We start from the raw sequence: 139,917 nt of genomic DNA on the forward strand, positions 1-139,917 counted from the left end.
AAAGACTAGTAATTATAGCTTAGATTTAACTCTACAATCTTTAGAATCTAATAATTCTAATAATAATACTATTAATAATATTAATAATAGTATTAATTTATTAGGTATTAGTAATTTAGATTAGAGAAGTAATTTAGATTCTTAAAAATTTACTACAGGCAATATATTTATTTTAAATAATTCTAAAAGTAATTATAATAATAATATAGCTATTAGTTAGATTTTAAAACTGTAAAAAACTATAGCTATTTTTAGTATAGAAGTAGAATATATAGCTTTAAAAGAAGCTACTAAAGAAAGTTTATATCTTAATAATTTTATTAAAGATCTTTTTAATAATAATTCTATTAAAGAATTTAGTCCTATTTTTAATAGAACTAATATTATTAAAATAGATTCTTTAAGTGCTATAGAACTAGCTAAAAACTCTATTTTTTACGCTAGAACTAAGCACGTAGATATAACTTATTACTTTATTAGAGAAAATCTACTAAATAATAAAATAAATCTAGTTTACAAAAATACTAGTACTATTCTAGCAGATAATCTAACTAAACCTACTAGTTATTCTAAATTTAAGGATTTTATAAATAGAATTAGTCTAGTTAAACTAGATTAATTCTTTATAACTAGTTATTATTATTATTATTTATAATAATAAAAATAGTATATTAATACTATTACAGGGCTTAGGTTTTTAACCTCTAAGTTCTTATACCTTAAAGATTCTAGTCTAGGCTTTATATTTAGTTATTATTATATAACTATTTATATTAGCAAATAGAAATAAATATAGAAATAGGTTTTTAGTTTTAAGATAGTTATTAAAACTTCTTATATAAATTATTATTAATAAGTTAGTTATAAAAACTACTTATATTTTCTTTTTATTTAGTTATTAAAAACTACAGCTTAAGAGAGTGTATAAAGATTATAATAACTTAGTTATTATTATCTTTTTTATTATTAAGCTTTATTAAGATTACATTTATTATTATTTCTTAACAAATTAGAAAAATTCCTAGTAAATCTAATTACTTACGTAATTAAGATTTTAGTAGCTAGTTTTAATCTACTATACTAAAAGATTCTAAAAACACCTCTATTTATCTTAGCCTAGTTAATATTAGAGTTATTACGTAATTTAATAACTCTTATCTTCTTATCTCTCTTTCTATAATTGCTAAAAGATCTAGTAATAAACTAATTATTAGTCTATGTAATATAACGTATAGACTAATATAATTAGTACTAGTCTAGATTATAAATCTAGAAGATAAGAAGAATTTAGCAGACTTAGATTATAAATCTAGAAATTAATAAGAATTAAGTAGATTTAATTATAAATCTTTATCTCTAAGTAGAAATAAGCAGATATTTACGCAATTATTCTAGTAACTATTTTCTATAAAAGAAATAGTAATTCTCTATAGTTATTTTTTACCTAGCAACAATATTATTACCTTTTATCTATTATCTACTCTGTAATTATATTGCAATCTTTATTAGTTAATACTATTTATTATAGTATTTAACTACTTTGTTCTAACAGAGCTATATTCTATTATTAGAGAATAGTTATTGTTACCTTTCTATTCTTTATATTATCTACTTTGCAATTACTTTATTACAATCTTTATTAGTTATACTATTTATTATAGTATTTAACTACTTTGTTCTAACAAAGCTATATTCTATTATTAGAGAATAGTTCTTGTTACCTATCTATTCTTTATAGAACTTAATTTTATAAAAGTCTAAATATATAATATCTAGAAAAGTAGAATTAATATTTATCTAAATATCTTTCTTATTTTAGTACTACTAAAAAGTAAACTAAGTATACTAATTTAATTACTTTTTAAGATGTATATCTCTAGCTATAAATATAATATTATAGATACTTATATCTATAGATCTAGTATTATAATTAAGTAAGTTAAGATATAAGAATAGATAAAGATGTAAAAATTAGTAAAGAAGTTAGTAGTAAGTTTAGAGTCTTATAAAAGTTCTAATTAAAGAGTATTAGAAAGATTAAGGTATAGAAAAGATAATTTCTTTATTTTCTAGTAATTTTTTAAAATAAAATAGAAAATTATTCTATTTTTAAGCTATTAAGCTTATAACTATTAGAGCTAAATAAAGAATAGATAAATAGTAATTATTTAGTATATTATAATCTATTACTTCTCTAGAAAGTTAGAATTAAACTTTTAGCTATGTATCTAAGAGTTAAGTAATTATGTATCTATAATTACGTAATTATTACTACTCTCTATTATTTGTAATATTTTACTATACTAGTAATAAGCCTTATACTTAAGAATTAGCTTATTAGCTATAAGATTACTAGTTTACTAAGAAGATTATTATTCTAAATTAATTTATTTACTATAAAGAATAAAAAAGCTCTTTAGTATTTTAAAGTTCTATCTTTATACTCTTATATAAGGTTTAAGAGTATTAAACTCTATTATTTTATTTTAGTCTCTAAAATCTTTCTAAAAACTTAAAACTATATACTATTAAATAAAGTAATTAGAAAGTATATCTATATTATAATAATTTACTATATTACTTTACTACATTATATATATATTTTTGTTCTAGCATATTTAATAATATAACTAGTAGAAAAAAAATAGAATAACTAAGTAATAGTATATATAGAAAGTAGTTATAGTAGTTTTTTATTATAGTAACTAATATAGCTAGACCTAGAAATTTCTTAAATAAGAATTTAATTACTTATAATTATATAAGCTTTATATAAATAGTTTAGAATTTTTAAGATACTTTATACTAGTATTAGACTTTACTAATTACTTTTTTATAGTAGTAGTTATATAAAGTAAGCTTTTATACTAGTTTATAGTCTAGGTAGCTATTAGTATTCTATTATAACTATAGTATAGTTAGTATAATACTATAACGTTAATAGTAATTATTATTCTAGTAGTATAAGTATTAGAGTTATAGAATTATAAAAAATAAGTCTAAGCTTATATTAGAGAATTGTTTAGTTTAAGTATAGTTTAATATTATAGATTATAATTAAAAGTTATCTTATTACTTAATTACTTAATACTATAAAATATATACTACTAAGTCTACTTAAGACGCCTTTATTACTATTACTCTCTATAAGTATGTTATTACTATTTATATTTAAAGTAATTATTAGAGAGAGAGTTTTATTAATTTCTATAGTTATATATAGTAAATATAAAGTATTTAGAAAATACACTTATATTAAGATTACTATATAGAGTTACTAACTACGTTTTATTACTCTACTTTGTATTAACACTTTACTATAATAAAATATATACTATAGACTTTATTTATACACTTAGAAAAAGTAGTAGATTTCTTTCTTATAATTTTATTATATTAAATAATAATAACTATACTAATAATAAAAGTATATAGATAGTGTGTAAACACTCTATAATATTAATTTTTATATTAATACTAGTTAATAACATAGTTATTTCTTATATATTAGAGTATTAAAATCTCTTTAAAATAGTATAATTTAGATATTTTAAGTATTTTTTTTAGATTTATACTATTTAAAAGCTTTTAGAAAAAAAAAATTATATACTTACTTTTATTATTAGTTAATTTTATTATAGTATTAGCTTTTCTAAAGATAATATTCTATTAAACTCTTATTATTAAGAAAAAAACTCTTTACTATAATTACAATAAACTTTTATAAATTCTAGCTTTAGTTATCTAATCTATATTTTTAAAATAGAATATATAGTATATATTTTATTAGTAGACTAAAAATTCTATAGACTAAAAAAAAATTCTATAAAAGTAAAGTCTATTACTAGTTTATATCTATAATAAAATGTTTAATCTATTTTAAAAGTAAGTAGACTAAAACTTTAAGTTTTATTACCTTAAATTTAAAAAAGTTAAAGCTTTTAAATTTAGATAAGTTATTAGATTAATCTAATACTTAGATACTTAAAGAAAAAATATTAGTACTAATTTCTAATAGAATTATTATATAATTATATATACTTAAAAGACTATAATTAAAAAAGTTATTTAAATAAAAGTATATAGTTAGAGTAAATATACTAAGATTTTAGTAAAAGAATATTTTTTTTATTTTTTAAGTTACTTCTTAAAGTTTTAAGTTTTATTAAAGTAGCTAAAATTAAATACTTAATACTATATTAGTTCTTTAAACTAAATATAAGGTTTTTAGGTACTAATAAGTATAAAATCTATCTCTTAATAGTTACTTTATCTTACTTACTAGAGCTTTACTATATAACTTTATTATTATTATATTACTTTTCTTTAATATTATTATTACTTCTACTTATTCTAATTTCTTTTCTAAAATTATAATTATTAGATATCGTATTAAAGTAGATTTTATAACCTTTCTTTTATATTTATAACTACTACTATTTTTTATACTATTAGAGTCTATTTTACTAGTAATATAGTACTTACTAGAACTATTAATAGTTATATTTTTTTAAGTATCTTATAGAAGTATAGATATTAAGTAAGTTCTACTAATATATAGTAATATCTATAGTATATAATAGAAACTAATTAGATACTAAGTTATCTTACGTAAAAAGCCTATTTATAAACTATAGTATACTATTATCTATACCTTTTAACATCTGTCTCTCTATCTCTAGGCTGTTTCTCTTTTACCTTAATAACTCTTCAGGTACGCCTGCATACGCGAACACAATTCTAGGTATTACATGCTCGCCTTTATTAACAAGCTAAGAAGGAATGTCTACTGTCGCGTTACAAGGCCGATAAGCAAAGAGATTACAATGACCTTGTTGTACGTAAGCATAGACTGTTACATGCGATAAGGATGTAGCCCTATTAAGTATGGGTGCGGGGCATCAAGGCAATCAACAGATGCGGTTTTGCAGCGATGGTGTAGCATCACGAGTGAAAACCACGAATCGGTTGTGGATGTCTAAAAGGGGTCTTGATCCGGTGGCTACAGGCCACGACCTTGTCTATTTTACAGGAAAGTAATGAAATCTACAACACAAGACAGTATGTGCCTGTCATGATTTGGTGCGGTCATCCCCTTCGTTCCCGCTAATATAACCCTTGTCCACCATATGTCTCACGATATCGTATGTCGCGACTCCAAAGTTGCTGGTCCTGCTCAAGATAGTGCTCGGGTTGATATACTTGTAGTACTCATGCATAGCGAATCCATGGAGCATGTATGTCGAAGAAAAGTCCATTTCCCACTGCGCACGTCTTCGTCTGTTCGCGATAGCATTGTCGTACAGCTCCATTGGGTCGGTAGAGTTGATGAGTTGGGAAACAGGCGATGGATTGCCTTCGTTGGGTTTGAAGAGAGGGTCAGTGCTCTCTTTGAACCAGTGTGTGGGGGCAAAAGCGGTGCGGTCAAGTATCAGGACTTCGTTCGGGATTGGGACGAGACGCTCGGCGATCCTGGTCATGCTCTGTAGATTTGCTTCCCATCTACCGTCGAAGCCGGCATGTTGCTCGCGCACGACGATTCGCGCCATTGTGCTGTTTGGCTTGGTCAAGAAGACACCGTTGTTGATGGTGCCGTTGATGCCACCGCCTTCACGGGCGCCGCCATAATGTCGGCCGCCGATAAAGGCAAAGCCAGCGTTGAGCAGGGGCGTCAAAGATCGTAGAGGCACAACGTCCCAATCCATGTAGATCCCGCCAATTTTCGCGATGGCCTCCCAGCGGATGAAGTCTGACTTGTGCTGGATGGCGGAGATTTCCTGGTCCTGGTTCTGGCCGGCGAAGTTGGGCACATCTACTCGGTTCCAGGTGGTGATGTTTGCGAAGGTGTTGATGACTGCCTTGGTCCACCGGTCACCGTGCTCGCTGGCATTCCTAATCTCGGAGTCGTTGAAGTCGGTATGCATGTAGATCTGCGTCGGTTCAATGTACATGACCGCGGCGCACATGGTCAGGAAGCTTGAGAACGGAAATCTCAGGGTTGATGTTGCGTCCTTTTTTATCTGCACATAATGTACGATGCTGGGTATAGGGTCATGCGAGGATCCCTCGCTAGACTTGAGTATCCCATACTGCCTCGCCTTCTCCAGGGGGTGAGTCGAGATTGAGAGGATAGCGAGAGTGACGACGATCCAGGCTGTCGTTATGATTGCGAGACGGGTGCGGGAGCGTGTCGCGGACACCTGGCCGACAGGCATGTATCGATGCATGGACTCTGGCGGTTTTAGGAAGCCGAAGGAGGAGCGAAGCTGATTCCACATGGTAATAACGCGAGCGCGTATCTTGCTACTGTGGTTGTATGATTGAGATACTTGGAAAAACCAGGTCGGTGTGGGAAACGTGGATGGATGAGATGACAGGTCCATGTTTGAAGATGAGATAAGACGGTGTTATAAGTCGTTCCTTTGGTGGCTTGATTAGGGCCGAGTCAATCTGACATGCCGCAACGCCTAGACGGGTGTTTAGGTTTAATTTTTTTTTAGGTTCCAAAAGGTGTTGGTGTAGTCAGACTGATGTTTCAAAATAGGAAATAAGCAGCCGCCCTCTAATTATTGGTCGCCAAAGTCGAAAAGAAGAGGCGGGTGTTTGAAAAGCCATTCGGCCGTGCATCCCGCGATGGCAGTTCATGTTCATGCCGTGGTAGTCGGCTCTTCTAGCATGACCGCGAGGGCAGGCGCTTTACACATACAGTTGTCGTCGTGATCGATCCAATCTACATGCAAGCCACTCTCATGGAATTGTATTGGTGATTCGATATCGTTTAGAATGAGATAAGAGGTTCGTCACGTCTGACGTCGGGGAAAATACAGACATTCTGGGCAGCGGTGAGAGCGCTTCTGACACGGTTGGCCGCGCGAACTTTACACCCGGTCTGCGGCGCATTGCAAGCACTCACACGATTGTTGAAGATGCGATTTGCCATTATCTCGCTCTTTGCGCGCCGCGATTCGTCGATAAAGTGTGTCTCGGCGTGAGAAGCACGTTGTTGAAGAGGGCCGTCCCGGTCTTACTCGCGTGTTGATCCTCATATGACGCGTCAGGCTGTCTTACTTGCCAAGGCTCCGATCAAACGGAGCCATCCTGGGTAATCGATGAAGGCATGCTTTCACAAAAACGACATGAACTATAAAGCATGGTACAAGGACTTCTCAGATAACTCGAGTAGTGTGATTAATGTGCCACCAGGTGCATGATGCATGGATCGCATTGGCGCCGCAAAGGCGGGAAACTAGCGCAATCAGCTACGATCACGGACTCAATCAGACAACCCTCTCCGGCGATTTCTACTACAAAAGATGGATTGTCATTCTACGCATGTGTTCTTTGTGGAAGCCAATTTCAGTGATAGCTCGAATTTCATAGTCTCTGATGGCAAGTGAAGGCTGGTAGGGAGGTCTGTATACCAAGGGACTGATCCATTGAGTAGAAACAGCCTCGTCGTAGTCCCTTGTAACAGATCTGACAAGACTTCATGGAATGTAAATCCAATCAACACAGTGATCATCAATGAAGTGACAGGACCAGTTAAAGTACTATGGGCGGTGCCATGCATATGGTGATTCATTTCTATTCTTCATTTCGTAACTTCATCTCAGCATTGAGGATGCCACACGCGAGAAGTCCTATACTTCCTTCTTGGGGACACCGCCTGGTAACGTCTGGACCTTCTCCTGGAACAGCTTCTCTGCGCCTTGCCATACTGGTGTAGATGCTCGGTCCTTGAGGGCCATGAGGCTGGGCAGCAGAGCGTTGCTGAAGGCCTCTGAGGACTCGCGGGGTAGCGCAGACGGAAGGTGGTCGATGGAGATGACGGACAACCTCGGGCCGGCACCCTCAACAGAGACCTCGACTGTGGGCTTGTCGAAGGTGGTGTTAATATCGTAGATGGGAATGGGGTTGTGTGGGTTGGTGGTGTCGCATGAGACGTCGCAGACGACGCTGAGCCTGCGGGTTGGTGACTTGAGGCTCTCCTTGTTCACAAAGGGCGGGATGGGCTTGGAGAGGTAGATGCAGTTGACGAAGATGTCAGACTCGACGATCTCGGGGTAGGGGCCGTCGCGCTCCTTGGTCTCAGCCAGATCCCACTTCTTGATCTCTGGGCAGCCAATCTTCTCCAGCAGGTCGACAGCGCCGGAGCCGCATCGTCCGAGGGCACCCAGTACCAGACTGGTGGGCTTGTGACCAGCAACCTTCTCACCAGCGGCAACATCCTCCTTGAGCTGGGCGATCAGCTCGCTCTCGTTGTTGTAGTATCCCCGTCCTTCGGTGAAGGTTTCTAGGCCGGGAAGGGGCTCGCCTTTGGGGTGGGTGAGTTGCCATGCCCAAGTCTAGCAGATGTCAGTATGGTGGTAGTGCAGTAATCGAGTGGACTAACCTTGATGGCCAGGGCAGCGCCGACGAAGCCCGCGTGGTAGCCAAAGGCCGCAACGCGCCTGCCTGATTCATCCTGCAGGAACTCGAGGTCGTACAGGGTGCCTCCACCACGGGGAAACCTCGCGAGGACGTTCTCCCAGCCGCCCTGCTGCTTGTAGCAATGCGCAAAGTGTACGAAGGTGTGCTCGAGCGGGAACTTGTCTTCGGGTAGCTCCTTCAGTCCGATGATGATGCGGTCGTCTTTGGGCGCGTTCTTGTATGCGCCTTCCTCGATGAGGGTCGCGCCTGCCTGCTCAAACTCCTCGTCCTTGAAGATGCGGGCGTAGTTAGGGTCCTTGGGCGACCGCTCGACGACGACGGGGTAGCCAGCATCGAGCAGCTTCTTGGTGGTGGTGGGAGTGAGGCTGGAATTCTATTAGTACAGTATATACATGGAAATGGTCTAGTGTACTCACCACGAACGGTGCTCAAGCGGTTTGGCCTCCGCGCGGGCGTGTAGTGTAGGGAATGACATTGTGAGCGGTCGTTGTCTTGGTGGTTTCAAGATGAGAACTCAATTCGATGCCTCCTTTGTAGATACTTTGGTTTATGAGTGTATCGGATCTCGGAGTGTGGGGAATAGTCGGCGCGGACTGAAGCCCACGATGACTCCATGGCCTTTTTCGCCGGGGCTCCAAATTCGAGCTCCGAGAACGGCGCTACTGCAGGGCTGCACCGTTGGGCAATAGAGACGTCCGATGACATAGCCACAGCCGTAACGTGAGGCTTGACAAGTTGAGACATATCTGACCAGTAGTGGGGCGGCGGTCTGGATGACATTGCAGCGCCTCGCACGTGCATTGCTCGACGGCCGGCGGCGCTGGACTGAGCAAGCTAGGAGGATCCTCTGCCGGCGTTGAAAATACGCTGCACCACGACGTCCATGCTTTTCTCTCGTCTGTTCCGCCTCGGGAGCGCTATGGTTGCTGCTGCGAAAAGCTGCTCGCACCCGCGTCGCCGTCCATAGTACGGCTATTACCTCGCCTCCGATTCGCTGGTGCTTGCACCTCGATATCACTATCGCTATCGCGCAGCATGGCTTCACATTCGCGCGACTCTTCCAATGCCAGTGCCCGGCACGCACACGCGCCTTCGACGCCCAGCCAGCTCCGCCAGGCTCATGCGCCCTCGGACAGGTCCAGCTCACCCGAGGAAACCATGCGTCCCCGCCGCTATCACGACGACGACGAGCCCCAGCCGTCGAGCAGCGCCGCGCCCCACGACCTCGAGTTCTCCACCGACGGCATCCACCCGGCGACGGATGCGACGTCAGTACACTCAACCCATGAGGAAGTCGCTCCCCCCGGCGGCATCATCGAGATCGACCTCGAGCCCACGGTGCGCACGCGCCTGCTGAACCAGCAGGACTGGGGCACCTTCAACCGGGCCGAGGGACGGCCGGCGGCACATCGCAACTATGGCAGCTTCGCGGGTAGCATCCACTCGGAGCAGAGCTTCGGCGGCACCTTTCCTGGCATCCGCGAGACGGCAGAGGGCGATGCGCCCGACGAGGCACACGCTCTCCTGGGCGACGCCTTTGCAGATGGCGTGCTGAATAAGGGGAACGGGCAGAAGATGAGCACGACGCGCTGGCTCGCTGAGCGCCACGGCATCAAGGACAAGCGCATGATGTACCTCAAGTACTACATCCCCGTCCTCAACTGGACGCAGCAGTACAAGTGGCGCTACTTCAAGGGCGACCTCATCGCAGCCATCACCATGGCCTCGTTCTACATCCCCATGGCCCTCTCCTATGCCTCCAACCTCGCCCACTTGCCGCCCGTCCACGGTCTCTACAGCTTCGCCCTGAACCCTCTCATATACGCTGTGCTGGGCACCTGTCCGCAGATGATTGTCGGTCCCGAAGCACCTGGCTCCCTCCTCATAGGCGAGATCGTGCGTGAGAACATCAAGAAGGGTACTACCGGCGACAACGATGGTAGACGAAATGCCGAGATCGCTGGCATCGTGACGTGCATGGCCGGTGCCTTTATCCTGATCGCAGGCTTCTTCCGGCTTGGTTTCTTGGACAATGTCTTGAGCCGACCCTTTTTGCGAGGCTTCATCAGCGCCATCGGTGTAGTCATCTTTGTAGACCAGCTCATTCCCCAGATGGGGCTCGCACGACTGGCTGCTGACCAAGTATCCCACGGCAGTTGCTTGGACAAAGTCGTCTTTCTCTTTCGCAATGTCGGACGCGCCCATGGACTCACATGTGCCATGTCCTTCACTGCCTTTTTCATCATCATGTTCTTTCGGTACGTTGCGAGACATAATATTCATGCCGGACTCACTAACCAACCTGCAGAGAGTTCAAGAAGCGACTGCAACCACGATACCCTAATGTCGCCTACATCCCTGACCGATTTGTCGTTGTCGTGCTATCTGCCGTGCTTACCTGGAGATATCGCCTTGACCAACAAGGCCTCGCTGTACTTGGAGAGGTGAACTCCAGCGCCAAACTATTCACCATCCACTTCCCTTTTGAGACCTCGCATCTCAAGTATGTATCTGACGCCATCAACACGGCATTGATTATTGCTATGTTGGGCTTCTTCGAGTCTTCCGTTGCTGCCAAGTCGCTGGGCAGCGGTGACCACACCAAGGACGGCGTCCAGATGCCATTAAGCGCGAACCGCGAGCTCATCGCTCTGGGTACTGCAAACATCACCGGTGGACTGTTCATGGCGCTTCCAGCTTTCGGTGGCTACGGTCGCTCCAAGGTCAATGCATCCACTGGTGGTTTGACGCCAATGAGTTCAGTCTTGTTGTCCATCATCACTATTCTGTGTACCGTCTTCATGCTGCCATATTTCTACTACCTACCCAAAGGCGTTCTTTGCGCCATGGTCTCAGTCGTAGCATACTCGCTCGTTGAGGAGGCACCACACGATGTCAAGTTCTTCCTCAAGATCCGTGGCTGGTCAGAGTTGATCCTTATGGGTCTTATCTTCTTCATCACCATCGTGTGGGATCTGAAACGTGGTATTGGTGTCGGTATCGGTCTCTCTATCCTGCGTCTGATCCGTCATTCGGTTCGCCCGCGCATTCAAATTCTAGGCCGCGTGCCTGGAACTACCAACCAGTTCTCAAACGCGGAACATCACCCCGGAGATGTCGAATTCATTGAGGGGTGCTTGATCGTCAAGATTCCCGAGCCTCTGACATTTGCCAACACTGGAAACCTGAAGACCCGTCTGCGCCGTCTCGAGGACCATGGTACGGAGAACGCGCACCCTGCTCTACCGCGCGTTCGCCGTGCAGAACACAACAAGAACGTCATCTTTGATGTTCACGGCGTCACATCGCTCGATGGTGCTGGCGCCCAGGTCCTGGCTGAGATTGTAGACTCTTACAGGAAGCGGGAAGTCAGAGTCTTCTTTTGCAGGGTGCCGCAAGAGTCCAGTCCCGTCTACCAGCTGTTCGAAAAGAGCGGTATTATCGAAATGTGTGGAGGTCCACGACATTTTGTCCAGAGTGTAGAGGAGGCGCTCCGCATGACTGAACTAGAGCGACTCACAGAAGAATGGGCAAGCTCTGCGGAGAGCTCCCGGGCTGTCTCAAGCAGAGCTTGAGTCACTGCAACGACGCATGTAACCTTTTGGCCTATTCGCAACGAACAAGAGTTCGCGAGCATTGCATTTCGGAATTGGCGTGTATGAGCGTTTTACTGCGATTAGACTTCTTGTATCTTCCTTTTAGCTTTGGGCAACGAACTGCAGTCTCGGCATCAATATGAAAAGCATGGTCATTTTCCAGTTTCCCGTGTCAGAACCTCTGACTGTTTGGAAGTCTGCCAGGCGTCCAGCAACTTTGCCGAGCGACGACCCGGTCGCGAACATCGGAGCTAGATCTGCCTCCAGGGCGTCGGCTGCGTATGGTATCCTGCAACCGGTGTCTAGCCCCAACGCCTATTATCTGGTTCCCATTTCCAATCACATTTGAGATGATGCAATCGTTAGATGCGCTCTTATGCAGGGCTGCTTCAATCTCGCAGTCATAATCAATGCTGCCGTGACTAAGATTCGAGCATGCCGTGTTCAGAGATCCCCAGATACGGGGATAAGCCGGTGGACGCGCTACCCTGGGTACAGCACCGCGTCTTCACTCCACTTTGGAACATCCTTACAACCCAACGCCGGTACGTGTTATAAGCTAGAACCAGCTCACGAAACCAAGTTTCACAAACAGTATCATCAATATATGTCGTATCGACTGCGAGCCCGCAGCCTTGACTGATCTCCAACAGTCCGCGGATGTCTGAGTGCAGCGCGTTCAGACCGTTGGCGCCCCAAGCCTTTGACGTCGACCAAGCTTTTCGGCGTCTTTCAACAAAGCTTCGCTGTGCCGTCTTTTCCAAGCCAAGCGACGCTTATCACCTCTTGACCACTCTTAGCACGCAGTAGCCCCTGTCGTGTGCTCCATCCCATGTCGCCTGCTAGCCAACTCTGGTCTATCGTGCCGCTGTCCGCGGGGGTGCCATTGGATGGCAGGTCAACATGCGGGGTTGCGGGGACGTCATGAGGAAGTCGAGGATGCATGCTCGGGTCGCACTGGTTATCTGTGATATTGTTTCCGGAAGGTTCAACGATGATCGCGTGCATGTCTAGTCGGATTAAAGAAAGCGTCGCGCCCGCGGTGTCTTATAAGCTCTTGTAAGCTCAACAGTCTGTCGATCTCGTTCGGAGAAAGAAGACAGACCTCTCCCTCACGCTTCGCGTTCAGAAGTTGCCCACGCGTTGTCCTGAATTCATAATGGCGGACGAGAAATACGATACTACCGAGCAGCGCGAGTTCGCGCCACCGGCCGCAAAGATGTCGGCCGGTCGCTACATGGCAACGCGCATCCCCACTCTCAAGCCTGCCCACGACAAGGTCGCCAATCCCATCGCGCTCCTGCGTATGCTGAATCTCCAGCAATGGCTCTTCTTCCTGGTCGCTTTCGTTGCTTGGACCTGGGACGCGTTCGACTTCTTCACCGTCTCCCTTACCGTGGAAGATCTTGCCGAAACCTTTGGTAAAACCAAGGCGGATATCACATGGGGTATTACATTGGTCCTCATGCTGCGAAGTGTGGGTAGTATCATCTTTGGCCTGGCGGCTGATCGCTATGGAAGGAAGTGGCCTTTCATTATCAACAACCTACTCTTCATCGTGTTGGAGTTGGGCACAGGATTTTGTTCCACCTACAACGAGTTCTTGGGAGTGAGGGCTTTGTTCGGCATCGCCATGGGCGGATTATACGGAAATGCTGCTGCTACTGGTGAGTTTCCCTTCCCATCTCCGCATCATTCGAATAGCTGACATGGTTGCAGCCCTTGAGGATTGCCCTGAGCAGGCCCGTGGTATTATCTCCGGTATGCTACAACAAGGCTACGCATTCGGTTACCTACTAGCCACCGTCTTTACACGCGCGTTCGTCAACACCGTCGGTCACGAATGGCGACCGCTATTCTGGTTCGGTGCAGGCCCACCAGTTCTGTTCATCATCTTCCGTCTCTGCCTCCCAGAAACGAACGCTTACCTCGAGCGTAAGCGGATACGCGAAGAACAGCCCAACGCAGCCAAGGTCTTTGCTCAGGAAGGCAAGGTTGCGTTGAAGCGCCATTGGCTTTTGCTGGTGTATCTTGTCTTGCTTATGGCGGGCTTCAACTTCATGTCGCACGGAAGCCAGGACCTCTACCCGACTATGCTGAGTAACCAGTACAACTTCTCCTCCAACCAGGTCACTGTCACACAAGTCGTCGCCAACCTTGGCGCCATGACCGGTGGTACCGTAGTCGGCTATTGCTCATCCATTTTCGGTCGCCGTATCAGCATCGTCGTCATGTGCGTTATCGGCGGCGCTCTACTCTATCCCTATACGTTCGTCTCCACGAACGCCGTCATCGCCGCAGCCTTCTTCCAACAATTCTGTGTCCAAGGTGCTTGGGGCGTCATCCCTATCCACCTCATGGAACTCTCGCCAGGATCGTTCCGCACCTTTGTCGTCGGTACATCTTATCAACTCGGAAACCTTGCTTCTTCTGCCTCATCGACTATCGAAGCGACTATTGGCGAGAGATTTCCACTTCCACCGAAAGGCAAGACAACCCGTTACAAGTACGGGCTAGTGATCTGCATCTTCATGGGATGCGTGTATGCGTACGTCATCCTACTCACGGCTTTGGGACCAGAGTATCGAGGTAGAAGCTTCGATGTGGCTGCCGACGAGGATATGAATGTTGTAACTGGTGCAGATGATGGCAAGTACGGTGCGAGACACGATAGTGAGGACGCGGAGGCGAGAGAGCGTGTGTAGAACTCGCGTTCGAGAGACGCTTACCATGTAGCTATTTGCAGTCTTTCACATAGAGCAAGAACAGTACATGATGCTTCTAGACTTTATCTCCCGCATGCAAACGCTGAATTCTCACCGTGGCGTTAGCGATGTTCGACATCCGGAGGTTGGCAACCGCCTTGTCTTAGAGGCTGTGTCTACCCGATGTGGAGAGACAGGCCAAATATCTGGACTCGTGTGATCGCATCTCGTAAATTGTATATTGCCTGATCCATGGCGTTGACGTAGGCAATTTAGACATTCCAGGCAAGCTCGGTGCTGCCATTGGCCACAATTAAAATCGGCAGCGGCATCCGTCGCTAGCGTTGTACGACTGGTAGCCGCCTCGCACACCAAATAGATTGTCTTCATCACTCGTAATCTATGCAACACTCACATCGTCTTGTACACCTTCGCTTACAACCAATTCGCGCTCAATGTTCGGGTCTTTGGCGATGGGTACGGCTCTTTCGACCTTATTGCCGGTGGGTGTCTCGTAACGAACGAGCCAGCCCGGGGCAAGAGACAGAGTATATATGTCGCTCGGGAGATGTTGATATGCCGGCACCAACTGCATATTCATTGCATCTCATCTCCAGGTTCAGCCAAAGATCCCCGCCAAGATGAAGTCCTCTGTTGTTTTGCTAGCAGCTACTGCATCCGTCGCCAGCGCTCACTGTACGTCCCGATGCACTCTACACCACCCAAGAAAGCAAGCTGACCTCTCAAAGACACACTCCCAAGCATCAACGGTGCCGCAGCCTGGACCAGTGTCCGTCAAGCCAAGAACTGGCAGGACAATGGATTCGTCGGCAATGTGCAAAGCAACGACATCCGCTGCAACCAACTTAAAGCAGGCACAGCGACCACGACTGTTGCTGCTGGCTCGAACGTAAAGGTCAGCGTCAACCCGAACGCTTACCACCCAGGCCCCTTCCAATCGTACCTTGCCAAAGTACCAGAGGGCGCAGACATCAACACCTGGGACCCAACCGGCGCCGTCTGGTTCCGAATCTACGCCGAACAGCCCAAGTTCGGTTCCCAGTTGACCTGGCTGAGTATGTTTCTCACAACGCTCTTACCCTGCTAGCATATACTAACATCGATTCGCGCAGGCGCTGCCACCTACGACATCAGGATCCCTCAGTGCATTGCACCTGGAAAGTACCTGATGCGCAACGAGCACATCGCTATCCACACTGCTCAGAGCGTAGGCGGAGCCCAGTTCTACCTGTCTTGCGCACAGCTTGAGGTTACTGGCGGCGGCAGCAAGGCGCCCTCGAACCTCGTCGCGTTCCCTGGTGCGTACAAGGCTACCGACCCGGGTATCCAGATCAACATCAACTACCCTATTCCTACAAGCTACACTAACCCCGGCCCGCCTACTTTCACTTGCTAGATGCAAAGGGTTTGCGCTAGGGGCATGTGTGCTTGCGTGGAGCAAAGCATGAAGGCTACGTTGCTGTAGATGTAAATAGGTGGTCTATAGATATGATCAGTTTGCGAATATTACGATTTGCATAGAGTTCACGTTTTGATCAACCAGGAAAACAGTCACTTTGACAGAATGGCTTACACAGATGAAAAGCCGGTGTATTGGATTTCGTCTTACTGTCCTCAATACCCTTGAAACCGACCACGGAGATCAACTTGCCACCGAAGTTAAAAACTCCTAGATACCTCCTGGCACAGATCCCATCGAATGCTCATCGCGGACCCCGATTGAGCGCCCTTTCAACACCGGTACAGCCGGAACAAACCCTATACCCAGCACACGGCTCATACAAGAGACCGGAAGTTCCCACCCACCTCAGATAGCATGATAGCGCTCAGCAAGCTTCTCAGCATCATACATCTTCGCCGTCGCCCTCTCCAACTCATCCGCCACATACTTCCAAAAGTTGCGCTCACACTTCGCCACCGCATCCACAAGCTGCTCCGTCATCTGCGGCGTCTCCAAATCATTCTCGTGTACCTCCGCGGGAACCGCATGACGAAGATTATCTTTGAGCTCCGTCGCGTTGTTGAAGTCCTTGATGCGCTTCTTGCCCGCCTTGCTAAGCACACCTGTACCTTCGGCGTTGGAGTACTGGTTTGGGTTGCGCAGATGCATGTAGTCCCTTGGGTCGAAACCGATTTCGCCGGCGGAGGTGGCGATGCGGGGGGCGTTGCGGACGAAGCGGCCGTAGACTGCGGCGTCGGTGAAGGTTGCTGGTTCGCCTTTGGAGAGGCGCTCTTGGTTGAGGTGGCTGGCGATTTCGCTCCAGAGGAGCTTTTGATCTTGGCGGAGGGTCTTGATGAGGATGTTTTCGGGGTCTTCTTCGACGAGGGGGCGGGTGCTGGTCTTCTTGTCCTGAGGCATGAGTACGGAGATGTTGTTCTCGACCTCCGCTTTGGTGGCTTTTGCGCGCTTCAGTCCGTCCATGACGCGATATTTGTATGGGCCTTGGGTTCCCGGGCGATTGAAAAATGTACTTCCTTGGGCAGGGAAGTCGTGGTCAGAAGCTTCTCCGTCTTCAGGTTCAAACAATGGAGATTCCGCTCGGTTACTGGTTGGCGTGACTGAGGGATGGAGCTTTTGGGAAGAAGGAAATTGGTAGCTGCCTGAGAACTATAAGTACTTTTCAGTATAACTGTGTCTTACTAGACTCACTTAGACTCTCCGCGGCGGTGCTCAGGTGAGAGAGTGGGCCACTGGCGCTCGTGATCTTACTGCCCCGTGCAGTCTTGTTCGTTCCTTTCTTCACTCCATCCTTGTTGAATCGCTTCTTACCTCGGCGAAACATCGTGTTTTCTCCAGCAGCGTCATAGAAGAACACATCGTCGCCCCTTTCTTCGCCCGAGAAGCCGATGTCCGGTACAATGACTTGGTCATCTTCAGCCAAATCGCTCGCGCTTGTCGGAGACGTCAATAGCCTAATAACAAGAGCTTGTTAGCCTCAGTTCTAAGAGACTTCATTACGTTCAATGCTATGATCAACGCAGGGGGCTGCAATGGACCATCAGACAGCAACAGTGGTCGTAATCATAGGCGCTGCCGGCGACAATAGCCTGAACACCTTCAGAGCAACTTACTGATTATCATCTTCGACAAAGTCCATGTCGTGTCCGAAAACTACAACAGACATACTTGCGTTCTTTCGTACGGTGTAGACTACGGGAGACAGAGAGGAAGAAACCGACAGGCCTAATGTACTTGGTACCGTACAATGGGCCTAGTAGAAATGCCTGATGTATACTGGATGTAATGCTATGTAGCCTAAGGCACGTACCTCGCGGGTCGCAAAGGTGACCGAAAAATGCCTGGGGCGTGAAGGGCTCCCAGTGAATATGGCCCTGATCATCACGCCATGCGGTAGCGCGATCTCGCTCTGTGATGCAATCACAAGCCAAGCGACTGTGTTCAATGATAGGTCAGAAGAAGAGCAGACTTGGAAAAAAATGACTAAGTCTCGTGTGCAAACGCTAAGCGTTTGCAATCAGAACCGTGTCAGTGAGTCTAGACCTAGATTGTGAATTGCGACTCAACATGTTGCGAAAGTGCCATCATGCGAAAACAGCCTATGAGGCCTCTGCGCGATTTGCCAAGGTGAGTAGAGAGAGGAGCTATATGTCGCAATAGATCAGAAGATAGCTTATTGAGTATGTGCCATGTTTGCAAACCACACTATCAAGACCAGTTGAGTACCTTCCTACTTATGTATCGCGGAGAAGACCAAAGCTTCGGCCCTGTTCAATTCGCCTTGAGCCGTGTCGGCTGGTAATCCCGTGCTTCTCGTCTCACGAGTGTCTTTTGACTGCTTAAGAGGAAGTAGGGATCGAAGAAGAGACTTGGTTGATGCCATCGTTGACCCTGACTTCGTTGATTGGGTGTCCGATCGCGATTGTTCGCCGGAGTCAGCTCTATCGGTTGTTGACATGGTCTGTAAATTTTCGTGGAAGAGCTTGCTTTGGGTCTATAGATGAGCTTTGGATGACAGTGGTAGCAGGCCGTATGTGGACGCCTGCTTGCTGTTAAGTGGATATTTAGGGACGCTTGCTTGGTCTCACACATCTCGCTTCATCGCTTACAGTCACACGCAACTTGTCATATAGAATCAGAACAATCATCAATCCATCGTTGAGATAACACCGTATACAGCACAGATACATGGTCTGCGAAAGTCGATTCGCGAGCTCTTATCAGCAAGTCGACCAGAAGGCGGGTTTGCGCGCACCACAGTCTCGGCGAGTAAGCGAAGAGACATACATCTCTACAGCCGGAGGGCGCAATGATGGTTGTCACTGCAAAGATCCATGGCTGGAAGACCGTGAAGCGAGGAGCAAGGTTGAGCTAGGTCTGTGTCTAGTGTTGACGTAGACCGCAGTCTGAGTCAAAGGCGCACTCTATTCTTTGACGTAGTAATGACGAAAGGGGAGTAGTGCTTTCCGTATTGGCCGTACGCGGGAGTTTGTCAATCATCACACGTCATGCGCGCACGCGTGTCCGGACCCCAACACGCGTACTGGTAGAGCTCACGGTCACCATCTTCATGCCTGATCATACGCTGACGATCTTGATGATGATCTCGGCAGATCTAGGTCACACAATCGCGCGCCCGCCAACACATCATCGCGACTTTGACAAACGCACAATAATTCACCGCCATCACATCTTAACACGTTTGTGGACTCGTTACTCAACAGAAGAGCTCATTCTTCTATTTACAGCTAACTCGAGAGCTCACTAACTACGCGGTCCAACGGCGCATGGTGGAGTTTGAACCAGCGAATGTGGATCCAATCTCACCCCACTTGATCTGGCTGAAGGTGACTGTAGGTGCCTTCTCAATCTGCTGGATCGCCTTAGGGAAGCCTTCAGTCGCATTGCATGGTCCGGATCCGGACTCTGAGCCGTCAAGCCACTGCATGGCACCGCTCTCATCCCACCAGATGCTCAGCGCGAGAACCATACCGCGGGCCAGAGCATCACCCATGCCCTTGTGGCCACCAAGCTTGCTGTACATCTCAGCGCCAGGTTGAGCACTGCAGAACTCCTGGTCCATGATGATCTCCTTCCTGGCGTTCTCAATGACGACGCCATCCTGCACGTACTTGCGGACGATGGCCTGGAGAACGCCGTCCTTGGCAGGGAACTGGGTGACGACGGTGAAAGGCTTCGTGGTGTCGACTTTAAGGCCAGTACCGTAGTAGTCGGGAGAGCTTCGGTGCTTGTAGGGGTTGTCCCCGCATCCGTTCTTGTCGCACAATCCAGCCTTGCCGCACTCATCGCCTGTGCAGCCAAAGAGACCATCGGTACTGCAGGTGTGAGGTGCGATCTGGTTGGAGCGAGCGTTTGCCTCCCAGATATCCATCTCGTTGCAGCAAACACCCTGACCCTTAACGTTTCCCTGGAACGAGTAAGCATGAGTACTGAGGGAGGAGACAGCCTGTACTTACTACACCGTTGATCCATGGTGTGACGAAGCACTGAGCATCACAGTATCCCGTACCATAGGCGGCGCCACCTGGGTTCAGTTGAGAACGTCCACCATCCGCCTCCATCTCGCTGAGGTAAAGGGCGCCGTTCATGCCGCATGGCAGCTTCGATACGTCGACGTCGAAAGCCAGCTCGTTACCGGTCAGTTGAAGCATCTCGTAGTTCTCCTCGTCCTCAGCCAAGAGGTAGACCCTAGGGCTAGCTTGGCCGCCACTGGGGTTGAACATGTCCAGACGAAGCTCGCCTCCGGTAGTGTAGACACCCATTGTGGAGTAGTCTTCGATGCCTTCCATGATGCAGTTCTTCGCACATGTTTCCTCATCCGGGCACGCAACCGGGTCGGCTGCACTACCCCAGTTTCCACAGCCGAGTGTAGAGTTGCCCTTTTGATGGATGTAATGGGAAGCTGAGTCGACGACAATAGCTGTGCTCTGCTCTTTGCATCCTCCCGCTTTGGTGCATTTCCAAGTGTTGAGCTTGGGGTGCACTTCTGGCGTCGATCCTGGTGTTTGGGCAGTGGCAAGACCCAAAAGGGTAGCCGCGACGAGGGCGTATGGAGCCATTGTATAACGATTGACTAGGCGTAAACTTGAGAGACGCAGTTGCAGAATACGGAGAAGAGCGAGCTGCGAGCCTCTTTATAGCTCCGTTGACGACCAGTTGAAGCCGCGGGCTGTTCCTGTACTAATGGACTGCATGCATGTATCAATTTCAAGATATTACAGGATATGAGAGCCGCAATGTCTTGGAGCCTCCATTCAGTAAACATCGTCAGTGAATTTGGCGGCTGTTCCTGCTATTGGTCGCAAGCTCTGCCTCGGCCCTATTGTCAAGGTCGCATTTGTTTCGAACCCTCGCCGCAAGATCTTGACAGCGCAGAACGGTCCGGAAGAACATGCAGAGAACCTTCGATAATCTATTTGAGAGATTGCTATTTGCTCAAATATATTGCACTTGATCACGGGGCCCCAGATGGAGGTTTCATGCGGGGCATTTACCCGGTGTTTGCTCGGCGCAAAGAGAGCTTGACTTATACAAGCAGGTGCCCGCCCCTTTGCCGTGCTTCTCACAACCAAAAGCCCACCGGGAGCCCGGTTTTGAGTCCGCAGTTGTAGTAGGTCAATACAAGCGTCGAACAAAAGCAATGTGCGGCGGCAAGAAAGAACCAGGTTACCGGGTGAGCAGTCCGACACTCCTGGCATTCGACGCGATGAGACTCCCTCTCGCTGCAATGTGTCATTTCAATGCGCATCTTTTTGCGCACGCTCGTCGCAGTAAGTTCCAAGTACCAAGTGCTCGGCTCAAGCTTCTTCTGTTCTGCCTCGCGTTGTACAGAACGGATCAATGGCTATGGCTATATTTCTCCGGCACCATCTTCCGGCAGTCTTCTTCTACGACCATCTTTTACTTCTAGTACTCGTCGCACGGCTTATGAAGATAGTCAGTCTTTACATTCATTGATGAACGTCTGGGTTCCGTCGTCCACGACGATCGGTTTATCGCTGGCCTTGCCGCAGTCACGGAGCAACAGATGACTCGGTCGCGGCTGCTCACTCATCTTCGTCGATCTGATGTTTCGTGAGCCCGAAACATCCCCATGGAACCTTGAGCAGCCTTCACCCCACTCTTGCCATGGCAGCTACCATGGCAGCTGTCGTGGCTTCTATGAGGCACACCATACCCAGCTCTTTCACTACTCCTACGACATCGGTCAGATTGTTCCGATTCTCTTGGAAAGTGGATTCACAAGACAACGGCTGTCCATGCGTCTGGCTGACAGCGCATTCAAACGGAGTTTTCGTCCCGCTTGGGACGACGTAAGTTTGGAGTCTGCTCGCGGTGAGTGGAATAAAATGTGAGCGCGCCCATCAATCTCCTCTCGAACCAGCACCTCGGCAGTGATCGGATATGAGCGACGTCCGGAAGTCGGGTAGGAAGTTGGGGTATGTTTGGCTGCCAACTTTTGACAAGCAGATATTGTCGCGGAGTCTAGCCCAAGTGTGTGGCTGTCGTTGCCCTGTTGGGCCAGTCCCGCTATCGGGATTTTAGTAATGTGGGTCACCACCGCTGGTGAAACTCCCAAGGAGCCTCCCTGCGCCGTAGTAGCACCGACGGAAGCTCTAACACCCTTTGCGTTGCCATTTCCGCATGCTATATCCAGGCACCTTGGCTAAGGCCCCTAGTTCTCCGCATTTGCGAACGTTGACGGCATTGCCGTCCCGGTATCGATTGCACGCCACCATCTCTAGATTGACCAACAGGATTGGATAGCGAAAACCCATAGGCACGACTCGAACGTGGAGCAAGAAAGCAAAGTCGACAACATTGCTTGTGACAAAAGCAGTCTTTACAGCATTTGAGTAGTCCATCTAGTACATCCCCCAGGAACGGTCTCACTTCGGTCATACTGGCTTAGTGCAGAAGCCGTGAACTGATCCGGCCTTCTTGTTTTTCGAAAATGGACAAGGAACGCTGGAATGTCATACGCTCGCGACACAGATCAGGCATTCCATTCTGCAAAATCTACGAGTCGTTTGTAAGCCATGTGGCAAGGTTGGGTAGAGAAAAACTCAGCACCACGTGCCACAGTATGAGTTTTCTTCGTTTTTCGTAGGCTGTCGCAACTCGCTTGGGTTAGCCAGCCAATGAAAGCGTACACCTTACTCTGCGCACACCATCAGCCATTGTAGGGACAAAACCTGGAATTTGGAATGAGTTCAACAGTCATGAGGACGAAAGCCACCTACAAGCTGAAGACCACTACCGGGGAGCGGGGAACGTTCGTAGGGCACAAAGATGGTGGTTCGGTACGGCACGGAGGCGCTACCTACCCTATCCTCCGTCCTCATAGTGTTTGCTCCCAACGTCTGGTTTGGACGGCGCCGGATAGCACCCTCAGGAAGACCTCACACGTACGAACGCGCAATCGCGCACAAAGTTGCGGCAGGGACGGCCAGAGAGCTGTCAGACTCTTATGGAACGGCTCCTGAACCCTGGAGACCCGCTCAGAACCGGCACTTCGATGCCTGTACATATTGTAAGGCCTTTGCTCTTTCAAGCCAAAAGCAGTTTGACATGCAGTATGATCGCCCTTTCTCCTTTCGCCCGTTCAGGCAAAGTGGGCGTCGTCGGAGTTCCTTCCTCGCCATGGGATTGTGCACCTCGACGCGGTGACGTCCACGCTTGCATGATTCCGTGCACACATTTGACTCGCTAAATGCTCCTCCCGACTCAAGCTCCCGCTGCACGCCTCACCATTGGAACCACAAAATTGACAAAAGCATCATGAGGCTTTCGTCGGCGGGGAATTAGTGAAAGGCTAGAGACAGATCCGTTTGCTTTTGGCAATCAAGTGGCCTCGTGTATGGCCGAGCAAACGACTCGCACTCCCCTTTCTCGCGTGGCAACGCTTAGCGAAGCACGTTGCCGATCTTCCTGCCTCGCCATAATGGATCTGCCCCACAATGAACCTGGCTCGAACAGCAACCTGCGTCGACTACCGTCGCAAGGATACCCAGAGCAGCGTCGGTGGTCTTGCTAACAGTATTCTAGCGTTCACAATGCCAGGAGACACACGGCTCGGAGAAAGTGTTGAGACGTCTGTTCGCGCGATCAGCGACGAGGGGGAGGCCGAACTTGTCGAAATACAATATGCTGCAAGATCGTACTCGAATCGCGGTTTTCCAGACTCATTAATCCTCTCCCTCGCCTACATAACCTTATTTTGACGATTCTCCCGACACACCACCGAGTATGGAGGACCGAAGTGGTTCGGTGCTGGCTATAGCCCTCACCTTCTTGATCTTAACATATATCACCGTTGGGCTTCGTTGCTATGTCAGGTAAGATCTGCTTGCTATCTTCATTGTTTTTGGACGCGTCGCTGATAAGAATGTAGGATCTTCATGGTGAAGGGATTCGGCATTGACGACTACTGCATGGTCGTCACACTTTTCTTTTTCACCGGTTATCTCGTGTCTCAAATCGGCGGTGCGCTCCACGGAACAGGTGTTCGCCGCGAGAAACTCACCGACGAACAAGCGCAAACGGCCCTAAACTTCTGGTTCTTCTGCGAAATATTCTACACATTATCGACATGCATGCTCAAGATCGCCGTCGGGTTCTTCTTGCTGCGAATCACTGTCGTACCGATGCACATCTGGCTCATTCGGTTCATCATGGTAGTTTCTGCCATCGTGGGAGTCGCATACACATCGGTCGTCATCTTCCAGTGCAAGCCGGTCTCGTTCTGGTGGGACCTGGACCCTAATCATCATGGCACTTGCTTGTCAGCGACACTAGTCATGAACTTCACGTTCGTGGTTTCTGGACTCAACGCGTTTGCGGACTGGGTGTTTGCGATTCTCCCGGTTCTGATCGTCAAGGATCTTCACATGAAGAAGCGCATGAAAGTCATAGTCGCGTCGGTCATTGCTCTTGCCGCAATGTAAGTATTTCGCGAGCCGCATAATAATGTCTCTAACAACTCGGTAGTGGTTCGACAGCAACGATCATCCGTCTCCCGTACACGACCTCATTGAAGGGATACAAGGGCGACTTCCTCTACCGAACAACCGATTTTGCGATCTGGAGCACAGTGGAGGTGGGATTGGGCATAACAGCTGGTTCCATTGCGACTCTGAGGCCGCTCATGAAGCAGGCTCTCGAGATTACTCGCTCAGCCTCAGCTCTACCCTGGAGTAAACCCTCACTGAACTCCGGTCCGCTGCAGTCGGGCACCCAACTGGGCACGCTCAAGCCTTCGATAAAGAAGTCGATCACAATCACTACCTCGAGAGCTCGGAGAGAGAGCGCCAGCTCTGACGAGGAGATAATACTGGGCAGAAGCCAACCATCAGAAGCATGGCAGCAACAGCAGGGGCTGCCTGGATACGTTACGTCCACCGTCCTAGATGAACGTGAGAAGCGACAACAATCAGAGAAGAGTCGTCAACACACGACAGAGCGTGAAAGGAGAGGTAGCCCTGGAGGGGCCAGCGACTCCACTCTCGATAGCAAATCGACTGGAAAGGCCGCAAAGGTCCATGAGCGTTTTTAGTTAGAAGTTCCATTTGAAGCACTGCACGATACCCCATAGTAATAGAATTCTGCATCGATTTCCACGTCTTTGCATTCATGCCTCCGTGTCATCTAGCAGAATTGTTGCTGCGTTCAAGCACCTGCACATTCATTAAAGTAGTTACATTTGTGCATCCATCTTGACTATCCACTCTCGGCTTAGATGGAATCCAGCCCGGTAACCACCGGCACCTACCATCCAACTCCCAAAGCAGACAACCGAAACTCCTCGCAAGGTGACTCATCAGATACTAGCGCGAAAGCCATTACGAGCTCACCCCGAATTTGACCAATTCCGGACTCTACGATATCTCGCACTGCCCGCCCGCGTAGATCATCTAGATCACCTCCGTATAACCCCTTCGTCGCTCACCGCTCCAGGCCCATCTCCCCTTTCATCCGCATTTCGCTTTCGTGCCATCCTCAGTAACGATCCACGCTGACCGTCGATCACCTAGCCTTGTCTTCCGCTGTATCGGTAACATGGGATGGGCGATCAACACCGCTCATGGAAAATAAAGTTGCTGTCGAAAAACGCTCCATCGCGATTGATTAGCTGATCCAGTGGGTCGGGGCATCAAGGAAATGTCTGATTTCGAGCTGTCACATTGTCTGTTATTGCAATGGAAGAACCCGTGGTGGTGAGCCTCAAGGTCGGGTTGAATGATGGTTGTATGTGTATCGTATGAGTCTAGCTACCCATCTAAGGCAAGAGACTATCGCGATGATCCCGCATGTCAAAGTACAACTCCGACAATCAGCCCGAACCGAGGCCATGCCCTCCTTGGGCAGTCTAAGTCAGAATTGCCTTCTCTTCTTTGTTAAACTATGCATCCTATTCAACAACGTATAGCTGACATCTTGCTTACAAACGTAACGGGTCCGTCCGCACAACGGCGCGTGAAACGGGCTAGCAAAATGCTGGCCTCGCAAAGGTCCGACTACACGATGACCGCGGCAGAAACTGCAGCAACTGACCACATTGAAATCGCCGACCATAAGCACTTGAACCCCATAATTACGGCTTTTGTGCCTGAAACAGATGTTCTGTCTGCCCGGGCATGTACATAGTCCATCCGCATCGCCCCACACCAGAACGTTTTCTTGCTTGTATCCCTCACCAGCAGCAACCTCCGCGATATCTTCTTGCATTGATCTCAAATTCCCTATTATATTACATTATCAGGTGAATCGACGCCGCCGCCGCGGCTACCTAGCCTATATTTACACGCATCTACCACAATATATCCGAAAACGCAGTCCTCAGCACCTCAGTCCTCGTCTTCTGCATCTCCGGTGCGATGCCGACCAGATCCAAGATATCGAGACATTTGCGCGCATCTTCCTTCGCTTCCTTGAGCAAGGGGTCTGCTGAAGGAGGCATGCCGTTATGACTGGGTGAAAGCGGTTGCGCTTGTTGACCGAGGATGCGTGCCATGAGGAGCTAAGAGACATGTCAGTAACCTGGTAATCCTACACAGAGATTACAACCTACCGCTTCCTCGAACGCGCGGTGCTGGAACACCCACCATACGCTGGCATCGATTCTGAGATACTCCCAGAAATGGAAGAAAGACTGCAACGCCATCCTAGCTGCGTCCAGCGCACCTTTGACGTCGCATGGTACACCCTCGGCCGGGTTCTCATCCGCCTGTATGGCCGTGACGCAATGCCAGAAGTTGCTTCGGAAGAACAAGTTCTGTCGTAACCCGCGTGGGTTTGTTTCTGCCATACTGCGTATAGTGGCTTCGTCAGATGCCGTAAGATCTGCTGGAAAGCTCTTGTGTAACGCAAAGTATTCGTTTACTAGCTCGGCCTTATGCGATATTGAGGTTGTCAAGGGCGTTGCCAACGAACGTGGGATGCAGACAGTGCGGGACACAAGATTGGCCATGTGCCACATCGAGCGGATGTATCTTCGATCTGACAACTCGTAGGAAGGATAGAGATCGTGGTTCGAGGCGATGTTGCTTATGCTCATGGGGTTGATGACGGGGTCTGTCGTGCCGTTGTTTGAAGAACCGTTCGGGATGTATTCATCAAGGTCATCGCTCAGGGATTCTGGCTGTATGTCTGAGAAAACACTGGTCGGTGGGAGCTTTAGTAAGACGGTAAGGAATGTGTCCTGGAAATATATGGCTTGCCAGAGCTTCCGCCGTTGCTGCTTGTCACTCAGTGAGCACCGAGGCGCAATGATGTCGGGGTCACGATGTAAACCCATGGCGTACGCTTGCCGTACTAGAACTCCACCAAAAGCCCATGCATCGGAAGCATGGTTGTCGTTCATCAAAAAATATCCTATCAGAACCATGGCCTGCAGTGTTCTGACCGAAGCTCGACTGAGGTACGAAGATATTCGCAACGCCTGCTGAGCAGCTGATATGTAGAACTCGGCAATCTTGGCTCGCTCAGCATTGTCAGTGGTACGGATGAATTGCGTACCCATGGCGTACACAACAAAGTGAAGAGCAACCAGCACGGGATCTGCTGCATGTTTCTCCTCTAATGGAAGTGACCAGAAACGTTGGTAATCGGCATAGAAGTTCCTGCGATGTACCATAGGATACACTGGGTCGACAGCATCAAAGTACTTGTCCACCAGAATATCTGCCTGCTCTTTAGCTGGCAGCACGCCGACGACTTCGGCGAGACCGCCGCGACTCGTCCAGTAATTAGCAAAGGGATGCTCAGAACCCAGACCAAAGAATGGCGCGGGCGTGTGGTTAGAGTAGGGTATGTTTGATAACAGGAATGGCGAGGACCCTGATGATGACAACGACACGCTACGATATTGGGCCCTGACTGGCGTTGGTGGTACCTGGATGTGGGCCTGTCAAACGAGTCAGAGTTCGCAGGAGGTTCGCAATGATACGACAGGACCAAGGGATGTGTATTACCTGAACGGGCTTGTTGCCATGTGGGTGCGGGTCGCTGCCAAGGTGCAACGAAGGCCTCGCGCTCGTTTTTCTGGAGCGTCCCGCAGTGCGACCGGCGCCAACCCTGTGCAAAGGCTCAGCAGATGCGCGTCCAGGGATGCCATGGGAACTTACTTGTCTGTGGAAGTCGCGATCAGGTTGGCGATGTCGGAGTATTTGCATGTTGATTGTCGCTTGATGCAGGCCAAGCAATGAGGACGAGTGCGGTCACACTGCGTCGGTTCAGTCTCGGGCGGCCATTGCGCCAGCGCGCTGCACTCACTTTGGTCTTGCGCTCGACACACTCCTCGCAGCTCAGCGTCGGCTTGTTGCGCTTTTGCTTCTTCTTTGGCGGCGCATCGCCGTGGGTGCCTGTCGCGCTGGTGGTGGACGGATCCGGACTCGTCGAGGGCTGCGTGCCTTCGTCATCCATTGTGCAGCGCGTGCGGCGATCGGGCAGCGCGTGAGCTTGGTCCGAGTGCTTGACAGCGACGGGCAAATGCTCAGATCCAAGCGGCAGCAGTGGGCACAACGTTGGCGGGAATAAAAGTGAGGGTTGAAGTATTTCCGCGCTGGAGCTGACGCGCCCCAGAAAAGGCCACCGAGGTTGCGTGGGGACGCTGTGGAGTTGATACCAGCCACTGCTGCTTGGCACGACTGAGACGGGGCCTAGAACTCATCACTAGAGACGACGTCAGTTGGCCTAGTTCGCGTCAATTTAGGCTATGGATCATCCTGCGCGTAGATGCGATAGCCAGCCATGGCCGCAGGTGATGCAGGAGCGTGTGGATAGGTGGGATGCCATCTCCAGATCTGAACGGCTCCCAAACAACACCACACATAAATCCAGATGACGACCCTACATACTTTGCTTGGGAAGGCACATAAATCGCGCTGTTGATATCATGTCCCACTAGTCGCAGTGCATGCCTAGCTGACGTCGAGGATCTAAAGGCGTCCAGCGTCGGCTTTTGCGCTATTCCCGAAGCGCCGGCAGCACTAAATCTACCGGCAGGAACGCTCATGACAGCGTCATGACGTTTGTCAGCGACGTCTGCGCCTTCCACATCTACTGCACCGCAAGACCCTGATCTCACTTCGGAAGGAGCTATGCGTATCAGCAGCAAACGCGACCGAAGCCTGCACCCTTGTCATGAACCTCGAAGAACTAAACGACGTTGCAATAATATACTTGAGAGGAGACGTATAAACAAAAGGAATAAGCTGCTCAATGACCTGCCAGCATCCGTTACATCCAAGCGAAAGCTAGGTATACATCCTCTTCGCATCACGGTAACCCCCACCACCGCGCATATCATCCTCGAAAGCCTCCGCAACCTCAAGCACGCGCTTGACGTGCTCCATACTAAAGACCGACTTCTCTGCAAGCGCAATCGACTGCGATGTCTTGACCGTATTCTTAATCTGCACAAGTTGTTAGCCGACATGCACGCACACCACCGCAACAACAACAAAACATACCTGTCTCCCATTCATACTCCTCTTACTCAACTCATCAAAGTCCACCTCGGTAAACGGCTTCATCACCTTCCCACCTTTATCTTCTTTCCCCTCCTTCGCAGCACCCTCGTCATCACTGCCTCTCTCCTCGCCCTTCTTCTTTTCGGCTTCAGCGTCACGACCCATCTGCTCCACCTTGCCAATATGGTGTTGCCAGATCTTCTTCCTCGCCTTGGCTTCCAGGTTGTCGTAGCGGATACCCATGTGAATCCTGCTCTGGAACGCTTCGTCAAACGTCTCTACACGGTTTGTTGTGAGGAAGAGGATGCCTTGGTAGTACTCTGTTAGACGCAGGAAGACAGATACGAGGCTGTTGCGGTGGATATCGTGGGGTTGGCGCGCTTCAAGAAACACGTCTGCTTCGTCGAGGAGGAGGATAGCGCCCCAGGAATGCGTAATGTCCATTATACGGTTGAGATCGGTTTCGAGCGAGCGGCTGTTGGTGCCTAGTTCGCCTGCCGAGACGGCGTAGAGTGGACATTTGAGGTACTCGGCGATGGATTCGCCGGTCAGTGTTTTCCCTACACCGGGTGGGCCGTGGAGAACGACGTTGAGGCCTTTGCCTTTGCCTTGGATGACGTCGTCGATGGTCTTTGCGGCGTTGAAGCGGTGGGACGAGACTAGGCCTTTGAGATTCTGCTTGATGCGGCTGGGCAGGACGAGGCTGGAGAAGGCTTCGTCGTTCCATTTGATGTCGTCGATGCCGGCGAGCGAGAACTCGAGCCAGAGTTTTTCCGAGAAAGCGAAACCGAGGACGACTGGGGAAGCGATTAAGAGCTCTTCTTCGGTGAAACATTGCTGCTTGTTCTCTGAGCCGTCTTCGTCGGTCTCGACTTGCTTGTCGGGGCTGTCGCCCTTTTCCTTGTCGATGACGCTCTGTGGCACACGGATGGGATGCTTCTTGCCCTTGTTGTCCTTCCACATGACGATGCGCATCTTGTCCTTCTCTTCGTCTTCTTCGCCCTCGTCAGATCTACAGCAGCAGTCGTCACTATCGTCATCGTCATCATCGTTTTCCTCATTCTGTGCAAGCTCGTCTTGTTTGAGGTACGAGAGCGGATAGTTGGGGTTGATGCGGCGGAAGATGGCGGGATCGACCATGACGCGGCCATTGATGATGAAGCGGATGATGTTGTTTTTGTGCTTCATGTACGCAATGCCCTTCTGGAGGCGGTAGTTCATGCCTTGGAGAGCGACGAACTTCTTGCCTCGGTCGACGAGTTGCTTCTTGATGCTCTGCAAGACCATTAGCTAATGCACGCACGATCAACCGGTCAAATTCTCACCTCAGGATCCTTGTGGTACTTCAACGGATAAGCCGAGAGACTAGTAATCTTCTTGTGCCCCTTGAACGCCTGAATCGTAATCTGATGGTCTCCAAGGCCAAACGACTTGCCATCATACTCAAGATACTTGCCGTCTACATACCAGGACTTGACACCCGTCATCCAGCTCTCATACTCATACGCGGTCTCGACCTTGAAGCATCGCGGATCGTCCTTGTTGTGATACGTGGGAGTGAAGGCGATCGTGTTCGGCTTGAACAATGCCCAAACGAGGTCGTACGTGATCGTACCCGCCTTGAGCATGGGCCGGAGAGCCTTGCGCGTCGCAGTGTAATCCTCATCAATGTAACTCAGAAGCAGTTTGCATGATGCAATCTGCTGTTTGACACGCTTCTGCTCTTTCGACTTCTTTGCCTTCTTCAGCTTTGGCTTCAGCGTCTTCTTGATGTAGGTCTTCAATTCGTCGTAGTAGTGGAACAGCGTGTGAGGGTCAATCTGCGGGATGTCTTCCACCAGGCTGATGCTCTTGCAATCCTTGAAAACCTCTTGGAGTGCGTTGCGGAGTAACTTGGACTTTATGTCCAGTTGTGTCTCTTGATACTTGCCTTCCCAGTTGAGTCTCCTGCGCACGGTGAACACGCAGTCAAACTCGTCCTTTTGGTCGGCGTTACTCTCGACGAGTTTCCAATCGCGTATCTTCATGTCGAAAACTTGGTCGACGCGCTTGAACTCGAGGGCGTTCTTCTTGACTGGCTTGTCAAGCTTCGTAGTAGATACGGCGGCAGCGGCAGCAGCAGCGTTGAGAGAAGCTTGTTGCGCCTTGAGACTGTTGAGCAGACCACTTACTTTGGTCACTTGCGTGTCAAGGGTATCTCCTGGCAGCGGAGGCTCTGGCGGTGGAGCCGGCGCATCGAGATCGTCCTCGGAGGACGATGAGATTGACGACAATTCAGATAATTCGGCTTTCTTTGCTTTCTTTGCCTTCCGCTTTGCTTTCGCCTTTGCGCGTTTACGTTTCGATTTCTCATCCTCAGAATCCGACTCGCTGTCGGATGAGCTCGAAGTGTCAGAGGTACTGTCGTCGCTAGAGCTGTCTAGCTTCTTGTTCTTCTTCTTTTTGGCTTTGGCTCGCAGGGCCTTCCGACGGCTCTTCTTGTCATCTGCCTCTGAATCTGAATCCGAACTTGAGTCGGAGGTATCAGCCGAACTCTCATCCTCGCTTGTTGAATCATGCTTCCTACTCTTGCTCTTCTTGCTCTTCGCCTTCGCCCGCTGCTTCTTCTTCACTGCTGCTCGTTTCGCGGCCAACTTCCGCCTCTTCTTACGCTTCGCCTTCTCGTCCTCACTACTCTCTTCCGACTCACTGTCGCTCTCAGAGCCACTATCGTCCGATGTAGACGTCTCTTCTGCTTTACGCCTTGACTTCTTTGATGCGTGTTTCCCTCGCCTGTTGACACTCTTCTTCTTCGCAACGACTAGCTCAGACTTTGGCACCTCAGTATGCTCGACAGAAACAGCTGCCTGCTTCTCATCGGTATTTTGAGCCGTATCAGCCACATGAGCTTCGACAGTCTCTTGAGAGGAATCCATCTTTGGCTCGTGCAGCGAGATGTCGTCCGGGTCGGACTTCACGGACGGGGTTGCAACAATGACTGGTGACGATGATGAGGTGTCGGAAAGCTTTTTGCTAGCTTTGGGAGGTAAGGAAGGTTTGGTGGAAGAAGTCTTCGAATTATCCGGTCCGTTCATGGGTCGTAGACTTGCCAAGATGCGAGGCTGGCTCTCTGCTACTGCTTAACTGTTGAATATGCAGCTGGAGATAGGGGCCTGGGAGAAGTCGTAACACGTAAACTTGGGGTCTGGCTCGTTCAAGGAAAGAAGCAATTGCAGATGAGACAGTCTCAAGGCCGAGACAAAAGGAGGACCTAGGTCTCACACCCTTTTATCCCCAGACGGAGCCGCAAGGTGAAGTCTAACCTCACTCTGTCTCTGTTCCCGACCCACACCTTTCTCTAATCAGATCTCTCGCCCACACAACACACTACTAGGCTGCAGTCTTGTATTACCGTTCTCGATTACCCCGCAGTACCTAATCCGGGATCTGGCAAATGAAGAGCTCTGAATAGCGAAATCCGACAAGGCTGAACTTGTTGGGAGCCAGCGTGCTCGACTAGATCGTCTTATCACCATATCAGTACAGGGTGGTGGTGGAGTGGAGGCCGCACATACCTGATGAACCTCTTCAGCCGAATCTGCTGCCTAGCCACGACCTTCCTGTAGGAGCAACGTTTCGTCGATGTATTGGCCTGAGCAGGCTATAATGCATAGACAGGCTGAAAAAAGAGCGATGTCGTGATGACCGGTGAGGAGGTAACCAATGTCAAGGCAGAGCGTAGCTCAGCCTCGTCTGACAGTGCTTTCAGCCTTGCAGGAGTGTGGACGCGCTCGCTTTCGCCGGTCCCAATCAAGATTTCATGGTTTATCTGCACCTCTCGTTCTCGAGGGCATTTATACGGGATCACAGAACTCGGCCGTCGACTGCGTGACGCTCTTATACCTGTGGACTGGTTCGGTGGCGCTGCGGCTGTCTCTTCATCACACTTCCCTGCGTTTCCGGTAACACATAGATGCAATGTGCTCTCTACGCACATGCATATTACCAAAGTGGCTCATCCGTTGACGTTGTGTTCCCATCGGTTGCTGCTGAGCTGCAGTGATGGTCGTTCGTGTGTCGCGCTGAGTGGCCCTGCCTTACCAGGAAGGAATGCAGCAGCTGCGTCGGCTAGGTATCGAGCGCATTACCGAGCACCCGTGGACAGCTCGCCTCACTTCTCCCATGCTGCACGAATATACAGTCGCGCATACATTAGGGCTCTTGGTGTTGACGAATTTCTAATCAGAAGTATTGGTTGTTCCCTAGTGGATCGAAAGCAAGCGGTGTATCTGAGAAACAGCGAAACCAACCTCAATCCTACAAACCCAAAACACTTTCTCATAACGAAAGAAGCGCGCTGTACAACGCCTCATCAATGCATACAGCGCCATGCAACACGCGCAAAGCACGATTCGTGCGCACATGTGATACGCTGACCAGACGCCAACCGCAAGCTTCCGGTTCTGTCATGCAGCTCCAAATAACGCCCCGCATTACCGAAGACAACGACGTGATGCACGAGTTTTGCCGTCGCTGTAAGGGTATAGGCACCTACGAACTTGTCTTTTTCTTGCCAAAATGCATGTGCCCAAGGCCATGCTCTTTCGCATCCTTCATCTCACTCTCAGGCTTTCCATCAGGTAGATCGTTGGTGTGAGCTGCTCCTGAGACGTGATACTTCAAGCTCTCCGCAATTCCGCCAATGTGGCCCCCGCTCTGGTGTGACCCAGTAGGCTGGTCTGCGGATCGCGAGTGGCTAGCAACATGACTAGAATTGTCAGGACGATCTGGTTGCGTGGGGTCTGAGATTGCCGTTGTCGGCCCACTCGTTGTCGCGTCTGTGCTTGTTCGAGAAGCAGAACCGTTCGGCTCCATCAAGACTTTTTCCCCATTCGGACCATGTGGTCGGACATGCTTGGTGTCACTATCTCCGCTGTCCCTCCGGCCGGGAGCTTCGACAATGGTGGTACCCTTCTTGTTCTCGCTTCGGACGCTGTTCGCTCGGCTGATGTCGGACTTCTCGTTGGGTGGGCTCGCTGTACGGACACCTAGATCTTTGTCTTCGGACGGCTCCACGCCCTTGGTACCCCTCCAATCTGCGGGCTCGGCTTGTTGCACAGGCTCACCCTCCTTCGGTTCTGTAATGACAACACCAGGTCGGCCTTCTTCACTAGAGAGTGCGCGCCAGACTACGGCTATGCGCTCGAAAGCTTGTGTGCCTTTTCGAGATGAGCCTTTGATGCCGTCCATGGCTTCCCATGCAATCTCAAACATGCCCGACTGGTCGACATTGCCATTCTGCTCAGGGCCGTTCCCTTCAAAGTATGTGTTGAACCACACGTGCGCGACAGCGGTGACCATGGTCAAATCGAAGGCGGCTTTGTTACGACGCTCGACGTCAATGTTGATGTCGTTGGTGGGCAGAACTACGCGCTTGGCGGGTCGGAAGACGACGTCGCCTGTGCCCGTGGGTAGGCTCTCGCGCGACGATCTTGGCTCGGCCGTGGTGGTGCCATCGACATTGCTCTGCTGCTGCTGCTCGAGGGAGGAAGTCGAGCCATTCTTGGGACCTTCGCTCGTCTTGGATGGGCCGAAACCGTTCTTGTACATGACCTCCTGCACTGCCTGTGCCATGCCGGTAGTCTTGACTTCGCCCCGCACAATCTCTCTCTCGTCGCGGGTGAAGGTGTGGAAGTTCTTGATGAGCTTGCCATCCTCGACGAAGCCCTCGATTTGGATTTTGACACCGTCTCTCAGGCCCCAGCAGTGTACCTCAAGTATTTCGACCTGCCGCTCGACATACAACTTGCCGTGCTTGGCCCAGCGATCCACGTAGTCTATCCATCGGAGCTGGCTGGGGATGCTGACGCCTTTGCCCATGTTGGGACGCATGCGCCGCTCGGTGAAGCGGTCCAGAGCCTTGTGCACCGGCCAGCCTTCCTCACTGATGAGGTAACTGCAACTAGCAGTTCCCGATCGCCCTTTCCCGGCCTTGCAGTGTACGACGACGACGCGCCCCTCCTTCTCATGGAGCCAGTTGCGCATGCTGGCCATGATGTTCGGTATCAGGGCAAAAGGCGGCGGGTGGTGATCGGGGAAGGGATAATGGTAGACGCGACCGTAGACCTCCGAGTCGGGATAGCCCGTCCCTTCAGCGCGGAACTCCCATATGGCCCAATCGTCGCCATGTTTCGAGTCGAGAAACTTTACGAGCGAGTCAAGCGGGTTGCGATAGGCGCGCTGCGGGTAGGTGCCGCTAGGGCCAGACGTAGCGATTACTAGACGCTGTCAGAGGGCAAACACTGGAAACCTTCTTGGGGCGACTGTACTGTTGTCGGTCACATAGCACAGGTCGAGGCCAGCTTCAGCATGCCTGGCGCGAGGGCCGGCTACGAGTTGCCGCAAAAGCGACGCCTGCGATGGTCAGTTCGGGTTCCCATGGTGTCGTTTCTCTGTTATGCGCACCATTATTCCGGCGGTCGTCTGAAGTTTCGAGGAGCAATATTGCGTGTTGGCTCATGGCGGGAGTCGAGGCGCGAGGGATGCTGCCTCTAGGCGCGGGCAGGCGCGACCGAAAGGTGGGTACGTCACCCTGCCCGGCTTCTGCGCTAGGCGTCGGTTCCTGCCCAGACCTGCTCTCCTCCCCGCCACCTTAACATTTTTACTCGCCACACGCCTCACAGCCACATCATACACCATTTGATATTTGGTACTGCAGTCGGGTATCGCAACCATCGGCTCCATACCACATGTGATGGATATTTCTTGAACTCACTGACCTGTCTTGCTGCTTCCTTGCCGACTCACCCGTTTCAGCCTGATCCGTATCCGGCTGTCATCTCAGGCAGGCACACAGCAGACCCGGCCTCGCCTCAGGATGAAGGATAAAATGAATCGTTTTGGTGTGAACATTCTCCATTATTACATGTTAACAAAAACCGCCACTAGATGTCCTCTTTCGGACCAGCGCGTCCGCCATTTGACGACAGTTCGATGTTCTTCGTTGCCACTTCCGTATTGCTTGGGCATCCTACCACGTGCTGCGCCCACCCACTGCCGCTGACAACAGCATCTAAGACTGGGACATTAGTCGACATCGACCTTTTTCTCTCCTCTATAACTCACAGATTACACCGGCGTGGCATCAAGCTCGTATGTGTCGGTCGGAATAGTGCGCCGGCGTTGGCGTAGCATAGTATTCGCAAGAGCAAGGATTCCTATGACCGCAGTCACAGCTGCGAGATATGTTCCGATCACATTGAAACTAAGCTGTGTCGCTATTGGTTCGGATTGTAATGAGATATCCATGGCGCTGGATACCTTACTTGGAAGCCTGAGGACTGTCTGCATTAGCATAGGTGAGGTATTAACACAGAGTGGACAGCTCACACAGGCCAGGCTCGAATCTACGAGTTGGATTTTATAATACTGTCGAGACGTGACTCGAAGGTTTGTTAACGGAAGAAGCTCTGATATGGATGCAAGACAGTTTATCGGATCGGACATGCCTGGACGATTTCCGCTGTGGCGACGAGTACTTATACTTTGATCACGGTCAATACTCAGGTATTTTCGTCTTCACTATTTCATCTTAGGTGCAGCATAAAACGCCGTATCTCTACAACATGCGAAGGTTGCGATAGCCACGAAGTTGCGACAGAGGCTGAAGTTGCCCAACGGCAAAGGCTCGATTGCGCTATTGGACAGCCAGTGGTGAAGCGACAGAACATATCTGGGTGGGATGCCGCCCATCGCGCATCGCGGATGCGCATCATCCTTCCAAAATGCGCCATTGGAGGCCTACGCTGGCGGGAATATTGTCGTCTTTGAGGTTATCCCAGCTTCGCATATGTGCGACGCTGCGCCTAACAGCGAAGATGCGCTATTGGACGACGAAACTGTTTTCGACCGCTACTTCTTCCTGCACTACCAGCAGGTGCAGGGGGCCCGCGGGGAGAGTACCTGCATCCGCGCAACATGCGCTATTGGCCCGCGACCATGCGACAGGACTTGATTGATCGATACGTGCATAGAAGGACGCAATACACACACACACATACTGACCTAGATATATCTGGATCCCAGAGGAAGCTTGCTCGTATCTGAATCGTAGAATCGTCGGGTTCTCGCAAGAGCTTTTACAATTACCTTTTGACCAGAGATTCACAACGTGATGCCTGCAGGGGCTCGAGACTCACTGAAATGTGGCAAGTGCCGCACAGACAAGCAGAAAGTAAGATATCAGTGAGCAGCTTCAGACAATCGCCAAGCTAATCCTTGCAGTGTAGCCCTTCGGGCCGCGTGTGGCCGGACAGATGCGAGCGATGCACGACTATGGGACATGAGTGTTCGGAACCACAACCGCCTCGGCCACGTAAACGAACACGCGCGGTCCCTGTCGAGTCCACTCTGGAATGGCCTGTAGGACTGCGTTGGCTTGCTTCCAGATATGATACCCCCAGAGACTCATGTCATGGGCTAGACACCGAATTCTCTCAAGCAGATGCAAAGGCACTTGAGGCACGAGAGGCGTACGTCATACAACCAAGGTCATATTCATCTTTGTGTAGCTAATTTTCTGCAGTGTATTGCTCCTGTCAGTTGCTGAAGTGCTCAGCATGGCAATCGAAGAACTCGTTGCAGTAGCCAGTGAAATGATTACGCCGTTTATATACGACACGCGATACCAAGATCCAAGGGACTGTATGCCGCAAGTACAGATCCTTGTGAACGAACTTCGCTCTTTCGCTGACGGGCTTGAGTCCCGCGCCCTCGAATTGGGGGCTGGGCCAGGTCTATCCCTTGCTCAGTCTGCCCTGAGAAGTACACGGTTCGCTAAATCCGCAACATGGACCGGAGATCGAGTCGCTTTGGAGACGGCGCATCAGAAAGCTACCTCATGGGATACCACTAATTATCCCGGTCTTTCGCATGTACTGCAGATGAAGCTGCTTCGCGATCAGCCTCATCTGCTGATAGACAACGCTGAGCTATTTCTCCTGTATAGAGAAGGCTTCCTAGTTGCAGTCGACGGTCTTTTCAATCAGCTGCAGATGGAAGTTCCGACGTCGCTGAAGTCCTCACAGCTTTTCATTCCATGTGTGTTTGCTAGCGTACCCACTATTGCTTCACGACTTCGGCAACGCAAAGTCCCAGACTGCCTTGGTCGGTCTGTGTCACACATTCTATACGATGCGAAAAGCCTGAAGAAATGGTCGTTGGATGACATATGCGCCATCGACAGCCTCCAGCGTACAGGCTTGTATATTTCCTGCTGCGACGGGGATCATGAACGCTTACTACCGCTCATGCCTCCGAAGTACGGTTTGGATATCGAAGCCGCAAACGGATTATACCCGTTGGACATCGCAGTTATCTCTGGAAATCTGAAAACTTGCGCAATGATTTGGAAGATGGAAGTCGCGACTCACGAGGCGACCTCACAGACAGAGAACCCCGTATGCGTGGATGACCGATACAACAACATGGGTGTTCTTCGTCGGTCACCAATGATGTGGGCTGCTTTTGCTGGCCATGTTCACATTATGAAGTTCATCCGGGATTACCATAATACCTATCCGAACGCTACGGCGTTGATGGACAGTACTTACAGTAACGCTATCGGTCTTGCGGCTATGCGAGGAAGGAAGAATGTCATTGAATACCTGAGAGGCTACCCTTGCGATGTCCCAGATGCTGATGGACGCAGTCCCCTCTGGTATGCAGCAAGCAATGGGCACCTGGAAATTTTAAAACTCTTGCAAAAGAAGGCATGTTTGCGGGATCGACAAGACAATCAAGGGTTTACGCCACTTGCCATCGCAGCATACAAAGGTCATTCCCAGATCGTATATCTACTTCGGGATATAGTTGATCTTTCGGCACCCACTCATGCAGGGCATACTGCATTGCACCTTGCCACTTCTGGAGGACATCTAGAATGTGTCAAGTTGCTTTTGCACCCGAGCATCAATGTAATTGGGGCTTTAAAGATCCGAAACACGTATGCATTTGCTCAGAGTCTGGGTTATCATGAGATTTGCAGAGTATTCGAGGGGTATTGGCTTCGCCCCATTTGACCTTCATCATGTTACGTGGTCATGAGCAGAGCCAGTCACTACTTATTTAGCATAAGTTGAGATTTGACCGGCCTCGGAAAAAGTCAACAAAAGCTTCGACGCCGGCGCAAGGCGCAGCCTAATTTCACTAGATTTACCTAGGTATGCGAGAGCTTGCACGAACTGTTGATTCCCAACACATATATGGCACGCTCTCCGCCGAGTAGACAACGGTACAACGCAATACCTTGCGCTTATCCCATGAAGCCATTTTGTTTCATCCACTTCTCACACATGCTCGGCCAATCGCTCACCGGAAGGCCTGGCGTATCCAGCGCGAACCCATGCGGTGCATCCGAGAAAACGTGAAGCTCTACAGGAGCACCAGCTTTCATGATGCCTTCAGCGAGCCTATATGCATTCACCACCGGCACGACCGGATCATTTCCAGCATACACTATGAAGGTTGGCGGAACTCTGCTCTCCAACTGTACGTCTGGCTGCACCGTATCGTAAAGCGCCTGTTTCTCCGGCGGCTCCAGCGCTGGCTTGTTCGCAATGATCTGGCGTCCTTTTGCATTCGTCGAGATGGGCGCATAGCCAACGATAGCGAATTCGAGGTATGGAACACCACTTTCCGCATTCGGGTTGCTCCAACAGGTGGGATACGTCGAGAGTAGCGATGCAGCGAGATGACCACCAGATGAGAGGCCGCATACACCCATAGGGCGTACTCCAAAGCCCTTCTCATAAAACATTGTGAGCGCCCGCCTGGCGTCGTCGATTGGCGCCTGAATGCCCGTCTCTTTTTTCGGAAAACGATGTATGAGCACGAAGGCATGAAAGCCTAGCCCTGCTAGCCATCTCGCTACCTGCACACCTTCTCTTCCCACCATGAGCTCGACGTATCCTCCTCCACCTAGAATAAGGATATTTCGTCCGTTTGGTGTAGACGTGGTGGGCTTAAAGGCGAAGAGCCAGGGACGTGTGACGCTTGTTGCGACGGCCTCGTCGATGCCATTGGCAAGGTCGAGTTCGAAGGCTCCTTCGATGGGCCCATCTCTGTAAAGTGGCCATGCCCAGTCTGCATTGAGAGGGTTCGGAAAACGCATTGTTGCTTTGGAAAGATATGGTGTTGCTCTGAATATTGTTGTATGGGCACACACGTGTTCCTACACTCGGGGTACGTAGTTTTCTCGCTGCATCATTGTACCGAAAATGCCGAGGTGGTTGCTTCCATCTTTGCGCGTTCTTGACCACAGTGGGAAAACCATCATTATCAGATTTCACATCAGCCAAATTCTTTGTACATACAACGCGTTCGGATCGTAATCTACTACAAAATCTACATATATACAGACTACTGTCTCTACAAAACACCAAAATGCCTCTGCTGCAACTTATCAAAAGTCCTGGGCATAGAATCAATAGCCCGCATAGTCAACGGCGCCTTACTCTCAATAACCTCCGCCAACCAAGCCCCAGCCTCCTCATCATACCCAACCCCATTCCTCTCATCGCTCTTAACCTGACCAAAAGCCTTAGCCAGCAAAATAATAGTCTTGTACCGCGGCAGCACACTAGCTTTATTGAGATCATTCGGACGCAGCTCCATCCACTGGAAACCTTTGCGGTCATTGCGGATGAAGTTGGGGATGAGTTCGCGCCAGCCGGGGAAGCGGGGCATGAGGTATTCTTCGCAGATGGTGAAGGCGTCGATGATGTGGTTGCGGTGGATGAGTTGCTGGATAAGTTCGTTCCAGGTGAGGTTGTCGACTGTGAAGCCGTTGACGAGGAGGTCGCGGATGGTGCGTTGGGCGTCTTGTGCGGCGTTGGGGTTGTCGGCGTCGGATTGCGCGAGTAGACTGCGGATGTAGATACGAGCTGGCTTGGCTAGGATTTGGCGGCGGTTGTCGGAGATGTGCGCTTCTTGGAAGCGTTGTAGGATCAAAGGGTCGGTGATGGAGGTGTCGTCAGGCACAGGGGCGCTCTGGTTCACGGCTTGGTGGAAGGTCTTGGTGAGTTTTGCGGCGGAAGTGCGGGCGAGTTCCCAGAAGTTTGCGACCTCGGCGTGGTTATTTGCCTTGAGATGCGCCTCCATCATCGACGTGACGAGAGTCAGTGGTATAGCGTAGCTGCCGGACTCTGCTGCCATCGCTTCGACCTTTTGGAAAAGCTTCTTGCAGAGTTTATACGCTGATCTGGCGCTATAGAGCGAGATCATCAGGCCATAGTAGGACGCCCGAAGGTCATCGAAGCTGTCCACATCGTCGAATCGTTCATGTACAGGTTGTCGGTGCGCAATCTCTTGCGCTGTACTGGAGACGAGCATCTCTTCAAGAGCCTCTTCGACCCGAAGAAGCTTGTAGTTTGGATGTTTGGCTCCTCTCCTCTTTAGCTGCCGGGAATCAGCCATACCAAGCGCTTGAAGTGAAGCTTGGCGGGAGCTCTCGGTTTGAGGAACCTGGCGCGCCTTCATCCTTTCGTGAGCTTCCACAGCTAGTTGATACTGCCCCTCCCTCAAGAAACCGGTCATCACTATGGCGTAGTGAAGTGCATGGACCCGGTATCCTTGTTCCGGCATTGTGACTCTCAGCAGTTTGTAAGCAGCGTTGGTCTGCTTTACTTCGACTAATGCTCGCATCAGACTGCCAAAAGTCCAGCTATCCAGCGGGATGTTGTTCTCGACCATTAGTTTGTATTGCTGCCTGCTACCCGCTAAGTCGCGGTCCATTGCGCGCCGTTGGATCAACAAGTTCCATGTATGTGAGAGAGGGTATCCGTGGAGTGTCCCTGCCTTATAACTGTTGAGCATGCCATATGCGATCGCTTCGGCGCCTTCTGGATCACCCGCATTTAGAAATGCTTCGACATAGCCCGCCCTTGCACGAACATCCGTGTCAAGTTGTACGCCCATCTGCTTGGCTTTGGAGAAGAGTGTCTCGAAAGCCTCAACATCACCTCTATGGGCACAAAAGTCGAGCAGAGGCCCGAAAGTTTTCACGTCTGGTGCAACGCCATAGTCCAAGCAATTGTTGAAGCATTCCAGAGCACCATCGAGGTCCTCGGATCGGACGTAGGCAAGCAGTAAAATATTCCAACAAGCAGTATCCGGGGTCATCTGAAACTCTTCGTGTATGCGTTTGAACTGGGTGATGGTGCCATCGACATCCGCGCGTCGTGCATACACATACGGAAGTGATGAGAGTACGCTGATTGTCACTTCGTCTGGGTGATGTAATCGAAGCTCATTGACGTATTCGTCCACCTTCTCCACATTACCAACCCTGGCATACGTATGAATCAGGTACTTGAGAAGACCAGACCGTAGCGGCTTAGTTGGGTACCAGGTGCGTAAATCGTGTAGATGATCCTGAACACGTCCAAGGCCGCCTTTCGAAGAATGCTGATAGATCATAGACCTGATCAAGACCCGTGATGGTGGCCCTTCGGAAGTGCTTTTGTCCCCATAGAGATAAAGTTGCCGGTATCTTCTATATAGCTCGAGCGGAATCTTTCGCTGGTTGGTGTATTCTCGGTATTTTGGAAGGTTCAACATCTTTCGAATCGCGTGCTCGTAGAGAGTTGAAGTGGGGAGATTTAGAGAGTGGAGACTGTCAAAGAGCCCGATGAAGTAATCCCAAACAAAATCATCGTCGAATTTTTCCGTAAGCAAGACGCGATCCATTACGTGAGGTACGAAGGACATGACAAAGCAGGCCAAATCACGCTCTCGGGATGGCGTAGATGTGAGTTCGTGTTGAAACTCCCTGACGTATCGCAAGAAAGACTCGAAATGTTCCAGAAGTTCTGGTAATGTTGCAGCCTGACCCCAAAACTCTGGCAGTGTATTGCCGGTGCGAATCGCGTGGTATGTGGGAGTACCACGAATGGAATGCACTTTCCGATGGAACTCTCTGAAGACACGAAACGCGAGATCCCACTGCTCGTCGAGAACGGCTCGTCGAAGGATTGCATCTATGCCACTATGCAGTAGAACCTGACTGGGACCTCCTGATGCAATGGGCTTGGCGAGCTTGTCATAAAGTCGAACTGCCGGCCCTATCATCCCCAATGCAACGTAGGCTTTGATAGCTGCTCGATGTGATGATAGCCGTCGAGCGACGGGGCGAAGCGCGTCAAATACCTGAAGGACTCGCTCCGGTACTATAGGCTCACCGTCCTGGACAAGAAAGTCCAGGAGCTGTACTTGCAGTGTCTCTACTTCCGCCAAGCGATCCTCGGGGATGCTAGTATACAACTGCCAGGCCAACTCTTGCTCCTCAGGTGACGGCGAATCTAGGTACTTCTGCAATGCCGTGATTGCATCCGACCCTTGTAATAGCTCTGCCGCATCCTTTTTGGCCTGTTCTACCCTATCCACATCCATTTGTGTTTCATCTTGCACAGGTTGCGCCTGTATTGTCGAAAAACGGCGGGCTCGAATCGCATACGGCTGCTGTCGCCTCTGTTCCATTGAACTGAGCGGGTTTACGGATAGTCTTCCAAGAAGCGCCAGGGTCTTTTCCGGGTACAGAAAGTCGAGCATTACACCCTCGTGGGTTTTCTGGTCTGTGTTGGCCTTGTTCGCCGCTCCATTGCCACCATCACCACCTGTTTCTTCGATAGTCGGGGATGCGACCTGCCAAGGCGAGAGAGTGAGATCGCTTGCACCGTGGTGCCGAGGAGTTGGGTGCAACGTGCGCCGACTGCGTAGACATGGCTTCGGAGCGCGGAAGAGCTGGCGTCCGCCGGATTCGAGGCATGTCGAAGCACGCTCGAGCATCACCTGGACTGTAGGAAGCGCAGATGGGGCAGGCGCAGATTACCAGAGGCTGTGAGGAGTTCTATAAACTGCAACTATTAGATATGGTGGCAAGAGGACTGGGTAATGGGGTTTGCCCACACTTGTGCATGCCTCTAGCTATGCGATGGGGACTACAGGAAAAACGGTGGAGGAGGAAAACAATGTACAGAGTGCTGACTCAGAAGAAGGCGACTAGAGCAAAAGACACAAGGGAAAGAACGAGTAGCGCGCGTGGCAATGGCGGGCCCGATGTCTATGATGTCTCGAAAAGTTTACGGCGCGACAATGACCTGAGGTTCCGATTCGCTTGGCAGGGCCATGGATAGCTCGCCAATTGATGCCCCTCCACATCAGCCGCATCCCCACAGTTGCACTCAACACCAGCTGCCCGGCCATGGATATCACCAAGTTCGTGACCGACTACCGGGAGTCGGCGTTCCTCATCGGCGATTACAATACCTACCATGAGCAATTGTCGCGACGTCTCCGCATTGTGAACAAGAAACTCGGTCGGGCAACACCCAAGAACGCCAAATATGCTGCAAAGGCCCCGGTCACGGCGGAGGATATCAAGAACAACAATGAGTAGGAGTCACGTGTAGAAGATGGATCTCGGAAGCTGACTGTGACAGGGCTCTTCACCTGCTCCTGCTCAACTCGGAACGGGCATGGGCGCAGGCCACGGCTATGAAAGCCTCTCACTCCGACGAGAACGCCGACAAGAACATCACCGGCTCTACGCGTAGACACATCCTCTCGCGCCTACACAAGGCTACACAATACGCGAACCAGGTTATTGAACTCATCTCCAACACGAGCGCAAGCGGAGCATCGGAGACGGATGTGCTCGAAGCAAAGGCATATGCCTACACTCTGGCTGGAGCGCATGAGTTTGAGAAGCAAGCCGAGGGCATCAAAAGCAAGAACGCGACGCCCCAGCGCTGGGCCCCGTGTCTCACCAAGTACTCTGCGGCGCGAGTCATCTACAGCGCTCTGCTGAAGGCCACGAGGAAGGACCTGTTCAAAGATGTGTTGGCAGGCACTACCGACCCCAGCATCCGCTATGCTGCCTACCAGAGTCGCATCCCGCGTACAGTGGGCGTCCCGACTGTTGCGACAAAGTACTTCCCAAAGGACGACGCAGAGCTGGTCAAGGCCGTGGAGAAGCTCGACTCAGCAGCCCTGAAGGAAGAGGAAGCAGCTTCGTCTCGTGAGTGACACATACAGCTTCCAGGGCACCGCTAATAGTCAACAGACACCCAGATTACATGGCGCGGCCGAACAGCAAACGTAGTAGACGCTGCGATTGGCCAGGCTCTAGCATCTGTCGATACCGCCTCCGCTGCCCTTGACCAATCTACGACTTCCACTTCATCGCCCAAAGACCGTGCCAACGCCTACGACGACATCCTCATTGCGAGCCAAGACGCGGTCGACGCAACACGAAGGGCGATTGAGGAGCTTGAGAAGGAAGGTGTCGATGAGGGCGATGCGCGCATGCAGGATCTCCGTGTCACGAATCTAGCGGTCAACTACGATCTCATTTCGTGGCGAGTCGGGCGCAACCGAGTGCTTATCGGCAAAGACGACGGTCTCACGTTCCCCGCGAATCCTCCGCAAAAGCCGCGCCGACCGCGCAAAGACGGTAAGGAATGGGTCGAACGGGAAGAGCCCACTGGCCGCAAGCTGGCGCGCTTACGGGAGCGCATCGCTTTGTACGATGCAATCCTGCAAAGTATTGACTCGGTCAAGGACCTCAGAGGTGCTGCTCGCGATACCGGATTCATTTCCGAACTCGACGGACAGCGTGCATACTTCCAGGCGCTGAAGTGCTTGAATCTGTCACACTCGTACGCATTCCTCTCAACGCCAAAGCAAGCTTTAGCGCTTTGCAACAGGGCGTTGACACTGGCAAACCAAGCAGCATCTGCTCCACAATCTCAGGCGTCCTCAACATCCAACGCACCTAAGATGGAAGTCTCCGGGGAGCAGACAAAGACGCTCAAGGAGAATCTCGAAAATCTGAACTCGCACTACCGGGGTGTAGTGGCGCTGTCGCAACTATTCGCAAACTCTGATACCGCGTCCAAGGCTGGGCTGGCAAATGCAGCGCCCGTTGTTGAGCGACTGAACGAGTACCCATCGTCGGGCTCGGTTGATCTGCAGAACCTGGTCACATGGCCTCCAAAGATCAAGCCGGTACCGGTCAAGCCTCTGTTCCTCGATGTGGCATGGAACTACGTCGAGTATCCCGGGCGCACGCCGCAAGCGCAGGTGCCTGAGCCAGAGCCAGAAGAGGCGCCGGTTGAGGAGAAGAAGGAGGAGAAGCCGCAAGCCAAGAAAGGTTGGTTCTCCTTTGGTAGATAGTCATAATCACCGTGCAGGTGGCAGGGATACATTCCATGGGGTCACCGTTGTTGCCCAAACGCTATCCATAAGAACAAGTGATCGTTCAACAAAAGCCGTACTGGTATATCCTTGGTGTAGCCCGATTCAAGACCCTGAAATGCACTTCTCCAGACTGTGCGATAGTTCGCGCTACGGGTGTCTATCCAATTTGAACCCTCCCTATCTACGTGACAGCCACAAGCCGGAGACAAGATGAACGTGATTGGTCTAGTGAAAGGTACGCGCACAGACGTGCATGGCCGCTGTGGGACTAGCGTGATTGAGCCTCAGGGGCAATACCATAAGCGCCGGTCAGCGTGAACCATCACGCGCCTGACGGGACGGTTGTTTCGTTTCAACGACCCTTTGTTCGTGGGTCCTGTAGGACCGGGCGTGGCAATATTGAGAGCCGTTGTGGAGGCTGAATGCGTGTGAATTGTGCTATGCTTGCTTGTGACTAAGGGCTGAATCGCTGAGGAGGCCAGCGTATGGTTCAGATTACCATGCTGAAGCTTGTACGACTGCAGGAAAACGGCCCGGCTCAAAAGAGACTGGAGGGACACTTGCGGGCAGCGTTCTGAGGTCATGCAGGTGGTTAGATCCTAATTTTAAATAAGGTGGGTATTATCGATACGGAGGGACCCCTATCACCAAAGCGCAGAGAACGGATCGCGTACCTGGTAGCTCAATCTCGTGCTCATTCCTCTCAACAGACAGACACACTCTTTCAACACTGCTTTGTAGCTGTTGCTTTTCTGTCCTTCAGTCTTTACAGTCGCTCCCTTACTTAATACACACCCTCTTTTGAAGCTCCATCCGCTTGCTTGCGTCCTGTTTGGTGTACATCATCAAAACGTGCGCATTCGACATTCAAGGCATTCCCACCCGATACATTACCAGCTATTCGAGGAGCGCCACGCGTTTCTCGACCTAATACACCCATCACGGCTTCCGCACTGGCTACCTCCATCCTCCCTCGGCCCCAGGTCGACGATTCGTTCCGCAGACCCTCGATCCTGCAGGTTTTCGACCTGCCCGCCTTCAAGACGTCTTCCACCGCCAACTTCGACGACAAGCTGCCGTCGATCGGCCACGATAGATCACGACCGTCCTCAAGCTCGACCGTGGCTTCCTACACCCAACAAAGGCATGGCAGCAATGCCTCGATTCAGCTGCCGTCACTAGCTACGCTAGCGTCGGCTGCGTCGAATTGCCCCGCTGCGAATATGAACAGTAATGATAATAATGATAATATGAGGAGAGATACGCCCGAGAAGAGAATGCCTTCACCCCCCAGGTACGTTTTCAGAATTACCCAGGCTCTCGTTGCGGTAGTGTGGGACCAGTGTGTACAAGCAGATGCGTAATGGGTTTTGCAGAATGTTCTAGCAGAACATTTGTAAACACTTTCGCGTTGTCGTATTCACTTATCGTGGATCATGAGAGCGTGGTGAATGGCTCCAGACTGGCAGTTGCGTCGGCGGCACAAACCGCCGGCCGTTCCGCTCGCACCTGCTGCTTATCACTGAAAGCTTGGCGTTTTCGCGACTTCTTTTCCAGCCCTCGCTAACCATGGAGAACAGTAAACCCGTTAATGGCCTCAGCATGACTTATGCAACCTCTGCGCCCGCAACCGCTGGTGGTCAGGCTGGCTCTCCGGTACGTACGATTGCGATGTTGGCGTCATGGCCCCAAGCCAGACTCCGATTTGTCTCTTATCCTCTTATCGATAGGTAGCCATTATCTACTTCTTCTGGCCTCGCGCTCGAGGCGACCTCGACGCATCGCATTCTTCGCGATGCCGTCCAGAGAAGAGCATGATGGATTTTGGCAATGCTGAAGTGCTCCTGCTGACAATCTGCAGCCGTCCTGCCAAAACTGCGCAACCTCCACCACCCCTCTTTGGCGCCGCGACGAATCTGGCGCTGTTCTCTGCAATGCCTGCGGTCTCTTCTTGAAGCTACACGGACGCCCGCGACCCATTAGTCTGAAGACAGATGTCATTAAGAGCCGGAACCGCGTCAAGACTGGTGGACCAGGTGGACGCAAGCGGGTATGCAAGCCAATCTACGACTCCTTCACAACTAACACATGACAGACAAGCGACCAAGGTGGTCTTCCTGCCGCGCATCCCGATGCTGATGGCCAGCTAGCCCTAGCCCAGCACCGCCGCGCATCTGGCAAGATCTCTTCTGGACTGTCCGACCGCTCGCAATCGCCCATCTCCCGCACCGGTACCCCGAACTTCAACCACCCCTCCAACATCGCACCATCACACTTGTTCGAGCAGGCCCTGCATGGCGGTGACTTCCACTCGCCCTCGCTACCAGGCTTCGGCATCCGTGCTCCGTCCCCCGCCAACTCTTCGATCAACGGCTCCCACCTCGAAGCCCCTCTCCCGTACGAGACTCTTGCCGCTCAGAACACTGCGCTCAAGACACGCGTCTCGGAGATGGAGCTCATCAACGACCTCTTCCGCAACCGTGTTAGCGAACTCGAACAGAGCGAGCAGTCAGCACGACAGACGGAATCAACCCTGAGGCAAGAGCTCGAAGAGACCAAGCAGCGAGAAGCGGACCTGAAGAGGCGGCTGGACGAGATCGAGGCCGAGAGCCCGCGACACAAGAAGATGAAGATGAGCGAATTCGTGGACGAGAGCCGCGCTGGCACGCCCATTAGCGCAATGGTCGAATAAGCACAACTGTTTCCTGACAAGGCGTTTCCTTTTATCAACTAATGACTGTTTCACGCATGCGGGGAGTGATCGAGTCGCACCTGCTGTGATCTCCCTGCGACGAGAGTTGGGCGTCGACGTCTGCTCTGCGCTCGGTCTTTACGACCATCTAATGTCCGATACCACTTCTTATCATGGCCCTTCGGGGCTGTGACTGTATTGTAATCTTTCTTTTTTGAGTCCGATACCAAGTGTTGATGCGAGGAGATGCGGTGGGCTGTTACGGCCGATATGGATGGGATGGGTAGATGGTTGGCATGGATGGGATGAGGTGGGAAGGGTCATGTTTACCAAAAGTCTTATATGGGAATAGCTTTCGTCGTTGAATTCGATGTGAGCACTACAATCCGTTTTTGAGTGTCTTTGCTGTGAGAGCCTGTATGCAGTCAGACCCGTCATGATGTTAGTATTTTGAAAAAAGACTAACACCACATACCACAACGAAAGTCTCTTGCCGTATACATAACAGTAGATGACAACTCACGAGTAGGATACATCTTATGTATCCCTTGAATCGTAGCTTTTACCATGGCTGCTTCGAAGGTGTCTCATGCAACATGAAGAATGTCATTCCCGCCCATCGCTTCTGTGTTGACTCTTTGGAAAACCTTACGAACACCGTACTTACATCGCTTGAATCTTCCATACCAGATTCTTGTGACTATTGAAAATGATTAGAAGAACTGTCGGCAACAGGCATTCTCGCACTCCGTCCAACGTGAAGGCTTCTTATCTGTACCCCACAGATGTGATTCAGAGCCGATATAAACAACGTGTCAGAGCCTATACACAACAGAGAACAATCTCCGCTAAGATAATTACATGGCTTGCATGAACGCGGTGCTGAGATTCAAATGGGATTATGAGTTATGACGTGCGTAAGTGTAACAATGCCGTGGTACCTTTTACGGTTGTGTCGGTTGAGGGGAATGTTTGTGGAGCGGATACAAAGCGATTGCAGACTCTGTAACGATGGCAGGCTCTCAAGGATTCTCCGACATCTTTGCCTGGCTTGAAAGGACTATGAGTTGCTGGGAGAAGTCATCACCACTCCCAAACACTTCACGACGGTCGACGAGGTGAAGGTCGTCGGGAGTAAACGGGGAGCGCTAACCCGATGTGAGCTCCCGCACGGACTCTTGGCGGCTAATCAACCCTTCAGCGAGTTTTTGCATCCACCTCCTCCATCCTCCTCCCACCACTCCCCATCCATTGAAGGACCAATTCATCTCCAACTCATCTCCACTCCGACCGTCAATACCATCACCATGGTTGCCATCGCTCGCTCCTTCGGCGCCGCCCGCGTGGCCGCCCGTGGCTTCTCCAACGCTGGTATGTCTCGCGCCTGCCGCAGCAGCTTAAGCCATTGGGTTTGAGCTCTGCAAGCTCATCAAGCAGCCATTGACCATCATCTTGCAGCCCGCGCTCCCCAGCAGAACACCCTCGTCGCTGCCCGCAGCGCCTTCCGCAACAACGCCGCCCGCAACGTCATCCAGAAGCGTGGCATCGTCGCCGAGTCCACCGCTGCCGCCATGGTCGCTGCCGCCAAGATCCAGGGTGCCGGTCTCGCTACCATCGGTCTTGCCGGTGCCGGTGTCGGTATCGGAACGGTTTTCGGTGGTCTCATCCAGGGTGTTGCCCGCAACCCTTCCCTCAGGGGTCAGCTCTTCCAGTACGCCGTTCTCGGTTTCGCCTTCGCTGAGGCCACTGGTCTTTTCGCGCTCATGATGTCCTTCTTGCTCCTCTACGTCGCATAGATGTGTGCATTGCATGGGCTGCCGGACATTTGGGGTCAACGGTATGGGGGTGCCGCAAGGTGGAAAACTTTTCTTGCGGATGGGTGTGTGCATAGGGACGACTACTACCTCTTTTCCTACTCTAGTGGCCGGTCAGATTGTGTAAAACATGTACTTTAGACGAGCAATCTGAAGAGCAAGCTACCACCACGGCTCGCTTTCCTTACCCAGGTATATGTGCGGAAGCTGTAGCTATGGTAATGACATGTGCGGATGACTGACGTTGAACTCAATGGACTCGAATGGACCCTCGAAACCAATGCCGACGCTTGTCAATACCCGTGCCACGTTCCGTGATGAGCTACTGCTGTTCGAGCTGTCCGATATTGAGACTTGGTCATGCCAAGCTTTCGTTCGAGCTCGCTCTCAGGCTTGTGGGTGTTCAAGGCTCCCACCCCACCCTAACGTTGATGTTCGACTTGACGCTCGTTGACTACTGAATAGTTCATCTGACCTGCCGCAGGTTGACAGTGCGACATTGGAATGGTTTACCCCAGAACCCCGCGATTTCGAGGCTGCCTCGGTACGACCCGCTACCGTGAGCGCAAGATGGAGAGCGAACAGACAGAGATGCTCTAACTGCTATAACTTATTCAAGGCCTGTTGTGTCCTTTACCTGATATCTAGGAGCGCATATCATGTGGGTGAGATGGGGACCGTATTCCCATTGTTGTTGTTCGACAACCCGCGACACAATACAAGCCACGGACACCAGGTACGAGCGTAGCAATATTACTTCGAAGTACTGAGCTGATAGTCAATTGATAGAAAGAAGTACGCAGTCAATACGGCTTGTACCTCTGCGAATCGAAAGCGATCCAAGCATCCGCGAAGTCCGCAAATCACCACGACCCTCCTCCGATCGAAACACGCGCGTAATACACTATCACGTATGAGAAGGAATGATGGAGACTATGAGACTTTTAAGGGCCGCGTCTACAACGATCATCTAGGCAAGAAGATGCTGTGGCTAGCCGTGAGCAGATCAGCACCCAGCGTCGCATGGCAAAGTCCGCGCGGCGCACGTCTCCAGAGCCTCCGCGTTTGATCCCAGATCGACGTGATACCTGCTACGGTCACAGAAGAAGCAAGAGCTGCTGCGCAAGTCGTATAGAGATACCGAGGCTGCGTTGTTTCAGATCTGCGTCTGGGTAGATGGTGAGGCTGTTTCCGAAACACGATACGTGAACGCTCCAACCCTCCTCCAAGCACCGAACATCGGAAACCAAACAACCACACTCTTCCTTGCCGACTGCGGAACATGCAATGCATTCGAACACTGCAATGGTGCATCTTCATACTCGGCTCGTACCAAGACCGTGAAACTGGGCAAGGTGGGTTTCGTGATAAGCTTCCGCATCTGACGCGGCGAAGCTTAGATGTTTGGCTGTGCGGGTATTACCTCTCCGGACTGTGGTATTTAGAGCTCGATGTCTTCTTGAGTTGATTTGAGCAAATAACATCCCATCAGTACTATCATCTTGTAATATCTGTGCCGGTCACTTCTATTCAGTTTCAATTTACTTTCACTACCAATACTTCAGAAACTTCAATCAGCAAACATGCGTTACACAGCCTTTGTCGCCGTTGCTGCTTTCTCCAGCGCCGTCTTCGCTACCGGTAGGTTTTGATAACCATGAAGAAGTATGCTTCATTGGACACCCATCTAACACATCCCAGCCAGCCCCCAAGACGACGTTGCCTCCATCCTCGAGGCTCTCCGCACGAACAACCCCGAAGATGCCGATGCCGCCGCCTCAGCAATGAAGGTCAAGCTCCGCCGTCAGGACGACGTGAGCTCCATCCTCGCCGCGCTCGAGGCCAACAACCCCGACGATGCCGCCGCAGCCAAGCAGGCCATGTCTTCTACATCCACCACCAAGCGTCAGGACGACGTGTCCCACTGCCTCGACAACCTCGCGCAGGTCGACCCCGCGGCCGCAGCAGCAGCCCGTCGCGACATCAAGAGCCGCAGCATCGACGTCCGCGACATGGAGAAGCGTCAAGATGACGTTGCGTCCATCCTTGCTGCCCTCGCGCAGAACAACCCCGATGACGCCGCCGCCGCTGCTCCCGCTATGAGCTCTACCCCCAAGGCGGTTACCAAGCGCCAGGACGTGTCTCACTGCCTCGATGATCTCGCCGCAGTCGACCCCCAGGCCGCTGCGGCTGCCCGTCGCGACATCGAGAGCCGCGACGTCGAGAAGCGCCAGGACGATGCTGCCCACTGCCTTGACGCGCTCGCTGAGGTCGACCCGGAGGCTGCGGCTGCTGCGCGTCGCGATATTGAGAAGCGTCAGGATGATGTTGCGTCCATCCTCTCCGCGCTCGCCCAGAACAACCCTGATGATGCGAAGGCGGCGCAGACGCTCGGTAAGCGATGGGTTGCGTAGATGCGAGATGGAGTAGTCAGGGATTGAACTGTTTGGGGTTTTGTGGTTTGGAAGGGATCTAATGGCTGAGTGTATATAGTTTAGGGATTTGTACATGATGAGGAATGACTTAGGCTCGGTTCTCACTAATGCACTCGTTTGGCCTGATGTATTTGTTCAAATATCCTGAACAGTTGCGGCAGACGATTTAACTGTCTAGTCTCATCTGATTCAGTGTTCTTATGTTGGTACTGCATCCGCATTCAACGCTGCATAGTCGATGTTGTACCACAGTTGACCTGCCCCTCTACTACCCCGCACCACGACAAAGATACCAAATCTCACCAGATCCTTCTCTTCATGCCTACAGCACGGCTGCCGTACCGTGTAAATGAGTTTATAAATGTTGTGTCACCAAAATTTGTCCAGTTTCTCCATCAGACACGATGGCCGAGTGGTCTAAGGCGGTAGATTTAAGCCCTGCTTGGATCTCTACTACAGAAATGTGCGTGGGTTCGAACCCCACTCGTGTCAAGCAGCTTGTTTTGCTCTTTTTGCCATTCTTTTTGCGTTCGAAAATGAGGTTGAATGATCTTTTTGACCGTCATGGATGTAGAATCTCGGCCATGAGCGCCCAGAGCGATGGCGGGGTATATCCGCAGACCCACTTTTGCTCATAAGACTGTACTTTGCTTTTTGCATTTCTTCTTACCTTGGGAGATTGCTGTGCGAACTACCACTTTTAGTAGAAGGCCACCAGAGCATCAACCTGCGACTTTGACGACTAGCAGATATAACTCCCGAAGACCAAATAATGCTAAAACACATTCACGGTCGTCGTATGCTTCACGAAGAATAGTAGTACTATGATATGCCATTTAGGAAGGGATGTACGCCAAAAACTAGTTTACGCATACCCATGTGGCGTAGAACAAGGTACGCATGCCGACACGTAGTTGAGATCTTAAAGAAGAGATAGCACCCGATGTTGTATTGAAGCTATCTAACATCGTCGTTTGAAATATCTCAAGTCTTCGAGGAGGAAGTACATTGAGCTGGATATACGTTCCTGGCAAACACACCCCGGTTAATTCTAGTCCTGTTCCGTATCTTCATCCCGCTCTTGGAGCTCTTTTTTCTTCTTCCGTCGCTTGCAGCCCTCTTCCTCAATCATCTCCATCAGTCTCCGTGGCAAACCCGCATGTGGGCACCCATCTCCCAATATCTCCGCACTAGTCGCTAAAAACCTCTGTCTAAAGAACCACCATAACGCTCCGTCAGCAGTCTCAGTGCTGTCCGGCCGTGGGTAGAAAGGGTCATTCCTCATAAACGCTGCGCACGCCTGCTTCAGCCCAGCTTCGTCCATAGACATGTGTCTCACACAGTCAAAGTCTAAAATCCACATGACGTGTTTGCCAAGATAGTGTGATGGGAATGATGTTCGTGTTGATGAGGCTCGCGGAGGTGCAAGCACGAACTCGACGTCATTGGCATCGACTTTGGCGCCCCAGTGCATCATAGCAAGCGCATCCGCCATAGTCTGCGCGTAGGCGACGTAATCAAGGCCGAGGTCTTCCATCTGATTGATATGTAATGGAACGTTCCTGAGACTGAACCGCTGGAAGCGCGATGTGTTTGTTGCTTCGCGCTCTCTTCGTCGCCCCAAGTAGGGACGAATAAGACAGCAGTCGTCGTCTTCATTCCCTTTCACAAAAGCCGAGAGTGGCGTGTTGTCTGCGCAGAACAGGTCTACGATCTTGTCGCTGATAGATCGAGGTATCTTGGGGATGCGTTCCGATATGAGCGCTCTACACTCTGTGAAGCCGGCAGGGAAGCGGTGGAGGTTTTCGATCCACCACATATTGTTCGAGTATATCAACGACTGACACTGTGGTATGGCCAGAGGCATTGAAGGACGATGTTGGTTTGCGCTCCGAATGATTTGCAGATGCATGTTGTAGTCATTTGTGACAGATCGTCCGGGTCCTCCATCTTCGCGTTTGATGGCATGATTCGTGCCATCTTCAGCAGCCCAGACGCTGCCGCAAAAACCCTTGCCAATGCAGCGGTAGGGGTTGTTGGTGTTTGACATGATAAAGGTATTCCAGAATTAGTGTTGTTCTCGGTGTGATCGCAACTGTATATTATGATGTAGTTTAGCATCGGAATAGAAGTGGTGAAAAATTCAAATATAGAGCAAGTTTGACTCAAACCTGTACCATGGTTGAGAAAGGCTGCATCCGCACATGACTTTGCGTTCTAATACCTACAACGACAACTTCCCCACCAGTTGCACAGCCTAAACAAATGTGTTTCAGGCAAATTGTACGTCGAACACAAGGCTGTGGTATTGAGGATCATGGTGTGGCAGTGCCGTTGGCGTTGTTGCCTGAAGGGACGACCGTGCCGTACAGTCGGTGGCCTAAGCTTGGTATGCAGTCAGCATATAACAACAACAGGCCCCACAGTCTCGTTTAGAGTCTACATCGACTTCAAAGAAGTCCATACCATCTTTAAATCACGTGTCGTTCAACGAGATCATGGGTCAAGAACAGTCTCAGCCGTCAGCATCGCAGCGACCTCCAGAGCCGCAGCTTAGCGAAGAAGAGCGCGCAAAGCTCCAAGCTGAGGTATGGTCTTGGTGTTCGACCATACTTGCAACGCTGACAAGCCCAAAGATGCGCGCAAACCAGCAAGCGGCCCTGGATAAGCGTCTTAACCAGCCAAGGAAGTCGTCGCCCGCAGGCGCTCAAGCGACGAGGAAGCCAACTGCCCTGGAGGAAGCAAGCAGGGAGAACATCGGATGGCGCAACGCCGACGCGCAGGCGGAGTTCAGGAACTGGAACTGATGTGGGTGGACACGATGCTTGTGTCTTGTAGCTGAGCCGGCGCGAAATGTTTTAATCTGGATTTGAAGGCGTTCAGACTTCCACGAACAGGGATGGGGTTTGTCTCTCGGAGTCCGGCGTAGTGGAGTATACAACCGATATTTGACAACGTCATTTTCTTCTCATTTTGAATTCTCTCGCGTCTTGATTCGGCGGTGCAAGTCACAAAGCAGGTGTTTGGTGCTGTGCCTCAGCAAGCTGAAATGCAAGCAAGGGGCCAAACGGACATCCGCGGGGAAATGCCCACGCCAGTCGCTCGCTAGCGGCTTACATAACCGAAGATCTTCCGCCGCCCAGCCCAAATCACCTGCATCGTGCATCTCAATTGCACTCATATACCCATCTCGCTGTCGCCACTATGCCGGAACAGCGCGTCGCAAAGCGCAAGACTCACACAAAGTCGCGAAAAGGATGCTTCCAATGCAAGCAGAGACATACTAAAGTAGGTGTTCACCTTCGATGCAGCTTCCGTCTTCACCAGCCAATCACCGTGTGCTGTGCGATTTTCTGTATCTACCCGGCGCATAGAGCTCAAGTGCTATGAGCATCCGAAGCTATGGCTCTTCTGCAGTGATCCGTGTCGTCGCTTACCATGTCGTACAGTGCAATGAAGCGCGCCCGCGCTGTGGGAACTGTGTCCGCCTGGATATCCATTGCCATTTCCCAGCAATACCGGATAGCTACTCGACCTCCCCGCAACACAGTCCAGGCGTGTCCTCACCCTTTGTGGATACAAATCATGCTGAAAGTCCCGAAGCAAGTCCCGCCAGTTCCGAGCTACCACTCGCAGACCTCCGTCTGCTGCATCATTGGACAAAGGCGTGCGCCAAATCCTTGCATCCAAATCCCGCAACTAGAAGTGTCGTCTGGCAGGTAAGACTGGTCTACTCCGATAGACTATGTGGAATTGTTGAACTAACCGTGTCGCTCTGCAGAACGAGTTCATTGAATTAGGCTTCGACTATCCTTTCCTTCTTCGTGGTTTTCTCGCCCTTTCGGCAGTCCATCAAGCATCCTTGCTTCCACCCAATGAGCGGCAGAGTCTTTTGCTCCAGGCAGATTCCCACATCAGTCGAGCCTTGGACACTTACCGAAAGAATCTGGAGACGCCGAACGTTGAGCTGGCAATTCCGATGTTCATGCTGTCTTCGATAATCTTGACTTACAACTTCGGTTCGGCGCAGCTTGAACGCCCCGAAGATCCCATTCGCGCTCTCCACCACTGCTTCATGTTATTGCAAGGCATCAAGGTTGTGGTGATACCTCACTGGGACCAAATCAAAGACAGCTCGGTGTTTGCTCATATGACAGATATGGCGTCTCCGGAAGCGCTAGATGCGTTGGACACGCTCGCAAGGGAGGAGAACCCTCAAGAGATTCTTCGACTGAAGGAACTCACGGAACTCCTACTGGATAGCCAAGACAAGGAGGCCTGCGCTACAGCTATCGACGCACTCAACGCGACCTGGCTCCGGTTCCGGCACATATCACCCGATCGCGACGAGTACTCCCTTCTCTTTCTTTGGCCTGCGAGGTTGGAGACCCATTTCTTCGATCTCCTTGCAGCTCACAACCCTGTGACATGCATCATCACGACCCATTTTGCAGCAATGCTGGCCCAATGTCGCCCGGTATGGTGGGTGGTAAAGTGGCCCCAATGGCTTCTTGCTGCCTGCGAACAATTGCTAGCAGCGACACCAGATCTCCTAAAATGGCTCGACTGGCCGCAACAGATCATTCATGCTCAAGCCGGGAGCGCGACGACCACTCCGACAGCCTCGTGAGGATCTGAGTTACACCGAGTTGTATCCATTTTGGCGTCGCAGCCAGTAACTCATTGTATCCTATCGCGGGGAGTGAGTCTTACCGGGTGTGCTTGTCCTTTGGCAAACCAGCTCTTGGCCTAAAGTCGTGGGTTGTTTTGGCGAAGTCTTATCGCAATGATCACTAATATGGGACCAAATAAATGGCGAAGCTTGCGAAGCTCGCGAGAGGCTGTGCAATTCGCACAATCTCAACGAGGCACTGCAGTTGTTGATACGCCGTATTGGACGGGGTGCCGCACGATTTAACCCCCAAATCGACCCACTAGTGCGGCAGAAGCCATACGGCCGATACGGGGCCCGCAAAAAAACGTCTCGGCTCGGCAAGCGCTCTTGGCAGCGTATTTCGCATCACGTATTCCGTACAGCCAGGACGCGAACGCATCCTTAGCTTGACGGCTTGTCCGAGGAGCGATACGCAATTGTTGTTAAAACGTTCGAGAAGCCCACTTTGAGAATGGTCACACCTGCATTCGAGGACGCATTACCTGCGTTCGTCTCCAACTCAAATAAACATGTCCGACACCGAACCATACCGCCCAGCGCTTGACGACCCAACCGCCTACGTTCTATACCGATACATCCCAAACCGGATAGCGGCAATCATCTTCGTCGTCGCATTCGGCCTTACCACCTTCTTGCACATCTTCCAATTCATCAGAAGAAAGACGTGGTACTTCGCACCACTAGTGATTGGAGGTCTATGTAAGATTGCATAGCCATCCTTCTTCGCGATGGTGTTGCTGACATGATGCAGTCGAGGTTATAGGTTACATCGGACGCTACCTCTCACACGACGATGTCTGGGCACTCGGTCCCTTCATTATGCAGTCGCTGCTCATCTTACTTGCCCCGGCACTATTCGCAGCCTCCATCTACATCATACTGGGTCGGATAATCCTCTTAGTCGACGGAGAGCGCTACTCGCTAATTAGCCACAAGTGGCTTACGAAGACGTTCGTAGCAGGAGATGTGTTCAGCTTCATGTTGCAAGCCGCAGGTACGTTACCACTTTAGCGCAGCTTCCAGAACTATGGCTAAATATTAGTATAGGTGGTGGCATCCAAGCAATGGGCACGCTAGACGCCCTGCATACCGGTGAAAAGATCATCATCGGTGGTCTATTCGTCCAACTGCTCTTTTTTGGCTTTTTTATCGTCGTCTCCGCGGTCTTCCACTACCGTGTCTCCAGAGACCTTCCCCTAAAGAGGCGCTACAGCCCCTTCTCGTGCTTCAAGTCTCGACAATCCCATGAGATCGTACAAACCTGGACCACCGTATCCCGAGCGAGTCTCGACGAACTACCCTGGAAGCGCCACCTCTTCAACTTATACTTCGCAAGCGCGCTCATCATGGTCCGAAGCATCTTCCGTGTAGTGGAATACCTCGGAGGAAACGCGGGATATTTGCTCAGTCACGAAGTGTACCTGTACATCTTCGATGCTCTGCTGATGTTCTTTGTTATGGTTGCTTTCAACTGGACCCATCCAAGCCAGGTCACGGACGCACACCAGAAGAGACTGCGAAGCGGTTCGCCTATGGAGCTTCAACATTCTCGCGATATGTCAACGGGCGCGGACGAAGAGCACATGATGGGACATCGGGAGGCTAAGAACGGTGTAAGAACTGGTGGCAGGACTGGATCGAGACGTTCAAGTAGCAGGCATGCTTCTGGGCGTTGAGACAGCAGGGGTGGATGTATTGATTATGATAACAAGAGGAGGACTTTATCTGATTTAGCGACTAGAGCATAGGAACTGATGACGTTCCCGCAAGAAGTAAGCGACAAGCTGTGCGCCAGTACGTCCCCTATAGCCAGGGACGCGGAATACCGAGATTTTCTGAAAAGGAAGCTTGAGCGAGATGCATCGGTAGCAAGTGTCATATCCATGGCAATGACGTCATTTCATTTTGAGAGCAAGAACTTCCGACTTCACTAGGAAGTCACATCTGATTAGATAGCATCAGTCCGTAGGAACAAGTCACCTCAGAGAAATTAGAGGAGCATCCGTAATTTCATCTACATGCTTAATGCAATGCACTCGATGATTGCTTCCACCCCTTCATATTGGTATTTGTTTCCTTATCGCATTCCAGAGAAAGGGTATGTTTCCGCTATGACTGTAATTGTACCCCGACTCAACTCGGGAATGGGGTCCGTAGAACTCCATGACTCCAGTTCCTTTTTTTTTTCCCAACACGTCCCAGCCCTTCTACTCACGACGGTGGTGAAGGCCGACCACCGAACTTTGTGATTACTGATAGCCGGCTGGAAAGCAAAATTTGTACCCACGCAATTACAATACAGGATCCAGAAAAGTTCCGAGATCTGGAATGCGATTCGTGGTGATGCGTTTTTTGGAGCAGCATGGTGGAGCTCCGAGGTGTGTCCGCCTTCGCGCCGATAGAAGACCAACTTCACGAGGAGCGAGAAAAAGGTTCTGTCGCTGAACGGAAAACTTTTGCGCGAGTCTGTGTTCACAATTGTGGTTGTGGATGGCCCATTTGCGAAGCCAAACGGTCAGCCAACCTCTGCAGATAGATTGCTATCCGTGGGTCCCGACAGTTGGCATGTCGACCGGCATACTCCTTCAGCTCTCGCAGTTCAGTCTGTAGCATGTGTACTTCCGCCTTCAGTATGCGGTTACTGCGCTCTGAGTCCCGCGCTCTCTCAACTAGCGCTTCCTGCTCCATTTTCTGTTTGCTTCGACACTTGCTGGCGGCTTTGCGGTTCTTTTCGAGATATATAGCCCGCGCTGAGCCTGGTTCGGCGTACTCGGATCGACGCCTCTTCTTGGACGGTGTTTCTGTTGTTGTTGTTGGGGATGTCTCTTCATCCTTAGGGTACAAACTGTCGTGTCGTCCTTTGGCGTCGTCGTCGTCGTTGTCGCCTTCGTAGAATTGGGACGCATCGGCGGGATCGAATTGAGTTTGCGACGGGGAAATAGTCGGAGTAGAGATCGAGTTTGCTGACTGATTGGAAGGAGTAAATGCTGAGCCGCCCTGGGCGCCGTAAAAGGTGTTCGCAGTCGATGCTGCGTTTAAGTTAACGTTTGCGCCCAAAACAAACGCCTGCGAGTTCGTGGATTGAGACATGGGCGGCGGAAAATTGCCCATATACTGGTATCCTGCGTATTGTGGGAATAATGGACTTGTGGGCGATGTGTGCGTAAAAGATCCATAACTACCGGGCGCTGGTGTTTCTTCTGGCTGCCCTTGATTCGGACGGTACACTGGGTACCCTGGCTGCCCTGGTATCATTGGAGAGTTGTCGTCCGACATGTAAGAATGATGTTGGTTAGAAGGTATGAGAACTAAGCTCATTGTTAACGGTATTTGCCTGTGAGGATATGTGGTTTGAGGTAACTCGCTACCACGCTTTGCCAGATTTCGTGCCGATTGTGTGTGCAATGGACCCTTTTGGAAACGACACAATGAATTGGTGAATAACGGAGATATCTGAATAGACTAGAAGTGGTGAAGCTGGACGTGTTGAGAGTGTGATGATGCAGGTGGTCTGTTTGTCATGGGAAGTGAAGAATCAAACGTCGATCCATGGTAGGCGCCATTCGCAACCGTGGAAAGCAGAACCATGGCCAACTTATCTTCAAGCGAGAGAATCCTGGCCGGCGCGCTGAATCGAACGCGTGGTACGGGTACGCAATGGCACAGAGTGCTGTAGTTTGTCGAAGAGGCTATGACGGCGCGGGAAACATGCCCGGGGAGGATCCACGCGACATGATTGAGTGAGATGCTGGCCGGCGGCGTATACCGCGACCAACTATGAGGCAAGCACTTCGCATGCCGCTGCAGGAAGAGGCGCATTGCCGCAAGCTGCGCAGCAGCTGTCAACGCGCTCTGATAGCTTACCAATGCTGGTCTGTCGGATGAGGGCAGTCGCGACGAGGTGAGGCTGAGGGAACGGCACGCTGGTGGTGCGGCGGCGGGGGGAAGCCGAGCCATCGGCATGATCTCGGTGAACCTGTTCACGGGCGCTCATTCTTAACCAGCGGTAGTGGTGTCCATGGATCCCTCGATCAGGTACGGGTGGGCCTTCTGCGCTAGTGGTCTCGGAGCCCTGGAGGACCTTCGACGTTGCACGACGTGCCGTCGCTAACGCCAGTCGCTAACCTTGGAATCACGCTACCGCTGGCCTTCGTCACCCGCAACCCTCTGTCTGGTATTTTGCCTCAGACTCGGCTCCAAAAATAGTGGGTGGCAGGTGCTCTGAGACTCCATTTCGTCTATATCTAAAAATCGTGAACCCACTCGTCCAATCGTTCTTCCGTCCCCGGATCTGCTCAATCGCAAGCTCGCTTCTTTTGCACCTCAAGGCGCCTACCACTCACTATGAGCATTGGCGCCGACTCAGACCCAGGTAAAGATGCCGACTTGAACAGACAGCTTTTCCGTGGAATTGGATACGTGCCATATCGGCACTTTAGCTCTCGGCGATGCTCTGATCTAAGCGTATTGAGTTGTACTCTTCGTCGCCATGTTCGACGTCATTCTCAAGGGTGGACCGATCGACGATCTGTTCCGATATCCGATGACACTTCTCATAGGCTGTTGGGGGCTGATTGCAAGCATCATGCCAGTATAAGAGAAGATCGCGTCGCATATGCAGAATGTCAACTCGCATTCCTGCAGTCTGTCTCCGCCGCCTCCGATACCATGTCAGCCCTAAAGCCAAGAAATGGGCAAGGCTGGTGAGTAATCCACTCTTCCGGGACGGCTCGATAGCTAGGAACACCAGTGATGAGTTCCTGGTCTATCCGATATACGCAACTATGCTGTCCTTGAAGGAGCGGTTTCTCCCAAAAGTCGCTGAATTTAGTTTTTGTAGTGGCGGGCCGTCATCTCGAATCGATAAAGAAGCGATTCGAGTTCCCAACGGGTCCACGGGTACACCAAGCTAGCCCTTCCTCCGCATCGCGTCCCGCAGCACCAACAATCTGCGGAGTAAATAGCGGTTATCGAGAGCGACCATCGTGAGGCTGCAGCCGAAGATGCCGGTGGATCCAGGTATGCCGAACCTGCGAGATTACTCCAGTCGACGTCGGGTAGAGTCTTCTGAAGCATTCACCAGACGTAATAGAGAGTCTTGTAGCCCTCTCAGGGTTGACCCTGAAACCAGAAGCGGCATTGACAATGTGGCACACTCTCAGCCGAATGGAAGCCGCTCGCGGTCTGGAGGCATCGCCGAAACTACACAACTTGGGACAGTGCCAGCAGTGTATACTTCGATCTTGGTTGGTTATTTGATGAAACTGTATATATCACCGGTATTGCTTCACGATATGCACAGGCATCATAGGCCTCTGCAAGCAACATGTCGCACCGCTTTCTCAACCTGCTCACACACCGGCTATACATGCAAATAGCTCTAACCTCTCTTTACAGTACAGTCCACGTATGTGTGTACTTCTAGTCTACATCACTGCGCGAACTTGCCGATATGCCGCTCGGCGTAAAGTAATCCTGTATCTAACTTCCCGCTGTCAACATACCACCTGCATGATCTACTTTACGCTTTGCATCAATGTGTCCGTTCAACCGGATAACGTATTTTGAGCTATCCATTGTTCCCGTCTTATCCATTATTCCCGTCGCCCAGATCTATCGTTCCGATGCCCCATCCGAGAAGCGGATCCCGCTTCCGAAATACGCCTAGATCCAGCCGTGCCAGTCTAGACCAACGGCAGGGTACTGATATTCTGTCCAGTCTTTGGTACTCTTACACTCACGCTAAAAATCACATGCTTCAAATCGGACTTCGGTATGTCTATCTCCCCGAGTTGCAGTGAATGACCTCAGGATAGAAGCTCATGGAGACTGTGTCGTGCTGTACACGTCGCTTACTTAAATTCTTCCATCGACGCCCAGCTACGATGAATATCGAAGACAATGTATCATATCCTGTCATACTCCTCGAGAGACGGTCCCGTCGTCGTTGTCGCAAATCGAGTTAAACTAATGTCGGGATAAAACACACGGATGTTAGGCTACAAGTCGTCGGACCTCCGAACTCACAGGATAACTCTCCAATCCGATATCGGAATCGTCCTGCGAAATCTACAGCCAAAATTCGCATCAGGGCTTAAGACAATCTAGGGTTCAACAAGCGTTATACCTCTAGACATCTAGAGCCTGTTTAGCGATTATTGTATTTAATATAACACTAAGAATATAACATTATATAACCTATTATATACTTGCGTTTAGTAATAAGTAATTTATATAATAGTAGTAGAATGCATTCTATAAAATATAACGTATTTAAAAGCTGTAGAATATATTATATTATAGTCTAATTAGAGTAGAGAATTTTGTTATATAACTTTAGAAATTATTCTATACTTTTTAGACGCTGTATAAGTATATAATAGTAGTAGAATAGCTTAAATTAGTTAAAAAAGTAGTTATTATTATATAATATGTAGTAAATTAAAGCTTTACTATATTCTACTACTACTTATTTTTATTAGCAAACTAATCCTACAGCGCAAACTAGTCTAAAAAGAGTAAGGTCTGTTGCTAGTACACAAAAAGACGTATTTCTAAAAAGGTTAAAATCTTACGTTTAGAGGTGCAGGCGTTAGGCGGGCTAAGGCTTAGGTTCTTAGCGCTGCTGCCTCCGGCGTAGTTAAAGCTTTTAAAATTTAGAGCGGCAAGGCAACCGTCCTACAAACACTAACGTCTACCTACAGCAGGGAGGATTACAATACAATTACATGTTCTTAACAGCTTGTAACTAACAGAGCTATAGATCGCAAAGCGACAAAATGCTAAATTTTTTAGCAAGCAAAATCGTGCTTCCGCATATACACTCTCTATTCTTATTCTACCGCTTACAACAAATTAGAGATCTAAAGACTTATTAAAGACGCAAACAGCAGCTTAAATCTAATACTAAAGCTGTACTAGTACACTAAACAAGCCCTGACTGCGTCTCTAACACCTTACACCTCTTTCGTAAGTTCTTCTAGCGTTAGCAAGTCTAAAGCTAATCTTATTGCTAGTTGTATTGCCTTGCTACTACACTAAAGCTTAATTAAGCCTCTTTGTTATTAATTAATCGCTTTCCTCTTAAACGCGCCGCTACCTCTATAAGTTCTCTTAAGGTTGTTGTCCTAGAAGCTGTTGTAGAGGCTGTTGTAAACTACCTTGTTTATACTATACTAGAGGCCGTCGTAAGCGCCCTAAAGAGCTACTTCGCTAGTACTTTAGGGCTACACGCTGGGCCTGTCGACGTTCCTGTCGCACCCGTTCCTGTCGCACCCGTCCCTGTCGCACCTGTTTCTTTCGCCTCTATTCCTGTTGTTTCTATCGCGCACACAACTAGCGCAAGACCTTCTATTGTTCTCTTTTCTAGTCTTGCTTTTAAGAAGCTTATTAGTGAGATGTATAAGCTCTTTAGTAGATACAGCCCGCCTTTAAGGTAATAGAAAGAGCATTCTATTCGCGATCTTACTAGAACATGCCTAATTACCTGCGCTATTTACATCTATAACTAGGTATACAAAGTAAGATTAATGTTAAGCCTATAGCCCTCTCTAGCTCTTAAGAATGCTATACTCTAGCAAAGAAACGCCTTAGCTAGAATGCTTTGTAAGGGTAATAAGAGCTAGAATAACAAGAATATAGCGTTTGTAGCTTGTCTTATACAGCAAGATACTATTCGCTAGATAGCAGATATAATAGACTACTATAAGTTCTGTTAATACCTAGGGGAATAGTTGTTGCGTCGCGGTTGTTAGAGAATGTGTACCGCAAAGCTGTTAAGTACTAGTATTTACGTTGCTGCTATGTTGTCTTAGTAGTTCTTAATTACTGCCTAAGCTTCTAGAAGTTGTATAAATAAGAGTAGTGTTAGTTAGAAGCCTTAGTGCTAATAGCAATATACTCTAAGTTTATTAAAATCTGCTAGCGGTTCTAAGACCGACAGCTAAGCGTCTTTTAACGTCTTTTTATTAAACAGAGTCTGCAAAATTAGGCACAAGGCACCCTACTACTACTTATAATAAAGTATTCTACTACTACTTATAATAAGAGTATTCTACTACTATAGTATAATAAGAATATTCTACTACTATAATAATTAGCTTACTAGCTCTAAGGCCTTATTATATTCTACTACTACTTACTTATATTAGGTCTGTAGGTATTCTACTACTATAAACTAGCTTACTAGCCTCTATAGTCTTCTTATATTTTACTACTACTTATACGCTTTAACCTTATTATATTTTACTACTACTTATAATAAGAGTATTCTACTACTATAAACTAGCTTACTAGCCTCTATAGTCTTTTTATATTCTACTACTACTAATACGCTTCTAAGCTCTTTATACATTCTACTACTACTTATAATAAAGTATTTTACTACTACTTATACGCTCTAACCTCTATATATTCTACTACTACTTATAGGCCTCTAACCTTTATATATTCTACTACTACTTATACGCTCTAACCTCTATATATTTTACTACTACTTATACGCTCTAACCTCTACGTATTCTACTACTACTTATACGCCTTTAAGCTTTCTATATATCTTACTACTACGCGCTAGCTTACTAGCTACTATCTCTAAAGTAGAATATTCTCTTAAAGTAGAGTAATTCTATAGTAACTTTAGAACCTACTAAGTAAATAAGAACTAAAGTAGCTTTACTATAAGATAATAGAAAGAGTATAAGATTATTAACCTACTTAGTAATATAGAAGAGTTAGAAGATAAAGCTAGAGATAATCTTAAGAATATAATAGTACTATACCTACCTAACTTACTAATATACTTCTAAGTTTATACTAAGTTAGAATAAGATAAAAGCTCTACTCTACTTATAGTAAGCTATCTTAGTAGGCACTATTAACGCTAGAGGCTCTGCTTGCAGTAAGCTACCTTAGTAGACACTATTAGTGCTACTAACGCTTAATACTCTACTTATATAGTTTTAGTGTACGTAGATAATAATAGCTATAGTAGCTAGTACTATACTTATGTAGTAAGCTACCTTAATAGTAACTAGTAGTACTATTAACGCTATACTTCTTTTTGCTCTTATTAATAGCTATAATATACTAGTAGCCTTACATTCTACTACTATAGTAATTAGCTCTTTAGCACGTAAGGCTCTATATTCTACTACTATAGTAACTAGCTTACTAGCCTCTAAGGCCTTATATTCTACTACTATAATAACTAGCTTACTAGCCTCTAAGGCCTTATATCTTACTATCTTATATTTTACTATCTTATATACGCTCTTTTCTATATCTCTCTACTTACTAAGCCTACTACTTATATCTATAGCAAACGTTATAGAGAGAGTTTTATTAATACCTACTACTATATTATAGTAAATATAAGGTATTTAGAAAATACACCTATATTAAGATTACTATATAGAGTTACTAGACTACGTTTTGTTACTCTACTCTATATTAATATTCTACTATAATAAGCCTACTACTCTAGTAGAACTTAGGCTATACTCTTTCTAAGAAGCCTTCTATTAAGATAGTCTAGGCGTATAATAATACTATAGATAGAAATAAAGCGTTATATTCTACTACTCTATACCTATTTTATGTCTATAGAGATAGTCTAGACGCATAATAATACTATAGATAAGAATAAGGCGTAGTATTCTACTACCTTTTACCTATTCTAGGTCTATAGGTATTCTACTACTATAGTAACTATCTAATAAGCCTCTAAGCTCTTATTATATTCTACTACTACTTACTTAAACTAGAAATATAGATATTCTACTACTACTAGAATTAAGGTATTCTACTACTCTATATAAGTAAAAAAAAGTAAGAAAAAAAAAGTAAAAAGAAAGAATAGATAGACTAGAGATTAAACCTAGAACCTCTATTATATAAATAGATATTATAGTTAGATAGTAAGTATATAAGAGAAGTAAAATAATCTAAGTTAAGTTCTATCTACTAATATATATCTACAGCGCTCTACTACTAAGCTACCTATCTATATTACTTAATAAATAGTAGTTACCTTAGTTAGTATATATAGAATAGTAAGAGTATAGTAGTAAGAGTATAGTAGTAAGAGTATAGTAGTGTACTATTACTACTAGTAGAGCTAAGAAAGGCTGCAGCTAACTGCTTAGTCTCTTTATCTAAGAAACTAGAGAGTAGAGCCTTCTAGTAGTAGAGCTAAGAAAGGCTAGTGCCTTCTTCTAGATATACTATCTTACTTAGAACTTTCTCTCTTATACTAGACTTAGTAGAGGTAAGTAGAAAAGAATATTAGTAATAATCTTAATAGCTAGTTTACGTGCTATAGGTAGAAAAGCACTACTTTTATTATTATATAGCTTTTGTATTATATTACTATTACTACCTAGTTCTTTTGTTATTATAGTTCTATATTACACTACTACTACTACTAATATATATAAAGGCTGCGTCTACTAAATAAAAGCACTATTCTCTAGGCATAGAGGCGTCTCTATAGTGTTTACGTAATAAGAATACGCTCTAAACATAGTAGCGTCTATTTATATTTATTTAGTTTTATATATTATACTACTACTATAGTTTTATATTTATTTAGCTAGTTTTACATATTCTACTACTAACTTTAATAGTAGAGAAGAAGTAAAGTAGAGGTGTAAATAGAAGCGTAGTAGTAATATATATACTTAGCGCTATTATTATTAGCACTTACTATCTATCTATACCTATATTCTTATAATATGTATAGAGATTCTAAAAAATAATATTATACTACTACTACGTTTACGTTATAGCTTAGCTATATTCTAACTTTAATATAGACTTTAATACTAACTCTAAGTCTAACTCTATTCTATAAAACTCTAATAGTCTACTAGAGTAAGATAATATAGAAGAATAACTAGAAGAGATAGACATTAATAAAAACAACGCGTAGAAGCTACGTAATACTAAAGTCTATAGCTTATTAGTTAAAGCCTTTTAAGTAATAGCTATAGCTATTATAAACGTTATAGAATAGATAATACTCTTTCTAAATTATAATACCTAGAGTCTTTAGCTCTTTCTAATATTCTATTAAATATGCGTTATATATCTTATATATAGAAGTAATAAAGAGTTTTACGTAGCTATATAGATAGATAAAGTAGTGTTCTAGAGACTCTACGCGTAGTGTATAGATAAAATAACTATAGGCTAGCTAAAGTAAGAGTATAATACTATAGTACGCTTAGATAAGTAGTTAATAATATTTCTTAAGTATTATAGGTATAAGAAAACTATAGCGTTAAGCTCTTAGTTCTAGAGTTACTCTAAGAGTACTATCTACTACGTAATTAATAAGTATTTAGTAGAGCTTTATTATCTATTTAAAGAGACTATACAACTATCTAGTAATAACTATATACCTCTAGATAAGATTAGACCTAGTACGTACTACTATCTATAGTTCTTAGACTATATTAGTACTATAGATAGTATCTTTATGCGTACTTTTATATAGTAGAGCTTTAGTAATAAGAAGGTCTAGTAGTGTTAGAAGAACTACTATACGCAAAACGTTTTTAGTATATATAACTTTAACTCTATATTTACGTACTATCTTACTAAGTAGAAGAGCTAGATATATAACGTAAAGATCTTTAACTATATAGTGCATCTATATAGTTTTACGCTACCTTATAGCAAATATCTACTTATAAACTCTAGATAAATATCACTATATAGAGTTACCGACTGCGTATTGTTGCTCTGCTCTGCATTAACACTTCACTATAATAAACTCTAGATACTTTCTTACTTCTATTATAATAATACTATATTCTTATACTTAATATTACTTAAGAAAGTTTAATAGTAGAGTTACTAGAAGAGAAGCTTAAAACAAAGAAGAATTATTTAACTACTAACACTTCTCTCTTTACATAACTATTAAATAAGTCTAGAGTATATTTAAATAGCGTTAGAGTATTTAGTAAAGCTTTTCTAGGCTAGAGTATAGTATTAAGAAGTAGATTCTCTTTATAGAGGTGTTAATAGGTATTAATAACTTTATTAATAGATAGTAGCTATATAATATACTAGAGTAAAAGATTAAGTAAGAAATAGAGAAGAACTCTAATAATAAGCTCTCTAATAATTCTAAACTAGTTAAAGCTAAGTAAGTAGCGTAACTAGCAGAGAAGGCTGTAATAACTAGTTCTACTAAGAATAGTAGAGAGATGTCTTAGTAGTAGAATATAATTACTAGTTAGATATAGAAGTATAAGTTAGCTATCTAATACTTAAGAGTAGAACGTAAGCAGCTTTATATACGCTTAAGAGTAGAACGTAAGTAGCTTTGTATATAGTAGATACTACTATAAATATATATATTATATTATTATAGATAGAAGTAGTAGTAGTAATAAGGTTATAGTAGACTTATTTATTTCTACTCTATGTCTAGTAAAGGTATATAATATAGATAAGTATATAGAGTTGTTTTTAAGTTTATAAATAGAAGAAATGTAGTAGAGTAAGTATAAATAGAGAATAAAGAAAAAGAGAGAAAATATAGAAAATTAATATAATACTACTATAGAAATAAGTGTACTACTAATTCTCTATAAGCTACTCTAACGCCTTAGTTTTATAGATTTAATCTTTTCTTAGAGCTAACTTATTCTCTTTATTTAAGGTTCTTTCTTTATTAGAGTATAATAGAGAGTAATTCTCTATAAACTAAATTAACGTTAGAGTGTTATAGAAATTTTATATTCTTTTAGTTAACTTCTTCTCTTTAGTAAAGATTCTTTCTTTATCTAAAGTTAAAGAGAGAATCTAGTATAGAATTTAGTTATTATCTAGGTTAAATTTAATCTAGTTATTATTATAGCTAGAGTAAGAGATATATTACTTAGTGTGTAGAAGTTCTTATTATCTCTATATATATAGAAGAATGTTAACGTCTTCTCTTTTATCTATTTACGCTTATTATTCTTTAAGATAGTAAGATTAAAGTATTCTATCTTCTTAGAGAAGCTTAACTTTATAAAAGTAGGTAGCGTGCTTTAGATTATAAGTAAGTACGTAGAGAGATGTTGCTACGTTATTTATAATAGTAGCTTTAGCTTTGTTATCTAGCTCTTTCTATAGATATAGAAGAGAGTTACTTATCTAAAGTATCTATAGAGTAAAAACTAGCTTCTAGATAAAGATAACCTTCTAATTAACTATCTATAAGTAGTCTAGTAGACGCTTAACACTTTAGAGTGTAGCTTCTACCTAAACTTTTACACTACTATTAGCGCAATAATATAGTATATAGATAAGGTATTATACTAGTATATATTATTTAACATTATCTATATAATTAATCTACCTAGTAAGCTCTAGTATAAAAATTACTATAATAACTAAAGTGTTAGCTTTATTATAGGTAGCGTATTTAAGAGCTCTCTTATAGTAGAAGAAGAATTACTCTAGTCTATATAGTTTCTATAGGCTCTTATTATTATAGCACGCTACTAGGCGCTTAGTTACCTACTAATAGCGCTACGTAGAATTATAGGTATAGATAGTGTTACTAATAACTCTAAGTAACTCTAGTGTGTATTCTAGGCCTAGCGCTACTAATTATATCTTATTCTAGTAGCTTATAGTCTTCTTAGAAAGACCTATATCTATATAGATTAGGTATAACTAGAAGTCTTAGTCTTAGAATACCTTATTACTATTATTACTAGTGTTGTTCTTTACTTACTTATTAGTACCTATATTATTATTATTTATATTATCTACTTCTTAAGTAGCTAAGAAATCTACTCTTTTTTTCTAGCTTTTGCTATAGTAGGCCTTAACGTAGTCTTCTATAGTAGTAACGTAGTTATAGATATCTCTAATTAGGTTAATCTACTCTTAAGAGTAAGAGTTTCTCTTCTACTAAGTACTAATAGTTCTATAATAAGAAGATACCTAGTCTTACTATTTTTCTATAAAGTTAAGGCGTGTGCTATCTAGCACTAAGAAAACGCTACTATTACTATTTAAGAGCTCTACTTATATATATATATATTACTTAATCTTTTATATCTTTACGTAAATCTAAGTTAGCTTAAATATATATATAGAGGCTAACCTCTTTACTATCTATATAGTAATCTTAGTATTATTATTATTAAGTCTAGTATTATAGTGCATCTTAATTATAATATTAATTATATTCTCTATCTATACTTATTTTACTAAAGCTTAACTCTTAAAGACCTATATTACCTATATTATCTATATTATAGTATCTTGCGTGTTCTATATTACCTATAATTCTTTACTACTACTAAAGTTATATAATAGCGTAGTAGTTCTATAAAGTAATAGCTTATTACGCTAGAAGAAAGTAGTAGATTAGATTAATATAGGTATATACTATAGCTAGTAAGAGATTATAGGCGCTATATTTTTATATATAGGTATAAACTAGAAACTATATATAAACGTAGTAGACGTAGAAGCTATAGATAATAAGTAACTATATAGTATTAATAAGTTACCTTAAGTTATAGTAGTAGAGGTAGATACTATAGATATAGAGGTCTATATAGAGCGTATTCTAAAATAGATTAGTATAAGAAAGTTACTATAATAAAGGTGTTTAGGTAGCTTGTTCTCTAGCTTAATATCTAGCTTATCTTTCTACTTATTCTCTAGCTTAATATCTAGCTTATCTTTCTACTTATTCTCTAGCTTAACTTCTAGCTTATTCTTAGTTACATTAGAGTTATTAATATAGTTATCTAGTATATTCTCTTTATTAGATAGCTTAGGTAAGAGCCTATTATTTAATACGTTATTATTTATAGCTATACACTTATTAGTAGTATTATAGTTAGTAGTTATAAGTTTATACTAATTACTATACTTACTCTAAGCTTTTCTATTAATAAAGGCTTCTCTCTTAGTACTTAAGATAGTGTAGTGTTATTATCTCTAGCTTTACTCTTACTCTAACTATTAGTCTTACTAGATTACTTATTCTTTCTCTTATTTTTAGCATTAATCTTCTTATTAGAGAAGAACCTAGTAGGTTACCTCTTTATTTCTTACAAGATAAAAGAGCTAAAGTTAATAATCTTATCTATATACTACTTAGATATACCTATATACTAGCGTAAAGGCGCGTAAGTAGAGGCTAGAGATAGTATATTATAGTCTAAAGACGCTATAGCTTGTAAGTGTATATTTAGGTAAATATAGAGAGATAAGCGTAATAAGTTAAAGTACTATATCTATATAGTTATAGAGATATAGCTAGATAATAAGTATATTATTACTAAGATAAGTATCTTTTCTTTTAGTATAACTCTATATAATTACGCGTAGATAGAACTCTATATAAAGTAGTATACATATATTAAGTTTACCTAGCCTATTATACTTAGTCTAATACTATCTAGTTAATATATACTAAGGTCTTAGTACTTATAGTAGTTTATATTTCTCTTATATTAAGCTAGTAGAGCTACTAGAAGTTATTATTATTATTATTTTATCTATTACTCTACGTACTTTACATCTCTTCTCTAGACTAGTAAGCGTAGTAACTAGTAATAGAGCTTTTATTAGCACCTCTTAGGTATCTCTAGCTAGAATATTCTACGTCTACGCAACTAATAAGGCACTAGACCTAGAAGATTATAGTAGTAGAATAAATAACTAAAAAGCTCTAAGAAAGACATATAATCTACTCTATATTAAATAGAATACTAACTTAAAAAATAGTTATCTCTCTAAGCCTCTATAATAGTATTAGAGATATAGTACCTATAGAGAGTTAATAGTATAATAATAAAGAGTATAGCGTATGCTAGGTACTAATAGATAGATTAGCAAGATAGGCTCTTTAATATACTAGTTAATAAGAGAGCTTAGTTCTGTATGTTATCTATAGCTTTTATAATATAGAAGTAGTTATCTTTCTCTTTACTTAATTCTTTATAGAAGAAGCTATATAAATATAAACTTTTCTATAATACTAATAGCGCGCGCACGTACTACTAAGAATTATAATAAGATTACTAATAGTAATACTTCTAATATCTAGCTTATAGTAATAGTAGTTAATGCCTTTACCTAGGTAGTAGAAATACGCTATCTTACCTATTAAGATCTTACTAAGGCTAGTTTCTATAATTCTTATAATATAGTTAAACTAAGCCTAGTCTTACTTTCTATTATAGTTAGCGAAGGCTTAGCTATCTTTATACTACTACTTTCTAACCTACTAATATAGAATATAGATACTAGTAGACTTCTACACTAGAGTTATAGAAGTATTTTAGATAAAGCGTAACGCGTTAGAAATAGATACTACTAACTACTTCTTAAACTCTATAAAGTCTTAGATAAGTAGGTACTAGTAGCTTATAAAACTACTAGTAATAATAGTAGTAAGGTTAAAGACTATACTAAACGTATTAGTAGTTACTATAATATAGATTAAACTTGCTTACTAGCTACTAGAATAAGACCTAAGATCTTCTAGAAGTAGTAGACCTTAGACTTTAAGTAATACTATAGAATTATCTACTAAGAAATTATTCTTGCCTACTAGTGCTTAGAAATTACCTTTAACTAGCGTTATTGTTATTAAAGTAAGTGCAGGCCTATTATTATTATTATTATTAGAGATACTTATTATCTTCTTTATTTTAAAGTCTCTATCTAAGTTCTTAAACTAGATAGATTTCTTTTTCTCTCTCTCTTTATTATTATTATTATATTCTAACTACACTAGTAGATATACTACGCCTAAGATAGGTACTATAGATAGTGCTAGTGCTGCGTAAGTTATTATTTCTAAACTAGTTATTATAGAAAACCTAGCTAGGTAGACTAACACTAGTAGAACTCTATAAGATATTAGTGTAACTATCTTTAGATAAGTATAATATTAATACGTACTATCTTATAATATACACTAGTAGAAGTCTCTAGTACTTCTTATATAGAAATAATCTATTTCTTAGATTCTATACCTAGACTATATTATTACTAGCTTATTCTACTAGAGTAGAGAAGAATCTAAGCCTAGTCTTAGGTACACTAAAAAACAAATTACGTAGGTATAGAGGTATAGAGTATATCTTATAAGTGTTGTAGGTATTTAAAAGTATATAATATATAGTAAGTCTATAGTAGTGTAAAGTTCTTAAAGAGTAAAAGGCTAAAGTAGTAATAATAAGTATAATAATAATAGTGCTAAGGCTTACGCATAGTTCTTTATAAATACTACTTTTACCTCTAAATAATACTAAGATAGATATTATAGTTTTATTTATAAGTGTTTGCATTAATTAATATATATTAATACTCTTCTCTCTTACTTATAGTAGTATCTAGTAGTAGTAACTTTTATATAGGTATATCTATAAGGTATAGTAATAATAGTTTTCTATATCTAATTAAACTATAGCGCTAGAGTTTGCATATATTATACTTAAAGTATTTACTTTCTTCTTATATTCTACTACTAGCGTCTTATAGTTACTTTCTACATTCTACTACCTTTACTTTCTACTATCTTCTTATATTCTACTACTATCTTATTATATAGTATACCTTCTAATATAGTAACGCCTCTACTACGTTTATTATATATCTCTTATCTTTACTACTCTTATCTTTACTACTTACTACTAAGGCTACTATTAACGCTAGCTATAGTAGTAATATATAAGTAAGGCCTCTCTCTTCTTTACTCTATCTCTCTACTACTTTCTCTCTTTTACCTCTATACCTCTATACTAGTAATAGTAATAGTAACTACTACTATCTTTTATAGAGTTTCTAATCTAATATAGAGTAAATCTACTCTTTACTACTTTTCTTTAGAGCTTTACCTATTAGTACCTACTTTAGTAGATATAGTCTATCTTAACTATTAGATCTATAGAAGGTACTAGCTTTTATACTACTAGTAGTAGAGTTTTATAAGCTAAACTCTTAGGCACTTATAAGATTATAGAAGACTAGCTACCTACTATAATCTTATTAGCGTTTAAGTGTCTTTACCTTATACATCTTAAATAGGCTACTTTCTATTATACTTTACCTAACCTTAAGCCTTCTTAGAGCTAATCTTAAGCCTCTACTTAATAAGTCTATAAGCCTCTACTTAATAAGCTATATACTTAGTAGAAAGAGAGAAATATAGATACTCTACGTTATCTATATATTATTTTATAATATATAACTATAATACTAAGTCTACTAATTATCTTCTAAGAGAGTTATAAGTTAGTACTTATAACTAGCTAATAGGCTCTATAAGACTTATACTTAGTTAACTTATATCTAATACTCTTAATTACCTATCTTGTCTTTTATATATACTCTTTTAAGTATTTTTTACTAGCTTACTTACTTTAGTTATACTAGCCTACTTATATTAACTTTAGGTTTAAGTAATAGTTATCTTTAATAGGTAGAAGTAGTTACCTAGCTCTTCTTCTATAAGTATAGTAGTTTAACTCTATCTACTTCTATTAGTTACCTAGTACCTTACTTTATACTAAATATAGATAAGCGCTATAAGAGAAAATACGTCTAACTAATAATTATTCTCTAGATCTCTACTTAGTGCTACTTTTTAGCTACTATTTAGAACTAGAAGTATTTTTTATATAGCTTATAGTATTAGTAGAGAAAAGCGCTAGAATTTATTCTTATGTTCTAGAAAGTTTGCAACCTAGAGGTATCTATTATTAGACTCTACACTTTACTAGGCTAATAAAAAATACTATTACCTTACTAACTACTTTATTCTTTAAGTTATAACTACGTAGTTTTATTCTATCTTACTAGTTAAGTAAAGATACCTAAATAACTAATACACTACGCAAGAGGTAGAACTTTAAGTTAGTAGTAGAATATAATAGGTAGAAGTTTAGGTTAGTAATAGAATACAATAGATAGAAGTTTAGGTTAGTAGTAAGATATAATAGGTAGAAGTTTAGGTTAGTAATAGAATATAATAGGTAGAACTTTAGGTTAGTAGTAGAATATAAGCAATAACTTAGAAGAGGTAGATAGTAGTAGAATATAAGAAGTAATTTTAAAACGCTAGTAGTAGAATATAAGTAATAGTTTATAAAAGACTAATAGTAGTAGAATATAAGAAATAGTTTAAATACACTAGTAGTAGAATATAAGTAATAGTTTATAAAAGGCTAATAGTAGTAGAATATAAGAAATAGTTTAAACACGCTAGTAGTAGAATATAAGTAATAACTTATAAGAAACTAATAGTAGTAGAATACATAATAAGAAAATAAAAAAGAACTTTCTTCTTATTTATAGTAACTTCTCTAGGTTATTAAAGTTATTATATTATAAAGAGTAGTAAGTATTCTACTACTATAGCTTTCTTATATTCTACTACTATAGCTTTCTTATATTCTACTACTACAGCTTTCTTATATTCTACTACTATAGCTTTCTTATATTCTACTACTATAGCTTTCTTATATTCTACTACTATAGCTTTCTTATATTCTACTACTATAATACTAACTACTTTTACTTATAAACTATTATAGATTTATTCTACTACTATAAGCTAGACCTTATATTAGCCTAGCGCTACGTAATACAGAGACTTTCTATTACTTACTATAGCGCATATATTCTACTACTACCTACTATAGCCTAACCTAGTCTAGTAATACTAGCGTTAGAAACTCTATTAGATAATTACCTACTATAGCCTGTTTAACTCTACCTCTTACTAATATACCTCTCTTAGTCTAACACTAATTATACTCTAATAGAGAAGATAACTTATATTACTACTCTTAAAAGCTAGAACTACTACCTATAATTACGCGTCTTCTAGCTAAGAAGACTTATATTACTATTCTTAAAAGCTAAAACTACTATCTATAATTATACGTCTTCTAGCTAAGAAGACTTATATTACTATTCTTAAAAGCTAGAACTACTATCTATAATTGCGTATTTAGAACGTAATAGAACTAGACGCAAATAATATAGACCTTAATAGTTATTACTTAACTATAAATATAACTAATATAGTAATCTTAAGATATAGTATAAGTAACTTAAGAAATTACTTACAAAGTCTAATAATAATCTTACTAGTTATAACCTAACTATAAATATAACTAATATAGTAATCTTAAGATATAGTATAAGTAACTTAAGAAATTACTTGCAAAGTCTAATAATAACCTTACTAGTTATAACCTAACTATAAATATAACTAATATAGTAATCTTAAGAACTAGTATAAGTAACTTAAGAAATAGCTTATAAACCTAATAATCTTACTAACGTACAGCGCTAGCGCAATAATACTACTTTCTAGCTTAATTAGAGCACTTAGAGCTTAATAGCCTCTAGGTCTACGCTAACCTATAGCGCTAGCGCAATAATACTACTTTCTAGCTTAATTAAAGCACTTTAGAGCTTAATAGCTCTAGAGACTATAGTAATAAAATAATATCTATAAGAACTTAGGCTTATATAGCCCTCTACATTATAATTCTTAGCTTTCTAGCGTCTATAGTAATATAAAGATATTTTCTACTAGACTACTTTCTCTTCTCTAACTAGTTAGTAAGAATATAAATAACTTTAATACCTTACTATAAAGTAATCTACTATAGTAGTAAAACTAGTAATATAATAATAGGCTAAATAGCTATTAGGCTTAAGAGTTAGTGCGCTAGAGAAAGCTAGGTCTAAACAGCGTTTAGATAAGAATAAGAACTACATATATATAGATAATACAATTAACTGTATTAAGCATCTATTCTAATAGAGATACTTCTACTCTCTCTACTATATATAGCAACTAACTAAAACTTAACCTATTTAGTCTTCTATCTTAGAAAGGCTGCGCGCTACCTTTAAGTGCGCATTTTACCTACTAAAGGCTTATTAGAATAATAGTTTAACTAGGCTTTAGAAGAGATATAATTATTACGCAATATAATAGAATAAGCAATAGGTAAGTATATAAAATAGAGAATAAGATAATATATAGAATAGTATACCTAAGAAATACGCAGAAGCAAACTATAAGCTATAGAAACCTAATAGTATAGATACCTAAGAAGTAGGCGTACTAAGAGACCTCTAATAATACAAATAATTAAACAATAATAACTACTACTTAGGCTAATAGATAATATAGCTATAGTAGCGCTGCGCTAAGCAATACAAAGAGCTAGATAAGAGATTTAGACTAGGCTAATTACCTCTTAGATAGCTATATAAATAGAAAACAATACAATAGAAAGTATATAGCTATATTATTCTACTAAGAATAAATAACAAGACCTAAGAAAGGTTAGAAGAGCTAACGCAGTAGATCTTAATTCTAGTATAGCTAGAAAGAAAGAAGCTAAATAATAAGATAGTAGTAGAAAGCTATTATAGTATATAAAAAAGGTAGTAATAGCTCTTCTAGCAAAAGACACCTAACTTTATTAGTAAGTAAATAGTTAAACCTAATTAACAGCACTTATACGTTTAACATTTACACTAGCTATTATACTATTTATAATACTTATATACTACCTTGTATAAATAAGTAAGAGTTAATCTAATAAGGCTAAAGTTAATAAATAATCTAAGTTAGTTGCTAAAGCTCTTTTAAAAGCCTAGTTTGCTAAATAACTATCTTTACCTCTCTAAACTAAGCCTATAAAACCTAAAGTAACACCTACGTTATTCTAGAAGAATATTAAGATGCTAGATATTCTAGAGTTCTTAGACACTACTAGCTAGCAGCCTTAGGTATAACCTCTAGTATAACTCTAAAATAACAACATAGCAAAGCTCCTTTAAATAATAGCCTAGTCTCTCTAGTAGCTAGGTAATTACTCTTTAGTCTATTCTACCTAGCTTTCTCTATATCTATTAGAGACAGTTCTAGTGTTTAATAGAACTAACGTTACTACGTTTCTTAAGCGTTTTAAGAATATATTAAAGTACTATAAGTTTATAAATAAGATAAAGATTAATTACCTTTTAGCGCACTATAAACCTAAGTAGAGAGTAATTATCTAAGCTTTAAATAAATATTCTAACGCTCTAGTTACTAAATTCTAGAAGAAGTTTAGAGAAGCTCTTAGAAAGCTCTTTTGTACTAATAACAAAGACTAATAAGAAGCTTAGGCTAAGTACTTTAAGCACTAGCTTCTCTAGTGCTAAGCAAGGTCTAATCTAAATATTAAGAAGTATCTATAGAAGTTTTAGATTTGCAGCAAGCGCTATGTTAAAGTATTAACTATTAATAAAGATTGCTAAGGTTTCTACCTAGTTAAGAGACTACTCTTTAGGCATGCTATAAAGATACTTAATAAGTTTAGTTTAAAGACTAATAACCTAAAGGCATTTAACTACACTAAGATTAGTAACTACCTTACTACCTATCTAGAGGTAGAGAAAGAAGCTTATATACTTAACCCCTCTAAAGTAGTTAAAGAGATTGTTCTAGAAGTTAAATTTAACCTAGCGCAGCTAATAGCCTATTAGTAACCTTAGCAACTAGCACTAACCCTCTAAGATAACTATACGTAGGCTTTCTAGCTATCTAAGCTTAACGTTCTACTCTAAGACAAGCCGCTTAGGCTCTATACCTCTTAGTCTTCTCTAGAAAAAGCACCTACTAATATAGAAGTAGATAACTTAGTTAATAAGATACTTAACCTAAAGATTAATTATGCTAGCCTAGAGATAGAACTATAGAAGATCTAGTAGATCTACTACAAAACTAAACTTATAAACAACTCTAATATACGCAGCAAAGTAGACTATTAAGCTAATAAACGCGTAAACTACCTAAGAGCGTACTTACTCTAAGGCTAGAGGCAATTCTAGCTAAATAACTAGTATTAACCTTAGTAGTAGTAGTAATATAGTAGTTACTAATAGAACACTAGTTAGACTTTCTGTAATAACTTCTAAAGCTTTTAGAATCTAGAAACTAGATATAATTAAGACACTATAAACAGATAGGCTCTTAGAGTAACTATAAATTATTAGGTATATAATAAGAGCAACTATTATAAGTAGAACTATCTAACTCTTTAAGTATATATAGATAAGAGCTAGCTTTACATAGATAAACAGAATATGCTTTAGTAGAGCACGCTAGAAAACCTCTAGAGTTATATTAATAACCTAGGCTAGAGACTATAGACTAAAAGCATTTTAGCTAAGATTAAGCAACAATTTCTAAAGAAGAACATTAACTCTCTTATAGTTAACGCCTAGTTTAGTAACCTAAAGGCTCTAATTAGTATAGAAAATAACGCTATTTTAGTTTAGCTTATACTAGACTCTACTAGAAGCCTCTAAGTAGATAATATAGAATAATTCTAGAAGCTTTTAAGCATCTTTACTAAAGATAAATTAGACTACTACCTACGTTTAGCGAACCTAAATTAATATAACAACACTATTATAGCTATAACTATTTCTAGAGCATTCTTAGAACCTAAGAAGGTAGTATCTTATAATTCTTCTAAGGTTTAGAAGAAGATAATACTATAAAAACCTAGTAATAATTATATCTCTTATCTCTAAGGTTATAAGAATAGAATAGAACACTCTTTAAGCTATTAGACGCTAAATAAGAAGAGAGTTATCTAATTTAGTAAAGAAGACAATTTTATACAACTAGATAATAGAGTATCTAGAACACTATAAGAATAATTAGAACTAAAGCCTAAGATAACTAATAAGTAACTAAGAAAGCGTAAGATTATTAACAAGCTTAAGCCTAATGCACAGGCTATAATCTATAGTATTCTAAGCACTTTAATCTCTCTTTAGATTAGTACTCTTCTTAGTAATATACCTAAAGTTTGTAAGACACTATTTAACTCTAACTATATAAATAAGAAGCTAGATAAGTTTAAAGTTAATATTATTAAGACGTTAAAGTAATAGGCTAAATAAGAAGAGCTATAAAGAGAAGAAGAAGAATAGAAGTTTAATAAGCTTTTAGGCGCTATAGTTAATATAATTACTCTTAGTACTCTTTCTAACTATGTACTAGTAGAAGTAGAAGCTAGTAGAGTAGTTAACTACTATAGCCTAAAGGCAGAACACTAGACTAACTAGAAGATTAGCTATATATAATAGTATATTATTATAGATTAAGGCTAAGAGTACAACTCTAAAGACATAGATTATAACTACCTAAGAGATAATTAAGCGTATAACTAACTAATAGGTATTAAGTACTTACGCTAAGACTACCTAAAAGTCTCTATTAATATTAAAGAGAACTCTTTTCTCTGCCTCTTAGACTTAGGCGCTAAGCTAAATACTATTAAGAGAGAAGTAGCTAAGAAGGCTATATTGCTAGTTATATTACTACTAGGTAGTATAAAGGCTGCTTAGATAGTTACTACAAATAGAAGTATAGTAAGCTTTATAGGTATTATCTAGAGTATCTCTATTATTATAGAGTAGATTAAAGTCTAAATAAACTTCTTTATTATAGAATTCTGCACTAATCTAATTATTCTAGATAACTCTTTTCTAATAGACGCTTAGGCACGTATTAAGTATATAACTAATAGATTAACATACTATTATATCTTTAGCGTAGATAGCTAAGCTAATATAAGATTTATATATACTAGAAGTAATAAGCTTATAGCTTCTAGTTTTTATACTAGACCTACGTTAGAAAAAGGCATAGAAGTATAGTAGCTAGTGCTATACTCTAGCACGTAACTAAAGAGCTAGTAGGCAGCGTAGTGTACGCGCATGTAGAGATAGTAAGTATAATAATAGAGAAGATTAGAGATAGTAGACTAAATAGTAGTTAGATACTTATATAATCTATTAGTAAATAGGTTCTATAGAAGAAGCGCAAAGCTTCTAGAAAAGATTTAATAGCGTACTTATTAAGATTAAATAGTAAGTTAATAGGCCTTAGACCTAATAGAAGCCTACTAATAAGAGATAATAAAGGCCTATATATTTTTAAGATAGAAGACGTTAAAAGGCTATTAGCCTAACTTCTAAGTAATATTATAGAGAGTATTAGTAACAAAGACACTATAAAATAGAGTAAGGTGTTCTTCTAGGCAAAGAACCTAGCTAAGGTAGATAAAGGCCTTATACTAAAGGTTAATGTAGTTATAGTATTACGTAAACCTACGCGCCTACTTGCTAAGTATATAGTAAGTTAGCTAAATAATACTTAGATTAATAGAGCTTATAAGCGTAAAGGCGTTAAGATTAAACCTATTAATAACTCTAGCTAACTAACGCAACCTATTAAGAAGTAGTTAGACTAGAAGAAGAGAGTAGTAGCAAAGTAAGTACCTAATACTAATAGCTAATTAGCTCTATTTACTAAGTATTTTAAGCTATAATACGCTGTATTTCTCTAAAGTACTTAAATAATACCTAAACGTATTTTAAAGATAAAAATCTTATTAGAGTTATTACTAGTAGAGAAAGATATACTCTTAGAGGTTCTCTACTAATAAGAAGTAGCACTAGCCTAGAACTTTAGAGAATCTAGAAGAGTTAGCAAAGACGTTATTTCTCTAGTTATTATTAATATAGTACTATATTAAGCCTAGAGAGCTAACTAGTTCTCTATTCTAAGAAAGCTTTAGTAGGTTATAATTAATATAATTTAGAACTATATTAATAGAGGTATCTTAGAGTTATGTAAGAGCTAGTATTGCAACCTATAGTTCTTAGTTACTAAGAAAGACAAGAGGTATTACCTAATTAATAACGCTTAAAAACTTAATAAAGTTACAATTTACAACGCTAACCTACTACCTAATTCTAATAAGTTTTTAAAGAAATTTATAGAATGCGTTATTATAAGCCTATTAGACTTCTTCTTAAAGTATAACTAAGTAGAACTATACAAGAACTTAAGAGATATAACAGCCTTTTTAACACTATTAGAACTTATATAATAGTATACACTTTTAATAGATATAATAAACTTCTTAGTAGAGTTTATACGTATTATAACAAAGATTTACAGAGACTATATCTCTAATAGGTATATACTATACCTTAATAACGTATATATTAAGAGGCTAAAGAAGCGCTATAATAACTATAAGATAGAACTAGATATAAGGTAGTTTATCGCTAAACATCTTTTAAATATTAATAAAGTACTTACAGACATTAAGCGCGTAGACATAATAATATTAAGCTATAAGTCTAACTTCTACTACCCCTCTATAATTGTTATTAGCTATTAAATTAATAAATATAGCTACTACTCTAATAAGAAGAAGGTTAACAAGATTACGCGTTAGCTAGATTATTACAACACTAAGAAAGTCTAAATATTTCTTAGAATCTGCGTTTACTATAGAGTATAAGTACTAGGTTTTACTATTATTACAGCCTTTTTATTTAAGCTCTTCTATAAGAATGCACTATTTAAATAGAGCCTAGAGCAGAAATAGGTAATAGAACATCTTAAGGTAGCTCTAACAACTACTCTAGCGCTAGTTTCTATTAATTACACTAAGTCTATCTAAAAGATTATTCTTATAGTTAATAGTAGTAAGAAGAGTTAGAGTGTAGTTATTATATAGCTTAACTTAAACAGCTATTATTACTCTATACGCTTTAAGAGTAGAGTTTAGTCTACTACTAAGAGAAATTAGAATTTAAGTAAGTATAAATACAAAGCTCTTCTACTTTCTCTAAAGAAGTTTTAGTTCTATATCTATAGAGTAAACTTCTAAGTTAAAACAGACGCAAAGACGCTTATTACGCAACTCTAATAAAGTGTAATAGATCTCTTTAGAGCTCTAATTACTTAGTAGCTTATACTTCTTAATATATAAAAGTTTAATATTATCTATATAGCTAGTAAGAAGAACGTTATAGCTAATGTCTTTTTAAGAATACCTAAGCTAGATAGCTAGAAGCTTTCTAACAAACCTAAGAAAGATATAGAAGACTTTATTAATACACACCTAAATATAGTTTAGCTTATCTTTAGCGAAGCTCTAGCGCACGCGTACAGAATGTACTAGGTAGATCTTTTTTTTAATAATTAACTACTAGTAGACAGCTATAGTAATAAGTTATAAGTAATTACAGGCTAGCTTCTATTCTATAGAAGGCCTAAGTATATATCTACTACTAAGTTTTATAAGTTTAAGAAGAAGACGCTCTAAATAACTATTAGAGAACAACATCTCTTTATAATTCTCTTAGAAGGCTAGCCTCTACAAAGAGTAGTTAACTTAATAGATAAGTAGTATAAGATTATTAGATCTCTCTATAATAAGTCTAGCTACTAAGGTAAGAAAGGTACCTAGCGTAAGGTGTAGGCGCGCTACTATTAGAAAGAATAGTATAATTAAGTTAAACGCTATATATAGTTCTACTCTAAGTGCTAATTATATATATTAGTAATAGTTTAAGAAAAGCTTTAGCCTATAGAGCTACTAATAATACTATTTATATAGATTACTATTAACATTATTTATATACTGCCTAGCTGTAATAGTAAGAAGTTTCTTATTATTACCTAAGACTACTTTTCGTAATAGGTAGAAGCTAAAGCTTTAGCTAAGAATAACTTAAAGAGCGTTTAGAAGTTTCTACTATATAATATCTTTTATTAATAGAGTATTCTACTTAAGATATTAGCTAATAGAGGCTCTAAGAACAAGAGCCTTATTAAAGAACTTTAGAAGTAATAGAGAATTAATAAAGTTATTTTAAGTACCTACTACTCTTAGAAGTAAGAACTTATTAAGTAAGAGTACGCGCCTATTATAGCTGCTCTAAAGAAGCTTTCTAGTAACTAGGTAGATAACTTACCTAACATTCTATAGGCTAACTACACTACTATTAAGTAATCTATAAACAAGACACTAGCGTACTTAGTCTTAGGCTAGCAGCATATCTTATCTATTAAGCTATCTATTCTAACTTAGTAGACGCTTCTATAGAATAATATTTAGAATATACCTACTCTTCTTGCAATATAAGCCTACTAGTTTAACTATAGAGATAAATAATTTAAGAAGTCTATTAACTATACTATACGTCTTAGGCATAAGAATAAAGACTATTTTAACTAGTTAAGAGTTCTATAGCTAAGTAAGCTTTCTCTAGATAATCTTATTCTATTAAGAGACTCTTTCTATAAAAATAACTAATCTACACTTACTAAGTTTCTACCTAAGTAGAAGAGGCTATTTCGCATTAGCAGCGTTAATAAGAAAGGTTAGTATTAGTTAGAAGAGCTTAACAGCACCTCTTTCTAAAGTTATATACTAGAAAGCTACCTAAAGGCCTTTTACTAGCGCATAGTAGTAGATCTTACTAAGATTAATAGGCTAGACTACGCTGCAACTATATTCTCTACTAATAAAACTAATAATATAGATTAAGAAGTAAGTAGTAATAATAATAATAAGACGCCTAAATAGCCTACGTATAGCTAAGACATTCTAGATACTCTAGAGTTAACTAAAGTTTAAAGAAGCCTATAGCTAAGAGCTTAACTAGATAATCTATTAGTTAATATAGAAGAGAAACAAGATATAGAATAGGTATTATCTAGACCTTAGTAATTATTAGTAGTTATTCTAATAAAGAAGCTAGATTTTAACTAGAATAAGTATTAGACATATGCATTATAGGTATAGTTTTAAGTAGTTTTAGATATATATATATTAAACACTATAACTAAGCTCTAAACTATGTCTATAAATATATACAAAGAATAGCTACTACTATTTTAGCCTATAACTAAGTAATATACCTACTTCTTACCTTTCTTCTTCTTCTTACTAGAGGTCTTCTAGACTAATAAGTCTTTAGACTTAAATAAAGTAAGAAATTTATTACTCTTATTATTATTAATATCTATAGCCTTAGTAGAAGGCGTAGTAGGCTTATAAGTGCAAAGAGTACGTATAGAGGTAGGTAGTAGTACTAGTTTCTTTATCTTCTTAGTAGAGGTAGACTTTATAGTACTCTTAAAAGAAACGCGCTTACGCTTAGAAAATAGTAGAGCTAGAAGACTCTTTAGAGTAGCTATAGCCTTCTCTAGCTAAGTAAGCCTTAGCTTATAATTTTTCTTAGAGATACTCTTACTATAGTTACTAATATCTAAGTCTTAGAACTTCTTAGTAGAATTATAGTTACTATTACTAACTAGCTTCTTAGAAGTACGCAGAGTCTAAACTATAGAACTCTTCTTATATAACTAAAGTACGCTTAGACTATTAGAGCTATTAAGAGAGAAGAAAGGCTAGAATAATTAATAAGAGAGGCAGAATGCTATAGAAGGCTTATTAAGATCTACTAGCTTAGTAAATATAACTTTCTTACTAGAAGAGTTAGGCTAACCTAAGAATAAGTTAGCTATTATACTAATACTAAGAAAGTAGATATCTAAGAAGTAGTTAGAAACTTATAAGTAAAAGAGCACTAGAGTTCTACGCTTTTTACGTAGTAATTAGTGTAAGTTCTCTATAGTATTAGAAAGCTATTTAATATAACTAAGTAATATAACTTAAATAAAAGCTTTAAACTACGTTTGCAACAGCTACATATTTTGTTATATCTACTAAGCTCTTTATTCTTACTTAAAGCTAACTTATACTTAATTACGCTAATAAGATAATAGTATATAAGTATAGTAATAAGAGGCTTAAAGACAATTTGCTTATAGTTTATACTAAGAGAGAAGAACTTATAGAAGAATAAATAGTTCTTAGATATGTTTAGAGGCGCTAAATTAATTTTATACTTAATCTAAGGTTCTTTACTCTAAGTTAGAAAGTAGGCTACTATAAGAACTAGTCTAGCTAAAGTCTCTAAAGTGTTAAGGTTAATAATATATCTATAGAGGTCTTTAATCTAGTTAATAGTAAAGTCTACGCGTAATATATGCATTACTACAAAGAAATATAATATTAGTAGAATATCTTTTAGAAAGTAAGAAAGAAAGATAGTAGACTTACTCTAGCTAATAATAGTATTAGAGGTAGAAATACGCTTTAGTAGCTTATGTAACTCTACTATCTAATTACTAAGAGCTCTAGGTACTAGACGCTTTTTTGCAGGTAACTTAGAAAGAACTTTAGACTTAGATAGGCTAGAGCTCTTAATAAAGAGGCTAAATTTCTTAATATTAAATAGAGTTTTATAGTAGTTAGGTAGCATAGTAGAGCGTAAAGTGTTCTTATCTATAATATCTTAAAGCGCCTAAGAGGCGCTTAGCACGTAATTAAGGTTAAAATCTATTTATATAATACCTAAGAACGTCTTAATATTAATTTACTCTTAAAGGCTAAGAAGAGATTTCTTATTATCTAAGGTAGAGAAGTTAAAGTTATTAAAAGGCTATGTATCTAGCTTATTAAACTTATTAGCACTTGCAGGTATAGGCTAAGTAGTAATAGTAGCTAAATAGTTCTTAGCCTTAGACGCAGTAGTTATCTTATTAGTAGAAGTTAGCTTAGTAGTAGTAGCTTCTAGCGCAGTAATAGTAGACGCTTACTTAAGCGTAGCGCGCAGAAGAGCTTATAAAGTAGTAGAGCAGGCGTTATTAAAGTTAGAGAAGATAATAGACGCGCTCTTAATAAGAAGCTACTTAATAGTCTTACCTTTAGGCGTAGTATTAATAGAGCTAAAAGCTATAGTAAGAATGCGCGTAGAATAATAGTAGTAGTAGTAAAGTAAAAAGTAAGAAGAGATAGAAGAGCGCGTAGAAGAGTATAAGGCGGTTAAAGTATAGAAAAAGTAGAAAGTAGTAATAGAGATATTATAGAAGAATTTACTTAATATATTTACTACCTAAAGAGCTATTAAGCCTATAGTAATAGACCTACTTTTCTTACAAGAACTACTACGCAACACTAGATTACAATACTAGAATTTTAAAGCTAGCTAGTATATAATAATACTCTTAGAATACATTAGCAATATAAGAAAGATATTATAATACTATAATATAGAATACAATGCATTTAGAGTAGTTAGAAATATAACTAAAGGCTACTTAGCTAGAGCTATAGCAAAATTCTAACTAGACATCTTAAGTAGGCGCTTAGATTAGTATCTACTAATAAGAAAAGGCTCTTAGATAGGCTAGAGAATAGCTTTAAGAACTTTAGAAATAGATCTTAACTTTATAGAAGAATTATTTTAATTTAGAAAGATATTAAAAGATCTTCTATATAATTATAAAGGCTGCTAAAGCTATTACTATTAGTACTTCTTAATTATAGCTTAGAATCTAGTATTATTATAATAACTACTAGAAACCTAAGAATATTATAATAAGAAGATTATGTCTAAATAACATTTAGAACCTAAGGCTAAAGAAGAAAAAACCTTCTTTCTTTTAAGTGTAGAAGAGAAGTAATATAGATTTAGCTATTATAATATTATAGGCGTAAGAGTGTAAGGTAATAAAAGAAGACTTAGAAGTATATTATAATTTTATTTACTATAACTATAGAGTAGAATAGATAGACCTAAAAGTTAATTAAAGAGAAAAGAAACTAAAGAACTACCTACGTATAGAAGAGCTAGCAGAGCTAGAAGTTATAAAATTAGTAGAAGTTAAAGAAGAAATAGGCTTAGTAGTTCTAGTAGAAGTAGTAATAGAAGTAGTAATAGTAAAAGCCTTAGACTTAACAATATTATTACTAATAGTATCTACCTTATTAGTAATAGTCTTCTTAGGCTTAGGCTGCTTGCAAGGTTAACTATAACTACTACCTAGAACCTAGATAGAAGAAGAAACAGCACAGAGAGTATAATAACAAGGTTTTCTAGTTAGCGTAATAGGCTTAAGAACACTAGTAGCTAAATAGCTATTAGGTTTAATAGAAAGCGCAGCGTCTAGAGCAGGCTAGCTAGTAGATAGATTAGACTTTATAGGTTAGCTCTAACGCTTAGTAATAGTTAACCTAGACTTATTATTACTCTTACTAAGAATCTTTAAGCGTAGTAATAATAACTAAATATAAGTTACGCTAGTAGAAGCAGAAGTAGCCTTAGTATTAGAAGCCTTTTTAGGCAAATTATAGCTAAGATTCTTTAGGCTTAGTTAGAAAGCTAAGTTGTAACTAGCGTTAATATTACTTAAATAGTATCTATACTAAGTAGCTATACTATCGCTAGCCTAGGTAAATAAGGCCTTATTACTCTCTTTAGATATAGTAGTTAGCTTCTTACTAGCCTTAAGATAAGTAAGAACGCTCTTAAAGAAACTAGCAATTATATTAGAGGTAACTATAAACTTAGCAGCTATAGTAGACTTAAGGCTACGCCTTACTACTTAGGTCTCTAGAAGAATATATTAGTAAAGATACTAGAAATAAGAAAGCAAGTGTCTAAAGAATAGTTAGTAACTTACTACAAAAAGAGTAGACCTAATAATTACTATACTTTAAGTAATTAGTGTAAACTCTACTCTTTATTAGCTAGCTATTAATATAGACCTAGATATACTAGCTAAACATCTTTCTATAATTTAATAACGTATACTAACTATAGATAATAATCTTAATAGAAGAATTCTTAACTAAAGAATTAATTATACTAACTAACTTAGCGCTAAAGTAATAAGACAGTATAAGCGCCTTTATATTAGAGTTAAATAGCTAGCGCGCAGACCTATTGTCTAACTAAAAGAATTTACTAATAGTTATCTCTAGATTAGCTAAGTAGAAGTTGCTATAAGCGTTAACCTATATATTAGACTAATAGCTTTTCTAATTAGTAGCTAGAATAGATAGAGAAAGTCTAAGTATATATTCTACGCTTTATAAGGTATATAAGTAATTCTGTATATCTATAGTAAAGCTAAGAGTAATAATATAAGCTCTCTAGTTAGTTACTAATAAGGTAGAAGATATTAGAATAATATTTAGTTAAAAGGCTCTAAGAAAGAGAAAAGACTTACGCTAGGTAATATACTAATTATAACTAGAGTTAGAAGTTTTATACTTATATAACTTTACTATACGTATACTACGCCTACTTTCTTTAATAGCCTTAGTTAGAGTAAAGATAAAAAGGCGCAGAGACTTACTCTAGTTCTTCTACTTCTTAGAAAGGCAAGATATAGGCGTCTAAGAGGCTTTTATTAAGGCTAAGTTAGGCTAAGAATAGCTAGTAGAGTTAACGTTGCAGATAGAGGAGAGTAGTAGAGTAGTATTAGACACGTTAGTTATAATAGTATTAGTTTAGCTAACACTAGCGCTAGTCTTAGCTTTAATTAAAAGCGTAGTCTTAGGTAGAGTAGATAAAGTAGATTTAGCTAATAGCTGTTTAGGCGTACGCAAAGGTTAGAATAATAGCGCAGTATTATTACTAGCACTCTTAGTTATAGGCTAAGTAGTAATAGTAGTAGAATTATTTATAGTCTTAGGCTTAATAGTTATCTTATTAGTAGAAGTTAGCTTAGAAAGCGCAAGCGCGTACGTAGTAATAGCAGTAGCTTACTTAGCTATAGCAGGCTTAAGAGTAAGTATAGTAGTAGAGATAGTAGAGCTATTATTAGCTTTAGACATAATAGCTAGCTTAGCAGTAAGCTTCTAAGTATAGAAAGTAGATATAGTAATTAGTAGAGTATCTATAGTAGCTAACTTACCTTTAGAGCGCGTAGGTAAAGCTATAGTAGAGAAAGAAAGTTAAGGTAAAGTAGAGTAGAAGAAGAGAAGAAGATAGAGAGAGAATAGTAGAAGACTATATACGCAAAAGTAGAGTTAAGAGTAGTAATTACTATATATAAGAAGAAAAGTTGTAATATTATTATTTTAATAGCCTAGTTGCTAAGCGCTAAAGAGCTCTTAGGTAAAAAAGTAAAGTAACTAGCGCATAGGTTCTAATAGTAGTGTAGTACGTATAAACTTTCTAGAATATCTTTATAGATATACTAGCAATACACTAGAGATAATAAAATATCTATTAAAGAAAAGACTAATATTATAGAGAGTTAAGCGCTAGACAGGTAGGCGCTATAGAAAAGTAAAAATTAAACCTAAGAAAGACATAGATCTAAGCCTAAGAGATTATTAGCTACTAATATTAAAAGTAATTAAGATAAAATTTAGAATATACTAGAGAAATAGAGGAAGAGGCTATAAGCTAGTAGAAGAGATTAAATTAAAATAAGAAGAGTAATAGAGAGAGATATACTAGAATAGAAATAGTCTAAAGAGATTTTGTATTTAGATTTCTAGGCAGAAGTTTAGCGTATAGTATATTTAGATTAAGTAGATAGAATCTAGTAATATAATAGGTAGAAGAGGATATCTAAGAGCTATTCTCTCTCTTATACTTAAGAAGAAAAGAAAGCCTTCTTCTTAAGTATAGAAGAAATGTAGTAGTAAAACTAGTAATATAATAATAGGCTAAATAGCTATTAGGCTTAAGAGTTAGTGCGCTAGGAAAAGCTAGATCTAAATAGCGTTTAGATAAGAATAAGAACTATATACACATAGATAATACAATTAACTATATTAAGTACCTATTCTAATAGAGATACTTCTACTCTCTCTACTACACTACTTAGATACCTTAATAGTAGTTTATCTTATACTAGCACTAGTATTTATTCTAGTTTAGTAGTAACTCTAGAAAGAGTAATAGTAGTACACTATTCTACGTAATAAATTTAAGACTCTACTACTACTATAAATAATAATAGCGCTCTCTAACTATAGAATACTATTATTACTACTCTCTTTAATATCTTGCTAATAACGCTTAAGTTATTTATTAGTCTAACTATTAATATAGTAGTAAGTAGGTACTAGAAACTAAAGATAGAGAATAGCGCTAGTAATATTCTACTAGTAACGCCTCTAACTTATCTATAAATAAAGCCTTACTATCTACGCCTAACTATAAGCTCTAGACTATTACTAATAAGTACTCTTACGCCTCTATAAGATAAGCTAGCGCTAACTTAAAAACTAGTAAAGATAAACTTACTCTATTAGCTTACTTAAACTATAAGATAAGCACTAGCCTACCTTTCTTAATGTCTTACTAGCAACGCTTAAGTTATTTATTAGTCTAACTATCTATATAGTAGTAGGTAGATACTAGAAACTAAAGATAGAAAGAAGAATAGCGCTTTTAAGCTCTAAGATAGTAGTCTATTACACTTCTATCTATTACTCTAATAGCCTTACAGAGCCTCTTAGAAGAGCTTCTAGAGAAGCCTAGCTAGTAAGCTAATATCTCTTTTTAATATATAAGCAAATTCTACTCTTATTAAAGAAGTAATCTCTAATAATTATAATAATAGAAGCACTAAGTTAAATACTATAATTATTATTTTAATTACTATCTCTATTATCTACTATAGTCTCTTTTTACAATAATACCTATAATAATATAAAAGAAAATAACCTATATAGTATAGAAGAACGTAGTTATCTACGTAGTAGTAAGATAAGTTAGTAAAACTAGTACGCCTCTAGCTATAAGCTAGTATAGTATAGAGCCTAATTATTTTATAATAAAGGTTTCTCTACATAGCTACTTAAGACTTTATAGTAACTCTATATATCTAACCTTATAACTATCTATACCTTCTCTACTATACTAGTATCTCTACTATACTACCTCTCTACTTTCTAAAGTTATCTTAATATTAGTGTTACAATAGATGTTTAAGTACCTATTAGGTTAATTACGTACTTTCTCTCTTTTATACTAGTATTTTACGCGCTTACCTATATATATTACGCTGCTCTTATCTAATCTTATAAGAGTAGTAATTACAATTCTAATTACCTAAATCTATTATTTCTAGCTTAATTTTCTCTATAGTTATAAGCCTAGCGCTTTAAAGTATAGGTATTATTCTCTCTATATAATAATAACGCTGCAAACAATATATTTAGACGCTTCTCTAATCTTTATTTAAACTCTTTTCTTATAATAAGTAAGATAACTAGCTATTACTAGCTCTCTGCGCATTAACTACATACGCCTACTATAGTACTTCTATATTAACTACCTACGCCTATAGCAGCGCTTCTCTCTAATAACTCTAAGTACGTTAGTAATACGCGCGCTACTTACTACCTTCTCTATAAGTAGCTATAAGTAACTACAGCCTCTTAGCAAGCTTAATACTTATTCTAATAAGCAGCGTAATTCTTAAGAGACGCTTTACTTAGCCTAAGTAGTTTACGTAGCTTAAATTTAATACGCGCTCTCTAGAAGTATAGAAGAAGATTAACCTAGTAATACTCTTCTCTAGAAATAGCTTTTTTAAAGCTTCTAATTGTTCTATCTACCTAGAAGAGAAAACTAGCAAGCGCAACAAGAAAGCGCTCTAGAATAAGAAACTAGTAGTATAGAAGCTTAAATCTACTCTTCTAGTAAGTATCTAAAGCAGGCTTAGAAAGCTTAAAGAGTAGGTTAACGCAACTATTAACCTACTTCTACTACTTCTAGTATAGATTAAGCTAGCTAAGAGCTAAGACTAGTCTCTCTACGCAATTATAAAGTCTCTTAAGACGTAACTATAGCCTTATAATAATATAACTAAGAAGTAGGTTAGAAAGAACTACTATACTTACTTAAGTAAGGCTAAGCTAGTAAAGACTAACCTAGAGTAGTAGTACTATAAGTAGAATACGCTCTATATACGCGCAAAGGCGTATAAGCTTTCTAAAGTAGATAGTACGCTTACTACTTATAACTTTCTTAACGCGCTAATACCTAGAATAGTAATAGACTAGGTAGTTTAGACAAAGCGTAATATAATTACTACTTAGACGCTTAGTGTAAAGATCTTTACGCTCTCTTAGCTTAGAATCTTCTTTTTAGCGCTTATATAGTATTAGGTAGCCTACTCTAAGTTATATAGAATCTTTGCCTCTATTAGAGAAGCTCTGTCTACTAACAAGGCTAGCGCTAAGTCTAAGTTACTAAACTAGACTAAGTCTACTGCCTACTCTTACGCTACTCTAGAATCTTAGACCTACTACTAGTCTATTAAAAAGTGCTACAACGTGCTTACTACTATTAGAGCTAAGTAGAAGCGCCTCTAATAGCTCTTGCAAGAGAATAAAAACACTATTATTAAATACTTAAGTATAAAGCACTTTAAGAAGGCGCGTACAAAGCTTATTAGTAAGAGATACTCTATTCTAAGCCTCTTAGAAAGCTTGTATAATAATAAAAGGTACTCTATAAGCGTAGTTACTGCGCTTCTTAACCTAGGTATGCTTTAGCTAACGCTAGGTATCTACTCTACTATAGACTACAACACTTACTCTCTCTTAGCTAGCACTATTCTTAATAATAGAGTAGTAATCTACTTAGTTAACTACTTCTCTCTATTATTAGACTTTAAACTAGCTAGAAGCCTTAAGATAGTTAAGGTAGGTATATAAGCTTTTTCTATTCTTAGTTATAGTACACGCGTTCTAAAGAGCTTTATTAAGCTTATAAGTAGTAAATACGTTAATCTTACACTTACTAGCGTTATAGTTATAAAGCGCTTCTATATTAATATAGTCTTAGAAGCTTACCTTAATTAATCTAGAATCTAGTACCTAAGTCTTAACAACACTCTTTATACTAGCTTACTAGCAAGAAGTACTATAGTAGCTACTTTATAGCGCAAGCTAAACCTTACGTTTATAGAATATAAGTCTATTACTATTTACAACGCTCTTGTTATAAATATAATATCTAGAACTAGGCCTAGCTTTGTCTCTTAGCTGCGCAGTAACTTAGAAGACCTTTAGTATACTTACACTAGGCACTTAGGCTCTAAGGCGCTTAAGGCTCTTATACGTAACGCTTAGAGAGTAAGAATTAAAGAGTCTACGCGTGTATAGTGTAAGTTCTACGCTCTAACTTATATAAAGTAAGTTATCTCTTATTAGCTAAAGAAGCAAGCTTTCTAACTCTTCTAGAGAATTATATAAAACCTTTTTAATATACCTAAAGAGCGCTTAGAAGAAGAGTAGATTCTACTTATTAAGAATAAGTATAGTAGTAAAGTCTACCTTTACCTACTCTTCTCTAAGAAGATAGAGAAGATAATAAGAGCTCTTAAGAAGTTTTAAGCGCTTATCTAGACCTATTATTATCTACTTATTATAAGAATTAGCTCTAATAACAACTCTTTAACTAATTTATAGTATAGTAACTTACGCTATAAGGCATAGGCAAGAGAGTATAGTATTACGCTAGAGCCTGCTTCTTCTTATACTTATAAGCCTAATAGAGTAGCTAAAAGAGCTAGATAAGAGATTATTACTAAATAGATTAAGATAAGAGAGAGAGCTAATCTACCTAAGTACCTCTAGACAGAGGTAGCGCTTACTACTACTTAGCTCTATAATATAAGCCTCTTGTATACTTATACTCTGCGCTCTTCTAATAAGAAGTTAAAGTAGTAGTTTATAGAATACTTTAGATAGTATTAGCCTAAGCTTATAAGAAGAGCTTCTACTAATCTATAACCTAATTAGAGTAGCGTATACGCCTATAGGTATTACGCCTATTTCTTAAATAAGAATAGAGTAGCTAGACATAAGCTAAAGAGCTTTAAAACACTACCTAGAGAATATATTAGTTATTTAGTAGGCTATTAAGCTTCTAATATATACTATATATAGATTCTATTACTAAGAAAAGTGTTTACTACGCGTAATATAACGTTTAATAAGCAGCTCTTCTATAATAGTAGAGAGTAGAAGCTTTCTAAGAAGAACGCTTATATTATAGTTAATATTCTCTATAAGAATAAGTAGAAGAACGTAGTAGAGGCTTATAATAAGCTTCTATTACTCTCTTAGTAAGGTAACGTAGATAATAGTAAGCTACTACCTAACTAAATAGATAAGCTACTTAACAGCCTATTAAAAGCTTATCTAGAAGAGTTAGGTCTTATATAAGTAGATCTCTAGGCTAGAGAGATGTAGAGAGTATATATAAGGCTTACTAAACGCGCTATAGAACTACTATCGCTAGAAGCTATACTAGAGCCTTCTAATATAGTAAGTATTACTAAGTAGCTTAGTAATAGACGCGTTAATTCTAGCAAGTACTAGTCTATAGTAACTAGATTAGTAAGCTTATTAGGTGCGTAGAGAGATAACTTCTAAGATAATAGACTTCTATTGCCTATAGCAATAAATAACTCTTAAGATAGAGAAGTACCTAATAGCTCTCTATCTAATCTATAAAATCTACCTACTAAGCGTAAGTACGTAAAAAAAGTCTATAGACCTTCTATACGTAGAAGCAAGCGTTACCTAAGTAGTTATAATAATTGTAATAATCTTAGAGGTGTAGGCGTCTACGCCTTACTATTTAACTCTAAGTAGCCTAATAACTTAGAGACCTACTATAGCGCTTCTAATTAGTTATTAGACTACGCGCACGTAATACTATATTATATTATTACTACTATAATTATAGATAAGCCTAATAAAGGCTAAGTCTATTAGAATAACTTTCTAGCGCTTCTAACGCTTTAGAAGTACCTCTATAACTATCTCTATAGAGATAAGTTTAAGGTAGTAGTACATTAAGAGATTAATACACTACTTATAGCTAATACCTAGAAGAAAGTAGAGTATATAAGTAGTAAAGAACACTCTCTACTACTTAAGTAGGTCTTTACGTATAAAGTAGATAAGAATAGCTACCTTATAAAGTATAAGGCACGCCTTATAGTACGTAGAGATATATAAGCTAAGAATATACTCTACTTAACTTATACTACTACACTTACTACGCAATTCTTCTACCTAGTAATAGCTATTACTACTAAATTTAACATAGAGATCTAGTAGCTTAACGTTATAGTAGCCTTCTTAAACACTAAGATTAGTAGTAATAGGCTAGTATACTATAAGCTTCTAGATAGCTTTTAGAGAAAGAGCTACTACACTAAGCTTAAGAAAGCCCTTTATAGTATACGTAAGAGCTCTCTTCTCTAGCATAATAACTTCTTAAATACTCTTTTAAAGCTTAGCTTATAAGCTAGTAAGAAGAAGCTCTATTTATACTATAATGCTGCTTAACGCGTCTTTATACTCTTCTACGTAGATAATATTCTACTTATATTTACTAAGTTATACTACCTAGAAGCAACTAAGCTACTTAGTAAAATTAAGAAGACCTATAAAATTAATAATAGAGAAGTAGTAAACTAGTTCTTAGAAGTACGCGTTGTACGTAATTACTCTATAGACACTATTTTACTACTCTATAATATCTACCTTAATAAGGTTATAAAGAAGTTTAGTCTTAAAGATAGTAGCTACTTTCTAGAGATACCTCTACTAGCTAGCAAGCTTCTAAAGTACTAAGAGAACGCTTTAAAGTAGAAGATTAAGGCCTATTAAGAGTGTATTAGCTTAGTATTATACTCTACTATTATAATACGCTCTAATATTGTATATATAGTTTTCTAGCTCTCTTAGTTTCTAACTAATTCTTCTCTAGCTTACCTTAAGGTAGTAGAGTATCTTATTATATACCTATACTACTTATAATATAAGAGTATTACGTATAGTAGAGAGGTAAAGTTAGATAAAGAGCTCTAGATCTATAAAGACGTAAGCTTTGTAGATAACACTAAGACACGCTACTTCTCTTATAGATTTATTATAACGCTATTTAGAGGTCTAATTATATAGTAGGCTACTTGCTAGTTAATAGTTATAACCTTAACTACTAAGGTAGAGCTTCTTACTCTTAAGGCTATTACTAAAGAGACTATAGCCTTAAAGCGCTTATTTACTAAGCTTTAGCTACTTATTACTAGTGCCTAGTAGATCTTCTACAATAATTAATAAACTATTAGACTTATAGTAGAGAGTAGTAAAAGAATCTCTACTAAGCTTTGCTATGTTAATATCTAGAATATATAGCTTTACTAGAAGTATAGCAAGAGCTCTTTTAAAGTACTCTATAAGCCTACTATTAATATATTAGTAGATAGACTTACTAAGTACTTGCCTAAGTAGAAGTTTAAGGCCTTTAAGAAGTAGCTAAATCTTAGATAAGTAGCTTATAAGAATACTAATTAAGGCTTATAGGTAAGTAACAAGTATAAGAAAAGTTAGTAAGTCTAATTATATATTTATAGAGTAGTACTAGGCTCTACTCTAAGCGCTCTATAACTAGATAAAGAGATCTTACCTTCTCTCTAGACGCTTACTACCTCTCTGCATAGCTAGCGTAAAGAAGCTTCTATTAAGCTACTATATACTCTAACTACTTAGCTTTACTAGTTAAAACTAAGAGTATAGATAGAGAAGATACTTACTTAGAGCTCTTAACTTTACTAGAAGCTATTAAAGCTACGTTGTCTACCTTAGCCTTAGCCTCTATACAACTATAAGCTACTCTACGCTACTTAGTCTATATTAGTAGAGCGCTAATTCTATAGACCTTCTCTTTATTTAGAAGAAACTTAATAGCCGCGTATAGTCTATTCTATTTCTACTTACTTCTAAACTAAAGAAAGTAGATAAACTTAAAAGCTATTAGCTCTATAATCTTAGGCCTATAAATAGTTAGCGTAAGTAAATAGTAGTCTAGAAGCTTAAAGACTTACATAGAGTTATATAAGTACTTATAACTATACTACTTACACTAGACGTTCTCTTTACTTACCTAGTTAAAGTAAAGTTCTTTACTATAACTAGTAAGCGTGCTTTAGACGTATCTAACGTAAGATATTACTCTTAGTAGACGTAATAGAGAAAGAGCACTAATAGAAGGCCTAGGCTACTTCTTCTTCTTCTCCTCTTATTCTTTGCGCACTACTGCGCCTAAAGCTTACTTCTTCTTATTCTAAGAAGTAGAGACCTCTCTAGCAGCAGCAGTAGTAGCAGCGTTATAGTAGATATAGGTAGCTTAGCTAGTAGCTATAGCTACTAGGCGCTGTTAAACTTATTTTTGCTACTTATTAGCTAAAGAATCTATACAAATAGCTATAGCAAGCGTCTACTAATAGGTTAGACAGCTTGCAGACTAATAGGCTATTAGCTTATAGTTAGACTACTTACTAGAAGTAGTAACTAGTACTATAAGTATCTAGAGCACCTTAAAGATAATCTTATAAGCTACTAGAGCTTTGTATAGCAACTAGTAGGCGCTTTAGAGTAAGATAGAAGCTTCTAGAGAGTACTTATAGTTAGTATTTTAGTAATTATTAAAGCTAAAAATATTAGTAGACGCTAGCCTTATTATTATTACACGCGTCTAGGCGCGTATAGCTCTACTTAATTACGTAACGCTTACGTAAGCAGCGTATAGCTAAAAATAGATAACCTACGCGTAACGTAGTTTACCTAGAGAGTATATTACAATAGGTGTTTAAGCACCTATTAGGTTAATTACATACTTTCTCTCTTTTGTACTAGTGTTTTACGCGCTTACCTATATATATTACACTACTCTTATCTAATCTTACAAGAGTAGTAATTACAATTCTAATTATCTAAATCTATTGTTTCTAGCTTAATTTCCTCTATAATTAGTCTTAAGCTTCTAGTGCTACTTCTCTCTAGATAAAGAAGCTACTTAGTACTCTAGTAGAGTATAGATTATTTATAGAGTATTTAAAGAAGAAAGATCTTATAAGAAAAAAAGTATAAGATTAGAGATTTTAGATAAGAGACTATTATCTAGCTTAGTCTAGTAGTATTATTAGCTTCTAGTACTCTAATAAAGCCTACTTCTACACTAGTTAAGATCTTTAAATTTCTTAATACTAGTCTATAGAACTAGTCTAGTAGTATTATTAGCTTCTAGCACTCTAATAAAGCCTACTTCTACGCTAGTTAAGACCTTTAAATCTCTTAACACTAGTCTATAGAACTAGAAAACTTTTAAATTTCTTAATACTAGTTTATAGAACTAAGAGACTTTTAAATTTCTTAACACTAGTCTATAGAACTAAAAGACTTTTAAATTTCTTAACACTAGTCTATAGAACTAGAAGACCTTTAAAACTAAGATTATTAGTAGTAACTAGAAGAAGAAGGCTATAAAGACTTATACCTATAAGAATCTTTAAGTTAAGATTTCTAGCCTTAAGATCTCTACTATTACCTTACTTTTCTCTAGCTAGCTAGATATAAGTTCTATACGTCTATATCTCTATTATTATATACTAATAGTATTTAGACTATAATAATAATATATAGTACCTAAAGCTTAGATTCTATATCTAGGTTAATAGTCTTATATAGAAGAAGAAGGTCTAACTAGCTATACTTATATTCTTAATTATTTTACTTCTATCTATAACTAGCGTTAGTAAAGTTATTAAAGATTGCGTTATTAAGTTTACTACGCTTTCTACTTTATAGGCTTTTAGACAGCCTTAACTCTAGCTTACCTCTAAGACTACTACTACTAAGATACCTTCTATCTCTATATCTCTACACTAAGAATATAACTTCTAGATAATTATTATTATTAATAACACTAGCTATAAGCCTCTAGGTTTTTTAAGTCTATACGCTACGCTACTAAAGCTATTATTAACTACCTTCTTTTTATTACTAACTCTCTTATAATTATTATTATTAATAATACTAGCTATAAGCTTCTAGGCCTTTTAAGCCTATATACTACGCTACTAAAGCTATTATTAACTACCTTCTCTTTATTACTAACTCTCTTATAATTATTAACCTTACTATATATATCTACTATAACTAGTATTCTATAAATAACTATAGACTATATAAGGCTATTATTAAGCACGCTAGCTATAAGCCTCTAGGCCTTTTTTAAGCCTATACTACCTAACTTTAATATACGTACTTCTATAGAGACTATATATTCTATAATTAACTACTCTCTAGTTAAGATTACTAATACTAAATACTACGTTCTTAGTAAGAGAGCTATAAGAAATATAGTATACTAAGGCACTACTACTAAATTAGGTAAGTACTCTATTATTGCTACCTTCTCTAGTAAGAGTATTATTAGTACTATTATTAACCTATAAGATAATTACTAATAATAGTATTAAAGCCTTTAAGAAGCTAGTAATAAGTTAACTTAGGCTTACCTCTAGAACTACTATAGAGGTACCTTACGCTTCTATAAGATAATTACTAATAATAGTATTAAAGTCTTTAAGAAGCTAGTAATAAGTTAACTTAGGCTTACCTTTAGAACTACTACTACTCTAGCTACTACTACTCTAGCTACTATAGAGTATCTTATACTTCTATAACTCTATACTAATACTAATAGTCTTAACTTAGGCTTACCTCTAGAACTACTACTACTCTAGCTACTATAGAGGTGCTTTATACTTCTATAAACCTACACTAAGAATATAACTTCTAGATAGTAGTCTTTAAGTACTATATATTTATAAAGACATACTACTTTAAATATATTACTAGCTTTCTTATTAGCTATAATAGCTTTTAGCACTTAAAGGTTACTACTAGTAACGTCTACTACGCACTAAAGTAGCTAGACGTCTAGACTAGTAGTTTTTATACTATTATACTCTAGTTAGCTTATAGCCTCTATTAAAGTTAAAGCTATATTTAATACTTTATTAAAAGCTAGCCTAAAGAGCCTAGCTTATCTAATTCTTCTCTATTAGTAAGAAGTAGAGAAGCCTAATACTATGCCTCTCTTATCTAACTCTTCTACTAAAAACTCTAAGTTAGTTATCTAGCTTCTCTAATTCTTTACTATTAGTAAGAAGTAAAAGACTACTAGCTCTATATTTCTCTTTCTAGAATATAGCTAGTAGCTTATCTATTAATAATTACTAGTAGAAGTTTAGAGAGTAGTAAGAGCATAGAATAGTATATATAAAAAGAAGTATATAGTAAGAACTTTAATTCTAACTAACTAAACTCTACTTTCTTACTATAGTTAGTATTTAAACTCTAACCTATAACGCTACTCTAATCTAATACCTAGATTATTTCTCTAAGTAGTACTCTAAATAGCTAGAATAGAATATAGAAGCTAAACGCTCTAAAGCTAGTAAATATCTATACGTTATAGTAGCAGCACTATATAGGTACTACTTACTTATACCTTATAGAGAAGAGAAGAGAGCAAGCTATTCTATATCTATTATTATCTACCTATCTATCTAACCTCTACTACTATACTCTTACTACTACTGCGTAAGGTTATCTATAAAAGTAAGTAGAATTACTACCTAGCTTAGCGTAACCTCTATCTTCTTATTATTATTATTATTATTATTATTATACGCTAAAAGCGTAGAAGAAGTAGAAGTAGAAATAATAGGCGTAGGTATAGACGTAGGCGTAAGCGCAGGCGTAATTATTAATAGTAGTATAGCTACTATACGCTAAGTGCGCTAAGTAAAGTTCTAAGGTAGACTATATTACTATTAGTATATAGTTACTAACTCTAATAATAGTAGTGCTATACTTACCTGCGCTTCTAAACTATACTAGACCTTAACTTACTCTAGTAGAGCTTATTCTATTACTATTACTACTATTACTACTACGTAATAAATTATAGTAGTAGTACTAAGATTATAGCGCGTAAAGCGCTAAACAGAAGACTAAATAGAAGAGAGTTAGAAGTAGATATTTTAAGGTAGTTACTACTATTATTATTATTAATATAGAGAGTATTATATAATAAAGAATTACTATAGACTAAAGTTTTAATAGCTATAAGTAAGATTATAGTCTTAAAAAAAGTATATTTATTACTTATTACTTATTACTTATTACTTCTTACTTTCTATTAATTACCTACCTTCTATATCTATATACTATATTACTATACTAGTAAAGCTAGCGTTGTAGCTACTAATATAGAGTCTTTACTTATTATAACTTTATATTTCTACTAGCTCTCTTATACTTACGTACTATATAAAGCCTTAAATCTAATTATTCTCTATTAATAATAGCCTAATATAGTACTACTATTTAGTATATTAGTTCTTTACTAGTCTAGTAACCTCTAGCTCTTAACTAAGATACCTACTTAACTACTAGGTAGGTAATTTCTTATATATAAAGTTACTATTTTTTTTATATTTAAGTTTAAGTCTTACTTATTACTATCTTTTTTTTTACTTATAATAAGTCTATAGTAGTATAATATATAAAGGCCTTAAGAGCTTATAAGTAGTAGTAGAATACTTATAAACTTAGAATAGGTAAGTAGTAGTAGAATATAAGAAGGCCTAGACTTATAAGTAGTAGTAGAATACTTATAAACTTAGAATAGGTAAGTAGTAGTAGAATACTTATAAACTTAGAGTAGGTAAGTAGTAGTAGAATACTTATAAACTTAGAATAGGTAAGTAGTAGTAAAATATAAAAAGGCCTAAGCTTATAAGTAGTAGTAAGATACTTATAAACTTAGAGTAGGTAAGTAGTAGTAGAATACTTATAAACTTAGAATAGGTAAGTAGTAGTAGAATATAAGAAGGCCTAGGCTTATAAGTAGTAGTAGAATACTTTTATTATACTATAGTAGTAGAATACTTATAAACTTAGAGTAGATAAGTAGTAGTAGAATACTTATAAACTTAGAATAGGTAAGTAGTAGTAAAATGCTCTTATTATACTATAGTAGTAGAATACTTATAAACTTAGAATAAGTAAGTAGTAGTAAAATACTTTTATTATACTATAGTAGTAGAATACTTATAAACTTAGAATAGATAAGTAGTAGTAGAATACTTTTATTATACTATAGTAGTAGAATGCTTTGCGTATACTATAAATACTATAGTAGTAGAATATACTAGATATTCTATTATACTATAGTAGTAGAATGCACTAGATATTTTATTATACTATAGTAGTAGAATGCTTTGCGTATACTATAAATATTGCAGTAGTAGAATATACTAAATATTCTATTATACTATAGTAGTAGAATGCGCTAAATATTCTATTAAGCTATAGTAGTAGAATATTTATTCTATAAACCTATTTCTTAATTATTATATAAAGAGATATAAAAGTAGTAGAATGCTAATAAATTACGTTTTTAGGTCTAATTATATTTTCTTTATATTAAAATTTGTACAACAATCACTAAATAGGCCTCTAAGCGACCGTTGCGGGTAAACTTTCCCGGACACCCTCCCGGTTCGCCAGCGGCCGAGCGACCCACGAATCTCCGCACTTGCAACCCACCCAACTACCGCCAAACATGGTAGTTGAAACGACCCTGGCGCAGGCGCGTACCTAGGTACTACAAATATACCAGCTTCGACATACGTCCAGAACCTACGAATCCAAAAAGTGCAACATAAAACCGCCAAAATGCGCGTCATCGTCTTTGGTGCATCGGGCGTCCAGGGGCGTCATCAAGTCCACGCCCTCGCCCGAGCAGGCCACTCTGTCGTCGCCGTGAGCCGCAACCCGAATCCCGTTTTGGTAGACGGAAAGGACGTGGAGACGTTTGCCGCAGACTTTACCGACCATGATGCCATCGCAAGAGTGCTCCAAGGCGCGGACAGGGTCTTTCTCAACCTCCCGAGTACCTCGTTCAACCAATCCGAGCCCATCATCGCGGCGGCCAAGTACATCGGGGAAGCCGCAAAGAAGGCCAACGTTCCGTTGATTCTGTTCAACACGAGTATGCCGGTACCGAAGTTATCTCAAGACATCGTAGCCCAGGAAGATCGGAGGGAGATGAGGAGGTTATTGAGGGAGTCTGTACCGACCATCAGTATTGAGCCCGTGGTTTATCTCGACAATCTCCTCGAAGGCTGGGCTCTACCTCCGATCCGCGACCGCAACACCGTTGTCTACTGCCACAAGCCCGACCTGCGCGTGTCGTGGATCTGTCACCACGATGTCGCGCAGATCATGATGGCCGCTATGGAGCATCCTGAGCTTGCTGGCCGCGACATCCCTATTGGCGGTGCTGAAACCGTTGTTCTTTCTCAACTAACCGAGAAGCTATCGAGAGCTTGGGACAAGCAGCTGGGTTATGAGAATCAGACTGTTGCGGACTTTTGCGATAAGATTGGCAAGGCGATGCAGGGGCGTGGTCTGGATACGGACACGATTGTTAGTCAGATGTTCAAGGCGTATACGTATTACAACGAGGCGGAAGATGAGCCGTTCAATGTTGATATGAAGCCTGTGGTGGACGAACTAGGAGTCAAGCTGACGCCAATTGAGGAGTGGGCTAAGAGGAGGAACCCATGGGATGACAAAGGCTACTATTAGACGTAGAAACATGGCAAATTCTAACATTTGTTGGCGAAGTCGCTATCGACACGGTATCAAATAACAGACTCCAAAGTCCACCCAATTCGCCCATTCCCATCTTACGACCTGGACTCAGAACACCCATCTCCCCCCTCACATACCCCCCGGCAGCGAAACCCCCATCATAGCCCCCTCCGGACCATCCTGCGGCATCCCAAACTTGCCAATCCCCTTCCCCCTCCTTCTCTGCACCTCCAGCGCAACCTCATTCGCCTGCTTAAGCATATCCTCACTACTCCCCTTCCCGGGCACAAAAACCAATCCCAGATCCGGCGCTGGAGTTCCCGTGCCCACGAAATTCCCCTCCGCGTCCTTGGCATAATGTGCATTGTAGTAGGAGCGCTTCATTTGCCGGATTATTATCGATTGACGCACTTCGCCTTGTTTGCGCGAGAAGGGGTTGTAGTTGTGGAGGGAGAAGGCGAGGGTGCGTGTGATCATGGGGACGGGGATTGTTTCGTCCGGGTCGCCTTCCGAGAGGGTGGTTAGGGCGCGGGCGACGGTTGTGTAGGTTGGTGGGGAGGATGTGGTGGAGGGGTAGGTTGGGGGTGTGTCGGGAGTGGAGGAGGGTGGGGCGTAGTAGTCGTTTGATTTAGGGGTTGCTTCTGTCATGGTGTTGGTTGTAGTGGAGTAATCGTGGTATTGTGTATTGCGTATTGTGTATTTACTTGGAGAGTTTGTGGCTTATGAATGTAGGTAAGACGTGTCTGACAGCTATGATAACACCCCCACCAAGCAATAGCGTCCTCGCTTGGTTATATACCCGACCATCAATAGTAGAACTACCTTATTCCCACGATCTTCCTCACTGCCTCCAACTAACCACCTCACATGGCTGAGCAAACGAATACGAGCTGTGCCACAGCCCCCCGCCAGGGCCAGCTGTGGCTAGCTTCCAGCTCCTGCCGAGCTTGACACCACACGATTAGGACTCCAACCCAGTCGCATAACCCGGATAAGTGACCGAGACATGTAAGCAGAATCACCAAACAGGTAAACCATCCTGCGACTCAGCCTATCGCAGTGCCTCGGTGGCGAGTGCGCAAAGGCGGGGGGTGGCTGAGAGGGGATTAGCGTTAGGACCCTTTTTGCAGATCGGATGATGTCATTGTAGGAAAACTTTCCAGAGCGATTGTGGCTTTGGTTGCTTGTATCGTGTAGTATTATGCTTATCCTGTGTTCAAGAAGGCTGAGGCGACTTAGTTCAACGTGTAGTTTGTAGTTGCCATTTGATCATCCCCGGAATATAAAGATAGAATTAAGATGTCGATCTCAAAATCCGGGGTTATCGCGGCGATGATCAGACAACGCGGACCGAACGAAGAGTCATTCAGTAGTTTGGAATATCGTGTGACCGGTGAGAGGAGGTCGCAGAGCTGCGCGTCTGTGATGTTCGTCCTTTACCACAATCGAGAATACAGGCACAGTTGACACGATGATACACAACCGTTATGTAGATGATGTCTTTAGTTTGATCGTAATTCATTTCATTTATTCATAGCATCGCTAGTATTCTGCGATGACATAGGCTCTCCAAACGCATAAATCAGTATGCCTTTCTATCTTCAACGTGCTCAGTGCACATACTCCTCCTCATCAACATCCTTCCCACCCTTCTCAAGCATGTGCTCAGGAAGAGGACTAGTGAACGGCTTGCGGCTCTCCCTAACAATAGCCGGGATGCTCGTACCCTCTGTGAACATCATCTCCAGCTCCTCCAGACTGCGGCCCATGGTCTCAGGGTAACCGAAGTAAACGACGGGCAGAATGATAGCGGAAATGATAAGGAAGACGAGGTAGTACTGCCACCCAATAGTCTCAATAGCAACAGGCGTGACCATATTGACGACAAAGTTCCAGAGCCAGTGGTTGGCAGTGGAAATACCCGCCATAGGCACCCTTAGCCTCGTCGGCGCAACTTCCGTGCAGTACAAAAAGTTCGCTCCGAGGAACCCAATCGGGATGAAGAAGTTGAAGAGGAAGACAAAGAGCGCGCTGGCGATCTGGGCCGATTGGTTTGTCTTGGGGAAGCTGGATGCGACGGCGAGAGCCAACATGCAGGAAGCCATGCCCGCGCCGCTGAACATGAAGAGCTTGCGGCGCCCGAAGCGGTCGATGGTGAAGAAGGCGACGAAGCAGGAGAGGAACTTCCAGGTTAGCGCGCCGCCGGAGAGGATGCGCGAGGTTTCGCTGTCGAGGCCGAGACCTTGTTGGAAGATGATCTGTTGATCTGTGTTAGAACTGGGTTTTATAGCCAGGGGGGCGTGGACTTACGGTTGAGTAGGTGGAAATGAGGTTGCTACCGCACATTTGCTGCAGGAATTGGAGGAAGATGCAGAGTGAGAAGCGGTAGAACAGCTTGTCCTTGCCCATAGTGAAGATGTCGCTCATCTTCGCTGCGCTGCGGCCAGTCTCCTCGAGCGCGAGTTCGATGCCGCTGATCTCAGCTGTGATCTCGGGGTCGTGCAGATCCAATCCCTTGAAGCTGGACAGACTGAGACGAGCCTCCTCCACGCGTCCCTTGTTGACTAGCCAGCGAGGTGATTCAGGGATGCTGAATACAGCGGCCATGGGAACAAGGGAAATGACGGTGGGAATGGCGAGCGGGATACGCCATTGCAGAGGCAGGTTATCCTGTTCGAAGAATCCAAGGTTGATCCATGCTTCGAGCAGGTAGCCGAGGGAGATAAAGCAACCGTCGAGCACAACGTGCTTACCACGGTTGGCAGACGATGAGCATTCGGATTGCCAGACTGGGACAGTAGCGCTGAGAGCTCCGACTCCCCATCCTAGAATGAAGCGGCCGACGACGAATTGCGCGAGCTGGAAGCTAGTGCATTGTAGGATCTCGCCGACGAGAGTCAAGAATGCGGCACCGAAGATGAGTTTTCGTCGTCCGAGGATGTCGCCAATCCAGGAGCAAGACAGAGCACCGAAGAGAGCGCCAATGGTGAAGGTGGCGACAACGGCACCTTGCTTGGTCGAATTGCTGCTCTTCTCAGCGCCGGTAGCATCGATGGTGTTGATCTCCGGGAAGTGGTCGTTCCAGTCACGGAGAGACAACAGACCGCCCACACCAGACTGGTTGTATCCGAACAGCACAAAAGCTGGCAGAACGACGAGCAGCAGCTGTGCCGTCTGCAGAGTCTTTCCGGTGAGTCCCATGGTGAAGATTGACGAAGGGAGGAAGATTCAGAGGGGAGAGGAGGGGACTACAGAAGTAGACGAGATGGACAGCAGCTCAGTACTTGTACTCCAGAAGCGCACCCCACAATATCCTGCAATGTGGGCACACTACTCTGGAGACAAACTCCAGTCAATGCATTATTGACGGCCTTAGTGCTCCGCCTTTTGGGGGTAAACACCCTGACCCGGAGATACAGGTATAGCCAGCCAGCGAGCTGCACCGGATGCCTCGATTTAGCACCGACCCCATACACCGCAACACTAGCAGGTAACCCTCCACAAACGGCCTCGACTTTGTTGACCGGTCTGCAGTCCGTGCTTGCGGGAATTGACTCGCAGCATGACCACAAAGCAGGGCGCGTCTGCGTCCGCGGCCATAGTTCGGCGTCGCTCGCCTCAAAGCGAGCGGCTGGGGAGGAAAAATCCTTACGCCCTTGTCGCAGCGCTATCATGACGGTTGAGGCTTCATGTGGGCCGAATTTGTACTGAGGCTCTGCGGCAGGATTTAAGCTTTTCCAAGAAGACGTTAGGTGCTTAAAAACCTTGATACGCGTGCGGCGCGATTGGTTCGCATTACGGCCTCGGTACTTGTTCTATCCCCACCATCGCCGTGCGCGCTCCGTAACGTCGGAAGATGGCAGCAGGCAGCTCGGGCGAGAGACGCAATTTGCTCAACGCGCGTGAGTAGTGCGCCGGCCCAGATTTGATGATGAAACGACAGCTGGATAACCAGGGAATCTGCCTGATTGCTCCACACCCGTGGGGTCGGCTAGAAGACAGCAAGAAACCGCCGGTAAGTTTGAAAGTATGTACCTGCGCATGCGGCGAGATAAGACTTTGCGCGAGACGATAGTGTAGCTTGTTATTGCTTGGCCAGACCTCAGTCGATGTCTGACCTGCTGATGGCTTTGCATGAATGCTCAAACTCTAGTACTGCTTGGTGCTCTTGCTAACTCTCATAAGCTGTGAAAGCCCGTCAACGGATTCGGCTCTCTGTGTCCCCGTCTCGGTGTTCACACTCGAGCTCGTTCCTTCAGGCTCCGCCCCACTTCGTCCCTCCGACAGTTCCGAGTCAGCGTCTGGGGTTTGACCAGCCTCCGGCCTGCCATGTCGGTCTTTGACAGCGTCGGCTGTCTGTTCGGCTGTCGCTCGTCCGATCTCCGCTAGATTGGTCGGTATGATGCCATACTCGAAGCGATCGATGACAGCTCGCTCCACTGCGATTCGCGGTTCCTCCACACTAGCTTTGTAATCCTTCAACAGCGCAACAGCCCTCTCGTCGCCCTTCAATACACACCTGTGGATCAAAGTCTCCCACGTCTTCCTTCTAGGCTTCAAGGGACCCTTTTTGCCAGCTGTCGCACCCGTTGACCGCATCTCCTCATAGTAAAGCAGAGCATCTTCCAGGTCACCCGATTCTAGGCACACCAGGATCAGGCGATCATACGTAATGCGGTCCGGTTTGAGACCCAACTTGACCATCTCGTTTGCGAAGAACATGGCAAGCTCCTTGCGAGCGGATCTATGGCAGCCTTGAAACATGATGTTGAACGTTTCTGTGTTCGGGCCAGCATGAGATACCGTGTGTAGGGCTTTATAAATCTCGATGCCCTCTTCCAGGCGCTTGTTTGCGATGCCAGCTTTGATGCATGCATTGACGGCAGCGGTGGGAACTTTGCGGCCAGAAGTCTCAAAGTCTTGCAGATATCCGAAGGCTTGCATGGGTCTGCTGTCATCGTTGTGACTTTTCGCGGACAGATACCAATAGAGAGGATCACAGGTCCCAGCGTTGACCTTCAAGTTCGAATCAACCATGATGAGGATGACAGACAGAGCTGCGTGGAGGTCGTTGGCGTTTAGGTACGTGGATATGAGCAGTTCATAGTGTTGCGAGGTGAACGTTGTACCCCGTTCGGTCAGGACGCGAAAGACATCAGTAGCGAGCTGGATGTCTCCCTGTCGTGAGGCGAGAGTGAGTACGTGCAGGCAGGCGCTGGTGCCAGGCTTCAGGTAGCCCGGCTGAACTTGCGCAATCCATACAAGGCTCGTCTCTGCGTACTTCATGATGTTAGCAGTTTCCCTTAATGCATACAACACAGGCTCCGCTTACAAGCTGCTTGTGCGCCGCGGCATCTAGCAGCGCTCCCCAGAGAGCGATACTGAGCTGGACGGTACCGGTTCCGCTACTCTTGCTGTGCACGCCCTCCTTGAGACTCAGCACGTAGAATGCTTCCTCGACTTCGCCAAACTCCAGCAGCATCCATATAGCCTTGTCAAACAGCCAGCTCTCCACGCGTGCTTTGTTCCTGACCATCTCCTCCAGCAACTCGAGTGCGTGTTCGAAATGTCGCTCGCGCAGCATGCCGGCTATGATGAAGTTGCGCGCACGGTCGGATGGCATGAACCATCGCGACTTCATGTATTCGAGTATGTCGGTGCGGAGGAGGTAATCCGGGTGTACTGCAAGCACCTCAAGCACGCATTCACAGCCCCGCGCATCCAGCAAGATTCTTGGCTTTCCGGTCAGAGATCCATCGGCCTCGTCCCAGAAGCCCATCTCCTCCAGCACTTTGCGGACCTTCCCCGCGGTGCCATTGACGGAGTCGACGAAGCTGTGTAATACGGCCGTGTACATCTCCCGGTTCGGGAATTCCCCTCTGTCTTTGATCAAGACCCTGCAGATATTCATGACTTCGTCGAAGTTTCCCTTGGCACCCTCGGCCCGCACATGTTCGTATAGGATGTAGGTCGGGAGCTGGGCGAGCGGAGGTCTATCTCGTGATGTGTGCGACGGGAGAGTGCGAGGCTTTTCTGCAAAGGACCGGAAGCCGTTCAGAGCGGCCCCAGGCTGCGAGAAGAAAGTGTCGTTCGCTGCCGAGGGTGCGCTGGAGCGGTTGTAGGTACGCAGTTGGCGGCCGCAGTGGGCTATGGCATCTTTTCGCGATGCATTGCGCTGTAGCAGTCTAGCTCCTCCTCTTGCAACAGGTGGTGTCGTTCCAGCGTTCGACGGAAACCCCGGACACAGGCATCGCCACAGGCCGTCGTTCACGAAAGGGCGGGGTGGCATTGGCGTGGGTGATGTGCCTTGCCAAAGTTTCAATGCGCGCAGCGTAACATGTCGCGTCCGTGCGCGCCTCGGTTCGACATGTCTACCTGCGACTTGTGCATCACCATGAGCGAAATATGGGTAAGAGCTTAGTTTGTAATTATATTCACATATGCACTTTCCAGATGCTTTTCCTATCCCGTGTCAAGCCGCAAAAAGGGTATATGCGCCCAAATACCAACACGTCTCATGCAAAGCCCATGCCCGTCCGTACCATATTATATCGAAACAGCGTCAGGCGTAGCGTTCCTTCCCATCCCTAAATACCTATAGTTCGTCGTAATCCGCACTAACACGTGCTCACCTCCTCACCACTTGCTCTGAAAGAAGTTCTAGTACCTGTAGAAGTTAGTCTGTGCTCACGACAAAAGAAATGTACGACATACCTTTGGTGATATCACTTCCTGGTTTACCAAGTGCTTGCTCATGATCTTGACAACCTCCATTTGCTCCTCGTAGGTGAGTCCGGTGATGGCTGCTTCAATCACCCCACCGACTGTGGTGTGGTGCACGGCGATGAAGCTTGAGTAGTAGAAGAAAGCAATGGAGCCCATGATGAACTGGCAGTCCATGCGGTCAGTCATGCCGCCGTGACCGGGAATAGAGTCGCCAAAGTCCTTGATCTTGAAGGTGCGCTTCAGGCCAGAAGCGAAGAAGCCGCCGAAGGGCGCGATAAGAGACGCAAAGGTTCCGAGCATGATGACGTGGAACTGTACTGGCATGATGTTGAAAGTTCGCGGAATGGGGAGACCCTCTGGAAGGAATGGAACGGTGTAGTCGCGCGCGATGAAGACCGGGTTTGGCCTGCATTCGAGGCCGGACCAGATGTTTGCGCCCAGATCGTTGACAGGGCAGATGAAGTACTTGTAGTCGCCGAGGAAGTGGACAACGAGCATACCCCAGATAACAGTGAAGAACCAGGCGCCGAGGAAGCCCTCCCATGTCTTCTTGGGTGAGATCTGAATGAGGGGTGTCCGTCCAAACGTAATACCGCAAAGGTAAGCGAAGATGTCGTTGGTAATGACCATGGAGACGGGGAGAATGAACCAGATAAATCCCTCGAAGATGTTGTTGATGACGAAGTGCGCCTGTCCAACGATGAGGAAGAGGGCCATATGCGTCCAAGCAAACTGGGTGAACTGGAACTTGTAGTGGCCCTTCTGGAGCGAGAAGACGAAGAAGACGAAGCCTGGAGAAATTAGCACAGCTATGAACCATGGGATTGGTGGACATACCAATAATGTACAGCATGAAGGAGATGAACCGGTGGTGGGTAGCCAGGGGCAGCAGCAGACGGTCCACCATCAGGACGTGCTTGAAGTAGTAGATGACACTCTCGCCGTAGAGAAAGTACATGGCGGTGCCGAGGAAGTACCAGTTCAGCGACTTGGTGAAGCGCAGGCTGCGGGCCTTGCTGGGCACGTTTGCTATTGCGATGACCTCCTTAAAGGATATGACCTGGACTGCCGTGACAATGATGATTATGAAGAGATGACCCGCGCCGAGGGCCCAGAAGAAGCCGGCAATCATGACGAGGGTCCATGTTGTGCGCGTTATGAAGTTGGCCTTCTTCTTCTCGTACTCGGTCTGGGGGGGCTGTTCGGTGGCCTGGCGCTGTCAGCTGGGGAGACGTGGGCAGAGGGCTGCCAACGTACGGGAGGGGCCGTCTCTTCTTTGATAGTCGGACTGCCCGGGTCGCTGTACTCGGACATGCTCTGCGAGGGTCTCCGCGCCCTGCCGTTGCTGGCGCTGCGGACCTGGTGGTTGAACTTGACGTCCTTTCTCGGGCGCGCCATGGTGAAGGAGGAGAGGGCGGTTGCGCCTGGTATCCTTGGGGGGTATAGGGGCAGCCGGGGCGAGGCCGGAGGGGAAGGCGCGATGGGTGAGGGCGGGGTGGGTGAAGGAGGTGGTGTTGGCGGCAGGCTCGACTGGGCCAAGTAGTGAAATTGGCGGACAAGTAACCACGGGCAGCTTGCGTCATGGCACCGCCGCTTAGCTTAGCGACCCTGCAGCCTGCATGTGAATTTCCCTAGCACCCAAACACGCCTGCGCCAACACGCCAACAACGCGTCCATGCGCCCCGCATCGCGACCGCTTTGGGACATGCTCACGCGCAGGCCCGCTGGCAGATGGACCGACAATGGCTGACGACGACTTCGACGACTTTTCCGACGATGACCTCGACGACCTCCCCGCCGACGCCCTGCAGCATCTCGAGGCGAGCGCCATCCGCGCGACACAGCACCAGCCCGACACGGAGCCAGAGTCCGACTACGGCCCCGACGATGGCGACGAGGTAGTCAATCTGGACGATGCGCACAGTCCGCCGCCTCTATATGCGCTGGACGAGGAGGGCTACGATAGTCACATCGATGACAACATCAACGATATTATCGAACATTGCCACTATGACCAGATGGAAGTGGAAGAGCAGCCACGCAGGTCTCAGGCTGACCCCAATGCGCTGCTCCAACGCATCAAGAAGGTGCGACACGTCCACCTCAGTCTGTAGACGCCCCGCTGATCATCGCAGTTAGAGCAAGACAAGGCGCGCGAGAAGCGAGAAGCCGAGGAGCTGAAGGGGAAGCTGCAGACCAAGGCGGGCGAGGCCGATACCCTTCGAAGGCGCTACGATGCCGAAAACCGCAAACACGAGCGCCAGCTGGCGGACCAGCAGCAGTCGCACAGCACCGAACTGGCCAAGCTGCGTGCCGAGATGGACAAGCTGCGGCGCGAGAAGGAGTCGGTGCAGACGGACAACATGTTCAACCAGCACGAGGCGCGAGAGTCTGTCATGGCCCGACGGCCTGGCAGGACCATGCCCTCACGACCCAAGTCAGGTGCGCAGGCAATCAGTCCAGCCGGTACACCTAAGAGGGGGCAGAAGACGAGAGGTGCACTGGGCGATGGTTTTGATGACGACGACGTTGTCATGGCATCACCGTCAAAGTACCGCGAGAGGCAGAAGACGGCGACGCCAAAGCAAGCCGGCAAGCGGAAGCGGCAGGCTATCGACCAGAGCCCCATACAACTGCCTGCGCTGCAGCTGAGCGAACCGCGAACTCGGCCAAGAGAGACAGAGCCAGCACCAGCCGTGGGTCCTATCATAGACGCCGCACTGCTCGAGCACTTTCGACGCGACGACCGCCGATTTACCCTCCTGCACCGCCTGCTGTCACATCCATCGTCAAACGGCACAGATCGGGTCCTCGAAGCACTCACGTCGCATGCATTTCCGTCCAAGCCATCCAAGAAACTATCTTCGATCGTGTATGATGCTCTGGCGAAGATAAATACGTCTGATGTGCACGAGCTAGCACTGCAGATATGTCACATCTTCCTGGACCTGTGGAAGCGGTGTCAGTCCGAGAAGTACTACGCTCCGACATCTCTAATACTCGATGCACTGCACTTCGTCCTCGCATGTGAGCCCATCGAGACCGCCGTCAAGATCACCGAGCGCGCAGTACCGCTTATAATCGCTTTTGTTGATCTCGTGGCGGACCCCATTTCTAAAGCAGCTAAAGGGGGTGAGAAGGCCGTTGCCGATCTCTACTCCCCGAAGCAGCAAGAGATTGCATCTCACATCGATGTTGAAGACTGTCTCGAGTTGCTGTACCTGATCGCGAGCAGCTGCGTGTCCTCAGTAGATTCCACTGCAATAGCTCGTCTATGGCAAGCGATTCCTTCAAGCTTCGCCATCATGCTCCTCGTCAAAGAGCAGCCACATGCCCAAATTACGCTCATGTTGCGCATACTTGGCACCTCTGCACTGTCCACCTCAATAGGACCCATCACATTCGCAGATTCCGCCCAAGACAACCAAGCGAGTAACGAAGACGCCCTGGTCCATCGTCTCACCAACCTCTTCACCGAGCTGCCAAAGCCAGTCCCAGATCCTTTGGCGTCTTCCGATGAAGATTTAGCTATCTCCGAAGCAGATCTCTGGGACCTTCGCCTGCTTGTCATCTCGGTCCTGACGCAGTTCTCCATCCCAGAATACGGCTCTAGTCGTCTAGCTCAGAACGGCCTCTGCATTGGTCGACTGATCAAGTACCTTGACCATTGTGTCACAAGCCTGTATCGACATCCCATCTCACCGACTCAAGAGCGAAAGGTCGATTCCATCAATGCGACTATGAAGCTGATTTATCACGTCGCGACGACGAATGCCGATTTTGACATCAAGAGCAAGTTGGTGAATACGCTAGGTGGTCATCATGCCTATCTCGTTGCACTGACGCGGTTGGCATTCAGTGAGGGCTTAGTGCTAGAAGCGGGGATCGAAGATGAAGTCGTCAACATGGCGCATGACATTCTAGACGAGGGACTGAGTATGGAAGAGGGAGATGCTTTCGGCAAGGTGTTCAGCAGTGGAAGCACTGTCTAGACACATGTTCAGTATTTTCTCAAGAAGGAGATCATCAGCGCAAGCGACTTGGGCGATGGCTCTGATTTCAACTTGCACATTTTTCCGCAAGATGACCCCAATTCTCAGCTCAAGGACGATACCACTTTAATTCCGCGCTCATCCACAATCATGTAGAACGAGACACGGATATCGGCATCTTGTATAATCACTAGTTCGGCCTGCATTGCTATGCATTGCTATAGCCTAGGATGATATTGCATTGGGTGGCGTTTATAGCACATCAATCGCACACTCTTAAGCATTCAACAACCATCCATCTCTACACCCTTCCCTTAATCCACCCCAAAACCATCTCCAAAACCTCCTCCCCACACTCATCATTCAACAACTCATGCCTCCCCCCCTCAACCACCCCAAACACCTTCTCCTTACTTCCTATCCCATCCACAAACCTCTCACTCCCCCTCCAATCACAATACGCATCCTCGTCCCCATGCACCACCAACGTCGCCACTGTCCACTCCCCCATCTTCGCTCTAACGCTGTCTGCAACATCCACGGCCGTCGCAGCCGTTAGGAAACATATCGATTTCTTAGAGTATAGAGGATCGGACAGGTATTTCTCGATCTCGATCTGACGGCGTGTGAGGCCGGAAATGGGTACTGCGCGGCCGGGGATGGAAGTTGTGGGTATTGTGCGTGCGAAGACGCCGACGGCTACGCGAGCGAAGTAGGGGAAGGGGCCTGGGAATGCGGGACTGGTTAGGATCACTCCATCCATCCCCTCTGGATCTTCCACTACACTACCCGCGGTTATCAACCCGCCCAGTGAATGCCCGAATAACACGACCGGTCTCCCGTTCCCTTGTTCAACAGCATAATGTCGTAGTGCGAAATGGTCGGCTACGGCTTTTCCTACGTGGACGACGGCGCGGGTGTGACCGGGGGAGGTGCCGTGGCCGTGCAGGTCGAGGGCGTAGACGGTGTAGTGCGCGGCGAGGAGGTGCCGGATGAGGGAGGAGTGGGAGGTTAGGTAGCGGGCCGAGTACTCTGCGTAGCCGTGTTGGAGGATGATTGTTGCGATGGGGGGTTGGGAGGGTGTCCAGATGTGGAAGGTTGTGCCGGAGGGGAGGGTGTGGGTTTTGTGGTTTAGGTTGAGGTTTGGGTCGAGTGGAGTTGTGGAAATTTCGGAGGAAGGTGCTGAAGGAGTGGGTGGTTGTGACGTTTGTCTGCGGTAGAGGGATGGTACGTTCAACATCTTCAGATTTGCGAAATTGGCGACCTTAGCATATCATGCATTTCTAGAGAAGCTCTTTTGCTAGGGATCCAGTTCCAGAAGATGGTGAGAGCCTAGCATTGGTGTTTAGTGAGACAACGAGGCGAACGAGTGTAGGTGTGGTCTGTGAAAGGAGCTGCCATCACCGTCCAGATCTAGAAGTCGCGATCATCGTGTTACGAACAATTCACAATATGAGGGACTTTGTTCCTCTTAGATTGTAGAAAGAATGCCATGTTGAGGTAGAACAGTTTCCGACACGTCCAGGGTTACCTACCTCGGGTGCTAGGCACCTCACATATGGCCCACGTGGGGTGGGGCACGATGACAGCTTTGGGCTTGGTCTGCGGGGCGCGCCTGGCGCCTGCTGCATCTCTACTTCATCCTCGAATATTCAATACACCATCAATACAGCAAATCATCCAAGTTGTATGTTTAACCACACCAGCGCGTTATGAGAATGCATGCCGGTGCCGTACTTCGGCCTGCCGCGCACTCGCCTTATCACTGTCGGCGATGCAATGCGGTGCGCGGCAGGGCAAGCTGTGATAGGTGTATGCGCGACTTTCGCGCATGACTGCGCAAGACCCAATGGATAGACGTATATAAGACGCTGCCTTCAGCCTTCAGCCTTTCGCACTTCTCGTTGCCTACTCACCTCAATCTCGCATCCCCATCCCTCATGAACTACACACGAACAGACCCAAGTCGTACACCAAAAACTCCGCCAGTCCTTTCCAAAAATAAGGTGCATTACAGCATATCCTACAGCCAATCCTTGGTTGAAGCGCCGCACAATGTCGTCCGATCAGCCTCATGCTATCGAGATGTCCGATTCAGTGGACACTTCCGATTTGGTCCACCCTGATGTCCAGCGTCACATACACAAAGCGCTGCAGACTCCAGATACAATTCGCGTTCTTGAGCTTCTACCAGGGTCGTCCGAATCAACCTTGTCGTGTCGAATACTTGAGATACACCGAACAAATTCCGATGTTGAGTTCGAAGCTATCTCATACGTTTGGGGCAGCCCTAACCCCGCATGCTATCTACACGATGTGGAAAGCAACGGTCTGTTGCGCATCACAGAGAGCTTGTATCTTGCGCTGAGGGCGATGCGCTACCCGGACCGAAGCCGGATCCTCTGGGCAGATGCAGTCTGCATTAACCAGTCGGATAACGATGAGAAAAGCCACCAAGTTAAGAATATGGGCTCCATCTACGCGACAGCGAGAAGGGTCATGGTGTGGCTGGGTAACGAAAATTTCAGCGAAGCTTTCAAAGCATTGGAAGGGCTTGAAAAAGCAGCATATACTGTCGATTCAACTGCCAACCTCGAGTTTATCTGCCCTGTCTACAACGTTATGATGAGTGTTCTCAGAATTATTGGAAGACCATGGTTCACTAGACTATGGACCATACAAGAGTTCATTCTCGCTAAAGATGTGCGTTTCTGCGCTGGCAACCAACATATCAGTGACCTTGTACTGGAAAGGGCCATCAAATATACCTCTCCCAGAATCACGGAGGTGGACTCCGCATCATCACTTGCGCTTGAATTCCGCCACAGCGTCAACATGTTCAACATGGTGAAAAATCTCTTCTATTTTCGTGTCGTGTGGGAAGACGGCTGTTCATACTCTGGCTCACCAGGAGTATCACTTTACGAATGTTGTCAATGGGTACACAGTATCCCTCCTAAGTGTACTGATGAACGGGATCAGATATATGCTCTCCTTGGACTGGTCCAAGGACCGACTAGGATAGTTCCCAACTACAGTCTCACTGTTACAAACGTCTTTCTCGAGTTCACCTGGTCGGAAATTACCGCAGGAAATATAGACATATTACGCGACGCGGATTTCCGAGGACAAGACGACTTATATCCATCATTTCTCTATCGACCACATTATACCTCTGACAAGATAAGAAGTGATACCGAAGCAAGCAGAACGGGTATGAGCCGAGTTACCTGTGCGGAATTGATTCGGCCTGCCTCCATCAAGATTCGAGGTGTAATCGTTGACCGCATCAGCGGCTGTTGGAAGCCACAGATTATGTCACCATCTGAGAGAGAAGCTCAGATACGACTTAAGACAGACATACATCAGACTTTAGAAGATTTTCTTCGATCTGCTGAAGTCGTATCGTCGTCCAATATATGGCTCAAAGATTCAACGGGCCTTCTCCATACTCTTGGGACTAACAACCCAACCGGCACTGCGATTACAAATCTGCTGGAGGTGTTCTGTAAGATTCAAGCCTGTGCGGATCGAATCACGGACCAGAATCCGACGAGGAAGAATATGACACCAGAAAGAATTCAGAAGCAATTTTGGCGAGTTGTCACCTGGCCCAAGCACCCCCCATCACCAGCCATGCCAGAGGACTTCCGCCATCTGCCTTCAGATTACGCTTGGGATAATGTCTACTCCTACATATTCACTACTGTCAAAGGGTACATGGGCAGAGCACCCAAGCAAGTCATGGTTGACGACCTTGTGGTCATTTTCGACGGGGGCAGCGTACCATTTGTGCTAAGACAGGCGCACGATAGTATTGATGTGCGTTGGAAGTTAATCGGGGAATGTTATGTGGATGGTTGGATGGATGGTAGCTACTACGGTCATGAAGTGGTGGACGATGTCGACCAATACCTTGCGGCAGCGGACGCGGAAACCGACACTGACTTCTCCTATAGGAAGAAAACATTGCTTAGCGAGTATTTCGTACTTTGCTGAGGCCGAAGAAAATTGTGACCCGACATAGTTCCAAATGAGATTTATCCACACATTCAACAGCACTTGGCTGTCAGTCAAGAACGCATATATTGTCAAGTATGAGCAAGGTTGCCAGTGATGTCGCTCTCGAAGCGAGCCAATACATTCCTTTCGCACAGTGTCTGTTGCAACTTGCCTTCAATCTGTCCAATCAAACACTCTATCACATTGCAGCTTGTACTTCCGCGGACCATCCTGTACCTCGCTAAGGATCACGGTCCGCGGCGAAGCCCTGCATTTCCCCACCATCGGTCCCGCATAGCCTTTTCCTTCACCATCACATCCCACCACCCATTGACTGTACTCGTTTAACATGCATTGCACGGCGTCGTGCATGTGCATGTGGCTCGATTGTTTGTCATCAAGCTTGTTTTGTATGGCCTTTACCCCACGCAGTTATAAACAAACATGCCCACTCTCACTTGTCCTTTGCAATTCACACCACAACCACGTCCCCGACATCGATACCAGATGATTCCATCCAAAAACGATAACATAGTCGCTACCAGCTCGCCTGACGGCTCTGCGGTAGATGAGCGCTACGAAGCGTTCGATGGAGCACAAGATCGCGAGCGCTTATCGTGGAAGAAGCAGGCGATCGTCGATCTAAAGCCTTCACTGCATCGCGATACGTATGGATACACTGCGCAGATGTTCTGAAAAATGTACTGATTTTAAACAGATACATAGGAGCGCTTTTGTTCAACATCTGCGCCTTCATCCTGCCAGCTCTCTATAGCACCTTGTCGAAGCTATGGATTGCGAACATCGACTCCTCCATGGTAGTCACCACAGACACGTACACCTACATCGGCGTTGTCGCAGAAGTCTTAAACGAAGGTCTTCCGCGCGCTTCCTACCTCGTCATCGGCGACAAGTCCAGTCGTGGTTTCCGTGAGCGCTTGCAGCTCACTCACACTCTGATCCTCTTCCAATCACTCCTCGGCCTTATCATGAGCATCGGCTTCGTCGCAGGCGCTTCTACTTTCGCGCAAGGCTTTGTTCCTGTCGAAGTGAGAGACGTGAGTGTCACGTATATTCGCATCTCTGCGTTCTCTGCATTTAGTTCGGCAGTGGAGTATGCGATTTCAACGTCAACTCGCGCGCTGGATAAGCCTGATGTCCCACTCATCATCAGTTCCGTCAAGTTCGCTGTCAATATCATTCTGGACTTGATCATCATCTCTAAATTCCATGTCGGGAGCATCACGCCCACGGTGAACATGCAGGCTGGTATCTCACTGGCTTGCAACCTCAGTTCAGCCTTCGCAGGACTGGCGTACTTTCTCTACACGACGAGTGTCAGCTCCAAGTCGCCGGTTCATAGCGACACATCCAGCCGCGGTACAGCTCCTTCACTACCAGCCCTTGTCACACTCGCCAGGCCAGGTACGATCTTCTTCTCGGAATCTGCCATCCGGAACGCACTATACCTGTGGTTAGTCCACGGTATTGTCGGACTGGGCAGCGACTACGCAGCTGCTTGGGGTGTCTTCTCAACCATCCGATGGGGACTGATAATGGTACCCGTAATGGCACTGGAGGCGACCACACTGACCTTCGTGGGACACTCATGGGGAGCATTGCGCTCGACCATTGTGAGCATCTCACAGGCTGCGAAGCTCCAAATTACACACCGACAGTTGTGGAGCGTTGTACGCTGGTCACTTTACTCTGTCATCATAGTCTTGATGGTGGAGATTCCACTCTGTCTCATCATGTCCTTCGCCGGTGCTGAGCCTTTCGCACGATACCTCTCAGGCTCTGAGGAGGTCTCACATATAGCTGCGCGCATGTGGCGCACCATCGACTGGTGCTACATCATGTATGGTGTGTCGACACAACTAGCTGCGATTCTGGTATCGACGCGCCCAGCTTGGTATCTCTACCAGTCTCTCGCATCGAATGTCCTTTATGTCTTGCCATGGGCAATTGCGTGTCAAGTGGTTGATCTGAATGCAGGAGATGCTTGGACTTATCACAGCTTGGTATTTGGTGGAAGTCTGGTATTCTCGTTCTTCACTATCATTGCAGTTGACGGAGTGTGGGCGCTCAGGCTGATGAAGGGAAAGATGGATGTAAACAGGGCGTAGTCGCGGAAAGAACACATGACACCGACTTCGGGTCCAGGGTAGATCATGAACCATTGTGATTCTGCATGTATTCACATGTGGCAATGTATCTCTCTCATTATAGCTGGAGCGCCATCAGTCTCTTGCATTTTGTCCCCATAGACCATTGTTCAGCCCTTCCACACTGCCGGCTTCGGCTCTTTGTACAAGCTCAGATCGTTCGGCGTAGGAAACCAGATACTTGGGTCATCTTCAGCGTACGCATTTGGGAACCTGACCATCGGGCCTGGACTCCCATCGCCGCCTCCCACAATCTCCACATGCGCACAGTTCACGAACCATTGACTCTGTCCAAGAGTCATGGACGGCATGAAGTGCTCGATGCGCAAGAGGTATTGGCCCGAGGGCGTGGCAGCGGGAATCGTGAAGTTGATAGCGAGTGTATCCATAGTCGACCACGTCGTCTTGTCCGCCGGCCCTGCGTATGCGATCTTGAAGAAATCTCCCTTCCCGTCATATTCCATCAAACTCTTTGTTCCATCCGGCAGTTTAGAAAGAAACACTTGCCCAGGCCCTTCGTGGAAGATGTATCCTTGGACATCACCTTCGTAGTAGGGCCCAGACACCATGAGTCCAACATCGCTCCCAGCAACAATGGTCGCTGTCTCTATAGTATCGGCGTTGTGGACGGGGAAGGAGCCGCGGCCGCATGTGACGTTCGCGTTTTCGGGCCCATAGATGGGAAAGGTCTTGAGCCAGAGGTCATTGTAGGTACCGGCGTTGCCAGAGACGTCGCGGACGTATTGGAACTCTCGAGAGATGGTGTTGTTTACTATGAGGCGGTTGAATACATCTAAAAGGCTCGTTAGCAACTAGTTCTGAGGACAAAGATGGAAGTACGAACAATGTGCGCTAGCCTGCTGCGCAAGGGCCGTTGCTAGCCATGGAAGGACGACGGACTTCATGACTGCTGCTGCTTTCCGATTAATAACTTTGCTGAAACTTAGCCATCTCAGCCTGTCTTATACCACCGCTCAGTCTGAGCCCGGCCATCACCGATCCTACTTTGACGAAGGCTCTGCTGGAAGCACGGCGCTCAAGATGAGAGTCCTCATGACCATGCTAATACATGCGCAAATCCTTCTTGCTGATGGTGCAGCTGCCTGGTGCCAATGGTATCGGTTCGGTTGCTGCCGATAGTACGTGGTCCCGATGTGGTAGTTTTTAGATGAACTCCAGATTGCCGGATGGGCTATGTCGACCCAAGCCCAAGCGGGGTAGGCGGCATCTCTAGAGTGCTCATATAGTGGCTATGGGTGGTACCATTCGTACTGGACATGTTTCAGTCCGGGTAACGAGGTGTAGCGTGCCGGGTAGAATGAGATCGGACGTGCTGTTCTGGGTACCTGGGCTTAGGTGAAAGCGTTGGCGGCAGCCACGCCGTTGCGCGCAAAGCTTATTTGTACTGCGAGTGAGTTCCTTCGTAGCGGTATGATGACTTGATACTTTGCTTTGTAAATTTTGTCGAGGTTGTAGTCAGACGCTGCAGGCGGGGAAAGCAGTCTAGAAGGGACGCGTCGCGTACGCGTGAAGCCGATGCTCAAGAGCGTGTCGCATCGTTCCCACTCGCGTCAAGCATATGCATTAGTAGCCTTCGAAACACTGGACCTAACAAACAAATTGGCGCTTGCATGTCAAAGGAATCGTCGTCACAACTCGAGTGCGATGAGCACCTGCATGCGCAGGAACGATGACAACATCAAGATCAAACTTGGACCCCTGACTAAGCTTCGGAATGAGCCCCACACAGCATGACACGCGTTCCGCAGCAGCGGCGATGAACAACAAACTCATCATATTCGCCATCACAGAAAGCAATAGCGCGCAATCTTGTACGCGTATATTCATATACACGGCGATCCAGATGTCTTACCTCAATGACAATGGCACAGCAATCCCCGCTCCTCCTGCTACCGGGTGAATTGAAGAACCAAATAATAGATTACATCTTCACCCGCGACCCAGGCACCGCACCACCGCCACTACAGCATTCCCCATTATCACTATCATCAGCATGCCGCCAACTACATGAAGAATACCACACCCTCGCCTGGACCGCAACGATCTTCACTCTTCCATGGTCGTCATCAGACGACCTAATCCGAAGAACCAGTCTACTCCCCCCAACATCCATGTCCAGCATCACGAAACTCCAGATAAAACTCCCATCAGATCTCACCTCACTCTACACCCCAGACATAAACCGGCGCCGCGTAAAACCCTTCAACTTCGCCCGCGCCAGCCTCACCTCCCTAGAAGAACTCTACATCCGGTACCGCCCCGAGCACACAGAAAAAGGCATCGGCGGACCCGGTCGCGAACTTATCGTGCAGATACTCTGGCGCATCATGTGGGAAAGAGATATCAAGCGACTACGTAAAATCTGCATTGTGCATGATGGCGCGCAGCCGTTCCTTTCCCTGTCCCTATTGTACAATATGTTGCAGAACTTTACACCGCTGCAGGTGTCGAAAAGGTGGAAGGTGCGATCGGATCTTGAGCATGGAAGACTGAGGTTTGAGGAGTGGGGTGGTGGAGAGAAGGGGAGGGGCGTGGATGTTGTGGTTGGGTTTAGCTTTTGGGAAGCGGAGGCTTATGTGGAGGTTTGTGAGATTGTTCTTGAGGTATGTTCGATTAGTTACTTGCATCTGAGGGGAGGGGGTGCTGTCAGGAGTAGCTTGCGGTTCTAGCCACTGTTCAGGGCAAGCAGATGCTGACTTCAGGACAGGAAAATCATGCTGAGGTCATTGTGGCTCGGCGCGCAGAGTGTTTGTACGTCACTCCGTTGCGAGATATGACTGACGACGCTTTGAGGCGAGAGGTCGATAATCTCAACACCTTGTTTCCTGTGCTAGGAGACGAGGAACATGTGCTTCAGCCACACGTGGAGCGTATACGTGCCACGTGTGCGGTAAGTAACCGAGTATGAGAAGAGACGACGCAAAGTTACTTTGATTCGCACGCGAAGGCCGTCGTGGCTAACGGCTATACGGATTGGAGATATGATGTTCACCGAAGACGTCCCAGTCACCTGACTACGTTCCCGTAGCTCGATCAGAAGGAGCACTACTCCGCCATCTTCCGAGGAGAAAAGGCTTTACGCGCACGCCGACGGCTGGGTTGAACACTAGGGACCGCTATGCATTGCCGATTGCACCCAGACCCTCAGACACCTTTCTTCGTTCCGAGATCGGCTGGCACATCCACGCGTCGCTTCCAGGCCATGGCGGAAATCCGTCTCGCCACCACTTCCAGAGCCGGGTGGTGATAACAACGTGGTATCTTAACCATCCCTCGGAACCTTCTCGACCGGCTGAATACCGTATTCGCTTTTCGACGCGAAGCAATGTGGAGTAGGTCCCAGAACCAAGCCGACGGCGTCAGCATGCCAGGTGGGATACGCGTCCATGGTGGACCGGGTGGCCTCCGTTCACACCAACGTCGCTTTTCAATAGTGGAAGTATGCCGGTCACCTTGTTCGAGCTAGTGCTGAGTGGAAAGACTGTACTCGGGGAGCGCTTGCGGCGGGAAGGAAGGGTCGGGACGACACGGGAAGGATTGAGATCTTCGAGACGGGTTGGTGTTGAGAAGACAAGTGGCACCTTGCGATGTGTGTCCTAGCAGGGAAAGACGGCCGGGAAGGAGCTGACCAACCTTCGTCTGCTATCCATCCTCACTACTCGGGTGAAGCTTTACCCTTGCCATGTTCGCAGGAGGAGTCTTTGGTAAGGTCAGCCTTACCGGTCAACGCGGTCATGTCATCCAGGCCCTTGTTTTGCCGCTGGAAGTTATCGATATCCGCCATCAGAGCATCCTTCACGGGTCACTCGATCGAAGAGTACATTTTGCGTGCCATTTGATAGGCTCGGTACCTTTCCTGTTATCGTGGCTCGATCACGATGAAGTACGAGGCGTGCACGGGAAGAGCGTCCACACTGTCCAGTCTGGATACTCGTTACCGTATTCCATGGCTCGGCCCGATTGCGCTTGGGGATAGACTGAACTCTTGCCAGACTCATGTCTCACATGATACACCCACCCTCATCATACTCGCTGCAAGTGGGGTCCGTTCCATGGCGGTGGATTCTCGGCCTGGGTATATCATCCCAGTCTCCCATGTGGCTGGTCCACTGGCTCTGGCTGGATGGATGCGAGGTTCTATTGGCTGACGAAATGGTGGAGACGATAACTTGGCTTTCGATAGAGTGACACGCTCAGAGCTGATATGGACAAAGAATGGCCATGCACTTCGACTGGAGGTTTCCCAGCTGCGAACTCAGTGTCCGTGTCGTAACCGAGAAGGCCCGCGAGACTAGGCAACGGCAGGAGTGCATTTGGGTATAGCATCAGCCAATAAAATAGACAAACAAGTATCGGAACGGTAAGAAACTGTAGACATTGTCGGGATAATCATGACCAGGGAAGCACGCCACAGGACGGATGTAGGTGGTGTTGGTCATCCGAGACCTGTAAATCGATAAAAAGCAAGGGTGTTCGGCGTGTAATCTAACCTTCATGCGCTCCGGTAGTGCTTGCGCCGTAGATTCTGCGGTACATGGTCATCGGAGGAACGGGTGTGTGTCCCGGAAGGCCTCGAATACGACCAACCACTACCGGGCTGGTGGTTGCAGAACCCAGTACTCCGGTAGCATATGCTATACGCCAGGTTTTGGATCAGGAAGACACCATGGGAAACCTGAGTCCCATTTTGCCAAGCCTTTGAGTGATCATCGTTCCTGCATCCAGGCAACACGCCTGATCCCACACGATGATGACACGAACGATGAAGGATCACGGTACCTACGATTGGACTTGACGCTATCGATAAGCAGCAAGCTACCAGGTGGGCGCGGCGCCTTTTTCTTGAATCATTCAAAAGGCTGACTGTAGGTCAATTTGGTGGTGTGAGAATCGTAGAATTGACGTTCGAAGAAGACCTAGATACGATGCCGCAGGCCCCTACGTTCGCGTCGGTACAGCCCGCTAGAGGTGGGCTTCGGCCGCAGGATCTGCCGAGCTAACCACATGCGCCCTCCATGGGTGAGCCGTGCATGCGTCTGACAAGCGCTGTGGCGCCATGGTCGCTGTTTTCTCGCAAAGGGCGTGCCGTCACGCGCGAGTGATGGGACGGTCCGTCGATGTGTAGAGACCATGTTTCCGCAGCGGGCCGACACTGTTCTGAGATTAGGAAGAAAATCAGCTGTATGAGATGCGCATCCAATCCACCATCTCACAGCTCTTTATAGATGTTACAATTTTTCGAGAATTACCAAACGACCCATCCGCTCCAAGAGCAAGGTTCGCAGTGTAGGTGTTCGAAGTAGCCGATAAGCCACTGCTGAAAGCGCGCGAAATCCTGAATCGCTGCTCCAGACCTGTCCCCTGCGTCGTCCAATGGATGCAGGGCCCACTCACTCATACAGTATCTTTCTGGATGCAACGCAGCATCATGTACCTTGTTCTCCCTAACGCTGGCCTTCTTCACACGTGCAAATCGAACGCCAGGTCCAGGCACAATGCATGATGGCCATGAGGTGCGTATGCTTGAAGACGCATGCGCGCTGTGGTACCTTGCCTTGAGGGTTTTGACGGAACATCTGCCACCTATCGGTGAGTTATGCGAGTAAGCAATGGAAGGATGACAGTGGGGTGTTCTCGCCACGAATGCAGGGTGGCAAGAAGGCTGTGAACTCCGACGAAAACGAACACCATGACTACAACACTCGGTCGTTGTCATATGATCAACGCTCGTGTGACCTCGGCTGCAAGGTTGAAGATCATACTAGACATGCCTTGATTCTGATAAGACCAGGGTGGCGTAGGCAGTATGATCTTCACGTGGGAACAGTGGGCAGTAGCGTTGTCATAGTAGGCTTGCTATAAGACACAAGTTTGCTTTGGCTCACTGAGGCGGTAGTGAGCGAAGGTGTAAGAACCAATACTATGCAAGGGATGATTTTAGCCGTTTGAGCCGCTCAAACGGCAGGAGTAGGCGACTACACGTCGGAGCGCGGCGGATTGGCTATCTTGCTTCGAGGAGTGCATATGCAGGAACCCCGAGGAGACTGCAGCAGCACGCCTTTTGACGGATGCAAAATTTTCGAACAGAGTTCCAATGTACCGTCTCTGCATCTCATAGCCGTATTATCAATAGAGACGTTGGTCAGACGTGGGATAGGCGGACTTTAGTATGGAAACCTTCTTCGTAGGCTTCGGGAGTCATCCAACGCTTGGAGTGCAAAGATCTTTGAGAGCCGCATAGCACAAAGAGAAAGATTTGGTTGGAAATGTCGATTCTTGTTAATGGGAGCGCCATGCATTTCGTAGTCTACATAACAGTTGCCAATTTACCTTAGATGCGCGTTGTCAAACGGGCTCAGCCAAGAACCGCCAGTACCGCTACGATGTCAAAGAAGCTTCCCAGATTGGCGGACGACTTATTGCAAAATTGAAGTCATGGATGGACGTTGCCGAAGTGGCAACGTTCAGGTCGGGGATAGTATGTTCGTAGAAAGTCCAGTCAGGATGATATGGACTTGATGTATCTCTGAACTGGTACTGGAATGGGGAAGCGATTCCGGTAGCGTGTGATACTGGCTCGTTTGGGGTTTGTTGGGACGCGCCTAAGAAATCAGACAAACACCAGGGTGTCTGCGCGATTGGAATGTCGGCTGTGACGTGTGGCGTAGCCCAAGTTTGTGGTAGAACATCGTTGACATTGAAGTCGAGCCCACATTCGATGGGCATCAATACTTCATCGGACCATAATCGTGGATACAAGCAGAGATCTGTCTCGTGCACGACGGATACGGGCTGATAAGGATGTATCGGGCTTGGTGTCTGCGGTGACATGGTGCCCAGGTTAAAATAGCTGTTCGCACCCACAGACTGAGTGAAGAAATCTGGATCCTGTTCGGAAGTATTTATATAAGCGTAACTGCCGTTGAGGGTTTGCGAATCTCTTGGTGAAAGCGGAGTGAGCATTGGATAGCCAGAGAGCCCTGGGTTTTGACAGCTGGCTTTCGCGGTGGCTTCGGTATCAATGTATGTTGCTGCGTATGAGCCTCGAGATTCTTGAGAATGCAAGCTCGTCGAGGGAATATATGAATCGAGGCGTGATATGACACCGGCCGAGAAATGCCTTTTCGGTGGTCTAGATGGTTTCTTTACGCTTGATCGGTGGTTGCTATCCGAAGTACGGCGAGTGGATCTTGGTTCGCATACGATACCCTTGGTGATGCACCGAGAGCATGAAGGTAGCTATGTAGTATCAGCGCAGGAACTTGGACTATACAAGATGTGCCTAGGTACATACAGCTTTGTTACACTTGGTTTTCGCCTTAGCGCATGTCACGCACGCTATCGCTCTTTTCGATGGCATTCTAGCATATGGGTTGTGTTGAACTGCTTGCGTAGTAAAGTGATCCGACAGGTCTCGTGGAGTATGGATGGTCGTCTCATCCATTGCGATCGGATGTTTGGCTTAACAAGTGATGTGAATCAATGCGTGTTGTGTCAAGCTGGCTGTAGAACCACCGTTTCTTGAGAGTCAACCGCAGTCAGGCAATGACCGTTGCATCAGATAATGTCGAGCTTCTCTGGACAAAAGCATGTGCTTGCACGGAGTGTTAGGGATTGAGCTGTGATATACTCGTCTATTCTGAGCAGACTTGAGCTTGACCAGAACTGACAGTTCCGTCCAACGGCTGATCATATACGGCATCAAGCTTGCATGATGCTAAGTTTAGGGCCGAGATACATGTCTTCCGTGTAGGGTCCTACATAGCAAGGTATTGTCCTAGCACCGATGAGGCGCCTTCGCAGGGCTGGAAGCCAAGTCAAGGCATCGTGTATGAGCTGACGAAATGCCGCTGCTGAGGATAGTTAGCATGGTACGCCACCACGCCCGTATGCTGAATGCACGTTCATGGTAGAAGGCGCCTGAGCGCGTGGATGCTGACAAGGGGTGTCCTGCGCGCTGACAGGACCCGCGCTGGTGGAATTCGGTATGTCCATGATGACAGGTCGCACACGAATCGTGGTGTGGCTGAAGCCTCACCAGTGCCATTGCTTGGCTGATTGCGTACCTCAGTTCGAGCGTCATGTAAGTGCGACTTGACGTCTTGAGGCTCCAAGTAGATTTGGTTTGCCGAGACGAGTTCTAGGTGTCAACAGAAGAAGTTTCTGTATACCATTGGATAATTTCGGTAGGGTATCAAGGATTTCGTCAATGACATGCTCATCCAGATGCCACGCGGTCTTGATGTGGTCTGCACCCAGAGGGTGGTTCCAGACCGGGGCCGGGTCACCGGTGATGAGGCGCTGTAGTGCCTGGCACAAGGCTATTGTTGTAGATTCATGCTGATGATGTGGACGGACTCTGGGGAGTGGCGTCTGGTGGTGAAGTTAGACAGTGGAACCCCTGTTCCGCAGCTGCCCAGGTGGAAGAGCGGGGCCATGGCGGGCTGACGATGCTTAGTGTCGAAAGCTTCCGCAAGCTACGCTCTTGGGTGGAAGTGCGATATCGGCGACGATGTATGTGTTATACGGGACGTGGGTGCTTCATCCCACCGATGATGGCGGTGGCCGAGAGGTTGGTGGGCATTGCGCCAGACGTCATTTCCGAGCGGCGCACGGTCCGCCGCCATCTATGGCCTTAATCTTGAAAGCCTCCCTCGCCAGGCAGGCAAGAACCATCGGGCAACAACTTATCCATACATTCTCTCAATTGTTAGACTCACGATCGTATCAGATTGATTTCTACATCGTTATGAGAGCTCGTAAAGGCTCATGAAGTCAATTCGCGTGGTGCCTGCTGGAGGTCACGAGCTCAAGCGCACGTCCGACTGCCCAGGTGACTTGTACTTAGGTATAGACCCTTCCTTGAAACAAAGCATTCCCAGAATCGCACATCGACCCCTTCGCATCCGCGGCTTTGGTGGCCAGTGCCTCTCCCTCGCCCCATCTTTAGCAAGGCATCGTCAGCGTTGCTATGCGTAAAGATAGATAGATACGGAACGATCGACATCCGACAATTCAACCAAGGCCAGTATACGACCATGAAGTATAGTTACGGATATAGATGTGTTGATAGTAACAACCATCACGAACGACAATTTCACGCAGGTCCGAAACATAGGCCGAGGTTTACTAACGTGGGGCCATTGTGCGTAAGCAGAGCTTGTGTTTGAGATCTGCTTCGCTAGGGCCATCGACCTCAAATGGGGTCTTAATGAAACGACCTCAGGATGAAGCTTGGAATGCGTGCGTCGTGCTAAGGTCTTCTGTTTGGAAGCCTCAGCCAACCATCCAATCTTCGTGGGCCGTAGTTGCTATCACGTATCAATTGATAACCCCGAAAGGGAGCATCGAGGAGCCGAGAGGGGAACCTCATACATCATCAGGAAAGAACTGTACATGCGAAGTGTTATAAATAAAGGTCGAAACCGTGGTAGGCACGCATTTCTGCGTATCAGTGATCCGTGGGGAAAGAGACGCGGGAGCCATGAGCTAGTCCTTCTATGGCTTAGTGCGTTCGCCATATCTGCATCGCACTTGCCGCTTCATCGCGCACGTCATCCGGGATTCTCGATCTGAACCATTTTCGACAGTCGCATTGACTGCATCATTATCTATATCACCACACTCATTTTTGGATACCCTAGAGAAAGTTAGAAATATGGCGCAACGTGAAGACAGCGAACTGTACCCTGCGAAGTTTCTTGCGGAAAGCGCCCATCCGGAGAAGACACCAAATCCTCCCGATCTTCTCATTTTGAATCAACCGATAGCCCACTTCACTGCCTTTTCACGCCTTTGGAAGCACACGGGGTACCGGATATGTGCCGATGGAGGGGCGAATAGACTTTACGACATGCTGAAAGGTGACTTGATAGCGCAACGCGAACAATACGTGAGTAAGTATGTGATATATAGCGTCAACACAGGTCGCTGACAGGCGTAGCTACCCGATATGATCCATGGAGACTTGGACTCGTTACGCGATGATGTGCGTGACTACTACGAAGCACGAGGTGTTCCTGTGCTACGAGATGGTGACCAATACAGCACAGACTTTGGGAAATGCATGAAGAAAATCTCGTCGCGTCTTACTTCCTCAATGGTTCGGGATGTGATCGTCCTTGGTACCCTCGGTGGGAGGGTTGATCAGGGCCTTGGGCTCCTGAACGAGATATACAGAGAAGAAAATCGACATGCCGACCTTCGCCTATGGCTGTTCTCCGAGTGCAGCCTGAGCTTCATACTTCGGAGTAAAGAGACTCTGCTGAGAGGGCTACAGGAAGATGGTATCTTTACCGAGAACGTAGGGTTTCTTCCTATATACGGACCGGCGATCATCTCTACCGAAGGTCTGGAATGGGACGTCAAGGAGTGGCCTACGCAGATGAACGGCGGTCAGCTCAGTACGAGCAACCACGTCAAAGCCAACGATGTGAGGGTTGGAACGGACGTGCCGATATTGTTCACGATAGAAAGAGCGCCTTTGTGAGAGGTCAGGGAAGTGTCGTGCTAGATATGGACTTGACGTACTCGCGACTTATGGGAATTGACACGTAAAGGTATCCTCGTGCTACATGTTCCAGCACGCTGTTGTTGTGTAACGTCGATTGGTCTCGCCGATGCTGTCTGCATGGGAGACAGTGGATCAGGGCCATCATGAGGTAAGCGCGTGCGTCGTTGAGCCAATCGTGCTATCCACGGTTCGAGCAATCGGAAGAAGGTGCGGCCTGCGAGGCGACAACATCGCATACATCATGAAGACGGGAGACGACTCCGGCCACGGTGGTGAGCGTACCTGTCGAGTCGTGTTGTGCCAGTAACCGTTCGGCTGTGGTGAAAGCATGAGGAGAGTCCGAAGCGCGACGCAGCACAGGCGCAGGTGCAGGCAACCGCTCCTGCCCATCTTCGGAACCGCTCCTGTTGTTTGGTGAGCCCCAATTGGGAAGCTGTGATTGGCCGCGTCGTGGGCAACTCGCCTTCACCATCAATGCTACTATCAGACCAGTTCTCCCGCTCAAACAATCACCGCGCTTGCCAGGCCAACATCGCTACTCACTGTCGCTACTACGCGCCTTTTGGAAGTTTATTCACTCGCATACACAGCTCTGGTCTTCTGCGAGCCTCCCCGCTTTCTGTGTTGCTCACATACAGGTGCCATATCCACCCCGACCCTCCCACGTCCCACCGCGTCAAAGCTCTCCGACCAGCACCTTGCCTCGCGACGTCAGGCACAACACGTTCGCAGACCCTCGTCTCCAGCTCCTTCCCACGGTCACTTTTCAAACTCAAGATATATCTGAGCATTCTGTCGACAAAGCTACTACACGCAGCATCACAATTGGCGTGAGCTGCACGACATAGAGCGCGCTGTGGGGCAAAACGCCGGCGCGAAAGCCACTCGGTCGCTAATCGCCATGGCGTCCATACGAAGAGTCGCCTCGTCCACGTCGTCCGAGTACTCGGAATCACCTCAAAAGCGAGACGAGCAGCTCAGGCGATCGTCGTCGTCGAGTTCAACTGTCGAGAGGGAAGCTGCGTCTCCCCGCGACACCAGCACAGAAGGAGCATCCGAGCCAGCAGGGGCAGCCGAAGAGCCGCTGATTGGCCAGCCGAGCGGCAGTCAGAGCCCAGCTTCTGATCATGGCTTCGACTTCGGCATCCCGCCAACGGCAGAGCGCGAATCCTCGCCGTTGCCCTTTGCGCCCATCGTCCCTTCGCCGCTCGCAAACTCAAGATCAGCGAGCGATGGAAGCTCAGACGGGCACGAGCCGCAGTCAAGCGATGATACTCGGTCGACGAAGCATCGGCCGCGCACCACGGCAGGCCGTCTTCACTTGCGCATCCCGCCCCGGCCTCACTTGAGGACACCAAAAGCGAGGAGTACAACAGACTTGACAGGTCATGGAGCCCGCTCTCCGGGCACCCCGCTCACATTACAAGACTTGGGAACCGACTATACTCGCTACTTCAACCCTTTCTCAGATTCCGCGAGTAGCCATAGCCGCAGTCGGAGGACCTCCTTATCAGAACGGCAGTCTTATGCCAGACTGAACGCCCGCTCGCGCACAACCACTCCGCCGCCTGGCATACCACCAATCAACCCGTTCCTTACCCCCAATGCGTCTGTGACGGGCCTCAACGATAGCGTCATTGAGCTGTACGATGACAAGAAGAATGTGTCTTTTATCGACGACAGATTAACGGCGCCGTACGAGGAGAAAGGAATACTGTCCTGGCCACTGGTTTGCGACTTGGAGGAAGCGGACGATGAAATGCACATGCCTCGCGACGACGATGACATCAAGTTCAAACCGAGGATACGCGATCACTTTACAAGAGACAGCATCGTTTCCACTATTGGCCTAGCCTTCATGATATCAGGACTGTTATTCATTTTCATCGGCCTTCCAGTACTCTCTGCGGTAGGCGTCATCGATTATAACTCAGCCTACGGTATGCCACTGAGCATGTTTCCCAATCCATGGAGGCCTCAGATCTGGGCTATAGTCAACAACAAAAAGTATCCACTCCTGGAGAACATACGGACAGGCCTGATCGACCCCGACACACCCGACTCTGTCAAGACAAGGGCTGGAGAGTTTGGCGATGAGTACGTGCTCGTCTTCAGCGATGAATTCAACGACAATGGCCGCACGTTCTATGAAGGAGACGATCCTTACTTCTTTGCACCCAACGTCTGGTACGGCGCGACTCAGGACGTTGAATGGTATGATCCAGATGCTGTCACTACCAAAGACGGCACGCTTCAGCTGCGCCTGGAAGAATTCTTCAACCATGGTCTCAAGTTCCGATCCGGTATGCTGAACAGTTGGAACCAGCTGTGCTTCAAGGGCGGTATCTTCGAAGTTTCAGTGTCGCTACCAGGACCAGCCGGTGTACAGGGACTCTGGCCTGGCGCCTGGACAATGGGCAATCTCGGCCGGCCAGGCTATCTCAGTACAACCGACGGGCTGTGGCCTTACACCTACCAAGCTTGCGATGCTGGTATCACGCCCAATCAGTCTAGTCCTGACGGCTTGTCTCACCTACCTGGACAACGACTCAACTCATGCACCTGCCCAGGTGAAGACCACCCATCGCCTGGCAAAGGAAGGGGAGCACCAGAAATTGACGTCATCGAGGTGGGTGCCACATCAGGATACCCAGGTCCAGCAGGTCTGCCAATAGCAACACAGAGCTTCCAGGTTGCCCCCTTCGACATCTGGTACCATCCGAATTACAACTTCACGGCGTTCCCAGACCTTCGTTACAGTGGGCTCAACACCTACGCCGGCGGTGCCTTCCAAGAGGCCATCTCTGCCAGCACAATACTAAACAGGGACTGGTTCGACAACAAGCAGTATCAGCGGTACTCTTTCGAATATGTTCCCGGAGAAGGCAAGGACGCATACATCTCCTGGAAGGTTGGTGACCAGACCATGTTCATCATGGACGGCCGTTCTGTAGGACCCAACGGCAACATCCAAGCTCGACAAATCGCAGAAGAGCCCCTGTCACTCATTCTCAACCTTGGCATCAGTAACTCCTGGACCTGGATCGACTGGAAGAACCTAGTCTTTCCTGCCACCATGCGATTCGACTACGTGCGGTGGTATCAGAAGAAAGGCGAGGAGATGGTTACGTGCGATCCCCCGGGCTTCGAGACTACAGAATATATCAAGAAGCATCCGAAGGCTTACCAGAACCCTAACTTTACAGTACATATCCCTGCCTTGCTTATCATACAAGCAAACAACTAACGCAAAGCAGTTATGGGATCAAACCGGTTATGACTGGCCGAAGCACAAGCTCAACAGCGATTGTTGACCCGAGACGCCCTCTCACGACAGCGAGCACGATCACGATCACGATCACGATCACGATTGACGAGTCACCACGAGCGCGAACGTCCCTAAAAGATCGCTTCGAGCCTCTTCCTCTACGTACATTTGCAGCTATACGACAGACTACGATCGTTTACGGAACATGGCACTCGAGCTGTACATTTACATTTCAGGAAACAAACATGTCGCTATTGTACAGATACACACATGAAGGGAAGCGTTTCGGTGAAGGCACACACAAACACACATAGGAAGGAAAGCATTTCGGGCAAGGGCATGAGAGCGGAGGATGGGTCTTGGCCATGTTTAAGCTACATGTGTCGTCTCCTTGCATATGGGGAAGGTTATATCGATTTTCGAGCGGCATCATGGCATTTTTGCATTTGTTGGTGTATATGTATAAGTAGCATAGCGTAGCCATAACTTTGGACAAGAACTCGCATAGTTTTAGCTTATGTGAGATTGTTCATGTGATGCGTTGAAGATGCAGTAAAATCTGATGTGTACTTCGAGAAGTATATGTACAACTACAAAACACTCCACCTCACCACTACCCTCCTACTCCTCTCCCTCCATGCAACTAGCATCCTCACAATCCTTCACATCACAAACCTTATGAAAGTCCTTATGCGCCTTCGCCCCCTTCCCAATAAGTTTCTTGAACGACTCAAACTCGCAACTCGCACCCGGCCCATCCTGGCAATCCGGAATGGGTCTCGGCGCCGAATTCGCAATGAACCTAACATACGTGCCCGGCTCATCGCCATGCACACCACCCCTCTCACAAACCATCTTCTCCATACCGACATGCCCCAGGAAAGGAATGAGATCGCTCATCTTCCACGCGCGCGTCCAGTTAATGTGGTCAGTAGGGAACTGCTCCGCGGCGTCGGAAGACGAGTTGAAAAGACCGAGTGCGGTAGCGATAAAAGGCGGGACTTCTCTGTGCGTGAAACCAAGGAAGAAACGCTGTTTATCCGGCCAGCCGTCACCGGGCGTATCATGCTTCTCGATATGCGCAAAGAGTTCCGATTGGGCCTGCAACCACGGGAAACCGAGATAAGGACTCAGCGGGTTCAGCGGACCGACCATGTACGCGTACTTTAGGTCCCACGCGTATTCATACGCCATCCACTCCGAGTCTGTGAAGAGCGCGCAGATGGGGCTGCGCTCGCCCTTGATGGCGGATTCGTAGCCGCACAGCATCTGGAAGCCAACAACATCACTAGGAGTCAGTTTGAAGGGTGTGTAAGGGGAGAGGCGGTGGGCGACGGACGCGCCGTAGAGGTCGATGACTTTCTTTTGTTGGCTTGAACCGGGTTTCTTGCTGAAGTTCTTGCAGGATTTGTGCGGGATGAGGGACTCCATGCTGCCGTTTGTGTTTTCGGTTATGCGGACTATTTCGATGTCGGAGGCTTGGGGGAAGGCCTTGACGAAGTTGGCGGCGGTGTCGTAGGTCCTGCTCTTTTTGTCCGCGAGGATGCGCGTTGTGTCGGGGACGAGGTGGTGGTAGCGTTGCAGGAGGTGCTTGCCTACTGCTTCCGCGTCGACGGCGCCGGAGGGAGTCAGTTCCTCCAATCTATCTTCCAGGATTGGGGATTGCCACTTCTCCATGAAGGATAGTGGGCCCGCCCATCCATTGCGGTGTGTCTCGAGCTTCCACAGGAAAGGCTTGATGTATTCTTCGTATTCGTCGTCGTTGGAGTAGATGGCGCCGTGGCGGATGATGTACGATGCGGCCGTGACATTGCAGCCGACGGGAGGTTTGTGCTCGAGACCAAAGCCTGGATGGAGTTAGTATGTGCTATTCCCGTGATGACATGGAGAGGATGGTACGGACCGACTGCGTCAAAGTATGGCGAGATACCAGGGAGATGCAGCAGAGGATCAAACTTGTAGTTCTGCGAGTGGTCCAGAGGCTGGAGTGGTGACTGAGCTTGACCTGAGCTTTGGAGGAATGTCGGCAAGGTCAGAGCCGAGGCTGAGCCTGCCAGCGCGAGCGCGAGAGACAGCATATTAGACATTAGTCTTGCTATAAAAGCCGTTCTAAGGTATTGTCGCGTCGGGAATATGATTCAGGTCGAATGACCTGGGATGGGGATTTAATTGGGGCATGCGCGCGGTTTTGACTTTCTGTTTTCTCGTGACGTACATGTTTCTGCAAGGTACGCGCTTCACTAGCGCGAGCGCGCCGCCCTGGTAGCGCGTGCCTAGGCCTTGGACCTCGTCACTTGTTCACTGTTATCTCTCTATCTGGCTGCATGCACGCGGCAATTCGGCACACGGGGGAGTCAATGCATACAAGCGGAGATGGATGTGCAGATGAAATGCCAGGCCGAAAACCTGAAGAGAGCAAGCACAGATTGAAGGTAACGACAG

The 139,917-nt window shown here is 44.8% G+C and overlaps 32 protein-coding genes and 1 non-coding gene across 33 annotated transcripts; 17 read left to right on the top strand and 16 right to left on the bottom strand.

Moving 5' to 3' along the window:
• Nucleotides 1–5,072: 5,072 nt before the first annotated feature.
• J4E88_009374 (uncharacterized protein) lies at nucleotides 5,073–6,278 on the bottom strand (the record flags this gene model as incomplete). Its single annotated transcript, XM_049402977.1, has 1 exon — nucleotides 5,073–6,278. One exon carries the CDS (start codon nucleotides 6,276–6,278, stop codon nucleotides 5,073–5,075), a length of 1,206 nt encoding a protein of 401 aa, XP_049251105.1.
• A 1,362-nt stretch (nucleotides 6,279–7,640) lies between these two features.
• LYS5 (holo-[acyl-carrier-protein] synthase) lies at nucleotides 7,641–8,905 on the bottom strand (the record flags this gene model as incomplete). The annotated part of the gene is made up of 3 exons (XM_049402978.1): nucleotides 7,641–8,345; nucleotides 8,393–8,795; nucleotides 8,847–8,905. 3 exons carry the CDS (start codon nucleotides 8,903–8,905, stop codon nucleotides 7,641–7,643), a joined length of 1,167 nt encoding a protein of 388 aa, XP_049251106.1.
• A 560-nt stretch (nucleotides 8,906–9,465) lies between these two features.
• J4E88_009376 (uncharacterized protein) lies at nucleotides 9,466–12,005 on the top strand (the record flags this gene model as incomplete). Its single annotated transcript, XM_049402979.1, has 2 exons — nucleotides 9,466–10,688; nucleotides 10,739–12,005. The coding sequence occupies 2 exons, from the start codon at nucleotides 9,466–9,468 to the stop codon at nucleotides 12,003–12,005; spliced, it is 2,490 nt and encodes an 829-aa protein (XP_049251107.1).
• Nucleotides 12,006–13,185: 1,180 nt separating this feature from the next.
• On the top strand, nucleotides 13,186–14,731 carry J4E88_009377 (uncharacterized protein; the record flags this gene model as incomplete). The annotated part of the gene is made up of 2 exons (XM_049402980.1): nucleotides 13,186–13,693; nucleotides 13,746–14,731. 2 exons carry the CDS (start codon nucleotides 13,186–13,188, stop codon nucleotides 14,729–14,731), a joined length of 1,494 nt encoding a protein of 497 aa, XP_049251108.1.
• Nucleotides 14,732–15,186: 455 nt separating this feature from the next.
• Nucleotides 15,187–16,148, top strand: J4E88_009378 (uncharacterized protein; the record flags this gene model as incomplete). The annotated part of the gene is made up of 4 exons (XM_049402981.1): nucleotides 15,187–15,234; nucleotides 15,349–15,427; nucleotides 15,481–15,807; nucleotides 15,865–16,148. The coding sequence occupies 4 exons, from the start codon at nucleotides 15,187–15,189 to the stop codon at nucleotides 16,146–16,148; spliced, it is 738 nt and encodes a 245-aa protein (XP_049251109.1).
• Nucleotides 16,149–16,559: 411 nt separating this feature from the next.
• Nucleotides 16,560–17,877, bottom strand: J4E88_009379 (uncharacterized protein; the record flags this gene model as incomplete). Its single annotated transcript, XM_049402982.1, has 3 exons — nucleotides 16,560–17,353; nucleotides 17,403–17,665; nucleotides 17,825–17,877. 3 exons carry the CDS (start codon nucleotides 17,875–17,877, stop codon nucleotides 16,560–16,562), a joined length of 1,110 nt encoding a protein of 369 aa, XP_049251110.1.
• Nucleotides 17,878–19,479: 1,602 nt separating this feature from the next.
• Nucleotides 19,480–20,791, bottom strand: J4E88_009380 (uncharacterized protein; the record flags this gene model as incomplete). Its single annotated transcript, XM_049402983.1, has 2 exons — nucleotides 19,480–20,139; nucleotides 20,189–20,791. The coding sequence occupies 2 exons, from the start codon at nucleotides 20,789–20,791 to the stop codon at nucleotides 19,480–19,482; spliced, it is 1,263 nt and encodes a 420-aa protein (XP_049251111.1).
• Nucleotides 20,792–23,981: 3,190 nt separating this feature from the next.
• On the top strand, nucleotides 23,982–25,287 carry J4E88_009381 (uncharacterized protein; the record flags this gene model as incomplete). The annotated part of the gene is made up of 3 exons (XM_049402984.1): nucleotides 23,982–24,070; nucleotides 24,127–24,675; nucleotides 24,723–25,287. 3 exons carry the CDS (start codon nucleotides 23,982–23,984, stop codon nucleotides 25,285–25,287), a joined length of 1,203 nt encoding a protein of 400 aa, XP_049251112.1.
• Nucleotides 25,288–26,541: 1,254 nt separating this feature from the next.
• Nucleotides 26,542–28,655, bottom strand: J4E88_009382 (uncharacterized protein; the record flags this gene model as incomplete). The annotated part of the gene is made up of 5 exons (XM_049402985.1): nucleotides 26,542–26,751; nucleotides 26,803–28,137; nucleotides 28,205–28,307; nucleotides 28,358–28,455; nucleotides 28,506–28,655. The coding sequence occupies 5 exons, from the start codon at nucleotides 28,653–28,655 to the stop codon at nucleotides 26,542–26,544; spliced, it is 1,896 nt and encodes a 631-aa protein (XP_049251113.1).
• Nucleotides 28,656–29,488: 833 nt separating this feature from the next.
• Nucleotides 29,489–32,778, bottom strand: J4E88_009383 (uncharacterized protein; the record flags this gene model as incomplete). Its single annotated transcript, XM_049402986.1, has 3 exons — nucleotides 29,489–29,647; nucleotides 29,705–30,979; nucleotides 31,030–32,778. The coding sequence occupies 3 exons, from the start codon at nucleotides 32,776–32,778 to the stop codon at nucleotides 29,489–29,491; spliced, it is 3,183 nt and encodes a 1,060-aa protein (XP_049251114.1).
• A 1,456-nt stretch (nucleotides 32,779–34,234) lies between these two features.
• Nucleotides 34,235–36,203, bottom strand: J4E88_009384 (uncharacterized protein; the record flags this gene model as incomplete). The annotated part of the gene is made up of 2 exons (XM_049402987.1): nucleotides 34,235–35,961; nucleotides 36,149–36,203. The coding sequence occupies 2 exons, from the start codon at nucleotides 36,201–36,203 to the stop codon at nucleotides 34,235–34,237; spliced, it is 1,782 nt and encodes a 593-aa protein (XP_049251115.1).
• Nucleotides 36,204–39,995: 3,792 nt separating this feature from the next.
• Nucleotides 39,996–40,853, bottom strand: J4E88_009385 (uncharacterized protein; the record flags this gene model as incomplete). The annotated part of the gene is made up of 1 exon (XM_049402988.1): nucleotides 39,996–40,853. One exon carries the CDS (start codon nucleotides 40,851–40,853, stop codon nucleotides 39,996–39,998), a length of 858 nt encoding a protein of 285 aa, XP_049251116.1.
• Nucleotides 40,854–41,110: 257 nt separating this feature from the next.
• Nucleotides 41,111–44,527, bottom strand: J4E88_009386 (uncharacterized protein; the record flags this gene model as incomplete). Its single annotated transcript, XM_049402989.1, has 1 exon — nucleotides 41,111–44,527. One exon carries the CDS (start codon nucleotides 44,525–44,527, stop codon nucleotides 41,111–41,113), a length of 3,417 nt encoding a protein of 1,138 aa, XP_049251117.1.
• A 415-nt stretch (nucleotides 44,528–44,942) lies between these two features.
• J4E88_009387 (uncharacterized protein) lies at nucleotides 44,943–46,915 on the top strand (the record flags this gene model as incomplete). Its single annotated transcript, XM_049402990.1, has 3 exons — nucleotides 44,943–45,133; nucleotides 45,181–45,758; nucleotides 45,804–46,915. 3 exons carry the CDS (start codon nucleotides 44,943–44,945, stop codon nucleotides 46,913–46,915), a joined length of 1,881 nt encoding a protein of 626 aa, XP_049251118.1.
• A 1,593-nt stretch (nucleotides 46,916–48,508) lies between these two features.
• J4E88_009388 (uncharacterized protein) lies at nucleotides 48,509–49,631 on the top strand (the record flags this gene model as incomplete). Its single annotated transcript, XM_049402991.1, has 3 exons — nucleotides 48,509–48,595; nucleotides 48,801–48,989; nucleotides 49,035–49,631. 3 exons carry the CDS (start codon nucleotides 48,509–48,511, stop codon nucleotides 49,629–49,631), a joined length of 873 nt encoding a protein of 290 aa, XP_049251119.1.
• A 1,307-nt stretch (nucleotides 49,632–50,938) lies between these two features.
• On the top strand, nucleotides 50,939–51,427 carry J4E88_009389 (uncharacterized protein; the record flags this gene model as incomplete). Its single annotated transcript, XM_049402992.1, has 2 exons — nucleotides 50,939–51,002; nucleotides 51,090–51,427. 2 exons carry the CDS (start codon nucleotides 50,939–50,941, stop codon nucleotides 51,425–51,427), a joined length of 402 nt encoding a protein of 133 aa, XP_049251120.1.
• A 1,601-nt stretch (nucleotides 51,428–53,028) lies between these two features.
• Nucleotides 53,029–53,859, top strand: J4E88_009390 (uncharacterized protein; the record flags this gene model as incomplete). Its single annotated transcript, XM_049402993.1, has 2 exons — nucleotides 53,029–53,086; nucleotides 53,147–53,859. 2 exons carry the CDS (start codon nucleotides 53,029–53,031, stop codon nucleotides 53,857–53,859), a joined length of 771 nt encoding a protein of 256 aa, XP_049251121.1.
• Nucleotides 53,860–54,278: 419 nt separating this feature from the next.
• J4E88_009391 lies at nucleotides 54,279–54,372 on the top strand. The gene has a single exon. It is a non-coding gene; the product is annotated as a tRNA-Leu (tRNA).
• A 559-nt stretch (nucleotides 54,373–54,931) lies between these two features.
• On the bottom strand, nucleotides 54,932–55,930 carry J4E88_009392 (uncharacterized protein; the record flags this gene model as incomplete). The annotated part of the gene is made up of 1 exon (XM_049402994.1): nucleotides 54,932–55,930. The coding sequence occupies one exon, from the start codon at nucleotides 55,928–55,930 to the stop codon at nucleotides 54,932–54,934; it is 999 nt and encodes a 332-aa protein (XP_049251122.1).
• Nucleotides 55,931–56,378: 448 nt separating this feature from the next.
• J4E88_009393 (uncharacterized protein) lies at nucleotides 56,379–56,687 on the top strand (the record flags this gene model as incomplete). The annotated part of the gene is made up of 2 exons (XM_049402995.1): nucleotides 56,379–56,468; nucleotides 56,517–56,687. 2 exons carry the CDS (start codon nucleotides 56,379–56,381, stop codon nucleotides 56,685–56,687), a joined length of 261 nt encoding a protein of 86 aa, XP_049251123.1.
• Nucleotides 56,688–57,865: 1,178 nt separating this feature from the next.
• Nucleotides 57,866–58,510, top strand: J4E88_009394 (uncharacterized protein; the record flags this gene model as incomplete). Its single annotated transcript, XM_049402996.1, has 1 exon — nucleotides 57,866–58,510. The coding sequence occupies one exon, from the start codon at nucleotides 57,866–57,868 to the stop codon at nucleotides 58,508–58,510; it is 645 nt and encodes a 214-aa protein (XP_049251124.1).
• A 554-nt stretch (nucleotides 58,511–59,064) lies between these two features.
• Nucleotides 59,065–60,231, top strand: J4E88_009395 (uncharacterized protein; the record flags this gene model as incomplete). Its single annotated transcript, XM_049402997.1, has 3 exons — nucleotides 59,065–59,254; nucleotides 59,307–59,549; nucleotides 59,603–60,231. 3 exons carry the CDS (start codon nucleotides 59,065–59,067, stop codon nucleotides 60,229–60,231), a joined length of 1,062 nt encoding a protein of 353 aa, XP_049251125.1.
• Nucleotides 60,232–61,027: 796 nt separating this feature from the next.
• Nucleotides 61,028–61,666, bottom strand: J4E88_009396 (uncharacterized protein; the record flags this gene model as incomplete). The annotated part of the gene is made up of 1 exon (XM_049402998.1): nucleotides 61,028–61,666. One exon carries the CDS (start codon nucleotides 61,664–61,666, stop codon nucleotides 61,028–61,030), a length of 639 nt encoding a protein of 212 aa, XP_049251126.1.
• Nucleotides 61,667–105,864: 44,198 nt separating this feature from the next.
• J4E88_009397 (uncharacterized protein) lies at nucleotides 105,865–106,779 on the top strand (the record flags this gene model as incomplete). Its single annotated transcript, XM_049402999.1, has 1 exon — nucleotides 105,865–106,779. One exon carries the CDS (start codon nucleotides 105,865–105,867, stop codon nucleotides 106,777–106,779), a length of 915 nt encoding a protein of 304 aa, XP_049251127.1.
• A 135-nt stretch (nucleotides 106,780–106,914) lies between these two features.
• J4E88_009398 (uncharacterized protein) lies at nucleotides 106,915–107,433 on the bottom strand (the record flags this gene model as incomplete). Its single annotated transcript, XM_049403000.1, has 1 exon — nucleotides 106,915–107,433. One exon carries the CDS (start codon nucleotides 107,431–107,433, stop codon nucleotides 106,915–106,917), a length of 519 nt encoding a protein of 172 aa, XP_049251128.1.
• Nucleotides 107,434–108,395: 962 nt separating this feature from the next.
• On the bottom strand, nucleotides 108,396–109,986 carry J4E88_009399 (uncharacterized protein; the record flags this gene model as incomplete). Its single annotated transcript, XM_049403001.1, has 2 exons — nucleotides 108,396–109,043; nucleotides 109,096–109,986. 2 exons carry the CDS (start codon nucleotides 109,984–109,986, stop codon nucleotides 108,396–108,398), a joined length of 1,539 nt encoding a protein of 512 aa, XP_049251129.1.
• A 948-nt stretch (nucleotides 109,987–110,934) lies between these two features.
• Nucleotides 110,935–114,909, bottom strand: J4E88_009400 (uncharacterized protein; the record flags this gene model as incomplete). Its single annotated transcript, XM_049403002.1, has 6 exons — nucleotides 110,935–112,065; nucleotides 112,118–112,970; nucleotides 113,418–113,452; nucleotides 113,500–114,302; nucleotides 114,349–114,721; nucleotides 114,769–114,909. 6 exons carry the CDS (start codon nucleotides 114,907–114,909, stop codon nucleotides 110,935–110,937), a joined length of 3,336 nt encoding a protein of 1,111 aa, XP_049251130.1.
• Nucleotides 114,910–115,253: 344 nt separating this feature from the next.
• J4E88_009401 (uncharacterized protein) lies at nucleotides 115,254–117,503 on the top strand (the record flags this gene model as incomplete). Its single annotated transcript, XM_049403003.1, has 2 exons — nucleotides 115,254–115,598; nucleotides 115,647–117,503. 2 exons carry the CDS (start codon nucleotides 115,254–115,256, stop codon nucleotides 117,501–117,503), a joined length of 2,202 nt encoding a protein of 733 aa, XP_049251131.1.
• A 4,509-nt stretch (nucleotides 117,504–122,012) lies between these two features.
• J4E88_009402 (uncharacterized protein) lies at nucleotides 122,013–123,634 on the top strand (the record flags this gene model as incomplete). The annotated part of the gene is made up of 2 exons (XM_049403004.1): nucleotides 122,013–122,173; nucleotides 122,224–123,634. 2 exons carry the CDS (start codon nucleotides 122,013–122,015, stop codon nucleotides 123,632–123,634), a joined length of 1,572 nt encoding a protein of 523 aa, XP_049251132.1.
• Nucleotides 123,635–123,783: 149 nt separating this feature from the next.
• J4E88_009403 (uncharacterized protein) lies at nucleotides 123,784–124,578 on the bottom strand (the record flags this gene model as incomplete). The annotated part of the gene is made up of 2 exons (XM_049403005.1): nucleotides 123,784–124,466; nucleotides 124,518–124,578. 2 exons carry the CDS (start codon nucleotides 124,576–124,578, stop codon nucleotides 123,784–123,786), a joined length of 744 nt encoding a protein of 247 aa, XP_049251133.1.
• A 9,068-nt stretch (nucleotides 124,579–133,646) lies between these two features.
• J4E88_009404 (uncharacterized protein) lies at nucleotides 133,647–134,183 on the top strand (the record flags this gene model as incomplete). Its single annotated transcript, XM_049403006.1, has 1 exon — nucleotides 133,647–134,183. The coding sequence occupies one exon, from the start codon at nucleotides 133,647–133,649 to the stop codon at nucleotides 134,181–134,183; it is 537 nt and encodes a 178-aa protein (XP_049251134.1).
• Nucleotides 134,184–135,108: 925 nt separating this feature from the next.
• J4E88_009405 (uncharacterized protein) lies at nucleotides 135,109–137,454 on the top strand (the record flags this gene model as incomplete). Its single annotated transcript, XM_049403007.1, has 1 exon — nucleotides 135,109–137,454. The coding sequence occupies one exon, from the start codon at nucleotides 135,109–135,111 to the stop codon at nucleotides 137,452–137,454; it is 2,346 nt and encodes a 781-aa protein (XP_049251135.1).
• A 642-nt stretch (nucleotides 137,455–138,096) lies between these two features.
• Nucleotides 138,097–139,553, bottom strand: J4E88_009406 (uncharacterized protein; the record flags this gene model as incomplete). The annotated part of the gene is made up of 2 exons (XM_049403008.1): nucleotides 138,097–139,322; nucleotides 139,379–139,553. The coding sequence occupies 2 exons, from the start codon at nucleotides 139,551–139,553 to the stop codon at nucleotides 138,097–138,099; spliced, it is 1,401 nt and encodes a 466-aa protein (XP_049251136.1).
• Between the last annotated feature and the right edge of the window lie 364 nt (nucleotides 139,554–139,917).

The sequence above is a fragment of the Alternaria novae-zelandiae genome (assembly GCF_023758075.1).
Source record: "Alternaria novae-zelandiae strain BMP 2774 chromosome Unknown scaffold_24, whole genome shotgun sequence".
NCBI lineage: Eukaryota > Fungi > Ascomycota > Dothideomycetes > Pleosporales > Pleosporaceae > Alternaria > Alternaria novae-zelandiae.